The sequence below is a fragment of the Vigna angularis genome, chromosome 5, assembly GCF_016808095.1.
Source record: "Vigna angularis cultivar LongXiaoDou No.4 chromosome 5, ASM1680809v1, whole genome shotgun sequence".
NCBI classification, from domain to species: domain Eukaryota; kingdom Viridiplantae; phylum Streptophyta; class Magnoliopsida; order Fabales; family Fabaceae; genus Vigna; species Vigna angularis.
Genome location: NC_068974.1, coordinates 3918796 through 4062277, shown reverse-complemented (window position 1 = coordinate 4062277; position 143482 = coordinate 3918796). Strand labels below are relative to the sequence as shown.

Below are 143482 nucleotides of genomic sequence, written 5' to 3'. Positions count from 1 at the left end.
TAAACTTAAATTTTAGGGATTCATTAAAATCTTATTTTATTAATTTTGGGTTTAGTAATATTTGGTTTGATTTTGATAAAGATAAAATAGATATAGGTAGTTTTGATTTTCCTTTTATTTAGGAGAGTATTAATTTATTTTATTGATATAAGATAGAGATAGATTAAGTATATTTTATTTTAAGTTAGTTGATATTCTATTGTTAGTTTTTATTATTTGTACTTGGCCCAATGCCCTATTTGCACCTATTTAAAGGTTGTCAAAGTTCAATGAAAAGTAACCCAGTGAATTGAAGAGTATTATTATTTGTGTGGGTCACGTTTTTCCCAACACAGACAACCTAATATCCAATGTAAAAAACGATTGGTGGCATTTCCGTAAGCAAAATTTGTATTTAGACATTGGATTTGGGGGGCACCGATGTCTAAATTGATTAACACGTCAGCTTCCCCAAAATAGACGCCAAAAATATGGCAGAAATTAATTTTTTATTGGTCTTAAACGTCCGACTTGAGAGCCCCCGACGTCTAATTCGTATTTAGACATCGGATTCACCCTATCAGACGCAAAAATGGTCAGCCCAAAATCTCAAAAGTCTTTTTTTTTCGCCACTTAAACGTCCGATCCCGCCATCCCGACGTCTAAATAGCCCTTAGACGCCGGCCTCCCTAAAGTCGGACGCCAAATGGTCTGTAGAGGTATGTAAAAAGTGATTGTTACATTGCCCTTATACGTCGGCTAGTCAGCCCCGACGTCTAAATACTCCCTTAAACGCGGGGCCCCTAAAGTTGGACACCAAAAGGCTCTGCCAAAATTAATTTTTAAATTATTTAAACGTCAGCATGGGAGGGGCCCCGACGTTTAAATGGATATAAACGTCGGCCACGGAGGGGACCGACGTCTAAAACCTTTTATTACCCAAAGCACGAACTCGCCGGCAGTTACGCGCACTGTTCATCGTCTTCCTCCTCACGTTTTCTCTCCGCAGTTTGCATTTTCCAGGTGCATTTTCTCTCTTTTGAACTGTTTAAACTTAGTTATGCTCCGATTAAATTACTCTTTGATGAATTATCTTCCATTTGAACCGATTAAAATGAGTTTTCATTGCATTTTGGTGCAGTTTCTTGCATGTTCTTGGCGACGATTTTGACCGTTTTTGGCCTGCGAATTCTTGTGTGCACTCCTCCATTTCCCTCCACTGCATTTTTAATATGCTAAGAAGGTTAACTTTATTGTTGAAAACTTTTTGTGTATGATTGTTATTGGCTTTTGTGTATGCATGTTATTAGCTTTTGCATGTTATTGACTTTTGGGTATGCATGTTATTGCCTTTTGAATATGCATGTGATAAAGTTTGTTGTGTTATTATGACTGGCATGTTAGATTATAACTATGAAATCATTGAATGAAACTTAGTTCCCGTTTGAAATTTAACACAAACAATTAATCTTATAATCGTTTATTAAATTTTGAATTGTTTGATTGGACATTTTTGGAAAATTATTTTTCATAATTTGCTATAACATGTACGTTGGAGTTTATGGATAAGATTGATAAAATTTTGGTTCAGATTATTTGTGTTGTTCTCTAGATGCATATTTGATTGTGGTTATCCCTGACCACTCTCATTTCGTGTATTTCGGAGACCAATGCGAAATGCTACCAAAATCTTATCAAATTTATCATGTTAGAGTTCTTTGCACGTGTCTTAGCAAATTATGAAAAATAATTTTTCTAAATGGGTAAGACCTAACCTTGTGAGAGTTCAAAAATTGTAAACTGATGAAGTATTCTACAAACATAGTATGGATCGAAGCTGGATGAATGAATGTCGCATAAGTGAAGAATATGAAAAGGGTGTTTCAGAGTTCTTGCAATATGTTGAACAAAATGCAAAGTTTGTGAACGGGACATATTTTTGTCCTTGTGTTCGTTATCTTAATCAAATACCCCAAGACTTAGGCAATATGTCTTACCATCTATTCATGTTCGGCATAATGAGAACTTATACCGTTTGGACTTGGCATGGAGAAGTACTGGACCAACCTACCACGTCATGAGGAACGAATTATGTGGAAGAATGGTTGAGTGATCATTTAGAGGACATGATATGTGATGTTGGTGAAGATAATTTTGGAAGAGCTAATTTGTATGATTCTCTTATAAATGATTCAGATATGTCTTTTATGATCAGACGTCTATATAGAGATCGGACCAGTATGGTCAAACGTTTATATATAGACGTCCGACCTGTATAGATCGACGTCTATATAGACGTCTAACCTGTACAGATTGACGTCTATATAGACGTTCGACCTGTACAACCTGACTTTTATATAAATGTCTAACCATGGGGTCCGACGTCTCATTGACGTCTCCCAATACGACGTCGGATAGTGATCTGACGTCAAAAGCTCCAAATAACAGACGTTAAAACCCTTTTCTGCACTAATGTCTCGTTCAATGTATTTGGATTGTTTATTAAGTAGGAATACACCCATTCTTCCCTCCTTGCCAAGTGAAGCTTCTAAACTCTTTTAGAATTCAATGTACTATAGGTCTCTCCTTCACCTATGAAAGGAAAGACATCCTCGTGTAATTCTTAGAACTTGAATTATATTAGTGAAACTTTGCAAAACTGCAAGCCTCACTTCTATAAATTCTCAATTGATTGAAGTTGTCTCTTTTCTAGACTTTTACTATCTTTTCCTTCAAGGTTGGTCAACCTCTTCAAGGATGTTCATCAACTTCACAAGCTTCAAGTTAGGGATGACAACGGGTCGGGTCGGGCACGGATAGTGCCTACCCGCAACCCGACCCGACAAAAAAAATCCACCTGTTATCCGACCCGCTACCCACACGAATTTCTGCCTAAAAAATATCCGCGGATATTTTAAAACTCGCAGATACCCGCGAATACCAGCAAATATTTAAAAATATATATTTTTATAAATTATTAAAATAAAATTGCAAACAATATATAAAATATAATATAAATTAAAGGAAATATAAATTAAAATGTAATTTTAATTAAATTTAACCTTATAAAATATAAACTAATGTTAATTTTAATTAAATTTAACTTAATAAAATATAAATTAATTTTTTATTTTTATTTTTCGCGGGTAGCAGATATCCACGGGTGCGGATAGTATAATACCCCCACCCGACCCGTTTATAAGTGGGTATTAAAATATCCGCTACCCGCAACCCGCGGGTAGTAAATATCTGTGGGTATTAACTATCCGTCGCGGGTTTTATCCAACATCTCTTCTACAATGTTTCCTTTTCTTGAGCTTTCCTATGCTTTTCTTTTGAACTCTTTTCTTATGATGAATATTTTCGTTGTATGATATCCTCTTTATTCTTCATCTGAATGATCTTCTATTTAAAGGCTCTTGGAGAAATGTACGTTAGACTAAGCTCTTGCCCTTGATTATTATGTCTTCTCTTTCTTTGTGTACAATAGTTGTTGGTTAAAGTCAACTTGTTAGAGTATACTTGCTTTTTCAATACTTTGCTTGAAGTAGGTTGTACTTCCTTTTAGACATCGCTTCTCAAGTGAAGAACATTTCGTGAATATCACTTTTGTCTCTAACATTCACTTTTGATTTTTAAATGAAGCATGTGGATGCATGTAGAGTAGGTTATTTACAAAGAATATAGTATATTATGCATGCATCATATATGTCTTATCTCTTCTTACTTTTGTTGTTTTTGAACGTTATGCATTTAATGTCATTTAATGTTTGCTTAGAACAACAAAGTGCTTTTCATTTTCTACCATTGAGGTAGCTTTTAACAAAGCTTTTCTTTTAAAGATACCAATATTACAAGGACTCTGATATACCTGATAAAAGAGGACGGTCACTTCACTTCATGAGAGACAAGTTTTTTTGGCAAACACAAGTCACAACAGTATAGTAGAGTAACTGAGGGGTGAATTATGGCTCATCCATCTCTATTTAACTTATAAACCTAATGGGCCACTCCAATTCCATCCAAGCACATGGATTTTGCACCCTTCCGCAAACCATTATAACCTAAAATTAAGTTGACACTTCAATTAGTGTACCAATTCTTCCACCAACAGTCACATCCCCTCAAGACCCGAGGTTCATCATTTAAACCTCTTCATCGCTACGTTCCTTGATGCTGAGGGGCTACTATACCTGAAAGGGTAAGGCTAAAGATAACAATTTTTCTTTACAAAAGCCTCTATTACAAACACACAAACATAAATTTGGATTACCGATTGGTTCAATTATAAGACAAACTAAACACTCTTTACATACCTTCTAATCATGAAAAGACTAGAGGGCTGATGTATTGTATTAGGCAAAGACTTATTGGTCCTTCCAAGTAAGGTTTATAGCCTCAACAATAGAATATCAGACATCGTGGACTAGATATCATAAGGATGCATGGATGAACTTGGTCAAAAGATGAAGCTTGTTTGACAAGTAATTGGACTAATGGACTTCAAGCTGATGGGCCCACATAAGGGGTGTTGCTCCATCCACCACCCCAAGTGCTTCTGCACCTCTCCACTATTTTCTTTTATTCCAAAAATACTCTACACCTCCCCACTATTTTCTTTTATTCCAAAAATACCCTACACCTTCCCATTATCCTCAACAATCTTTCTCTTTCTCTCTCTGCATTAATGGAGCATTCATATGGCTTAGATTTAAACTTGTGATATATTGCAACTTCAATATTAGTGCTTCTACCACTTCCATTTTATAAACTTAAAAGTTAGATGCAAATACAAAATAATAAACATAATAGTATTAATAGTAAATAATATATTATTATTATTATATACTAACTTTATAATGACGAAAGAACTAAATAAATTCTAAATCTTTAACAAATAACTTTTCTTTTATATTTTAAGTATTTAATAATATTTTTATATTATTTATCTAATAAATTAAATACTTTATTCAAGTTATTTGAGTCAAACATGTTGGTAAGTTAAAACATAATATAATGTTAAAAATTATAGATATTAAATGTAAAAAAAACACACACATATATATAAACATTTTTCTAGAAATTTAGAACAAAAATTTACCATTTATTAAGTAATTTGAAGAAAAAAAAATATTGAATAGTGAAGATAAGATTGAATCAAACTTATTTAAGGGAAAGTGTAAATAAAATTTTGCAATATATCACAAGTTTAAATATGAGCCATGTGAATGCTCCATTAATGTGGAGAGAGAAAGAGAAATATGGTTGAATATAGTGGGGAGGTGTAGGGTATTTTTGGAATAAAAAAAACAGTGGGGAGGTGTAGAGTATTTCTGGAATAAAAGAAAATAGTGGGAAGGTGCAGGAGCACTTAGGGTGGTGAAGGGAGCAACACCCCCACATAAGTTGTGGCCATCTAGTTCAACTCATGCTCAATGGGGTGAAACATTTAAATAGAGTATTAATGATAATTTATAATTTACTTTTGTATTAATTGAGATTTGACTAAAAAATTTTGACTAAGTACTAATTCGAGTGTTGGAGAATCTTTTGTTAAAATTCCTTTTTGTGGTTGTAGAGTGTTGGAGGATAAGCACCTAATAGTGAGGAATGCAACAAGTGATAACAAAATCTTTATAAGATATATTTGGTTCGGTTATGAAAGATCAATACTCATTTTGATATTTTATTTATATAATGAGTATCAAATGCAAGTTTTGTACTCTATTTTTATTTAATACTTTGTCTATAATGATAAAAATTTATAAGAAAATATTCATTAGTAGGGCTGGACATAGTTTATTTAAAAACTGTAAACTATAGTTTATCTATACTCTTTTGTACTTAACAAAACTTAAACTATTTTTACTGAAACCTAATTAACTGTTTAATAGTTCAACTTAAATATACTGAACTTATTTTATTTTTAATACAGTTAACTGTACTGTAATGTGGTTTAGGTATATTTGCCATCTAAATTTTTTCCCTGTCTCGTTACATCCCTTTCTCAGTATTGTTAAAGGTTATGCTCCGGTTGAAGGCTCGCCGCTCTTAAGGCTCGCCGCTGTGGAAGGTTCGCGAAGGCTCGCCGTCGTTGAAGGCTCGTCGCTGTCGAAGGCTCGTTGTCGAAGGCTATGCCGCACTCTGTCGTCGCCGAACTGTCGAAGGCTCTACCACCATCGTCGAAGGTTCTAAGAACACTCTTCCTTTAGCTAGAAGCAAAGGCATATCACTCTGCAACCAAAGGTACGCATTTTTTTTCCTTCCCCTTCCAAAAGGGGATAAATAAAATTGGAAAGCTATGCACATAAGGTATATTCATCTGGGATGAAGGGTAACAATTGATTTTCTTTTGGATTTTGTGGGAGTTTTAATTGTTTAGGAGATTTGATTTTATTTGCCGTAAGGGTAGATTCTCTGACCTATAGAGTTCTAGATTGATTGATAAAGAGAGAGGTTGATGACAGATAAGTAAGAACTATAAGATATAAAATGTTCTTCTGAGTCCACAACAGCCTATTGAAGACTTTGAGAAATTATTGGGGTAGAGGAGACGACCCTGCTGGATTCACATTGAGAGCTACCATAAACTGTGTTAGCATTACCTGTTTGGATATGAATTCCAAGCTGCAACGTGTGAGGATCTTGTGATGCAGATATGCATGAGTATTTTACTATTATAATAAATGGTCTAGGGAGTTTAATATGATGGGTTATGTTGTTTAGGAGATAAGCATATGAGAAAACAGAGACAAAATAACAAATTGTTGCAGAAATGACACTTATTCTCACCTCACAGTTCAAAGCTAAAACAAGAATATTTTCAGCCGAGTATAAACAAAATGGTGTTAGTACATCTTTTTTTTGGACAAAATATTATGATTATTTATGTTCTAGATATGATAAATCAATAGGCATAACTTTACTAAACCTTTGAATTACCTTCCACTTATTTGCTGTTAGTTTTAACTTTGGTTGTGTTGTGTCAAAGTTAACATCCATGTACATATGTTTTTTTTATCAGCATATATATATATATATATATATATATATATATATATATATATATATATATATATTGGAACAATTGGGTGCCGCAACCTTTATACAAAAAATATTTACATTGTTTCCTGCTTTAGGTATCCAAAAGCATGATTAAAACCTCTATTTGATATCAAAATATCCCTATCTTATACTCATCTAGTCTATTCTTGATATATACATGAAAACAGATGGGAATACAAAATATTGAATTAAATCATTAATGTGCAGCATCAGTCTTTATGGTGTTGTTACCATCGCTTCAGATTGTGCATATTAACATATTAAAAACTAGCTCAATTTCAAAAATGAGTGTGGTAAGCTTTAAACAAAGTGAATCTCATTAAAGGTCATTTGATTGTACACTGCAGCAACATATTGATCCAATTTTCATTTGCAGAAATTGAAAAAAAAAAGTCTAGAGTAAATAACCTAAGTCAAGGGTTGGTTTTTTTATCACTCTGTCTTCTATTCAGTTTATTTGATGTTCATGTTATTACAGTCAAAATGAACACATATACTTTGAAAATGTGACATACTGGTCGAAATTTACTAGTATGATAAAATTAATTTTTTTAATATAAATTCGAAAACAGATTCCTAGTAATTGCTCACTTACCCTATAAACTCTAAATTATACCATACCCATAGCACTGTATACTTCCACTGTATGGGCAGCTCAATTTACAGTGATCACGATATGCACACCCATAGCACTGTATATATAAAAAGTAGAAGCAGGTCAAGTAGTTCATTTTGTTTACAGTGGAACACTATAAAATTGCCTTTTGAAATACATTTAAGATTAAATACTTTAAGTAGAGAAGAAACTTTTGAAATAGATAAAAATTGGATTAGACAAGATTATGAAGCTAATTTTAATAAAGAAAGGAGAGATTGGTATTATAAAACATTTACAAAACAACAAGTAGAAAATTTTAGAGAAAAATTTTATAAATACCACATAAAGAACCTATAAAACTAATATATAAGTTATTCAACGTACCACATAAAGAATTAGATTCATTAAGATTAAAAAATGATACAGATTTAAAAATAGAAGAATTGAAAAAGAAATTAGATCGGCTAAATAAACCATCAGTGAATACATTAGAAGTCTATAAATTAAAAACATATCCAAAGCTTATAAACTATTATCATCATCCTATGACTGCTGATGTGCAGTCTGCTGATCTACTCTATTTCTTTTTATTTCTATTGGGTCCTCTTTTCTCTTCCTTTTGTTAACTCAAAATCTAAATAGATATTAATCTTTTTTTATCTAACTAGTATGTTTGAAATTATTGGGTGAGTACAGACTGACTAGGTACTTTAACACTTAACTAGATACGTAATATCATCATCATTTAGATAAATTTGCCTTTTGTTTGATTGAACTCTTAATTAATGTAGTGACATGAATGTCAGAAACGGTAGAAACCCTCACACCAAATACTTCTAGAATGGATTATTTACCTCCTTGTATCGATTCATCGTCAATTGAGAATAGTAAGGGTCGATCAGATGTGTGGGGACATTTTACTAAACAAAAACCACATTCTGAGAAGAAGGCCAAATGCAATTATTGTGGTGATTTGATTAAATATTTGGCTGGAACAAGTGGGATAAGGAATCATTTGGCGAGATGTAAAGAAAATCCTAATAGAGAAGCATTCAAAAGGCAAAAGCTTTCATCATCAATTGCAGAAGTTAGTGTTAGCCATTCACCAACTATTTCTAAATTTGACCAAAATGCATCTCGAATGAAGTTGGTGAAGATGTTTGTGAAGTCTGAGCTTCCTTTTCGATTTGTGGAAAATGAGGACTTCCGTGACTTTGTATGGTCCTTGCAACCACGATTTGAAGTCACATCCCGCACTACATTGAGGCGTGAAATATGGGAACTCTATGAAGAGGAAAAAGCAAAGTTGAAAATATTTCTATCAAAGCAGTGTGAGAGGGTTTGTTTAACTACAGACACATGGACATCAATCCAAAACCTAAATTACATGAGTTTAACAGCTCATTTTATTGATAATGATTGGAAACTTCAAAAGAAAATTTTGAATTTTTCTCAAACAACGGGACATTCAGGAGAGCTCATTGCTAAACATGTTGAGGCTTGTTTGAATAATTGGGAGTTGAAGTGAGTCCTTAGCATCACAGTGGATAATGCTAGCGCAAATGATGTTGGGGTCCAGTACCTTAAAAGAAGGATGTTATCATGGAATTGTCTTGTTTTGAAGGGAGAATATGTTCATATGCGTTGTTGTGCTCATATATTAGGTTTGATTGTGAAGGATAGCTTAAAAGAGATAAAAGATTCAATTTCAAAAATCCGGAGTGCAGTTAAATATGTGAAATCTTCTCCTGCTAGATTTGCTAGATTCAAGGCATGTGTTGAACAAGAGGGAATTTCTTACAAAGGTATTGTTTGTCTTGATGTTGAAACTAGGTGGAATTCAACTTACTTAATGTTAGAGGCAAGCTTGAAGTATAAAGATGCCTTTGTCTTGCTAGATATGCAAGATAAGAAATTTGGGGTTGAAATGGCCAAAAGTAATTATGGTGTGCCATTAGAAGAAGATTGGGAATATGCGAGGTCTATTCTACCATTTTTAAAGATATTTTATGACTCTACCCTACGCATTTCTGGTTCATCTTATGTCACGAGTCATATGTATATGAAGGAGGTGTTTGGAATTGGTAAAAGGATTCGACAATATTCTGAGAGTAGTGATGTGAGCATAAAATTGATGGCAATGAGGATGAAGGGCAAGTATGAAAAATATTGGGGAAATCCTAATGGAATTAATATCTTATTATTGATTGCTCTTGTGCTTGACCCTAGGAGTAAGTTGGATTTTGTTAATTACTTCATTGACTACCTCTTTGAATCTAGTATGGCTAGTGAATTGAAATCAAAATTATTGTCATCTTTAAAAACACTTTATGAACAATATCAAGGTATTGAGGAGGGTTCTCAAAGTAGCCAACAAGAATCTCAACTAGATGATGATGATGATGATGATCCTCATGGCATGAGTTTCTACCTAAGAGCTACAGGACGTAGATTTGATTATATATCAGAGCTTGATAAATACTTGAGAGAGGATCCTGAACCTTATATGAAGTCAGTTGAGCTTGATATTTTACATTGGTGGAAAGTCAACTCAACTAGATTTCCTATCCTTGCGAACATGGCTCAAGAGGTGTTAGCCATTCCTATCTCTACCGTAGCATCAGAGTGTGCATTCAGTACAGGAGGAAGAGTGGTTAGTCCTTATCGTAGTTGCCTAACGCCTAAAATAGTGGAAGTGCTTGTTTGCACACAAGATTGGTTAAAAGGAACACCTTTCTCTATACTTTTTGATGAGGATCCTAAAGAACTTGATAAATTTGAGCAAGGTGAGATTATATGACAAATTTATATACTTTTTAATTTATATTTTAAGTGTTAAAAAATTATGAAATATTTTATTTTATTTTTGTAGAGATAACCTCTCAAGATGAAGTGGGACCTTCAAGTGTTGCTATTAATTTGGATGATTGAAGTTTTGCCACAATTTGTTAGTTATCTAAAGTACATGTGCGTAAGACTATAACCTTAATGCTTTGTTTTTCATGTTGTTTTGTCTTGGAAACAGTACACAAATGCTCAATATTGTTTTTCAATGCTTTGCTACAGGATGATTCATACATTGAAAGCTACATAAGCACCATCGGAGTTGATTTTGTGAGTTTGGCCTTTACTAGAGTGGTAGAAATTATGTGCTTGCTTATTTTACAGTAGAAGAGACATATTGATCTTTGTATTTATAATCTAAAGAAACTGGTGAAGGAGATGGTTGAAATGAAGAACAAAGCTGATGATCGTGAGGATGATAAAATAGTCGTGACCTAATGCCAAAGAAGAATCAGGCAAGAGAGACAATAAATTTGAAGGGAAATAACGTAAATGTTCCTTAGTTGAGGTAATTTAGCGGCCAAGTAGTGATGAAATAGGTCTTATGATATCACTTTGATACCATGTTGGAGGTATCTGATTTTGGATATAGAGGGGGAGGAGATTGAGGGAAAAATGGGTTTTGCATAATATGTTGTTATGTAATGGAATGATGTCTTGCTAAGTTTGTTCTTAAGACCTAGATCTATACTGTTAATTAAAATCAGTGAAATAAATTGTATGAGAACATGGCAACCAATGCTAAGATACTTTTGATATATTTTCACATCTTCTAATTTCTAACAATCATTTCATTTATTATGTGCGTTTTTGGCATATCAAATATACTTATGGTCTCCGAAGTTTGACCTGCGTTTATTTCATGCGCAGGATCCTAGATATTTAGTAGATTATGCCACTGTTTCAGTAAGAAACTGCATCTTTGAACTGCTTCTCTTTGAAGTTTGAATCTCATTAGAAGTTACTGGACAACATCAGTTTACAGCCTTTAATTTGCATTATCCACATTAAATGTATGTTTGAATAGCACATTTTATGGTTTCAGGTACAGGGAAAACGTCCTGTGCTCGTGTTATTGCCAATCAAGCGGTATGTTGCTTTTAATTGTTTTACAATTTTACCCCTTAGCTTTGTTTTTAAACTACTTTATGTGAATATCCTGCCCTATCCTCTACCAACAGAAAAATATACATTAAAACTATTCTTGAAGTTACATTTATGGAAGTTGTTGCTTTGGGTACAGATGTTCCACTTCCATGTCAAAATTTGTTGTTTAGCTGTCACCAGGAAGTTGGATCTTGCGTTTTTGATGGGGAAAGCTCTACCATGTATTGACTACTGCTGATTAATATTACTATATATCCTAACTTTGTTTGTGCATGTTTTCATTCTACACAGTTTGGTTTGTATGTCTGTTCTGTAAGCTTCAAAGCTACACTATTGATTGTGATTTTCTGTAGAATTATTTTTTTATTTCAGAGCTATGCTTTAAGAATGTTGTGGTCACAGTGAAGAATGAATTCATTTGATGAGTCTAGGTGCTTCAAAGAGACTTGCTTCAATAGTTGTAAATACCTCTTCTTTTTGCAACTGTGGCTGCAAGGAGGAGGAACAAGGGTGATTGAGTGGGACAATAATCTTTTCTTAATTGAAATAGAGTTACTATTTGGGCACAGGGGAAGAGCTGGCCTTCTTGCCAGCTGTAATTCTGGGGGTAAGGGAAATAGATTGATAAAATTGTACCTCCATCTTTGATTTGGGCTGGTGTTTTGGGCGGGGTAGGACTGATCAAATTAACTGGTTGTAAATTAAGTTAACCATAACTGAATATAACCTTTTTCATGTTATCTGGTTAACTGAAAACAGCTATAAAACGTCTGAGCTCATGTGTAAAGAGTTGTATTCAATATGATCACATAAAGGGCAATAATAACTATGCATATGGTTCTTCATTGTCTGCAATATGGTATTAATTATGAGGGGTAAATATAGACTGAACTGAAATCGGTGAACTTGATTTGGCAGGGTGTCCCTTTACTATATGTTCCACTTGAGGCAATAATGTCTGAGTTTTATGGTAAAAGTGAATGTCTTCTAGGGAAAGTGTTTTCGCTTGCAAACAATCTTCCAAATGGTGCTATTATATTTCTGGATGAGGTAACAAAACGAGGAATGTTGATATAGAGTTGTTTTGTTTCACTTGTTGATTTTCTGGAAAACTACTTTACGTATTGTTTGTGTTTTTATATTTTTGGATACAGATTGATTCTTTTGCTGCTGCATGTGACAATGAAATGCATGAAGCTACACGCAGAATATTGTCAGTCTTGTTGAGACAGTTTAATCTTGTTGGTTACTACTTTATGATACATGTGATGGCGTGTTAATACCTTTTGTCTTTAGAAAAGGATTATGTGCTGGAGTTTTGAAGTTCTATTTTGTATTGAAGAGTTTATAAAGACTTATTTTCAGTTTGTAAGTTTTATTTAGCATTATATTATATGTACTCGTCAAGATTGATTTATGATATGTTCTTTGATTTTTATTAATGATGCTCTTCTCATGTTTAATTTACAGGATGAAGTGCAATTTTATTAATACAAGTTTACTAGTTAGTGCTGTAGTTGTTAGTGTTGTATAGTTAGTGCAGTTCTTGGTTAAAATTAGTATAATTCAGTTCAAAATTAGTATAGTTAGTAGTTCAGTTCAGTTTATAGTGTAGTTTAGTACAGTTAAGTATAGTTCAGTTCAGTACAGTTTAATAAAACAAAAACAGTTCAGTTCAGTTTTTCTGAACTATTTTTTAGTGCAGTGTAGTTTTTCTGAACTAGTTTTTAGTTCAATACAGTTTTTAGTAGTGCAGTGCAGTTTAGTTTGATTTGCCCACCCCTATTCATTAGATATCAAAGTCGTATGTTCAGAGCAAATGATTAAGGTGTAACGTCAGTTAACTACCCAATTGGTATATATTATAGATTCAAATGAAATTTTAACTAGCCAGTAGTTATCGCATATATGAAAGGCGTGTTACAGGTCGCTTACATATGCATAATAAAAAAAAAGTCGTACAAGAAACAAAATATCATTGGCCAACTAAGAAATTAAAGTCTTACAGCAAAAAATATCATCGATAACTAGTATTCATTATATCGAACTATTTTTAATTATTGCTTTCTCCGTTTCTTGTTAAATTTTTGAAAATTTTGTGTTTGAACTATTATTACGAAATTGAAAGTCGTATTAATTATTCTTATATCAATTATAGTACTATAACAAAAAAAAAAAATTGTTTCTTAATTTCTATAAAAGACAAGATGAAAAGGAAAAAAATACGAGTAGAAACTATTAATATTGTAAGTGTAGAAACTAAAACTATTGTTGTATATATAACTTACTAAAGATCTATTTAATAATTAGAATGTTCGTATGTTTCTGGATATTTGGAACAAAGTGTTAAGTATTAATTGTCCAAAGTAAAAAGATTTAATTAGTTATATAAGTTTAACAGATTTTTTTCTATATACATATACATGTCCATCTCAATCCGACTCACATCTTACGTTGCTCTAGAAGTTGAACTGGAATAATCAAACATTGAAGCAATCTCATCAACTTGGCCTATAAAAACAACTAAACAATATAGGCAGAAAGTAAACTCTTATCTAAGCAAAAACTCATAGACAATCTTATCCTTTTGTTTACTGATTCATCTCGACCATAAGAAAATAAGGGACTTATGGTCGAGATGAATAAAAGATTCTGAAAACAACATATAGTTAAAGATCACAAAAGGCTACGGTGTTGACTTGAAAGATGAAGAACCAAAGTATACGTTAGAGACTCTCAGGTTCGCAGATTTTACTAGTCATACTCCTGCTTAGTCCATATATTTACATTATCCAATAACAGAGTTCCACAAAAGCTTTGATACAATATGGGTGTTATTCATGCTTTTGTGATTATATTTGCATGCATGCTTGTTCTCTCACTAGAAATTTCGGGAGCAAATGATTCAATCAACGCGGCCCAGTTTCTGAGGGATGGGAATACTTTGGTATCAAAAGGTGGAAAGTTTGAACTTGGATTCTTCAGCCCTGGTAGTTCCCAGAAACGTTATCTGGGAATTTGGTACAAGAATATCCCAGTTACGACGTATGTTTGGGTTGCTAATGGGGCCAACCCCATCAATGATTCCTCAGGCATCTTAACAGTGAACACCACAGGCAATCTTGTTCTCACCCAAAATGGTTCTCTTGTTTGGCACTCCAACAACTCTCACAAACAAGCACAGAATCCGGTGGTAGAAATGTTGGACAGTGGCAATCTTGTGATAAGAAACGAGGGAGAAACAAACCCAGAAGAGTATTTGTGGCAAAGCTTTGATTATCCATCTGATACACTCTTGCCAGGGATGAAGTTAGGATGGGACCTCCGAACTGGTTTGGAACGGAAATATACAGCATGGAAGAGTCAAGACGATCCATCCCCAGGTGATGTATCTCGGGTTTTGAAACTCTATAACTATCCTGAGGTTTATATGATGAAGGGTACACAAAAGTTGCTGAGGTATGGACCATGGAATGGCGAATATTTTAGTGGAATGCCAGATCTACTGAATAACACCATTTTCGGCTTGAGTTTTGTCAGCAACGAAGATGAGATTTACTACGCGTATACCCTCGTTAATGATTCTGTCCCCACCAGAACTGTTACAAACCAATCAGGTACTATTGTTCGTTATGTGTGGAAGGAGGATGAGAAAACATGGAAAACATACAGAACGTACCCGAAAGAGTCTTGCGACAATTATGACTCCTGTGGACCTAACGGATTATGTGTACGAACTCAATCACAGCCTTGCAATTGTTTGAAAGGTTTCAGTCCAAAATCACCACAAAATTGGAATTCATCGGATTGGAAGGAAGGATGTGAGCGCAATAAAGCGTTGAATTGCAGTAGTGATGTGTTTGTCCTATTTAAAGGGCTGAAAGTTCCAGCCACTACAGATACTTGGTTGAATAAGAGTATTGGTCTAAAGGAATGCAAAGTGAAGTGCTTGAAAGATTGTTCTTGCATGGCCTATACTAATTCAGATATCAGAAATGGAGGTAGTGGTTGTGTCTTGTGGTTTGGAGATCTCATTGACATGAAACAGATTGAAACTGGTGGACAAGACCTGTATATCAGGATGAATGCTTCGGAGGCAGGTGAGCAGAATCAGCTTTGATCTTTTAATTTCGATTGCAATTTTGAAAACTGAAAAATGTTATTCACTTTAGACATGACTGTTTTTGTTTTTATAATCAATTCCAACACTCAAGAACCTGGACCGAGCAAGCACACACTAACGATAGTTGCTTCTACCGTTGCTGCAATTTGTGGTGTTCTTATACTTCTAAGTACGTATATTATTTGCAGGCTCCAGAGGAACAAAGCTGGTGAGTAAATCGTTTAACATATCACTTCACTTACTCTCTACGGTTATTAGGATAATAGTCAACCAACAATTCCTTCACAACATGGCACTTACTTAGATAAAAATCATGTAAAGAAAATATAAAAAAGAAAAATTCAACCCTCAATCCCTTGGATCATTGGGATTTTTTTAGATTAACTGTGTTCCTTTATCTGCTATATGATACATTCCTTTATGTGTAGGAATTTCATGCACAGAAGATATAAGTAAAACACATGTGGATGGTCTGGATGTCCAACTGTTTGATCTAGTAACAATTGGAAAGGCCACTAATAACTTCTCCACAGAGAATATAATAGGAGAAGGTGGTTTTGGACATGTATACAAGGTAACTATTCTTTAATAATCATCACTACAATCAAAGAAAATAAAACTGTTAAATATTTTCCGAAGTGTCTACTCATGACCGTGAGTATGCAGGGAATAATCGACGGGAAAGAAATTGCTGTAAAGACTCTATCAAGAAGCTCATGGCAAGGTGTGACAGAGTTCATCAATGAAGTAAACTTGACTGCAAAACTTCAGCATCGGAATCTTATTAAACTTCTTGGTTGCTGCATTCGAGGAGAAGAAAGAATGCTCATTTATCAGTACATGGAAAATGGCAGCCTAGACTCCCTTATTTTTGGTAAGAAAAATGAGCTAAGCATAAATTGGGTTGCTAATGCATTGGTGAAACATGCAGATTACTGAAATAAAAAATTTTCCAAAATAAAACAGATGATAAAAGAGGTAAATTTCTGGAGTGGCCTCAACGGTTCCAAATAATTTGCGGAATTGCAAGGGGCCTTGTGTACCTTCATCAAGATTCCCCACTGAGGATCATCCACAGGGATCTCAAAGCTAGTAACATCTTACTCGATAAAACGTTCAATCCGAAAATATCAGACTTTGGTGTGTCGAGATCTTTTGGAGTAGACCAATTTGAAGGAAGCACAAGTAGAGTAGTGGGGACCTGGTCAGTGCGTGTTTATCCTAAACCATTATTTTTTCTGTCTTCACAAATATGTAAAATTGTTCTTGATGCATGAAACAATCTCTTGCAGTGGGTATATGGCGCCAGAATATGCAGTTGATGGATTATTTTCTGAAAAATCTGACGTATTTAGCTTTGGAATTTTGGTGTTGGAGATTGTCTGTGGGAAGAGAAACAGAGGACTTTATCAGAAAGATAAGAGTCTTAACCTTGTTGCTCATGTGAGTTCTTGAATTAATATATTTTTATTCTTCGTGTTCGTTTTGCTGAAATTTAACAAATATTTATCTTTTTTCTAATGCTTTTATTACTTTAAAATAGTCATGGACATTATGGAAAGCGGGCAAGGCAATAGATTTCATTGCCTCGAACATGAAGACATCATCGTGCGTTATGTCTGAAGTACTGCGTTGTCTCCATGTCGGTCTTTTGTGTGTGCAACAGTACCCAGATGATAGGCCTACAATGAAGTCTGTGATTCTAATGTTGGAGAGTCACATTGCACTGGCTGAGCCAAAAGAACCTGGTTTCCTTTCGAGAAATGTGTTACCTAAAGATTTAGGCTCAAATATGAACGACACAAGTTCAACCAACGAAGTGACCATTACTCTGTTAGAACCTCGATGACTCAGGAAACATTACTTAAACATAGATATAGGAGGATATTTGTAAGAACTTATACTACACTTTTACCCACCCATACCCGGGTTATTGCACTCTTGCGATGATATAAATCGGTTTGTTAACAAAAACCACAAAAACAAAAATTAGATTTAAAACCTTGATCATATAACTAGTGCATTGATGAGATACGACCATGGTTATTATTTACTATTGATAATGGTTCACTGAGACATATTCATACGAAATAATAAGAGGGAGAATTTTCTACCTCATTTAAGAATCGAAGCAAAAATGTTGAGATTTTGTTTCGATTACAAGAAAACTAAAGCATTAAGCCAAAAAAAATAAAAAATAAAAATAATTTGGGGTTTTTGGAGTGGTTCTACATACAACCGTTATTATAGACCCTATCAGATTTTAAATAATTATTTAATTTTAAGGATCTATGGTAGCGATTCTAAGAAGAATAGTTGTCCTGTATCCTTAAAATTAAATAATTATTTAAAATCTGATAGGTCTATGACCTTAATTGCTTTTGGAACCATTACCAAAAGTTTATTTTGCTTTTGTTATTAGGACAACCGCTGTCATAGGCCAAATATTATTAAAAATATTTTTTTAATATAAAGGTCTATGGCTCAATTAAAGTCTCAGAACCGAAGTCATAGAACCTTTTTTTTTCTCGGTTCTTACCACACTGCTACCTAAAGTATGTGTTTTTTTAAGATGGTGTTGTTTTCATAACATCCTACGTCACACAAAACAGACCTGCATATGAAATAAAGTATGTACAACACAAAAATGTAGACCATATTTTTCAATAAAAAAACATAAATATAACCATAAATCAACTCAATTTACAAATTAAAACATGTTAATCTATAAATTATTATATCTTAAAGTCATAAGAAACCTATTGGTGGTTTAGATAACATGTTTGACATCGAATGGGACTGGAGTTCGATGTCGACGTCATAATGAAGGTGATAAGGGTTACTCAAATCCATAATAGTTGTGCAGTTCCCTACGATGTTTGAATGTTGAATTCGGCTAGGCTTGGATGTTAATACTGGATAGTGGATAGGGGCAGTTAGTAGCCATAATTACTATTGTTACCATGATGAACTACTTAGTGAACGTTGAAACGTCAATTATTCTTCTATAAATATCACCCATTTAACTTAACCTCTTACAGAACTGTTTCCCTATTGAACATATTAGGATCCATGTTTATTATTTCCTTTACATTTTCTTTTCCTTAGATTTCAGAGTATTTCTCTTCTTTAAATTGCAATTTGTTAACTTGAATTTCAAAGTGGCGCATTCAACTTTAGTTCATATGAAGGTGCCCTTTGAAATTCAAGTCACCAAAATGTTTTTTATAGTATAGAAATGGCTAAGATATCTTACTAAAAGGGAAGTTTTCAGGAAAAGGAAACATGGTTCACAATATGTTTAATGCTGAAATAATTTTAATAACTAAAACAAAGCTCTAAAATAGTGTCCATCTTTATCATTTTTTTGTGATTCATTTTTTAAATTGTCTACAAGTTGTTTTCTACCATTAGATTTCAGAGCTAACTGATATCTTAGGGTGAAAATTACTTGAAGACAATTTAATTGGTGAATCAATATACACATTTGACGTCGAATATTGTTCGCATCTAACGTCAACACGTTAGGGAAAGGGCAATTAGGATGCTTAATGACTGGTGTTGTTACCAAGATAAGGGGAGTTGGAAAACTCAGCGGCTGTTGTTGTACCAACCAAATATTTTTCTACAAAGACCATGCATATCACTTACCTTTGTTCCTGGAGTTGATTATGTTGTGATTGTTGATAGGGGGAGCACAAATTTAGCTTAACCCACAATCTCAGTTATATCTGAGTTTTTGATGATGACAACACATAATTAATAACACATGTGTATTCTGTGTTACATGTTCTATGTTTACATGTTATATGCTTTTCCTTAATGTGTTAAATCTGTTAAAGCATATCTAAGAACATGTTTGAGTTATGTTTGTGTTGTTCATTGCATATCACTTTGTGAAATATGTGATTTTATATGTGTATGCATGACATATATTTCTGGGAAAAGAAAAATAACAAGCACTATGGTTGAACTTTAAATGTGTGGCAAAACAACAGTTTTAAGTCGATTACTTTATGGGGTGAATCGATTAAAACTCGTGTGTTTCCGCAAACTCTTTTGAAGTGTGTTGTGAGGTTTTTCAAAGAGAAAAGTTTTCAAAACTGTGCAAAAAGATTTCACTTAATCGAATGCATGCACTGTATTCGAATAAGTTAGTTGATGTTTTGAAAATCTGTTAAATCCTGGTAACAACTAACATAACGGTCATATTTTTAAATATGTTGACCAAACATTAAATGATAATCGATTGCATTAATTGTACATTCAATTATTTGTTTGACTGCTGCTAATTCTGTTATAACTGATTGTTATATTCGATTACGTTAGTAGCTCAATCGATTAAAATGCGTCTGATATGTAATATACTATAAATTGATGCAGATTTGAATTCTGTAAGAACTTTTGGTGATTCTAACAATTTCATATCATTTACAAAAAGCTGTGATCTTACAGAAAGAGAGGAAAAGCTCCAAGAAACAAGATTGACCATGGTGATCAACAACTTGTGATTTCTTGAAAAGCAAGACTGTTGTGTTTCAAAGACTGATCAAATTTGCACACTCGGGTGTTACTGCGTGATCAGATTCTGCAATCTCTTGAAGATTGGTTTGAGTTCCCTGTTGTGACTACAGGAAGAAGAACACATGTGTTCTTGACTTTGAGGGTGCCTCAAAGGGGTTAGACAACGGAAGAAGGTGTTCTTGCTGCTGATCTTATTGTTGACTACCTATATTAGATTGGAGGGTTAGAGATGTGTTTTATATTTTTGACGTGAGGTCTTTATAAAAACCTTGTTGTAAAAACCTTGATCTTTATAGTGCGTTGGCTTCTTGTGCTTGGAAGGACACTGGATGTAGGCTTGGCCGAACCAGTATAAAAACACAACATTTGAATTTTTTGATCCCTACTCTCTTTTATTCAATCGATTACTTTCTGTACTTATTCGATTAAGTTTCCGCTGCATTGAAAATCTTTTACCTTGCAATTCAAGAAAAGTATAAAGGCATCATTTTTTTGTGGAAAAGATTTTAAAAGCCTTTTTTTTTACACTTCACCAATTCACCCCCCTCTTGGTGTGAGAAATTGAGTCATTCTATTTTAACAGATTCATTTTTTAAGTTTTCCACGAGTTTTTTTTAAAGGTTTGACGTCGAATTGTCTACCTGGCCGACATCATATATCTTAGAGGATTTCTAAATGAAATACATTTTTACAAAACAGAGTGTCAAAAATTAAAACAAAACAAGAACAAATACATTACAACAAAACACAAGAAAAAAATCAAAACAAAACTAGCAAAATGGAGAATGTTTTCGAAATTCATAAGTGTTAACTTTTTCTTTTGGTTTTCCATCATACTTTCAACGTTAACAAAAACATTTCATAATGAAAATCAATCAACCACAAAGAAATGTCTTCATTTCGTTAAGGAGTTGATGGAAAACCAAAGGAAAAAAGTTAACATGAATTTGGTTACGAAAGCTCTATAGTGAAGCAAAACATTGGTGAATGGAGGTGTAGGGTTTTCAAAGGGTGAAACTCTATTTGAAATGAAATCCAAATCTCTTAACTTTTTTTTGTGGAGTTCTATCATATCTTCAAGCTGCACAAAAACTTTTCACAATGACGAGGAATCGACCACAAAGAAATGCCTTGCTTTTGTGACCTTAAAGGAGTTAATAGAAATCCAAAGAAAAAAAATTAACAGAAGGATTTGGTTACGAAAGCTCTATAGAAAAGGAAAAATTTATAAATGGAGGTGTAGTGATTATCCAAGGATTCGAAAGTGTATTTAAAGAAAAACTATATTGTTGGCGTCGAACATCATGGGACTTTGACGTCCAATTTGGTTGACGTGGTAAAGAATTTTTCTGGGGGTTTGACGTCGAATTTGGTTGGTATTCGACATCATATATTCATGGGGAAGGGCAATGAGGAGCCTTAATGGATGTTATTGTTGCCAATGAAGAGGTTGACGTCATATTTTGTAGGGGTTCAACGTCATATATGCATAGGTATGATTACTAAGATCATTGTTTAACGTCAAACTAGTGTATGGTTTGACATCATTTCATTCCTAAATGATTGAATTTATTTACCATAATGTCACCAGTCATTGTTAACGTTGGTTGTTCTGTTATTAGGCGTTGACCGTATGACGTTGTATGTTGTTTTTGTACTAGTGGATGTTAAATACACTCAGAGGCTGACTTCAAATACCTTGGAGGACTTCTAAAAGAAAGTCCATTTTTTTCAAAACGTAGGTTCAGAAATGAAAACAAAATCAAAACAAATACATTATAATAATAAATAGGGAAAAAATGAAAATCAAACATACAAAAGAACCACGAGTTTTAAAATCCATATCTGTTAACTTTTTTTTATGTGTTTCTATCATACCTTCAAGCATCACAAAAACATTTCATAATGACGCTCAATCAAAGAAATGCCTTGCTTTTGTGAACATGAAGGAGTTAATAGAAACACAAAGAAAAAAAGTTATCAAAGGATGCAAAACTCTATTTGATTAAGAAAGCTCTGTTGGGAAACAAAACTTTGGTGAATGGAGGTGTAGGGTTTTCAAAGGATGCATAACTCTATTTGATGTGAAACTAAGTCTAATTAAATGACCATTTATATTCGTTTGTTTTGGATTGGACGTTCGTTGTTTCCTAAGCCGACGTTATATGTTTCCTCAGATCATAGTTTGACGTCAAACGTTGGTGTAGTTGGTTGTTTCCTCATATCACAATTTGATCATCGTAGGTGGAAACCACAACCACAACATGCAAGGGTGAGAAACCACAAATATCATAACACACAATATACAATAACATTTTAAACACATAATAACTAAAATCATAAAAATATATCATCACAGCTTAGTGGTCTATTTCCTTTACACTACCACACCACTTAATCATCATAACCAATTCATTATGAGTCACACTACACCCTTTTCTCGTATCACCTAGCCAACAAAAACCTCTTTTTCGCATCACACGGCCAAAAGAGTCATCACTACCAAACCATCTTCTTCTCGCATCACACGGTCGAAGAGAACCTTTTTTCTGCATCACACGACTGAAAGAGTCATTACTACCAAAGCATCATTTTCCCGCATCACGCAGCCGAAGAGAACCTCTTTCCCACATTACACGGCCAAAAAAGAGTCATCAGTACTCAAACCATCATCTTCCCGCATCACATGGCCGAAGAGAATCTATTTTCCGCATCACACGGCCGAAAGAGTCATCAGTACCCAAACCATATCATCTTCTCGCATCACATGACCAAAGAGAACCTTTTTCCCTATCGCACGGTCAAAAGAGTCACAATGCTTGAATTCCTCCTTTTCCCACATCACAAATCAATTCACATTCTCAATAATACAACCAATTACAAGGTTTAACCACAATTCTCATTATATTCATAATTCTTAATCATATGCATTATCTCATCAGAACACAGGGTTTATTATCACCATAATAATTATTTAATTCAATTAAACAACATCATAACACAATCAACCAAGTTGACACCACATAATCCACCCTTTCACGCTATCACTCATTCTAATTAACAAAATCACCCACTGATCCATTATACTACCGAATGTACCACACCAACCAAAGCCCTTCAATTATTATATACTTTCTCTTCCAAATAGAGTAGTGGGACCCACCCACATTCACCTTCATTCCATATTAAAACAATAAAATAAAACTTTCCAAAAACAAACCTTCTTTCTTCTGCACCTAAAATTTACATAACTTTTCATTTGCTTCTATATCTTATAAGGTTTAAACCCTCATTTGGTCCTCGTATTTGTTAGTCAATCTCAAGTGGGTCATCGTTTTTTTTTTTGTCTCAATTGGGTCCATAAACTTGTAAAATTGAGTCAATTAAGCCCTCTCCGTTAAGTGTAAGGATTGGTGACGAAAATGGAAAAGAGAAGGAGAAGAGAGAGGGAGGTGGGTGTGGTGTGAGCTGGAATGAAAATATAGAATTAGAATTTTTAATTAAAAGCATAAAAAGTTAATGGTAAAAGTAAAAAATAAATTAACCTATAAGAATACTTTTGGAAAAAAAAATAAATTGGGGAGGTGGAGGAAGAAAGTTGTGGTGGTGGAGGGAGCAACACCCTATGGATAAAGGATGTTTTTTGCGGATCAGGTTGCGTGTATGGGTGTCGGACCTGACCCGTTGTTATCCTTACTCAGTAATATGTAATAATTATTAGGATAAAAAACTTAGACATGTCATTAATAAATTTATTTAGCGAGCATGCAAAATAATTTAAAATGAATATGCAGGAATATGTCATAAATTAATCCCGATAAATTATGCGTATAAGTTCTCGCAAATATCAAGATTTTGTGTATGCCCAACCAAAGTTAAGTTTCACTGTGGAGTTATAGTTGTAATTGGTGAACACTTCTCATCCACTATTACCTGCTGTTCATCTTTGTTTCGTTACATTATGTAAGTTATGGTATAAAGATCTCTGTTTCTCGTGTTAGTACTAACAATTTCTCGGTGCTCATCAATCAATTTTTCTTTATCGCGCCTGTAACAAGGTAATTGTTACATTGTTGATTGAACTCGTGTCTTTCGAATTTAACCGTAAATCTTCTTCAGCCAAAACATTTCTTGAAGTGAAACCATGTTCTTTGGGCTCAACCAGTTCCATTTGAGTCTCCAACATTAGAATCACGGACGCCATTGTAGGCCTATCTTCTGGGTATTGCTGCACACACAAAAGACTAACATGGAGACATCGCAGAACTTCTGCTACAATGTATGACTCCTTCATGCTCGAATCAACCAACTCTAATGCCCTCCCAGTTTTCCATAAAGTCCATGCCTGTGTCAAAGTAATAAGAACTGTTTTTATTTGTATATTTCAACTACACAAACATCTTTGAAAGGAGATTCAAACTCTTACATGACCAACTAGGTTAAGACTCTCGTCTGTGTGATAAAGTCCTCTATTTTTCTTTCCACATACAATTTCCAACAGTAAAATGCCAAAGCTGAAGACATCTGATTTCACAGAAAATAATCCATCGACAGCATACTCTGGTGCCATATACCCACTGCAAAACAAACATTACATCACCAACAATATTTATAGAAAAGAAATTTGGTGTTGGTTATCGAGACACTCACTACGTCCCAACTACTCTTCTTGTGTTTCCTTCAATCTGGTCTCCTCCAAAAATTCTGGCCAATCCAAAATCCGATATTTTTGGGCACAAATTTTCATCAAGAAGTACGTTGCTTGCTTTAAGATCTCTATGAATAATCCTTAATCGGGAATCTTGATGAAGATACAGAAGCCCCCTTCCAATGCCACATATTATTTGAAAGCGTTGAGACCAATCTAGCAAATTACTTTTTGTATGATCTGTTTATTCAAGAAAAAATGTTGTTAAAGATTGAATAATCATTGGGATATGCTTATATCATTGAGGTCACCAACAACCAACTCTATGATTTGTTGATTTTGCATACCAAATATGAAGGAATCTAGGCTGCCATTTGCCATGTATTCATAAACTAACATTTTTTCTTGTCCCTGAATGCAGCAACCAAGAAGTTTTACGAGATTTCGGTGCTGAAGTTTTGCAATCAATTTGACTTCGTTTATGAACTCTGTCGCTCCTTGCCATGAGCTCCTTGATAGAGTCTTTACAGCAATTTCTTGCATATCAAGTAATACTCCCTGCATACTCAGGATTATTAGGAGATTCTAGGCACACTAATATTTATGTTTCGGCCTTTTTTTCTATTATTACCTTGTACACAGGTCCAAAACCACCTTGTCCAATCTTATTTTCTATTGAGAAGTTGTTAGTGGCAGTTGCAATTGTAAATAGATCAAACAATTGGACGTCAAGATCATCCACTTGTTTTTCACGGAGTTCTTCTTCCAATGATTTCTCTACAAAACGGAGGAAGGACTTCGTGATGTTAATAAAAAATATGTGGGGTAATAAAAAATAGTGTTGAAGAAAATATTTTTCTTTTCAATATTATATAGAAAGTTGTTAAACTTGATAAAAGACTAATAATTAATGATTAATCAAATACAAAGGCATGTTAAAATGCTACTAGATCTACACTTGTTATATGAGGTTTAAGTCTTCCCGTTGCAGTATTTATAGTTTGAAAGTTTGTAAAGAGACTGAAATTTTAAACGAAAATTATTCTCGTTATATTCAAGACAAGTCTTTCAAAATTTATAATATAATACAGGGTCATAAAAGGGAAACAAAATCAATGACGGTAAAGGAAATAATTGCCCAATTAGCTTTCTAAGTAAATCCTAGGATTCTATGGCTTGAGTTGAGGGTTGTTATCCTAAAAATCGGATTATGATTAATAATCCTCTTAAATTAATGAATAAATAATTTTGATTCACAATCTAATGATAAGATCTTGATAACCTGAGTTGTTCAGCCAACTGATGGTCATGAAAATACACACCAAACCTTCCATTATCTTAATGAAATATGTATCAATTCAGTATTTTTTTTCTTGTCGTATTATGTTGCTCATGGTTATAGGCAATTTTACTGTGTTTTTTTTTTGGCAGTTGTTATAGATTCGATAGCCTTCAATTCAATTCTTAAATTGTCTAAAATAATTGTTTACGTGTGCGTGATTTCTCCAAATTCATATTTCATTCTAATTATGTTTTTCATCTACTCTATGTTATCAAGTTGTCCGTTAGAAACGCGTTAAAATCGTCAGATGTAGACTTCTAACACCAAGTATTGTTTTCTTCTTTAAAAAATTGTCATTTCTCACAATTGTCTCTATGAGGGTTTCTTTTTCTATTGTATATAAATTGTTTTATCACACTTACTATGGATAGATACTACGTCTTATCTTTTGTTAAAAACAACATCTTTGATATGAAGTTGTCCTTTAGGAAGGTGTAAAAGTGAAATGTTGACATACATTCAAGATCAGTGGAGACTTCTAACACAAAGTATTAATCCTTTTCTCACAATTGTCTCTAACTAATCAGAAGTTATTTGGATTTCTTTTCCTATTCTACATAAAATGTCTTATATCTTTTTGTGAAAAAGATAAATGTTTCCTTTAATTTGTAAGTTCTTTGTTAGTTTTTAATTTTTTATAAGATTTAGATTAAAACATACATATAAGTAAACGAAAGATTAATTCTACCATACTGAGACTAGATATTAGACAGTGAAAGAAATCCCAAGACTCTGAGACCATGTATGTAATAAACAAAAAGTAGAAATACTATATTAGGTTACCCATGATTCAAGATCTATTTACATAAGGAAAAATATTAATGATAGTATATAAAAAAGTTTTGTAACCCAAACAATATATAAATAAGTTTCTTCTAATATTTATATTTACTGTTTCATATTTACCTCTCTGCAGTCATGTGTTCAAGTAAAAAACTGTGAATAAACAAATTTACCAGATTTGTTCCTGCGGATTCTGCAGAATAAATAGGAGCATAATAGAACACCACAAACTGCTGCAACGGTGGAAACAACTATTGGAAGCGTTTTGATCTTATTGTGGCTATAAACATGTTCTGTAAACGGATGAAGGATCAAGTTAGGATTGATTTTAGACTTTTCAAAGTTGTAATTTAAATTAAAAGATCAAGGTTATGATGATCTTAAGCGTACCTAACTCTGAAGCAGGCATCCTGATATATAGATCTTGTCCTCCAGTTTCAAACTGTTTCATATCAATGAGATCTCCGAACCACATGACACATCCACTGCCTGCACCTCTTATGTCTGAATTAGAATAGGCCATGCAAGAACAATTACTCAAACACTTCACGCGGCATTCCTCAAGACCGATACTCACATCCAACCATGTTTGTGTAGTATCCGGAACTTTCAGCCCTTCAAATTTGTTAAACCCATCTTCGTCTTTACCTCTGCAACTCAACGGTTCATTACGGACACAACCTCCACGCCAATCAGACAAGTTCCACTTTTTTGGCTCCTTTGGTTTGAAACCTTTCAAACATTGACAGACTTGGGTTTGGGTTCTCACGCAGTTCCCATAGGGTCCACAGAGCCCGTAAGTGTCACAAAACTCACTCGGGTAGTATCCAATCGTCCTCCACTTGTGATCATCCTCAGTCCACACATAGCGATACGCTTGACCCGTTTCGTTTGTTACTGTAAATGAGATGGTTTCACTATTTGAAAGGCTATATGAGTAGTAAATCTCATTCATATTGATGACCATATTGAAATAGAAAACGGTGTTGTTAAATAGACTTGGTGTTCCACTAAAATATAGGCCGTTCCAAGGTCCAAACCTGAACCATTTTTGTGTTCCATTCATTATATAAATCTCTGGATAGTTATAGAGTTTTAAAACCCGAGAAAAGTCTCCTGGGGATGGATCATCTGAACTCTTCCAACAAGTATATTTCCATTCGAAACCAGTTCGGAGGTCCCATCCTAACTTCATCCCTGCCAAGAGTGTATCAGATGGATAGTCAAAGCTTTGCCATAAATATTCTTCTTTGTTTGTTTCTCCCTTATTTCTTATTACAAGATTCCCACTTTCCAAGAGTTCTGCCACCGGATTCTCTGCTTGTTTGTGAGAGTCAGTACACCAAACAAGAAACCCATTTTGGGTGAGAACAAGATAGCCAGTGGTGTTGAGTGTTAAGATACCCGAGGAATCATTGATGGGGTTGGCCCTATTAGCAACCCAAACGACTTTCTGAACTGGGATATTCTTGTACCAAAGGCCCAGGTAACGTTTAATAGAATTACCTGGGCTGAAGAACCCAAGTTCATACTTTCCACCATTTGACACCAAAGTCTCTCCATCACTCATGGTTTGGGACACTTCGATAGAACTTATTGCTATGGAAGTTTTGAGAGAAGGGACAAATATGCATGCAACCATAAGCATGAAAACATAAATGTCCATTGTGTTACCCCTTTTGAGTGTGGATTTAGCTAAGCTTATATTAAACTCATGATAAGATGAGTGTGGATTTAGCTAAGCTTATATTAAACTCATGATAAGATTAGTGTGGCTGACATATATGTCTTCATTTCTATAACTTTATCTCTTTCGAAAGGTTGAGATATACGTTGGTTCTTCTTTCTAACTTGACTTCTAAGTCAAGCACGGACTCCATTTATTTTGGGGCAACTATTGAATGACGCGTGAGGTTCTTAATAGTCTTCACTATCAATTTGTATTTATTCTTTATTTTAAATTGAAAGACTAATAGTTCCCTATTTTTGTACCTTTTTCTGTGTTTAGAAGTCTAGGTTAATTCAATTTAATCTTTAATGGTTTAGAATTAGGCTAGGTTTAGGTTTTTCCTTTAAATCTTTATTGTAAAATTTTAGTTAAAAATAAAATTTTAGTAGGAAATTAATCTTTTCTGAAAATCTTTTAATAAAAATCTTTTTCTTTAGTTTTTGTTTAAATAGGTTTTAATTTTTCTTTAATTGTTAAATAGCCTTTTTTTACTGCTGATTGCCCTTGTTCCTAATTTTTTTATTGTAGAGATGTCCCTGGTTATTTGGGCTGAATTGGTCAAAATGTGGAATGGGCCCTTAAGCAAAATGCATAGTAGCAGCAAGTGGAACGCTGTCGTTTGGAGGCTGCATTTGGGGGTATTGGTCGAGAAGAACCCATTCCCAAATGAAGGACTCCTCGAGATAGGGTTTTTGCAAGAGAAAACGAGAAAGGAAGAAGAAAGCTATGGCTCGTGTGCCACTTACCTAGAAGCGTGAAAATGAACTAGAGGCATGTGTAGGGAGGCTCAATCGGCAGAAAGAAAGAAAAGGGTGAAGGCAATCGGAGGGCTGAAGACTTAGCTGGAGAGCGAGATGAATAGAGACTGTTGGATCGTGAAGATGAAGCGTCGAAGGTTCTCCGTTCCTCTTTCCCTTTTTCTTTTTCTTTGATTGGGACCCTATAAAAAGCTTATGTAAATAGTTTATCGGGGCATGAGTAATGTATAGTATGAGTAGGAGATATACATGGGTGTGTGTACAAAGTAATAGACAGAAGATCGTGTGCGAGAGAGTAGTGTAGATTTTAATTCGCTTTCGAATTGCTTCTGGATTTCACTAGTGGTGTTCATGGAAACGTGACCATTTGTGAGTTTCTCATTTGGTGAATTCCAGTATCTTCCATTTGTAATTCTTGCTTCAAATGTAATGGAACTTTAATCTTTGTATGATTCTCTTTGTTTTAATTACGATTCTTATGCATCACCAATAGTGTGGTCAGGATTGATTCACTTGCGCTCCCTTTGTATTGCTCTGAGTTGCGCAAAGGCACCACCAGGCTAACCAGGTTGTTCTCAAGTTCAGTCGGGCTACTTGGTCTCCACACAGAAACATACTGGCTCTCCAATGGGTTTTCATCCGACCATCAACAAAATTCCTATCTCTTGCTCTGCATTTTCAGGAAGGAGATTTGTCTTCCCCTTTGTCTTAGCCTTGTATTACTTTGCAATGTGGCTGACCTTACCACAATTATAACATTTTATGGATCTGCACTAGTTTGCATAAACTAGTCATGTTTACCACACTTAAAACACTCCATTTCTGGCCCACCTCCTCAAACTTTCCCTTGTCTTTTAGTCATTCTAATTTTGTTGACCTGGTTGTTTTTCACTATCATCTCCAAAATCATCTCTACCACGTCCTCTAGTACATCATCCCTTACTGTTCCAAGTATCTTCCTTCCCTTTATGTTGTGCTTGATCAAGTGGTTGAAAGTTCTTCCTTTTCAACTGTTCGTGGGCTTCAAGTGAACCAAGAAGCTCTTTCAATGAGAGAACTGACAATTCCTTTTACTCCTCGATGGTGCACACAATGTTTTAGTGGCGCACACAATGTTTTAGAAATCATCCGTCAATGATCTCAAAATCTTCTCCACGACCCATCTGGCAGGCATTGTTTCTCCATTCCTACTTAGTTGATTTGCCACTTTCTCCATCCGGTATTCAGTCACATGTTCTCTGTCTTTCATCTTCAAATTTTCAAACTCCTTACAAAGAGTTTGAAGTCGGACTTGGCTAATATGATTGTCTCCTCTGTATACAACCTCCAAAATCTCTCATGCTTCCTTTAAAGATGTTGCTTTTGCTAGTCAAAGCTGGATTTGTCTACTGCATTGTACAAAATGTACTAAGCTGATATATCTTTTACTCGTGTTTTTCAACACGATAATCTGTGCTATCGTCTCATTTACATCCTCTGTGGGTTCTTGGTACCCACTCTCCACTATATCACATACATCTTGGGATCCCAAAAGAATGTTAATTTGTAAACACCAATTATCATAATTGATCTTCTTCAACAATTATGGCACAAGGATATGTTAACATTTTTTGCCATCTCTCTCACTTTTTTTTACGCACTCTCACTTTTTTTGAAGCACTCTGTCTTTCATTCTTTTTTTTTTCTCTCACTCGGCACTTAGAGCATAAAACTCGCATAAAACTCTGGTACCACTTTGTTATAAAAAAGTGATACACACATAATCTACATTGTAATTCATTGTGGCTATTTTAATTGAATCTCAATTACCTTTAAATAATTACAAATAGGACTTCGGTCCAATAACAAAAAGTAAAACTAGAAATAAAATATCAACAAAAAGTAAAAAAAAAAACTTCTTAATCTATCTCTATCTTATATTAACAAAATAAAATAATATTACACCTAAATAATGAAAAATTAAAACTATCAATCTCTATCTTATCTTTATAAAAATCAAACTAATATTATTGGATCCAAAATAATAAAATAAGACTCACAAAATTACTAATAAACCTTTTAGATTTAAGTTTATCTAATGCATTCTGATCAATATCATATAATGTTTTATATTAATTTTCTATGTTTTTATTGATTTCAACATTGAAGAATTTTCTCCAAGTGAATATTTCTCTAACTTAATTATCTTGTCTCTTCATGCCATATCAGAAGATCCACACTCTTCTTTAGTAAGAACAAAAACTATATGCCAAAATTTATATATAACTCGAACCAAAATTATGGCAATCTCATGTAAATTCAATGAATGTAGTCTTACGCAATAGTGTGTAGCGTGTTTGTTAAACAACGGTCTTTTTAAATTCAATGCGAGACCAAAGACAAGAAATTAGCATGTATTTGGCTTGCCGTTAGTAAGCGTGATGCTGAAAACGGAACGTTCCTGGATGGCATCGTCGTTGAACCCGACGTTTTCATAAGCACACCATTATACTTCTCATGTGAACAGAAAATAAATGAAGTCAAAGCCATGATTAAAAAAATTAGGAACCACGAAAAGAAGTGAGGAAAATTTCGGCTAAATATTATATAAAAATCGTATCGAGAAATACAAAAAGCTTTGGATGGTAAATAATGGAAAAATATTTCACCTCAGATCGTGTTTATTGGATTATTATATAATTAATAACTTCTTTTTTTTTTTTTTCAATTTCCATCGGTGCATTCTTAATTTCAACGGGTGCAATTTTTTTAATGGAATTACTTGACATTGAATATTTTCATTCTTGTCAAACCATCTAACTTCTACTTTAGTTTTTTCTACAAAGATGCGACGTTGTCATGGTCAATCCTTATGCCAATTTATAACCACAGTTTGTTGACTTCCTTCTAATTCTTTGCTTTGGCTATCTACCCTCATGGTAGTTCTTCCTCCTCAATTTTTGTACAAGTGGGAGAGGCAGAAAGAAAAAAAAAATTAAGTCACAATGTTATTTGTTTGTTTGTTATTATTATCTTGCTTGTCTAGAATTTCCATTTCACTAGATAGTTTAGCAGTAAGTGAATCAATCCAAGATGATAACACTTTGGTTTCTGCAAATGGAATCACTGAAGTGGGTTTCTTTAGCCCAGGAAATTCAACAAGACGATACTTGGGTATATGGTACAAAAATGTATCCCCTTTCACAGTGGTGTGGGTGGCAAACCGAAACACGCCTCTTCAGAATAAATCAGGAGTTCTCAAACTCAATGAAAAAGGGATTCTTGTTCTTCTCAATGCTACAAACCACACCATTTGGTCATCATCCAACATCTCAAGCAAAGCAGGGAATAATCCAATTGCTCAGCTCTTGGATTCGGGAAATTTTGTAGTTAAAAAGGGACAAGAAGCCAACGATGATGGCGTCTTGTGGCAGAGTTTTGATCATCCAAGTGATACATTTATGCCAGGAATGAAAATTGGATGGAACTTAGAGACTGATTTGGAAACGTTTTTATCTTCTTGGAAAAGCTTTGATGATCCTGCTGTTGGAGAATATGCTCTGAAAATGAATCTTAGTGGATATCCTCAAATGATGAAGTTCAAGGGACCTGATAAAGTGTTTAGAGGAGGATCATGGAATGGTTTGTCTCTAGTGGAAAATCCAGGTCCGACCTACGGCACGTCACCAAGATTCGTGCTCAATGAAAAAGAAGCGTATTACGAATACGGGATTGAGGAGAGTTCGGGGTTTATCATATATACATTGACCCCTTCAGGCACAGGAGAAATATTGTTTTGGACAACTCAAGCAAGAACACAGCAAGTTCTATCAAGTGGGGAGCAAGATCAATGCGAGAATTATGCCTTTTGTGGTGCAAATTCTATATGCAATTATGATGGTAACCACCCAAGTTGCGAATGCCTGAGAGATTATGTTCCCAAGTCTCCAGATCAGTGGAATATATCAATTTGGCTCAGTGGTTGTGTTCCAAGGAATAAATCTAATTGCACAAATAGTTACACAGATGGCTTCTGGAAGTATACAAACATGAAATTGCCAGACACTTCTTCATCATGGTTTGATGAGACTATTAGTCTTGATGAATGTCAGCAGTCATGCCTTATGAACTGTTCTTGTACAGGTTATTCAAGTCTAAATGTTCTTGATGGAGGTAGTGGCTGTCTACTTTGGTTCGATGATCTAGTTGACATGAGGAATTTCTCAAAATGGGGACAAGACTTCTATATCAGAGTCCCTGCTTCAGAATTAGGTGCTCAACTATTGTTTTTTGTGTTGCAGTTGTTTTTTTTTTTAACTTATAAACTAACTACGCTCTGTTTATTTCAGATCACGGAAACGACAAGAAAAACATTGTAGGAATCATTGTTGGTGTGACTATTTTTGGATTAATCATGACATGTGTATGCATACTGGGAATTAAAAATCCAGGTAAGTAAGTATATAGATATAATTTAGCTTCTATTGCAGACTATTAGGCTCGAAAAAAATATGTGCATATTTTATGGCCATGTTTACGTACTGTTATTCTCTAACTCATCAGAGGCTGCAAGAAAATTTTGCAACAAGCATTACAAAAATATGCAGAGGAGGGAAGTGATAGATTTGCCAACTTTCGATTTCTCAGTCTTAGCCAGTGCCACTGGAAACTTTTCAACCGAAAACAAGCTTGGAGAAGGGGGTTTTGGACCAGTATACAAGGTGATGGTGAAAACTAAGGTGCAGAACAATATTTTTCTCAAACACTTTCTAACTATAGAAGAAGAATATTTTTCAGGGCACACTGATAGATGGGAAGGAGTTAGCTGTGAAAAGGCTTTCTCAGAAATCTTTGCAAGGGTTGGATGAGTTCAAAAATGAAGTTGCATTGATGGCCAACCTTCAGCATCGTAATCTGGTAAAACTACTTGGTTGCTGCATTGAAGGAGAAGAAAAAATGCTAATATATGAGTACATGCCCAACCACAGCTTGGACTACGTTGTTTTTGGTTGGAACCTTTATAATTTATTATTCTAAGTTACAATCATTCTATTTCTTTTTTATAGCTCAGGTAATTATGTAGACTTGAACTGCCATGTGAAATGTGTGTATTTGACTAGATGAAGGTAAAAGGAAGTTCTTAGATTGGCGTAAGCGTTTCAACATCATTAGTGGCATTGCTCGAGGACTCCTTTATCTTCACCAAGACTCTACATTGAGGATTATTCATAGAGATCTAAAACCTAGTAATGTTTTACTAGATGCTAATTTGGATCCCAAAATATCAGACTTTGGCTTGGCTCGATTGGTTTTGGGAGATCAAGTTGAGGCAAAAACGAATAGGGTGGCAGGAACATAGTGAGTTAGTTTTTATATAGTATGATTTCCTGATTTCTGCTGTCAAATTTTAACTACTTTACTTCGAAAATTATTTTTTCAGTGGCTACATACCTCCTGAATATGCTGTGCGTGGGCATTTCTCAGTGAAATCAGATGTCTTTAGTTATGGTGTCATTGTACTAGAGGTTCTATGTGGTAAGAAAAACAGAGAATTTTCGGACCCAGAACACTGCAACAATCTTCTTGGGCATGTAAGCATACTGATTTGACTATATTGGTAATTAGTATAAAGTGAATTATTTACTGATATGAATTAAATTCTTACCATCTTAGGCATGGAAATTATGGAGCGAAGACAGGGCACTGGAACTAGTACTAGATGAAGTGTTAGAAGAACAGTGCACGGTGTTTGAAGTTATAAGATGCATACAAGTAGGTCTATTATGTGTACAACAAAGACCAGAGGATAGGCCAGACATGTCATCTGTGGTTTTAATGTTAAATGGCGATAAATTATTGCCAAACCCAAAGGCTCCTGCATTTTACACTGAAATTGATGATGTTAGCAAAGCAAATTCTCCATCAGCAAATCACAAACCGTTCTCAGATAATGAACTTTCCATCACAGTGTTAAACCCAAGATAGAAAATTAAAGCTCGAAAATGTTAACCTTCACCTTCATATGTGAAATATGTTGATTATTTAAGCATAGGCAATATGATTATATAAATTGCTATTCCAGCTCCGGCTTTTTCTTTGTTCCATGTACCCAAACAAATGTGTTATCAGCGAAGAATTTTCAAACACAAGAGTTGTTAATTGTGTGAAGAAGAGTAAAGATTGAACAACTTAGAACCTTCTCATTTTGTTCCGCACACAGCAGGAAAGTGATTGTCAGAAGTTTTACGTTACATCGTTCTTAATGGATTTTTTTCCCGATTCTGTTAAGATTTGGCTGCTAAGTAGTCAATCGTGACCTATAAATACAAAAACAAGCATTGTACAAAATAGTTTATATATGAAAATATGGTTAAATTACTTCCTAAACTTGGATCTAAAATTGAGATTTGTGTTTGTCCAAAACTTTTATACATTTTCCTTACCCAACAATGCATTTTTTTTTTGTGTTAAATGACATTCTAAGTTGACATTTGAAGAATGTGTCAAGGTAAGATAAAAAAAATTTAATGCAATTGGACTAGAAAGATTATATTTATTCATTTTTAAAGTTTAAAAATCAAATAGTATCTAAGTTTGGTACATGAACAAACTTCAATTTTTTTTAAGTTTACTGACTAAAAACATATTAAAGTCTATAACTTACTTTTCTTCGCTATTCTCTGAACCTTTTCTGCTCGCACCCTTCTTTATCCTAGTTCTTCGTGTTGGGTACAAACAAAGTCTCACATCAAATAAAACAAGATATAAACATGGGTTTATATACATATAAGATACTTTTCTTAAAAAGAAGTCTTTTGGGATGGTACCAAAAGCGAATCTGTTGAAGAAGATCCCTAGACCAGGTGCTATTAACAATTGGTATCGATTGATCCTTCCTAAGAAATTCACTTGGCCAATGCTATTTCTTTACTTCAAAAATTTAATATAACACTCTTCTCTTTTTATAAAACTCCCACTACTCTAAAGTATTAGAAAAATAAACTTTCTTTACTAAAAATTTAATATTACACTCTTCTCTTTTTATAAAACTCCCACTACTCTAAAGTATTAGACACTTTTTTTTATGTAAATAATTATACTTAAGAATAGTTTTAATATATATATATATATATATAATCTTTTAAATATTAAAATATTAATTTAATGATTAAAAGGGACTAAAAAATTTCTAATTACACGTTATTAATAAAAAAAATTGTCTCTAAATAAATAAATTATTTTTATGATTACTAGTTACTAACAATATGTCAAAAATATAAATAAATTAAAAACCAATGACTAAAATTAGTTATTAGTGATTGAAATTAATTACCAATTTAGAGACTGAATTAGGGACGATTTGAGTAACTAAAAATTTGGTCACTAAATCAATCATTAAATTAAAAACAAAAATTTGTCATTCATCTAGTCACCTATAACATTATATTTTTTATTTTCTAAATTCGATCACTATTTATCACTTTTTTAATAACAGAGTGATTGATTTAGTTATTTATCTTTTATGACTGAGAATTCAGTGACTGAATTGATCACTAATTTAGTCAGTGACTAATATCTTTTATCACTAAAATTTGGTCACCATTTATTATTTTTCATTTTTAGTAGGTTAGTTTAGATACAACTTAATGTGGGAGAAGTCAATACCAAATAAATTCTACAATAATTTAGTTTATGGGAAAATTATTATTTTTTATCTAAAATACTTTTTAATAATTTTTTTCGAATAAAGCTGAATACCATGTGATAATTGATAATTAGATACATTATCGTGTTTGATAATTTATTCTACATGAAAAATCGTTAGATCTTGTTAAATATAGTAATTATAATTTTTTTATCCTTGTAAAATTGGTTATAAAAAATTTATTGAATATTATTTATTTTCAGAATAATAAATGTTCAAAAATTATTTTCTTTTCTGTGACAAGTATATAATTTAATAAAAAATAGATAAATTTAGAAAGTATCCAGTTAAAAAATTACCTAGTGCTAAAATTTGAAAACAACAAAAATTTCTAAAAACATACGAAAATAAATTGCCGGAATAATTAACCAGAATTTATCCAATGGAAAGAGAAATAAATAGTCCCTGTTTGGTTGAACGAGTATCACACGGACAATTGAATAATGTAGTTTGTCGACAAAGCACTGGTAATCCTTGCTGACAATTTCTGCAACCTGACGCTATTGTAGTTGAATCCAGTTTCCAATATGGAATAAATATTAAATTACACGTTTATCAAAATATGTTAGTCTTTAAAAAGGGCTTCTTTTTTGAATTTGGTAGAGTAGATTTGAGAGGATTTGAAAATAAATTTTTTTGTCATGAGTAAATTTGGAAATAAATTTTTTTAATTTGTCACGTTAATATAATTTTATATTAATTCTCACAAATTTTATTTTTAAATTCACTCTCATTTATTTTTAAATTCACTCAAATAAATAATAAAAAAATTTATCTTTAAATTTTCTCAAATCTACTAAAATTTGTGTATACGTTTTAGTTCACTGTGCCACCCATATTTCCTCGTGTCATAATCACGACAATAATGGAGTTGCAAGTTTCTGCCACAGTCTACAGTCCATTATTTGGTGGCTCTACAATCTCTCTTTTGTCTGTGTCCCTCCTTCTCCATGAAAAAAACGATGATAATATATGCAAACAAAAGTAGCAGAGTTGAATGCTACTGTTTCACAATGACAAAGGATCAGATAGAATAAGATTTTCTAGTGTCATGGTTTCATTCAATCTTTACTCAACAAATTCAGATTTTATAATTTAATAAAAAATAATAACACTTAATTATATATCATGTGTTATGATAATTTAGAATCACTTGATAATTTTGATAAAACTATTTGAAAGAAGGGTTTACCTACCCATTTTTATATTCCCCTCCATTATGAACCTAAGCATGTTAATTTTATTATACTGAGAGAGATAAACATCATTCGGCTACTGTTATTCAGCATCCTCAGCACAGACTGAAACAGGTAAGTAGGATCTCTAATCACACACCCGTCAATAAAAATCTCTTTTTTTTTTGTTGAACTCTTTGACTTTACATCAGAATGTAGAAGAAAATTTAGTTTTGTTGTTCCATGGGTTTTAGCAGATAAACTCAAAGAACTATGGATACTATAGCGAGCGTGGCATCAAGCGTGGCTGCACCCCTGCTGCGAAACATCACCTACGTGTTGATGTACAGCACTTACCTGACAGAGCTGGAAGCGGAGATTAAGAGGCTGCAGAGTGAGGAGAAGGAAGTGAGGCACACGGTTGAAGCCGCCAAAAGGGGCGGTGAAGAGATCGAGGACACTGTGCGTGACTGGTTCGACAGAGTGCGTGCAGCTGTGGAGCAGGGGCAGGCATTCCTTGAGGAGGAAGAGAGGGAAAGGGTAGGATGTATGGACGTGTACTCGAAGTACACCAACAGCCAGAGAGCGAGAACCTTGGTGGAGATTGTGAGGGAGGTAAGGAAAGAGACGTTTGATCGTGTTTCCTATAGGCGTGCCTTAAGATGCAATGTTGGTCCAGCTGCAAGAGAGTATGTTGCTATTCAATCGAGAACTGTGATGTTGAATGATGTTGTGAAGATGCTGAAGGATGGTGGGGTGGACATTGTTGGAGTGTATGGAGTGGCTGGCGTGGGGAAAACTGCAATGGTGAAGGAATTGGCGTGGCAGGTTGAGAAGGATGGCTTGTTTGATGTGGTGGTGGTGGCCACCGTGACGGATTCGCTGGATGTGGGAAGGATCCGCAATGAGATTGCTGATGGGTTGGGGTTGAAGTTTGATGAGCTGACGGAGCTGGGGCGAGCGAGCCGGTTGCGCCAGAGGATTCAGCAGGAGCAGAGAATTCTTGTGGTGTTGGATGATTTGTGGGGGAAGCTTGATTTGACAAAGATTGGTGTGCCTTTTGGTGAGGACAACAAAGGTTGCAGATGCCAGTTGTTGGTCACATCCAGGAATCGTAATGTGTTGAGTTCTAATTTTGGGTCAGGGAAGTTTTGTAGGCTTGAGGTTTTGTCTGATGATGAAAGTTGGGAGTTGTTTGAGAAGAGGGCAGGGGATGCGGTTAGGGACCCTAGCATTCAATCAGTGGCCGAAAAAGTAGCGAAGAGCTGTGGTGGATTGCCACTTCTGATAGTCACAGTGGTGGAGGAATTGAAGAACAAGGATTTATATGCTTGGAAGGATGCGCTGGAACAGATAACAAGTTTTGAACTTGAAGGGTGTCTTTATTCTCCTTTGCGTTCTGCTATTGAGCTGAGTTACGACCATTTGGAAAGTCAGGAACTAAAAACTTTCTTCCTGCTTTTGGGTTCCATGGGAAATGGTTGTAGCACAAGAGATTTGTTGGTGTTTGGTTGGTGCCTGGGACTGCACAAACAAGTTGACTCATTGGCGGATGGGAGAAACAGACTCTACAAATTGATAGACAACCTGAGAGCTGCTTGTTTGTTACTTGATGAGGGGAAAAGAGATTCTGTCGTGGCGCTTGAGGTGGTTCGACATGTGGCTAACTCTATTGCGACAAGGGTCAAACCTTTCTTTACTGTGCAGAGAAACAAGGAATTTAAGTGGCCCAGAATGGATTTCTTAAGAAGTTGTCATCATATTTTCTTAGATTGGTGTTATATCCGCGAACTTCCTGAGGTGTTAGAATGTCCCAAGTTGAAGATACTCCAAATAAATAGTAAAGGAAACTATTTGAAAATCCCTGATGAGTTCTTTGTTCATATGAAAGAGTTGAAGGTGCTGAGTTTAGGAGGACTAAATTGTACTCCATCGCTCCCTCCGTCTCTCAGCCTCTTGACAGACCTCCAAGCATTGTATCTGTGTGAGTGCAAGCTGGAAGACATAGCTACTGTCGGGGAAATTACAAGTTTAGAGATTCTCAACTTAGAAAAATCTGAGCTTAAAGAGCTTCCGGCAAAAATAGGCGGGTTAAGTAATCTTCGGTTGCTAGATTTGACCGATTGCCCAACACTAGGAGGAATTCCTGGCAACGTGATTTCGAGGTTGACAAGCTTGGAAGAGCTTTACATGGGAAACTGTGATGTTCAATTGGAGGCTAAGGAAAGCAAAAGCCAAAACAATGATTCGAGTCTAAGTGAGTTAAAGCATTTGAACCAAGTAACAATTTTGAATGTCCAGATAGAAGATACTTCAGTTTTCCCAAGAGACATGCTTAGCTTTGGGAGACTAGAAAGCTACAAGATTTTGATTGGGGATGGTTGGAAATGGTCTGCGGTGGAGTCTGAGAATTACAAAACTTCAAGACTTCTGAAGTTAAATTCGGGTGCAGACCCAACCATTCTAAAGGACTATGGGATAAAGATGTTGATGAATAAGGCTGAAGAGTTGTATTTAGCTGAACTCAAAGGTGTTCGAGAAGTACTCTACGAATTGAATGATGAAGGGTTTTCGCAATTGAAGCATCTCTGCATCCTAAACTGTGCTGAAATGGAGAGCATTATTGGACCAACGGAGTGGGCTTATAGTGATCATGCCTTCCCAAACTTGGAATCATTGATCCTTCACAATCTGATTAACATGGAGAGGATATGCAGTGACCCCCTTCCAGCACAGGCCTTTAGGAAACTACAAGTTATCAAAGTAAAGGATTGTGATAGGATGGAGTTTGTTTTCTCGCATTCCATGGTTAAACACCTTTCTGAACTTGTTGAGATTGAGATTTCTGAATGCAAATCTATGACCAATATCTTATCTGGGCAAAGACAAGAGGATGCTGATGCTGGACAAACCAACATGATCAGGCTCATCAACTTGCGTTCACTTACTCTACAATGCTTACCTTCCCTTGTTAGTCTCTCTCCTGACTCAAGTACTGAGGCTTCTGAAAACGGCAATGGTTTCTCCAGTCAACTTTTTAGTAACAAGGTACAAATACGACTTGTTCTTTATTTTCCAGACTTATAGCGGTTAATGCATTTGAAATTTTTATATTTCTACTTTTCTTTCTGATATGGATACCATTAACTTTCAAGAGAGGAGCAGTGCTAATAAAAGAACATATATGAATTTTTTAATGGAACAAAGAATGTCGATCACTTTTATAATGATAATCTAACTGGTATATATAACCTTGGCAGGTTGAATTTCCGAACCTGGAGACCCTGAAGCTGTATTCAATCAATATCCACATGATATGGATTAATCACCATCATTCTTACTTTGAAAACTTGACCTCTTTGACAGTAGATGGATGTGAACGGTTGACATATATTTTCTCATACCCTGTGGCTGTAAAACTTGTCAAGCTTCAACATCTTTTACTTAGTTCATGCAAATTCGTAGAAAAGATATTTGTGCCGGATGAAAACTTGGGTCACATTCATCATTTTAGAAAATCCACTCAAACAGAATTGGTGAGCATTTTAAATTGGTTCAAGTTTTTCTTTAGGTTAATTCTTAGACTTATTCTTAGCATTCAATTGTGAAGCCTGAAGCATGTTATTAACTGTATGATATAGGTTCCAATTTTCCCCAACCTGGAGACATTTGTGATTTCTCAGATGGATAATTTGAAGGCAATATGGCCAGCCCTACTCCCTCAAAATTCGTTTTGTAAACTGAAAAAGATGGAAATCACATCCTGCAACAATCTCTTGAATGTGTTCCCATGTCATGTGCTAGACAAATTACAAAGCCTGGAATCACTGAATGTATGGAAGTGTATGGCATTGGAAGTTGTATATGAAATTGATGGTATAAACACAGAGCAAGAAGGTAGCAGTCAAGAAGGGCTAGACATTCCACTGAGAACATTATCTTTGGGTAATTTACCAAAGCTAAAGCATTTGTGGAATAAGGATCCTCAAGGAAATATCAAATTTCAAAACCTGTTTATGGTACAAGCTTCTAAATGTCAAAGTCTAGAATATGTGTTTCCACTGTCTCTGGCCAAAGACCTTCTGCATCTCCAATTCCTTGAGATAAGTGATTGTGGTGTAGAGGAAATTATTGCAAGTGATAAGGGAGGGATAGGGGCAGCTCTTGGGTTTGTTTTCCCAAAATTAGTATCCATAAAATTTTTTAATTTGCCAGACCTTCGATGCTTTTGTGATGGAAATCACAACCTCAGATTTCCATTGTTGAATCAATTTTTTGCTGTTGAATGCCCAAGAATGGAGACTTTCTCTCGGGGAATTTTAAGGGCATCGATCCTTAGAAAAATACATTTGACTCGGAAAGGAGATCAGTGGTACTGGCAAGGTGACCTTAATACAACTATAAGAAAGCTTTTCAATAGAGGTACGCAAGTTTTAATCAGAATTCTAGATTTTTAATTGCAATTCCTATATCTATGGTTGCAATTCCTATATCATGTTTTGTTGCGTATGCAGATCCCCAAACATGATCAAGCATTTTATAGAATTCGAAGTCTAAACTAGCAAATTCTTTGCTTGCACTTTTACCTAATACGAAGTCGTGGTTCCACATGAAATCATTGGGTGCCTTTCACAAAAAGTAATTGGTGATTGATTCCTTTCACAAAGTTCTTTAGTTGTCTGAGATGGATTGGAAAGTGAAGTTTGATGTTGATTGTCTTTTCTTGCCTACTTTATGAATTATGAAGTTTAGTTCTGGTGGAGCATGTTAGGAAGTTGTGCTTTGATGAAGGGACCGAGATTATCACATGAAAAAGGCCATGGAGAAGTAAGAGACACAGAACATGAGGAGAAAATTTTCTCAGTATATATGGCTGTTTTGGACGTATAGGTAATATAGGTGTCACAAGAAACGGCATCACAGCGACAAGCGCTAGAAAAATTAGATACCATTATTTCAGTAGTAATAGTACAGGATCATTATGCCAGCAAAAGTTTGAGATATTTCTGTTCAAAATTTCTGTACTAATCTTATATCAACATTATACATTATTTTTATGTCTTCGTATTCTTATCTTGCATCAAAAGTTGAGGGACATCTCATTAGTGGATAACAAATTACACAATCTTAATGATGACACTGATTCAGGCAAAGCACTTCCAGAATAAAATCTCGGAGGGTTTGGCTCAATTTTTCATCATTCATCATAAGAATACCAGAGGACATCCAACTCTCTTGCAATAAATTTAAATTTGTACATCTATTAATAATTTTGTTTAAATCTTATTTTTATTAATAATTTTGTTTAAATCTTATTTTATTAGTTTGAGTCTAGTAATATTTGGTTTGATTTTGATAGAAATAAAGTAAAAATAGGTAGTTTTGATTTTCCATTTATTTAGGTGCAGTACTATTTTATTTTGTTGATATAAGATAGAAAAAAGTTAAGTAGTTGTTTTTATTTTGAGCCAATTATATTTTGTTTTTAGTTTTTATTATTTTGTATTTGGCCGAAGACCTTATTTGCACCTATTTAAAGGGTGACAAGGTTCAATGAAAATAATCACAATGAATTGAAGAGTTCAATTATTTAGTGTCACATTTATTTTCTACAAAGTGGTATCACAACTTTATGATCTGAGTAGCGAGAGAAAAAAAAAAGAGAGGAAAGAGTCGAACACCATGAAGAAAAAACTAAGTGCTTTACACTATAAGAAAAGCACTGATTACCAACGAACAATTATCGACGGCTCCAATTCCATTGGTAATACGTTGGTGACATAACTTACTAACGGACAGTGGCCATAGATAATGTTTGTGATTGTTTAAGCTCGAAAATTGGGGTATTCGTTGACACCTTTCCCCAATTTTCCTCCCCTTTCTTCTCGTCTCAAGCCTCCTCCTTCCCTTCCCTTCCCTATTCTATTGGTGTCCTCCATTGTGTTCCCTTCTCAAACGGTTTGAAGAGTGATTATTGGCCAAGTGGGGTTTGGTTGGTTGACGCCGGTTTAGGGGTTCTTTGGCTTGGTTTGAAGATGGCAGTTTGGGGGTTCTGTTCCTAGGTTTGTTGAGGTTGGTTTGGTGGTTCTACGGCTGGGTTCGTTGACACTAGTTTCGAGGTTCTACGGCTAAGGTTCGTGATTGGATTATGGTTGTGGCATCAGGGGTCATGCTTCATGGATAGTGTGAGGAGGGCATTTCTGAATACATTGTTTAAATGTGTATTTGTTAAACATAAAAAAGGGGGAGATTGTTAAAAAAAAATCGTGTATATGAACAAACGATCTAATGTTTTGAAGTTTAATCAAATAACATTAAAATGGGTTAAAAGATCATAAAGCAATCTAGAATAAAAACGTAAAGCCAAAAACCCCAAATAGACAAAACTATAACCTAAACCCAATATTAGAAAACATAGCAAAACACTTAGGTCCTAGATTTAGAAAAACATCTAGGCTAGAACAACCAGATATTTGACTAGACGATGTCTTGTCTAAAAGTGTTTGAGAGAGAATTGAGTTAAACACTCATTGCTTAAGATACCTGAACTAGGTATTTAATTCTCTCGAAAAACGAAAACAAGTCAAGACAAGGTTGTTGATACGAGGAGCTAAACCTACCCTTTATATTTATGTTTTCGATGATGAACAAAAGAAAGGTTTTATAAATTCTTACATAACAAATGGCATAACAATTGCTTTATCTTAATCTGTTTTATATGATTCAGAGATAAAAGACATAGGTAAATGAAAACAAAAAAAAAAATAAAAAGAACAAAGAAATTATTTTAATCTAACCTCATAATCCATAACGAAATTATAACAAAATCAACTCAAGCCTTCCATGGATAAAATGAATGGATGAGAAAAAAGTGGAAAGAAAGTGGTGGACATGGTGGATGAAAGTTGTACAAAATTAGAGTGGATAAAGGTTTCCTTTCATGCTTCCCATTGGTTTCTTTATATAGAATTTGATTTGGGCTTGAGTTTTGACATTTCTATTGCTAAAATCTATTTTATGATAATGTAATATCTCCAAAATAATTAATAGATTTGATCAATTTTAAATATTTAAAACATATTTTATGTTGATAATTTATAATTAAATAAAAAATATTTTGTCCAATTTTTAATTCAACCTTTGCAATCACGCAGTTGAAATTTGTAGAGAAATCCTAATATATCAGTATTTTCATTTTAGTCCCTCTTGTTTGACCAACTTTGATTATTTCACTAAACTTTGACTACATGTTGTGATGACAATCATTTTAAGGGCTTACATAAAGGTCCATGGTTAGGCTTAATTTTAGTTTCCTTGTTTCTAATATAAAAATAATCTAGAATTGTATAGGTTTTCTTTGCACATTCTTTGGGTCTTGTATTTATGGACCAAATTGAATGTCAGGCTAGTTATGCTATCAGCCGAGTTCTTATGCTCTTATTCGAGCTCCCCTACTTCCAATCGGGCTCCCTTACTTCTCGTTGGGCTCCCCTGCTTTCAATTGGGCTCCCTTACTTCTAATCAGGCTCCCTTACTTCCAATCGAGCTTCCCTACTTCTAATCAGGCTTCCTTGCTTCAAGTCTGGCTCCCTTGCTTCCATCTGGGTCTCTTGCTTCCAATTGAGCTCCTCTACTTCCAATCGAGCTCTCATTTTCTATTTGAGCTCTCATGCCAACGTGTTCCCTTGTTCCATCCGAGCTCTCATGACCAACATAATGAGCTCCTTTTTACATCACAAGTTCTCATGCTTCATGTAGAGCTAATTGTCCTGCTACCAAGCTCCATATTGATTTTCGGGCTGCTAAGCTCCATTATGATTATCCAGTTATCTAGTTGTGTACAAGAGACTGACCATCCTTTTATAACATCTGACGTTTAGCACATTACGCACATGGATAAAAGCATATAACGCGTGGTGTGTCACTTGTCAATTATTCAATGAATCACAACATGTAAATAGGCGGGTGATGGAAATCATTTAGCTAAGTAATGAATGCATACTTATGTCCACATTTTAGGTTTAATATAATTTTTTTGATTGAATTTCTGTTCAAATAATTTATTTAAATAAGATGTGTGACAATTGAACTTATTAAGTTTAGGAATTAAAAAGTGATTGTTAGTTGCATAAATTATTTCTGGATATTCTAATGTTTGTTGATGCAACTGAAGTTAAAATTTGATTCATTCAAAGCTTGAAACTAAATAGTCTGAGTTACAAAATAAGGCTAAAAGTAGTTTATTCTGGAAAGAAATATACAAGGAGTTAAATGCAACCTTAGTTTTCATTTATACTCACATTTTTCAGCATTAGGCCAAAAAATGAGTCTTTACTGCTACACCCCTGATTTCCCTATTCCACACCCCTTCTACCACTCATAAAATCAAACTCACTCAGATGATGAAACATGGCATAATCCCCAACTTATGACTCAAGCCAATGAGATGCTAACATTTGGGAGAATCCTTGACTAAACAAACTGGCCAACCAGAGGCTACCACATCATCATCTTCTTCATTCCCAAACTAGAAACCCTAATCATCAAACCACCATCAGTAACAGCACTGTCAGATGCCGTCAACCACCGTTGCCGATGATTTTCCATCCTTGCACCTTCCATCTTTGTCCACCACAACTTGGCCACCAAGAGCCACCGCATTTCATCGTGCCAACACAATCTCACCCATTGTTCGAACCCAATCATCAGGCTTCATCTTTCACAACATTCACCTTCGCAACCACTACGAGCACTTCAGGTTCGTTCCTTCTCCTCGCAATCTACAAAATCATAATTCCAAAATAGTAGAGCCCACGCACAGATCAAGAAACCACCATTGCTTCACCACACTTGCAGAAACTAGAAACCACGAAGTAATAGAATTGCCACCAGCCTAGAGCGCCAAAATTGCAAAACCAATTTTCTTAAACCACAAACATCTGTGAATCGCAACTCCTTGTAGAAAAACCCCAATTTGAAACCCTAAATCAAAATTGCGATGCACCAGAACACAAGACCAGACCATCGTCTTCCATAAGGCATGTAACACCTCTAACAGAGTGCCACAAATTAATTAATAAAATCCAAAAAATTTTCCAATTTTATTTTTCATTTATATAACATTGTGGAAACGAAAACCTCAAATGTTCAAACGTCTTATAACATAAGTTCAAACCTTACAATTATTGAAATCCATTATTCAAACTATAAAATAACTTTAAAACGTAATAAAATCCCAACAGGAAATAATTCTCATTTCTCTTGTCGCGCTACTCCAGTCCTGCTTAATCTACAATGTCATCTACTCCCATACAAGTAGGACCGTTACAAGTGGTATCACAACCACAACAAGAAAGCATGAGTAACTAGGAATATAACATAACATACAATTCAAAATATAAAATAATTGTTACCAATGAGAAGCATTAAAGCTTTGAAGAGATTTTGATGATGATGAAGTTAAAGCTTTGAAGGATTAATTACAAACTAAGTTAAAGCATTTTTGTTGTAGATACTCTGTATTAGGCTTAGCTCTCATAATTTGTAAACCAAAAGAGGTCTTGTAGTTTGATGTTTAACATAGCTATCTTGTGGCAATAATCGATTACCTCGAAGGATAATCAATTATCATGTGAAAAATAAGAAAACACTTCAATTCGGCAATAATCGATTATCTCTCAGAATAATCGATTATCACTGAAAAGTATAATTGACCAATGTTCGCAGATAATCATTTACTACTTGGGATAATTGATTATCATTGAAATGAAACCCTTTATAACGACCTAAAATAATTGATTATCACTTTAGACAATCGATTATCCTAGAAGTTGTGAGTTGTCTTTTCAGCTTCTGACCTAGCTCAAACCTTGGGCTATATATAGTGTTCGTCCAAATTCTTAAAAGGTTACTTAAACCATTACAGAGCACAGAGAATAGTTTGAGGAAACTCTAAGTGTTTAAGAAAGCTTGAGGTTCGGTGCTTGAGGAAGAATGATGAAACTCTAAGTGTTTAAGAAGCTTTACTTGACGTGTCTAAGTTGGAAATGGTTCTCTACCAAGCATAATCAAGTTGTTCATTACCTCACATGTTGAAGGAAGGTGTTTTTTCATCTCTTATTGGTTAAGAGAGGTGTTTTCTAATCCATCTTGTATTCATTCCATATTGTATTTTGAACTACATTTTAGTAAAATGTTAATCACTCTTTTTAGAAGGATTAACAACTAAATGTAAAATCTTTTTATTCGAACCAATACAAAAATTACTTGTGTGAATCTTCTCATCCTTACTCTATTTTATTTATTTCCAGCAAAGAAATTTTTAAAGGAAATCAATCTTTTTAATTAGAACCAATTCATTGTCACCTCTTGGTTTGGCCAGAACATGCTCTTAAACATTTCGCTATGTGATAATGATTCCAACAATAACAACAACAGTATTAGTAACAATAATAATAACAATAACAACATAATAATAATAATAATAATAATAATAATAATAATAACAATAAGAATAATAATAGCAATAACAAAAACAATTATAATATCAATAGCAACAATAATAATAAAAATAATAATAACAATAATAATAACAACAATAACAATAATAATAAAAGTAATAAATAACAATAACACTAGAGCTGTCAAAACGGGTAACCCGGCCCGACCCGACCCGACCTACCACGGGTTGGCCACTTAGTGAGCCAACCCAACTCGGCTCATTTATTAGCGATCCAAAAAAATTCGAACCTGACTCGACCCACCACGGGTTGGTGGGTTAAACGGGTTGGCTCATTGGCTTACTTAATTAACTTTTTTTTCACCCACTTCTTCTAAGATTCTTATAACATGTTACTTTTATGGATCAAATTGAAACAGTAATAATTGGACCAATTGATATAAAAGAAAATGAAACAAAAGAAATATATTGTTATATATATTCTAAGCTATCAAACATAAAATTTTGTCAATTTAATTTAATGAGACATACACAACCGTTTGACCAAGAAACTACATATAGCCGTTAACAAAAATATATAGCACAAGATAAAACTGTCATGCTTGTAGATAGGTCTAAAAACAACATAAAACAAATTATATATTCCTGAATTATCCAATCTATAATATTATCCATCTATTAAATTGGAGTCCTGAATGGATAAATCCATAGTATCATGCTCTCTTGAAGCATTTTTTTTCTTTATCTCCATCTATAATATTATCCAATTTATAATCTTAGGGTTTTATTTGCAGAGGGAACCTTTTGGAAAGACAACAGCGCGAAAGACTCTATTGCTAAGTAAAAGTTGTGCATTTTGAATAATTAATTTAATTAATTTGATTTCAATAAAAAAAATAGGATTTGAATAATTAATTTAATTTAATTAAAAAAAATAGGTGGGTTGGTGAGCCAACCCGACCCACCACGGTTTCAACCCGTGTGAGCTGGGTTCTTAGTAAGCCGGATCAAAATTGGCTCGCATAAAAAAATTTGTATTTTTTTCCAACCTAACCCGGCTCAAATCCGTGGTGAGCCGAGTTGACTCATGGGTTTCAACCCATTTTGACGGCACTAAATAACACCAATAAGAATAATAATGATAATAACAACAACAATAATGATAATAACAATAATAATAATAATAAATACAATAACAATAATAATAATAATAATAATAATAATAATAATAACAATAATAATTGTATGAGTATATAGTATAGATCGAACAATTAACACTCAGGACCGTTCGATCCATCCACTACATCAACAATGGTCGATCATGTTAAATGGTTAAATGATTTTATTGATGTTGGGCCATAATTGGGCCAGCTTTTAAGTTATTATTGGGCTAATAATCCTGTAGATGATAAAATAAAAGTAGAATGATTAAAAGATATTAATTAAAGATATCTGATTAAAGTAGTGTCTGTATTGATCTAGAAATTCCGTATTCGGGGTTATCCTAATATTATAATAATCATCAAATTTCAAGTAGAAAAGGGTGGGTTATGTCATGAGGAGTAGTAGGAGGTCCTAATCTATGAGTTATTCCTTGGCCATAGGTGGTTGACGAAATAACCTTGTGTGGCATCTTGGGTGGGTAAGTTGTTTCACCACTACAAGTGCAAAACTCGCTAGAGTTTGACATCAATACATTTAAATGGATGCTCAGGTCTAGAATAAATGGTTGTATATCATAGGATTTGGTTTATATATATGGGTTAACATCTTTATTAATGTTATATAACAACTCTTGATACGTTAGCTTACCCTTTATTTCTGTTTATTTGTTTGTGTTTTTTCTTGTTTATGATGATCACCTAATGGTGTGAGTAGATAGAGATATTCTAATTGATAAAGTATAGGTAGGAGCGGTACTGAAGGTTAAAAATAAGCAATTATACGCTTTTGTTAGAAATATAAGATCATGTATATATTTAGTGTTATAGTTATGTGTGAGATAACTATAATAGCCCCATCTACAGTTTTATTAATTATTTTTATAAACATAAGCATTTGTAAATTATTATAATTAGAAAGAGGAGTAGAAATTAAGATACTTACGAAACTATTTTAGTTAAATAAAATTCGTACTCCATTATTTTTAGTTAACTCTTTTATCATTATTAATTTATATATGTACAAAAAAACAAGCGAACTAATATGAATAAAAGAAAATTCTCATAGCCTTTGTATTAAGTTTATGAATGATAAATAATAATATATTACACAAACCCAGAATTTAAAAATTATAATTTTTTGATAGGACATTTAAAATTTTTAATATTTAAATATGCAGATAAAACCAATCTTATTTTTCTTATTTTTACACATTAAAATATATAGGTAAGTTGGTTAATATAAAAAATATGTATAAAACACAACACGATTTAACAAACATTATATATGTATAGAGAAAGACGTGCATGAAAGAGAGAGACACGTGCATGCGGAGAAAAGATCAAATTTTCGAAACAATTAATTAAAGTACCATGAATTGCACTTTCTTTTCTAAGTTTAAGGGCTTTGGAATATTTAAAAAAGAATATACCACATTTTGAAACAAATTTATTAATATAATCTAATTTTGTCATTACATGCATTAGTTGGATTGAGATATTTGAGGGTAAATTCGTAATAAAAAATTAGTATTTTATTGAAATATGAAAATAATTGTCCATTAAAAATCACATAAGCAATTTTGTCATTAATTATTTTTATAGTCATTAGCATTTGTAAGTTATTATAAAGAGGAGAAGAAATTAAGATCTTCACAAAACTATTTTAGTTAAATAAAATTCGTAATCAATTAATTTTACATATAACTGTTTTATCTTTATTTATTGATATGTAAAAAAGAAAACTAACCCATATTAATAAAAGAAAAATCTCATATCACTTGTATTAAATTTTTGAATGATAAATAAGAATATATTACACACAACCCACAATTTAAAAGATATAATTCCCTGATAGGATAATTAAAATTTAAAATAATTAAATATGTAGATAAAAAGAGGGAGAGAGACGTGCATGCGGAGGAAAGATCACATGGTTTTCTACTAAACATAAAAAAAATTCGTAACAATTAAAGTAACATAAATTGCACTTTCTCTTCTCAGTTTAAGGGCTTTGGAATATTTAAAAAAGAATACACCCTTTTTTGAAACAAATTTATTAAAATAACCTAATGCTTGTCATTAAATGCATTATTTGGATTGAGATAAAAGGAGTAATTGATTTGAGCATAAATTCGTAATAAAATTAATATTTGATTGAAATATGAAAAGAATTGTCAATTTAAAATCACCTTATATGGTTCAAAATGCATGGTAACGGTGTAAGTACGTTTTCTTTATTTAAAAAAATACATTTTTCGAATTAAAGAGATTCTAAATTAGAGGATCCACAATGTTTTTCCTTCATTGAAGCCACAAAATTGTATTAAATAAAAGAACTAAATTAAATAACAACCAAGCACTTGAGCACCGAAGTGAATTCAAGATTCCACGATGTGAACACAAAGAGAAAAAGACTTACATGCTTAGGTTCTCTAAATATATTAATGTAAAAAGTATAAAAATAAAATTATTTGGAATATTTGAAAATTGTGATTAATGTTTTCGCGATGATAAATATTACACTCATAAGAGTTTTTCTATATTTAAAAGGAATTAACCCTCTAAATAGAATAAATTCTTTAAATATAGTGTCAACTGTTTACAGTTTCAATACATGTGTACAAAAATTAACAAGGGAGCGTATTCTTATAAATGATTTCGTACCAATTATTTTGTTTATATAAACCCTTGGCCTCATATTTAATCATAATATCAACAACAAACCTAAATTTATAGTTATTGGTGTTGCTGTTCTGTTTCGGTGATGGCTAAGATTTCTTTCACTTTGATGTTCACTTTAACCCTGATCATTGCAGGTATATATATAACAATTTTTTGTATATTTTTTTATTATTATCCAAGTTGTAGTCGTGTTGTAAAACAATATAGTGCCATTCATATATCCCTCGTTTACGTCATACAAATGCAGTAAACTAATGGTTCTATCAGCATAGTTTTATTAATGCCTGTGATGATCTCTATGTCTCTGTATCTTTGTGAAGAACATATTCATAATATTCCTTACACTTATTTTTCTTTCATTGCCTTTTACATTATCATAGCTTTTTCAAGAACAAGTGGAGCAATGCCAGAAAAACCGTGTATACTACTATTGAATCCAAATTACTGCAACCTCAGTACGTGTCGTATGGAATGTGAGGAACAATATCACGGAACTGGATATTGCGTTGACGTATATCCTCACAAATGTGTTTGTGCATACTCTTGCTCTCATTAGAAGGACATGTTCTAATGTTTAATTTGGAATACGAAAGAATAAGAAAATAAAATGATTTCTACTGTTACTTTATACTATTAACAGTTGAAGCTTTGGTGTAGTATGTCTATATTTTATTCTTCCACGAAGATATAGAAAAGTACTTAGCCAATGATTTCTAAGCATACAACGTTGAACAGTAGAATTAATGGGGAAAATAAGTGTTGACAACGAGAAAGGACATGCATAGTCTTCTTTCTTCCTACCTTTTTTCCTGAATTTTGATCAGTATTAAGACTTAATAATAAAAGAGTTTAACAAAAATAGATTTGATTTTACTGCATAATCAATTCAAATTTGACAACACCATCATTTTAATAATCCATTTACTAGAGAGAAAATAAATAAAATAGAAAAAGTAGTCGAAAATATGAGATTTTGAATTGAAAACAAAATGAAGTGAAAAAAGAAAAAGAAAATAAAAGAAGAGAAATAGATAAGAAAATTATATGGTTGAAATAAAATAAATAAATACTAAAATAAATATTGATATTTATGATTTTTAAAATTAATAAAAATAAATATTATTATGTTTTGCAAATGTAATTTATTATTAACATTTAATTATTTTTTATTACTAACAGTATTTTGTCATTTTATTTTATGTTTTTCATTATTCACAAACATTAATATTATTATCATTTATTTTGTACTACTGTCTTAATTAAAAGAATCACGTTTAAAGGATACAGTGCACATATATAACAATTAATATATATTTAAATTTCTTATAATATATATATATATATATATATATATATAAAAGAATTTCTTATTTTATATACATAGCCTTTTACAAAATTTGTAGGTCTGGCCTAATTTTTGGTGTCCCAACTCTTTAAAAAATGGATCACGAGAACATATTTTCCAAAATTATATGTTAACATCATTATCTTTTATTAGTTATTATCTTTTTTGATATTTTTATTTTCAATAGTCTTATATGTATTATAAAATATTTGGGAAGTATCACTTTTACTTTGATATTCATTACATTCATAATTATTTACATATTTTTACTCTCTTACTGATATAAGTATCAAAAAGTGGGGTCGATCTTTCCTCTTTCCTCTAATCACACGTGGAGCTCGATTCAAATTACTCTACATTAGCAACCTGATATTCAACGAGTGTATGCCATGTTGAAGTGGATGAATCCCTTAGGTGAAAGAATTTTGATGATAAAAAAACATTCATATATACTACTAAACAAGAAAGTCTTTAGTTAAATGAGAAACAAGGGACATGTGTTTAATTGATACATACAACTTAAATGCTTAATCAACATGTTTTGCATATCAAATTATATTTTGAAAAAATGGTTTTATATGTTTAATCTTTGACATTTGAGGTTTATAATGTTTATATAAGTTGGAAATCTAGCACCGAGTCTTAGAGGTATGGTTGGGTCATTGAAAATGACTACACCGGATGTCTGGCAAGGTCTTTTGTAAAATCATAAAACATGTTCAAAATGACAAAAGACCTTAACAACTTTTTTTGTTAGAAATGATCTTGGTGAGAAATTTCAAACTGGAAATCTTTGCTAAGTATTTAAAAGCTTTGGAAAACAACATAATGGTGTTGTGGAAAGGAAATGACAAGAACCATCTTAAATGGTAATTTCACATGTAAGCGCTTTTAAACAAAGGCTTACAAAACAAAGTTTAAATAAAACTCATTAGTTTTTGTTGAATTGGCTAAGAAAACATCAATATTTCCAAGTTAGTAGTTAACAAATTAGATAGAGTTAAGTTAAGTTTAAGTCGTATCAATGAATACGAAATTGATTCTCAACAATTGATTCTTATAAAATCCTACATGAAGGGTTAATAAAACATAATCTAAATAATAAAATATAAAAGTAAAAATATAACCTAATAAAATTAATAAATAACAATGTTATACAAAAATATAAATGTGAGATTGATAACAATAAATAAAATAATAAATTAATATCTACATATTATTGTTCAATTTATTATTATTTTGATTTTAAATTAATTAAAGTAGACTCTGAAATAAAAAGAAAAACTTTTTTAGATTATATATAGTAAATTCAAGCAAAGTACATTCTTAATAAATTATACTATGTCTAATCATGTATATTTTTTTGTCTCCTTACCAAATAAAAGACTAATTAATTAAAGTACAATCTTAGGTTAACTATTGTTCAAAATTTTACCTTTAATTATAAACTACATTCTAAAATATTGACAAAAACTCAAGAAAGCTTATAACTTTAATCAAAGTACATTCTCCACTAAAATTAAAAACCTTGAGACTCATATGATCAATATGCATATAGATTAAAAACCTTACTAGTTCGCTATGATATATAAACCACTAATTTTTATATGATTCAGAGATAAAAGACATAGAAAAATGAAAACCAAAATAATAATAAAAAGAACAAAGACATTATTTTAATCTAATCTCATAATCCATAATAAAATTAAAACAAAATCAACTCAAGAAGGTTATCCCTCCATGGATAAAATGAATGGATGAGAAAAAAAGTGGAAAGAAAGTGGTAGACATGGTGGATTACAATTGTACACAATTAGAGTGGATAAGAGTTTCCTTTCATGCTTCCCATTGGTTTCTTTATATAGAACTTCATTTGGGTTGGGTTTTACTTTTCTATTGCTAAAATCTATTTTATGATAATGTAATATCTCCAAAATAATTAATAGATTTGATCGATTTTAAATATTTGGCTAATATTTTATGTTGAAAATTTATAGTATAATTAAATAAAAAATATTTAATAAATTACCAACAATTGAATTTTGTCCAACTTTCCAGTTCAGTTTTTGTAATCACGCAGTTGAAATTTGCTGAGAAATCCTAATATATCAGTATTTTCATTATACCCTCTTGTTTAACCAACTTTGATTATTTTACTAGACTTTGACTATTGGACCTGTTGTGATGACAATCATTTTAAGGACTTACATCATGGGTCCATGGTTAGGCCCAATTTTAGATTCATTGTTTCTAATATAAAAATAATCTAGAATTGTATAGGTTTTTCTTGCACATTCTTTGGGTCTTGTATTTGTGTACCAAGCTGCATGTTAGGCTAGTTATGCTATTGTTAACCCTCGGAAAGTGTAACCGAATCGTATCAAGTAATAAAATTGGTAAGACCAAGTATCATTTCCCAAAGAACTCACAGCTTAAACAGCTATGTGATTTGTTGATTATCTTAGACTTGTAACCGAAAATATTGTTGTTGAACTATGCAAAAATAAACATGAATGCAAGGTTTTGATTAATGGACTTGAACAATGCAAAAAAGGTTGATGAATAATATGAATGATTATGTTGTTGGGGTTTACCAATTCATCCTATCCACTCTCATGTATTCAAGAATTCATCTTTCTTCATTAATGTTAATGTCACTTTCTAAATTACCTTAAACCCAATGTCTTGGTGAAGAAAGCCTACTCCTAATCACTAGTTTACAATGTCTTGTCTCCCTAGCAATTATTCATGCATTACATTTGCACAGAAGCTTAAAGGCAACCTACCATCATATTCCTATGTCTAGGTTTATACTACTATTGGGAGAATTTCTTCATGTCTAGAATTCCCCGTATGTGTCCATATCGACAAAATCAATGCTCATGCAATTGAATGAGTTAAACAAAGCATGCATAGAGTATATAAGAAAAACCCTAACAATTAATGAAAGAAAGCATATATTATAAAGAATCAATTCAATACATGAGAGCTTCAAAGAATTACAATGGTTCCCCAACAACAATGAAGGTTTAGTTCACCATAATCATGGTGAAACTAGATGAAAAATAATGAAAGAATGAAAGATAAAACCCTAGAATTTGAAGAATGGAGCTTAAGCATCCAAAATCCTCCTCCAAGGGGTGAAGAAAGTGTATTCTGCTTCGTTCCAGCCAAAGATGACTGACCTAGGTCAACTAAAACCTTATATAGTATTCTAAAAATTACAGAAAAGTGGCCCAAGGCCCACAAAAATGGCGCTCAACGGTAAATACCGCTCAGCGGTAAGTGCGCGTTCTTCTATTTGACGCTCAGTTGCATTTCTACCCCTCAGCGGTAACTACGGGACCTTAAGAACACCGCTCAGCGGCGGTACTCGTGTCTTCTCTTTTTGTGCACTTTTCACTTTCCTTTCTGATTCCAACTTCTTCCTACTTCACTTCTTTCATCCAATTCATCTTAAAACCTGCAAAAACAAGGAAAACCAAGCATAAAACCCATCCAACTCTCTTATTTCAAAAACATAAACAAAAGCATGATTCCAAGCTAGTTTCTAAGTCATAAAGGTTGTCTTTAAGGTCAATTTTAAGTATAAAAATAATAGTTTTTCAATTGTTATCAGCTATCAGCCGAGTTCTTATGCTCTTATCCGAGCTCCTCTACTTCTAATTATATTGTCACCACTCATGGTTACTTAGTCAATCCAGGTAACACTTCTTACGATGACTAGTTGAGTTTACCCACTCCTGGTTCCCCTAGACAATTGTCTAATAGGCGTTTAACTCAACTAAGCTAGCCACCAAGTGTTTGAATTCTCTTCAGAATGTATAATCAATCATATTGTTTAACTCTCACAGATAGGATGTGTTTACAATATAACTCAATCTAATAGATCTTGTAGGATTTTCTCTTTTCTTATAGATGTAAGCTTATGACTCTATGAAGCTTGAGAGTATATTCTCATAGTTTCTATTCTTGCACGAGTATGAGTTTCACTTTATGTTAGTTGATCTTTTCGTTGTTTGTGTGCTTATCCTTCTTATCTTCTTTCCAAGAGATCTTCTATTTATAGGCTTCATAGGAAGGGATCTGTTAGACAATTCATATCTTCAAACTTCAGATCTTCATAGCCTTTTCGTAGGTGACAGCCATAGGTTGAAGTTAACATGTCAGAGTAAGCATGCTTTTTGCAGTACTTTAACCAAAGTATGTTGTACGAACTCTTCAACATGAATGTCTTCTTTGTTTCTAATGTTCACTTTTGACTTGTTCATGATATGCTTCTGCACAGAGTAGAGTAGAAATTTATGTTGACAGATATGTCATTTGTTTTATTACTTTTGTTGTTTGAAACATTGTGCATGTAATGTTTTGCATTGCATGTTCAAAACAACTTTGTCAATTTTTCTATATATGTAACTCATTTAAGCATTTTTGAAAAGATATCAAGTACTGATTCATAAATGTTTCATCGTTGTATGAAAATGTTGTTTAATATAAAGGTGTCGTTTAGGCTATTAAAGGCGTTTACTAACAGTGCATAGTTTAATGATCTTTTTTTAATACGAAAGCACGTTTAAGAAAGTGTTACTCAACATATTGTTTTTGTAGTTTAGAATGTTTGTCAAAAACATCATGTATCACATCATTGCATTGTTTTCAAATATATAGTAGAGCACATTTAGCAAATATATCATGTAGCATATTGATTTGTTTGCAAAAATATCATTTAATGGTGTGTCTACTATCATAATAGTGCGTTTACTAAAATATCATTTAATAGTACGTTTACTAAAATATCATGAAGTAACCATTTCATAATAAGTCATCTAGGAGTAGTGTGTTTACTGAAAAATAGGATCTTTGGTCCTAACATATTTACTTAAACTTTTCTTTGTTTATTAAGATGCTATAATGATTTTTTCATAAGATGTGTTTCATTCAATGATATTATTTTCGTAGAGATAATACTTTGTCTAATATTCATTTCGTTTATCTTTGTTTGTTAAGCTTCAAAACATGAAGGTGTTATACGATCCTGTCTTATAGACATTCTTATCTTAACAAAGAATTATATAATATGAGGAAGGACATAAGCATGGAGCAACTAGAAGAGATCCTTTGTGTCCATCACAGGACGCTCATGGTTTGCAGGAGAAGGTGAACTAACAAGGAGTTAAAGAGACAAGTGAAAAAAGGAAGAGGAAACGGTGAGTGTAAAGGTAAAAATATTTGTATTTGTTTGGGCTAACCGTTTACCAGCCAGAACAAAATTTACCCTACAAATTAAATCTTATGTAATACATTTTTACGCGAAAAAAATATATTAATTAGTTTTTTACAATTTTATTTAAAATCGTATCATGACTACTGATATTATTATTTTATTTAAAATCGTACAATGACTACTATTATTATATAAAGGAATTATTATAGAAGGAAACAATATTAATGTGTGTAAAGACTTGGAAAATGGATTTTGGAAGTGATAATGGTTTAAAAGTAAAGAGACTCGATTATTTTAATATTAAATAATTTTAATAAGAATTATTTCGTTATGATCGAGTTTTATTTTTTTAAAACACACAATCTCTCTAGAAACTCCTTTTCTAGAGTTCTTTGACTTCTCTCTAAAAGTTGTTGGTGTGAATTCTGTTGAATGTGTGCTTGTTTTAATGTACAATTGGTGGTATAACATGTGAAATTCTATGGTGATGGCTTGTTGAATGACTTTAGTGTTGGCGGTCTGAGTTTATGCAATTTAGGACTTGGTTAGCTATTTGTAATGTTGAATTTTTTATCATTTGGCATGATGAATTGATGTTTGAACATTTTTTGATATTGGTTTGATCTGATGGATTGATTCGTTGGCTAATTAAGCAAATTGGTATTCAATATGATGTTTAAACTTGTTTTCAATTCAATCACGGTGTCATGAATAACCATTTGATAATTTGGATAGGTCTTGAGTGCAATCAAAGCAACATTTGAAGTTTCTGGTTTCTAGTGCGGTGATGAGCGATTATTTTAAGCGCTAAGTGTCATTTCTTCCCTTGCAGGTCTGGAACCTTTTCTTTGTAATTCGTTGGGTGAGAAGTTTAGGCTCGCTAGGCTAAAGTGTTTGCAAGAGTTTTGGCGTTGGACGCTAGGACTAGCGTTCAACGCTCTTGTTTCAAAGTTAATGCATGTTTTATGTGATTTAATGATTCTTGTTTGGTTTAGAATGTTTATATAGATTATATATATAAGTTTTACTTTTTTATATAGTTAAAATCCTGGAACGGTTGTTGGTTCTCTAATTAAGTTTTACTTTTTTAAAAGTTAAAATAATTAAATTCGAAGTAATGCCACCAAGTCAGTGTCATGTGGTTAATATTTGTTATCTCAGTATGCCACGTGACTCAAAACATAACGACGTTCATTCAAATTAGCGGTAAGAGTTCAATTGATTTAATTTTGTACAAATAATGATCTAATTGAGTTAAAATTTAACTGAAGGACTAATTTGAGACAAATCTACATAAAAAGGGACATAAAAAATTATTAAACCTTTTAGTTAAGTGTTTTATCATTATTAATTTATATACGTAATAAAAACAAACGAACAAATATTAATAAAAGAAAATTCTCATAGCCTTTGTATTAAGTTTTTGAATGATAAATAATAATATATTACACAAACCCAGAATTTAAAAATTATAATTTCTTGACATTTAAAATTTTAAATAATTAAATATGTAGATAAAACCAATTTTATTTTTCTTATTTTTACACATTAAAATATATAGGTAAATTGGTTAATATAAAAAATATGTATAAAACACAACACTTTAACAAACATTTTATATGTACAGAGAGAGACGTGCATGAGAGAGAGAGACGTGCATGAGAGAGAGAGACGTGCATGCGGAGAAAAGATCAAATTTTCGTAACAATTAATTAAAGTATCATGAATTGCACTTCCTCTTCTCAGTTTAAGGGCTTTGGAATATTTCAAAAAGAATATACCACTTTTTGAAACAAATTTATTAAAATAATCTAATTTTGTCATTAAATGCATTAGTTGGATTGAGATAAAAAGGAGTACTAGATTTGAGGGTAAATTCGTAAAAAAAAATTAAAATTTTAGTTAAGATCTTCACAAAACTATTTTAGTTAAATAAAATTCGTAGTCAATTATTTTTACTTAACTGTTTTATCTTTATTTATTTATATATGTAAAAAAGAAAACTAACCCATATTAATAAAAGAAAAATCTCATATCACTTGTACTAAATTTTTGAATAATAAATTAGAATATATTAGACACAACCCTCAATTTAAATGATATAATTCCCTGATAGGATATTTAAAATTTAAAATAATTAAATATGTAGATAAATAGAGAGAGAGAGAGACGTGCATGCGGAGGAAAGATCATGTGGTTTTCTACTAAACATAAAAAGTTTTCGTAACAATTAAAGTACCATAAATTGCACTTTCTCTTCTCAGTTTAAAGGCTTTGGAATATTTAGAAAAGAATACACCATTTTTTGAAACGAATTTATTAAAATAACATAATTTTTGTCATTAAATGCATTATTTGGATGGAGATAAAAGGAGTAAGTGATTTGAGCATATGGTTAAAATTAATATTTGATCGAAATATGAAAAGCATTGTGAATTTAAAATCACCTTATATGGTTAAAAATGCATGGTAACGGTGTAAGTACGTTTTATCTATTTAAAAAAAAAATATATAATTTTCGAGATAAAGAGATTCTAAATTAGAGGATCCACAATGTTTTTCCTCCTTTATTAAAGATTCGACGATGTGAACATAACGAGAAAAGGAGTTATATTAATGTAAAAAATATAAAAATAAACTTATTTGGAAGTTTATGTTAGAAATAAAATATTACTACTATACACTCTTCAGAAATTTTGTATATTTAAAAGGAAATAGGATACAATTATCCCCTCTAAATATAGAATAAATTCTTTTGTTTATATAAAATTAATGAGGCAACGTATTCTTATAAACGATTTCGTACCAATTATTTTGTTTATATAAACCCTTGGCCTCATATTTAATCATAATATCAACAACAAACCTAAATTTATAGTTATTGGTATTGCTGTTCTGTTTCGGTGATGGCTAAGATTTCTTTCACTTTGATGTTCACTTTAACCCTGATCATTGCAGGTATATATATAACAATTTTTTGTATATTTTTTTATTATTATCCAAGTTGTAGTCGTATTGTAAAACAATCTAGTGTCATTCATATATCCCTCTTTTAGCAGCCGTTTACGTCGTACAAATGCAGTAAACTAATGGTTCTATCAGCATAGTTTTATTAATGCCTGTGATGATCTCTATGTCTCTGTATCTTTGTGAAGAACATATTCATAATATTCCTTACACTTATTTTTCTTTCATTTCCTATTACATTTTGATAGGTATTTCAAGAACAAGTGGAGCAATGCCAGAAAATCAGTGTATGCTAGTATTGGATCCAAATGAGTGCAACCGCAGTTCGTGTCATAGCGATTGTGTGAAACAATATCAGGGAACTGGGTATTGCGTTGACATAGCTCCTCACAAATGTGTTTGTGTATACGATTGCCCTCGTTAGAAGGACATGTCGTAATGTTTAATTTGGAATACGAAAGAAGAAGAAAATAAAATGATTTCTACTTCCTTTTGTTCCTGAGTTCAGATCAGTATTAAGACATAATAGTAAAAGAGTTTAACAAAATGTGATTTGATTTAACTGGTACATTGGATACATAATCAATTCAAATTTGAGAACACCACATTTTAATAATCCACTTAGTATAGAGAAAATAAATAAAATAGAAAAAGTAGTGGAAATATGAGATCTTTGAATTGAAAAAAAAAATGAATTGAAAAAAAAGAGAAAAAAGAGATATAGATATGAAGATTATTTGGTTGAAATAAAATAAATAAATACCAATATTTATGATTTTTAAAAATAATAAAAATAAATATTATTATTTTTTGCAAATGTAATTTATTGTCAACATTTAATTATTTTTTTATTACTTATTATCTGTTTTGATATCTTTAGGTTCAATAGTCTTCTATGTATTATACAATATTTCCTTTAATCACATGTGAAGCTCGGTTCAAATTACTCTGCATTAGCAACCTGACATCCAAGGAGTGTATACCTGTTGAAGTGGATGAATCTATTAATTGAAAAGAATTTTATGATAACAAAACATTCATATATATACTACTAAACAAGAAAATATTTAGTTAGATGGGAAACAAGGGACATGTTTAATTGATACATATAAGTTAATGAAGATATCGATTTTTGTTTCCTTGATTTTTCAAAAGTTGATAAATTTTGTAGATACATAAAAGATATTTTTTCTCTGCTTAAAAAACATATTTTTCATATCAAAATATATATTTTGGAAAAATGGTTTTATATGTTTAATAAGCGTTTATATAAGTTGGATGTCTAGCACTGAGTCTTGGCAAAAGGTATGATTGGGTCATTATAAATTACTACACCAGATGGACATGTGTGAAATTCTTGAGACATAAGGATGAGTCTTGCAAGGTCTTTAGTATATTCATAAAACCTGTTCAAAATGACAAAAGACCTTAACAATTGTTTTTGTTAGAAATGATCTTGGTAGAAATTTCAAACTAGAAATATTTGGGGAGTGTTTAAAAGCTTTGGAATTAATCATAATTATTCACTCGAAGAACTCAATAACATAATGATGTTTTGGAAAGCAAAAATAAGGCTTTGCAAGAAATGGCAAAAACCATTTTAAATGGTAATTCCACATCTAAGCGCTTTTAAGCAAGGCTATCAATAGGACTTGTTGTTTACCAAGCAAATTTTATATAGTTGTTTACAAAGCAAGGCTAACATTACTTGATTAAGGAAACATCAATATTTTCAAGTTAATAATTAACAAATTAGATAAAGTTAAGTTATCTTTGAATCGTATCTTAATGAATACAAAATTGATTCTGAACAATTGATTCTTATAAAATCCGGCATGAAGGGTTAATAAACCATAATCTAAATAATAAAATGTAAAAGTATAAATATAACATAATGAAATTAATAAATAAGAATGTTATACGAAAATATAAAAGTGAGTTTGATAACGATAATAAAATAAAAAATTAATATCTACATATTATTGTTCAATTTATTATTATTTTGATTTCAAATTAATTCACATTATTTCGTGATTAACTTGTTAATGTTCTCATGATCAATCAAAGTAGACTCTGAATTAAAAGGAAAAACTTTTTAGATTATATATATTAAATTCAATCAAAGTACATTCTTAATAAATTCTACTATGTCTAATCATGTATATTCTTTTGTCTCCTTACCCAGTAAAAGAGTAATTAATTAAACTACAATCTTAGATTAACTATTATTAAAAATTTTACCTTTAATCAAAGTGCATTCTAAAATATTGGTAAAAACTCATGAAAGCTTATAACTTTAATCAAAGTACATTCTTAACTAAAATTAAGAGCCATGAGATATAATTAATATGCATATAGATTAAAAACCTCACTAGTTCGCAATGATTTAAAGACCTAATTTTTATATTCAAAGATAAAAAACATAGATAAATGAAAACCAAAACAATAGTAAAAAGAACAAAGAAATTATTTTAATCTAATCTCATAATCCATAATGAAATTACAACAAAGTCAACTCAAGAAGTTTATCTTTCAATGGATAAAATGAATGGATGAGAAGAAAGTGGAAATAAAGTGGTAGACATGGTGGATGACAGTTGTACAAAATTAGAGTGGATAAGGGTTTCCTTTCATGATTCCCATTGGTTTCATTATATAGAACTTGATTTGGGCTTGGGTTTTGACTTTTTTGTTGCTAAAACCTATTTTATGATAATGTAATATCTCCAAAATAATTAATAGATTTGATCAGTTTTGAATATTTGACATATATTTTATGTTGATAGCTTATAATATAATTAAGCCTTTGCAATTATCAACAATTGAATTTTTTCCAATTTTCCAATTCAGCCTTATCAATCACATAGTTGAAATTTGCAGAGAAATCCTAATATATTAGTATTTTCATTTTAGTCCATCTTGTTTGACCAACTTTGATTATTTTACTAGACTTTGACTATTGGACCTATTGTGATGACAATCATTTTAAGGGCTTACATCATTGGTCCATGGTTAGGCCCAATTTTAGTTTCCTTATTTCTAATATAAAAATAATATAGAATTGTATAGGTTTTTCTTGCACATTTTTTAGGTCTTGTATTTGTGGACCAAGCTGCATGTCAAGCTAGTTATGCTATCAATCGAGACCTTATGCTCTTATTTGAGCTCCCCTACTTCCAATCGTACTCCCCTACTTCCAACTAGGTTCCCCTACTTCAAATCGGGCTCCTTACTTCTCGTTGGGCTTCCCTACTTTTAATCGGGCTTCCCTGCTTCCAATTGAGCTCCCATACTTCTAATTAGGTTTCTCAACTTCTAGTGTAGCTCCCTCTCTTCCATCTGGGTCTCTTGCTTCCAATTGAGATCCTCTACTTCTAGCCGAGCTCTCTTGTTCTATTTGAGCTCACATGCCAACGTGGTCCCTTGTTCCATCTGAGCTCCCATGACCAACATAATGAGCTCCCTTTTTGTGTGACGTTCTCATGCTTCATGTAGAGCTGATTGTCCTGCTACCAAACTCTATATTGATTGTCAGGGTTTCCAAGCTCCATATTGATTTTCGGGCTTTCCAAGCTCCATATTGATTGTCCAGCTATCAAGTGTGTACAAGAGACCGACCATCCTTCTATAACATTTGACGTTTAACACATTATGCACATGGGTAAAAGCATATAAGCATGAGGTGTCACTTGTCCATTGTTCAATGAATCACAACATGTAAATAGGTGGGTGATGGAAATCATTTAGCCAACTAATGAATGCATACTTATGTCTGCATTTTAGGTTTAATTTAAAAATTTGATCAAATTTTTGTGTTTAAATGATTTATTTAAATAAGATGTGTGACAATTGAACTTATTAAGAACTGTTAATCATTCTTTTTAGAGGAATTAACAACTGAATGTAGAATCTTTTGATTCGAACCAATATAAAAAAAACTTATGTGAATAACACCAATAAGAATAATAACAACAACAATAACAATAATAATACCAATAAGAATAATAATAATAATAATAGTAATAACAACAACAATAATGATAACAGAAGTAACAATAACAATAATAACAATGAAAACAATATTAATAATAAAAATTATAATTACAATTACAATAACAATAATAATAATAATAATAATAATATAACAATAATAATAATAATAACAATAATAATCCTAAAAATATATATTGTTTTAATTATTTCATTCAAAAAATAATTTTGATTTTTTTTCTTCCTTGTAATAATTTTTACAATCAAATATATTATTAACAATTATTATTTTATATTACTTTTACCACTAAAAAGTTACATTGATTAAATCATAGATTAATTTTCACAAACTTTACTTTTAATTTCATCTCTAAGTTATTAGATTAATTTTCACAAACTTTACTTTTAATTTTATCTCTAAATTATTTGAAAAAAAGAATTACCTTACTCTTAAATTTCAAACTCATCCGCTTCTTGTCTATCAAATTCATTCTTTAGTATGAGCACAGCCTAAGAGCTTTGAATATTTAAAAAAGAATCTACCAGTTTTTGAAAAAAAAAATTATTAAAATAATATAATTTTGTCATTAAATGCATTATTTGGATTGAGATCAAAAGGAGTAATAGATTTGAGGATCAATTCGTAATAAAAAAAATTATATTTTATTGAAATATGAAAATAATTGTCCATTTAAAATCACCCTATAAGCAATTTTGTCTTTAATTATTTTTATAATGATTAACATTTGTACGTTATTATAAAGAGGAGCAGAAATTAAGATCTTCACAAAACTATTTTAGTTAAATAGAATTCGTAGTCAATTATTTTTACTTAATTGTTTTATCTTTATTTATTTATGTATGAAAAAGAAAAACTAACCCATATTAATAAAAGAAAATATCATAGCACTTGTATTAAATTTTTGAATTGTTTCTGTATGGATGTGGAGGCCGAGATATAAACCGAACAACTCTGAACTGCTCCTTCCTGTGATGCCGTTATTGAGGTGACTCTCTTCCTGTGTTATGTTCTCCCAGGGAAAATGGGCTGGGTACCTGCAAAGGCACTCTGACGCTCAAGTCAGAAAAGGAATTCTCTAAGTGTTTTCAAGCTAAAGTGATCAAGAAGAAGAAAAATAATTTTCTCTCTCTTAATTTCTCGTAAGGGAAAAACATACCTTTTTTCTGGTGTGCTTTACATATTTAAAACAGTAAAATAAACCGTTTACCTGAAAATCCGGTCAGTTACTGAAATTGACTATTTGGAAGTTATAACTGCTAGATCGTGTTTGACACTAAGTCAACTACTTCCGTGATTCGTGGCGTTAACTAACTATTCGTAGCTGCTTATTCTTAACTGCTAAAACCGTAAACTACGATATCGCGCTCTGTATGTTGATCGTCTTGTGTATCGACATAACTAGGCAACTGTCGCGCGAACGCTATATGTCGCGACATCACTGTTTGGATGTCGATCATCACTGTTTGGATGTCGATCACCAAGTGGTCGACATCAACCTGTAATCGCGTGACATTCCGACCGTGAGAAGGCTCTGCATTGCATAGTACATGCCCCCCGAGTTACCGGTCGACCATTGGTGGATGGTGGATTAGGTATCCTATAGTACATGCCCCCCGAGTCCGAGTAAATGAGCATAGCTTTGGCTGGCGATTTTACTAAAGGACGTTGAATGTTGTTTTATTGGGGGGACGATGCGCACCGTTTTGACTTACGATTTTTAGGGTTTTCCCGCTTGTTTGGGGAAACGAAGAGACACGAATTGGCAGCCGTTGGATTAAAAAGGATCCTAGGGTTTTCTCGCTTGTTTGGGGGAAATGAAGAGACGCGAATTGGCAGCCGTTGGATTAAAGAGGATCCTACGGCGGCTGGCGATTAAACTTCTTTCCTTCTTCAATACGATTCAGAAAGGAGTTTTTCATTTTTGCGGAAGAACAGAAGTTGATAGCGTGTACTGTGAACGAAATCGTCTCGTCTTCGTTGTCATCGCTTACGCTGCTACAAGAATTTACCAGGTAACCCTTATATCTCCTTCGTCTTAGTGTGTTTACTGCTGGCAATGGAAGAAAAGGGGCATAACACCGGTGACGATATGTCGGGGCCGTCATCAACGGCGGAATGCCCTGAAGTTATCACTATACCTTATGGTGATGACGCTTTTGTGTATGGAAATGTATGTGGTGAGGGTCCAGAGGGACGTGTAATGTCGCCGATTAGCGGGGATGAGTACGCTTGGGCGGTGCGTGAGGTGAAGGAACTTAGAAGTCAGTTCAGGAGTAGGGCAGTTATAGCCAACTGGATTGAGAATAGTTGCATTCTGAGGACCTTAGGGTATCGAACATGTATTAAGTTAATAGCTTGCCGGGATGATGAGAGGGTATGTTACAGTAGGGAGAATGCTTCTAGTGATTTTTTCTACTATTATGCTTCGCCGTTCTACGACTTGTACCTGAGATTCCCGTTCACAACCTTTCAAATGGATGTGCTGCGCACCCTGAATGTCGCGCCTAGTCAGTTGCATCCCAATAGTTGGGGGTATGTGCAGGCGTTTGCGGTGCTGTGTCGGGCGTTAGCGATTAGGCCCACCGTAGGATTGTTTCTGTTTTTCTTTAGATGTTGACCGGTCGCGAAGAAGGGATGGGTGTCGCTGATCTCGGAGCCGGGTAATGCGCTTTTAGAACTTTACTTACAGTCGTATAGGGGTTTTAAAGAGAAGTTCTTTAAGGTGTCGATACCGATGCGGGGTGGAGGTACTTTTTCGATGGTGAGGGGAACCCCAAATTCCCCTTATATTGGACGCAGGATCCGCTGAGGTTCACCTCTTGGTCTGAAGATAAGATGACGACTGAAGAGTTAGAGGCTCTGAGTGTGTTGACCTCGTTACCACGCCCCTTTTCTTCCCGTCAGCTTATAAATTGCCTCGAGTTCGATGACGCGGAGGCGAGGGTGTTTGGTATGTGTCTTTGCTCATTGTTTTTGTAAATTTCTTTGTTGTTGCTGATTGTTCTTGGTTGACCTTTGTTTCGCAGAGATAATGGGGAGAAAAGGCAGTGGCAGAAATTGGTTCCAGTCCATCGGCAATGAGAGGGTGGAAGTTAGTCACCCCGGGTCATCCTCCGGACATGCCGTTGGTCAACCACATATACAAGTGCCACCAACAGGTCCAATTGTATTGTCGGTGCCGACCGACGAAACGACAACTGTGGAAGAGCAGCTGGTGAGGAAAAGAAAAGCGAAAGCGGTCGACACTAGTGGTACTGTGCCGAAGAAGAGAAAGGAGGTAGCTGAGGAGATAGATCGTCCCCTCCCCTTGGGCGTGTGGGATCCCGCCTTTACGTTGGGTCATAAGGTTGAACTGAATATGGACAACTCGGAGAAGAAGGTTGTCGAGAATATGACCGAGCGAGAAATTGCCGACGCCATGCTGGAAATGACGACACGGGCGCAAATGCTGGCTTGGCACATGGCCTATGCTTCTGACAGAGGTGCTCTCCAGGCTGAGCTAGATAAGACGCGGGCTCAACTTAAAGATCTGACTGAGGCTCATGCTGCCTGTGAGTCAAAACAGAAGCGATCAGAGCAACTGCTGAAAGAGGCTGAAGGTCTGCTGAGCGACGCTCGAGATTCTGGTCGGACCCTCAAAAAGGAGCGCAATCAAATGTCGAACGAGCTGGAACAGGCCAAGAGGGCAATGGTGGCATTGGCCAAAGAGAGGAACGACTTGCGGGCGGAGGCCGTGGAAAGGAACGAGCTAGTCGAAGAGCTGAAGGATGCGATAATGGTTGAACACACTAGGGATTTTCAGAAGGCTCTGAGGCAGGTCGGCCACTTATTCAAGGTGTCGACTGAGGAGTTAGAGGCTCTGAGAAGGCTCTGCATTGCATAGTACATGCCCCCGAGTTACCGGTCGACCATTGGTGGATGGTGGATTAGGTATCCTATAGTACATGAATGATAAAAAAGAATATATTACACACAACCCACAATTTAAAAATTATAATTCTCTGATAGGATATTTAAAATTTAAAATAATTAAATATGTAGATAACGAAAGAGGGAGAGACGTGCATGCGGAGGAAAAGATCACATGGTTTTCTAAAGTTTTCGTAACAATTAAAGTATCATAAATTGCGTTTCCTCTTCTCAGTTTAAGGGCTTTGGAATATTTCGAAAAGAATATACCATTTTTTGAAACAAATTTATTAAAATAACCTATTTTTTGGCATTAATGCATTATTTGGATTGAGATAAAAGGAGTAACTGATTTGAGCATAAATTCATAATAAAAAAATTAATTTTGGATTGAAATATGAAAAGAATCGTCAATTTAAAATCACCCTATTATATGGTTAAAAATGAATGGTAACGGTGTAAGTACGTTTTATCTACTTAAAAAAATGTTTTTCTAATAAAAGAGATTCTAAATTAGAGGATCGACAATCTTTACAGTTTCGATACATGAGTACAAAAATTAATGAGGCAACGTATTCCTATAAATGATTTCATACCAATTATTTTGTTTATATAAACCCTTCGCCTCATATTTAATCATAATATCAACAACAAACCTAAATTTATCGTTATTGGTGTTGCTCTTCTCTTTCGGTGATGGCTAAGATTTCTTTCTTTTTGATCTTCACTTTAACCCTGATCATTACAGGTATATATATAACAATTTTTTGTATATTTTTTTATTATTATCCAAGTTCTATAGTGCCATTCATATATCCTCTTTTAGCAGCCGTTATACGTCGTACAAATGCAGTAAACTAATGGTTCTATCAACATAGTTTTATTAAGGCCTGTGATGATCTCTATGTATCTGTATATGTGTAAAGAACATATTTGTAATATTCCTTACACTTATTTTTCTTTCATTTCCTTTTACATTTTCATAGCCATTTCAAGAACAAGTGGAGCAATGCCAGAAAAACCGTGTATGCTAGTATTGAATCCAAATTACTGCAACCTCAGTACGTGTCGTAAGGATTGCGAGGAACAATATCACGGAACTGGGTATTGCGTTGACAAATATCCTCACAAATGCGTTTGTGTATACGTTTGCTCTCGTTAAAAGGACATGTCCTGATGTTTAATTTGGAATACGAAAGAAGAATATAAAATGTTTTCTAATGTTACTTTATACTATTGACAGTTGAAGTTGGTGTAGTATGTTTATATTTTATTCTTCGACCAAGATATAGAAAAGTACTTAGCCAATGATTTCTAAGCATACAACGTCGAACTGTAGAATTAATGGCTAAAATAAGTGTTCACAACGAGAAAGGACATAGTCTTCCTTCTTCCTACCTTTTTTCCTGAATTGAGATCGGTATTAAGACATAATAATAAAAGAGTTTAACAAAAATAGATTTGATTTAACTGGTACATTGGATACATAATCAATTCAAATTTGAGAACACCATCATTTTTATAATCCATTTAGTAGAGAGGAAATAAATAAAGTAGAGAAACTAGTCGAAATGAGATTTTTGAATTGAAAAAAAAATGAAGTGAAAAAAAAATAAAAGAAGGGAAATAGATAAGAAGATTATGTGGTTGAAATAAAATAAATAAGTACTAAAATAAACATTAATATTTATGATTTTTCAATTAATAAAAATAAATATTATTATTTTTTGCAAATGTAATTTATTATTAACATTTAATTATTTTTTATTACTAACAGTATTTTGTCATTTTATTTTATATGTTTCATTATTCACAAATATTAATATTATTATCATTTATTTTGTACTACTATCTTAATTAAAAGAATCGCGTTTAAAGGATACAATGCACATCTAATTGTGTGACGAGTTCTCATGATTCATGTAGAGTTGATTGAGTTGCTACCAAGATCCATATTGTCGGGCTGCCAAGCTCCACTTTGATTGTCGAGCTATCAACTTGTGTACAAGAGACTAACCATCCTTCTATAACATCTGGTGTCGAGCACATTACGCGTAAAAGCATATAACGCGTGAGGTGTCACTTATCCATGAATCACAACATGTAAATAGGCGAGTGATGGAAAATCATTTAGCCAAGTGGTGAATACATATTTATGTTTACATTTTAGGTTTAATTTAAAAATTTTGATTCAAGTTTTTGTGTGTTTAAATGATTGATTTAAATAAGATGTGACAATTAAACTTATTAAGTTTAAGAATTAAAAAGTGATTTTTAGTTACATAAATTATTTTTGGATATTCTAGTGTTTATTGATGCAATTGAAATTAAAATTTTATTCATATGAAATTTAATGGTCTCAGTTACAAAATAAGTCTAAAATTAGTTTATTCTAAAAAGGAATATACAAGGAGTTAAATGCAACCCTTGTTTTCATTTATACTCACATTTTTCAGCTTTGGACCACAAAATTAATCTTTACTGCTACACCCCCTGATTTTCCTATTCCACACCCCTCCTACCACTCATAAAATCAAACTCACTCAGCCGAAACATGGAATAATCCTCAACTAAACAAACTGGCCAACCAGAGGCTACCACATCATCATCTTCTCCATTACCAAACCAGAAATTTTAATCATCCAACCACCATAAGTAACAATGCCGTCAGCCGCCGTTAACAAGCGTCGCAAGTGATTTTCCATCCCTGCACCTTCCAATTTCGTTCACCACAACTTGGCCACCAAGAGCCACCACATTTCATCATGCCACCACAATCTCAACCCCTGTTCGAACCCAATCCTCACGCGTCATCTTCCACGACATTCACCATCGCAACCACTGCGAGTACTTCAGGTTCGTTCCTTCTCCTCGCAACCTATAAAATCAGACTCCCAAAATAGTAGAACCCATGCACAGATCAAGCAACCACCACGAACTTGTTCATCTTCATCGAATAACCACCATTTCTCCACCACACCTCCAGAAACTATAAACCACGAAGTCATAGATATGCCACCAGCCCAAAGCCCCAAAATTGCGAAACCAATTCGCTTAAACCACAAACTTCCGTGAATATATTTTCCTTGGACCCCAATTCGAAATCCTAAATCAAAAATCGTGATTCACTAGAACACAAGGCCAAACCATCTTCGTCCATGAGGCCTGTAACACCTCTAACGGAGTGCCATGAGTTAATTAATAAAATTCAAAAATTTCGCCAAATTTTTTTTCCATTTATATATCGGAAACGAAAACCTCGAAACGTCTTATAACACATAAACTTCAAACCTTCAAATTATTGAAATCCATTATTTAAAATATAAAATAAATTTAAAACATAATAAAATCCCCAGAGCAAATAATTTACATTTCTTTGTCTATTCTAGCCCTGCCTAATCTGTAATATCATCTATTCTCATATATGTATGTAGGTAAAACCACAGTCACAACAAGAAAGGGTGAGTAACTAAGAATATAACATAGCATACAATTCAAAATATAAAATAATTGTTACAATCTGAGAAGCATTGAAGTTTTGAAGAGATTTTGATGATGATGAACTTGAAGCTTTAAAGGATTAATTACAAACTATGTTAAAGCATTTTTGTTGTAGATACTTTGTAGTAGGCTTAACTGTCAATTGTAAACCAAAAGAGGTCTTATAGTTTGTTGTTTAATATAGTTATCTTGTGATAATAATCGATTACCTTGAAGGATAATCAATTATCATGTGAAAAATAAGAAAACACTTCAATTCGATAATAATTGATTATCTCTCAGGATTATCGATTATCACCAAAAAATATAATTGACTAAGGTTCACAAATAATTGTTTACTACTTGGGATAAATGATTATCACCAAAATGAAACTCTTTATAACGGCCTAAAATAATCAATTATCACTAGAAGTTGCGAGCTGTCTTTTCAGCTTCTGATCTAGCTCGAACCTTGAGCTATATATAGTGTTATTCACCATTCTTAAAAGGTTACTTAAATCATTATAGAGCACAAAGAATAGTTTGAGGAAACTTTAAGTGTTTAAGAAAGCTTGAGGTTTGGAGCTTGAAGAAGGAGAAGCTTTACTTAGTGTGTCTAAGTTGGAAGTGGTTCTCTACTAAGCATAATCAAGTTGTTCATATGTAAAGAAAGGTGTTTTATCGAGAGGTGTTTTCTAATCCATCTTGTATTCATTCCATATTGTATTTTGAACTACATTTTACTAAACGTAAAATATTTTGATTTGAACAAGTATAAAAATTATTTGTGTGAATCTTCTCATCCTTATTCTATTTTATTTATTTCCACCGAAGAATTAAAAAAAATTATTTTTTTAATTAGAACCAATTCACCCTTCACCTCCTAGTTTTTGCCTGAACATACTCTTAAACATTCAGCTACGTGATGCCGATTCCAAAAATAACAACAACAATATTAATAACAATAATAATATTACAGTAATAAATAACAATAACAACTATAATAATAATAATAATAATAATAATAATAATCACATTAATAACAATAATAACAACAATGACAATAACATTAACAATAATAATAATAATAATAATAATAAAAACAATAATAATAATAATAAATAATGATAATAATAATAATAAAAGTAATAATAATAATAATCCTAAAAAAATATATTGTTTTAATTATTTCATTCAAAAAATAATTTTAAATAGGAGCAGAACAGGGTTTTGAATATTTAAAAAAGAATCTACCAGTTTTTGAAACAAATTTATTAAAATAATATAATTTTGTCATTAAATCCATTAGTTGGATAGAGATAAAAGGAGTAATAGATTTGAGGATCAATTCGTAATAAAAAAAATTATATTTTGTTGAAAAATGAAAATAATTGTCCATTTAAAATTACCTTATAAGGAATTTTGTCATTAATTGTTTTTATAGTCATTAACATTTGCACGTTATTATAAAGAGGAGCAGAAATTAAGATCTTAAAAAAAAGATTTTAGTTAAATAGAATTCGTAGTCAATTATTTTTACTTAACTGTTATATCTATATTTATTTCTATATATGAAAAAAAACTAACCCATATTAATAAAAGAAAAATCTAATAGCACTTGTATTAAATTTTTGAATGATAAATAAGAATATATTACACACAACCCACAATTTTAAAATTATAATTCCCTGATAGGATGTTTAAAATTTAAAATAATTAAATATATAGATAAATAAAGAGAGAGAGAGAGAGAGACATGCATGCGGAGGAATGATCACATGGTTTTCTACTAAACATAAAAAGTTTTCGTAACAATTAAAGTACCATAAATTGCACTTTCTCTTCTCAGTTTAAGGGCTTTGGAATATTTAGAAAAGAATAAACCATTTTTTGATACAAATTTCTTAAAATAACCTAGTTTTTGTCATTAAATGCATTATTTGAATTGAGATAAAAGGAGTAATTGATTTTAGCATAAATTCGTAATAAAAAAAATAACTTTTGATCGAAATATGAAAAGAATTGTCAATTTAAAATCACCTCATTATATGGTTAAAAATGAATGGTAACGGTGTAAGTACGTTTTATCTATTTTAAAAAAATATTTTTCGAAATAAAGAGATTCTAAATTAGAGGATCATAATGTTTTTCCTTCATTAGCCACAAAATTCTATTAAATGAAAGACAACCAAGCACTTGAGTGAATTCAAGATTCCACGATGTGAACACGAAGAGAAAAAGAGTTATATGCTTAGTTGCTCTAAATATATTAATGTAAAAAATATAAAATAAAATTATTTGGAATATTTAAAAATTGTGATTAATGTTTTCGCGATGATAAATACTCTTCAGTGTTTTTCTATATTAAAAAGGAAATAGGATCAATTAACTGCTCTAAGTATATTATAACAGCTTTAAATAACAGTTTACAAAAAAAATTAATAAGGGAAGTATTCTTATAATATTAAATGATTTCACACCAACTATTTTGTTTATATAAACCCTTCGCCTCATATTCAATCAGAATATCAACAACAATTTATCCTTATTCATATTGCTGTTTTGTTTCGGTGATGGCTAAGATTTCTTTCATGTTGATTTTCACTCTTACCCTAATCATTTCAGGTATATATAACAATTTTTCTATATATTTCTTTTATTATCATCCAAATTCTAGTTGTGTTGTAAAAAATACTTCAATTAAAAAAAATGAAATATACGAATTCAAACTACTTAATTGTTGAATTCCTGAGTGGACACATCTAGAAAATTCAACATCAATGTACCACTAGCTAACTCAAAAGATAATATCTTCATCTTTAATCCAAAAATATTAATAATAAGTAAATTCTTTTTGAACATCTATATAAAAGAAAAAGTTATTAATCTTAGAAATTGTAACCATATTTATCGTAGAGTAAATTACAATATTCATATATGAAGTTTTACTGATATTACTTGAGCATTCTCTTTATTTCTATTTCTACGTATCTCCTTTAATTATTTAGAAAACATTACACTTCCTTGAGTTCTTTAAAGATATTACCACTTGTACTGTATTAGAAGATTACACTGAGAAAAAGTTTATAAAGTATTTATTTAATTTTACTTTCTATGTTATTATATAGTTTCATATAAACGCAACTGAGTAAATTTGTATGAGTTTTAAAGACACATTCTTCTGTTATTATATCATTTGACTTGCCAGCATATGAAATCAGAACAAAACCTTCTACTTGATTCTATATTTTTTATATCTGAAACTTAACCTGTATGTGATTTTTAATGAGAAATTGTCTTTTCTTTCTCTTCCTTTTACATTTTGATAGCTATTTCAAGAACAAGTGGAGCAATGCCAGGAAAAAAATGTACGAGAATATTGAATCCATATGCATGCATGTACAGTTGTAATGGGGATTGTCAGGATCAATATCACGGAATTGGATATTGCGTTGAATATCCTCAAAATTATAAATGTGTTTGTGTATACGATTGTCCTAGTTAGAAGGACATGTCCTATAATGTTCAATTTGAAATACGCAATAATAAGAAAATAAAATAATTTCTGCTGTTACTCTATATTGTTAACAGTTGAAGCTTTGGAGTAGTGTATCTATATTTTACTCTATATTTTAGTCTTTGAGGAAGTAATAGAAATGTACTTAGCCAATGATTTCTAGGCATAAATCGTCTAACAGTATAATTAATGGAGAAAATAAGATTTGAGAACGAGAAAGGACATGTAGAATCTTCTTGCTTACTATTTTTTCTTTTGTAAATTCAGATGAGTATTATGACCAAATAATGAAAGAGTTCAATCATTTAATTCAATTGGTGCATTGAAAATGTAAATAATCAATTCAAATTTGCGAACACCAGATCATTTTAATAATCCATTTAGAGAGAGAAAATAAATAAAATAGAAAAAAAAATCGAAATATCATGTTTTATAGAAAAAAATGGAGTGAAAAAAAGAAAGAAAAGAAAAGAAGAGAAATAGATATAAGAGGATTATTTGGTTGAAATAAAATAACTAAATACTAAAATAAAAACTACTATTTATGATTTTTAAAACTAATAAAAATAAATATTATTATTTTTTGTGAATGTAATTTGGTGTTAATATGTAATTATTTTTTATTACTAACAGTTTTTTTGTCATTTTATTTTATTTGTTTTTATTCACAATAATATTAATATTATTATCATTTATTTTTTTACTACTATCCTAATAAAAAGAATCACGTTTAAAGGATATAGTGAATATGTATAACAATATATATTGGAATTTCTTATATAATATATATATATATATATATATATATATATATATATATATTCTTTGAGGAGATTTCTACGTCGTAGACTAATACTTGGAGTCAAAACTAACTTATACAAAGTATTCAACACTTCTAAAAGTGGATCTTGAGATATATGGGCACATTCCCAAAATTATATATTAACATTATTATATTTTAGGACCGCGATATATTGACAACAAAATGATGCCAACGTTTTGACAACGACAAGTGTCATCTTTTAATTGGTTAAATTTGAAAATAATTTTTTAAAAGAAAAAAGATTAGAAAAACGTCTGATGCTGTAAAATGGTTTTATTCCGGAACTACCCTTGTACGTTAAGCGGTGTCTTTGTTTTAGGGTTATGATTTTTACTCCTTCTCTCTCATCTTTGTGGACATCGTCGTCGACGTTCTCCAACTCCTTCATGGTTGATTTTACATTGCGTCGTTGTTGTCTACATTTGAGGAATCAATATCTGAGATTTGTGTGCAATAGATTCCTCTGTTGACGGTGGTGCTTCGAACAAGGTAATAACTTGAATGCGTTCCAGTTTTCCTAATTTGAGTTTGGTTATTGACAATAAGTATATTTATTTTTCTGCAGTTATTTGTTCGTCATTCAATGAAAAGCAAGTTTGTTGGTACATTGAATGAAGTATTAAGCATGGAGCAGAAGTCTATGATTTCGAATACACCATTTTGCTGGTTTTTAGAATTGAAAGAAAATGTTAAAATTAGTAGGAATGTTTTGAACGAATTATTGATTAGATGGGTTGATGAGAGTGGTTGTTTTCGTTTTGGTGAAAGAGTAGTGGAATTGAAGGCCATAGATGTTTGTTTGAGCTTAGGGTTGAGTGTAGTTGGCGAGAATATTAAATTAAAGGAGAAGCAACTTAGAAAGAGTCCTTTTCGTAAGTTCTTTGGTGATGGAAAGCAAGATTTGCAAATGATATATGATTTTCTTATGAAAAAGCATAAGAAGTTGTCTTCAGCACATTTTTGTAGCTTGTACATTTTGGTTGGAATTTCTGAATTCTTGATTCCTAATCGCAGTCGAACAATCTTCCCTATTTTGTTTGAAATTGTTGATACATTAAGTGATTTGGGTACTTATTGTTGGGCTCGTATAGTGTACCAATATCTAGTCAGTGGTTTATCGAAAGCTTTTATATCGTGGAAGAAAGGAGATGGTGCCAGTAGTGTGTATGTGAATGGTTGTGTGTACGTGTTGCAGGTAATTGTTGTAGTAGTACTTGTACTTGTTTTGTTGGTCATCAATTTGGATGACTAATTATATACCGTGTGATGTATTTCAGGTTTGGTTTTGTGATCGTTTCATCCCATCAAATGTTCGTGTAGAGAAATACCTAAGACTTTTGCATTGGATGAATATAAATGTGGGAGACAATTTCATTAAAAGTGTTATGGAGAGGGGTGTTGTATGTGTCTTCTTATCCATATTAAATTAGTTTTGAGTGATTTATTTTTTACAATGTTAATTATGTTTAAATTTCAGATGGTTGATGATTATGGTGCATCAAGTAAAGAAATCAGTGAGTTGATCGTGGAGGCATCAGTTAATAAAAATGGAGATGATTTGAACGATCAAAATAAGAGAAAACATAGGAGCAAACACAGAGAAGCTATTATGGCAGCTTTAGATGATCAAGACACTTTAATTGAAGAACTTGAAGAAGAGTTAAGTGAATTGCAGGCTGAGTTGGTGTCAGAGATGAATGAAGATGAGGGTGGGTACAGACATGATGGTGGTTACAGTACGCCTTGTGAACAACACGACACTTTCAATGACTTTGCAAGGCAGGGAGGAATATACAACAACGAAAGTGTTATAAAGGAAGGACGACGTCGTAAGCGTTACAAAAGTAGAGTTTGTAGAACCCCGTACACAGGATATAGTCCCAAACTCGAGTGATTTATGTAATTTTATATGTAAAATTATGGATTATGCATTATTGGTATATGTAAATGTATGGATTAGCATAATACTTTCATTGAATGTGAATGAAGACATTGTTTAATGCAATTGTGATTGTGATATTGATTTGATTTTCCCTTTTTCATTGTTATTGATGAAGAAATTGAATTTGTGCATGTGCCCAAGTATGTGTGGGAAAAACCACCCTAAGTGTGGGTTGAGGATGATAGTGGGGTCCTGGGCATGATTAGCAGCTGACAGTCCATTGTAATCGATTACACCACTGTCGTAATCGATTACCAGTGGAAAACTCCATATTTGTACATAATTTCCTTCAGGGCTCCCCGGCCCTGGACACTGCGCTCCCCAACGCTGTTTTGGATTAACCTCCAAAGGCCTATGTGCACTTTTTATGTTTGATTGGACACTGGGGTTATTGGGAGAGGGTGTTAGTTGAGAACATGTGCCCAGCTATGTGTGGGTCAAGCCACCCTAAGTGTGGGCTGAGGATGACATTTTGGGTATTGGGCTTTGGAAACAGTTGTGTTTACCCATTGTAATCGATTACACCATTGTCGTAATCGATTACCAGTGGAAAACTCCATATTTGTACATAATTTCCTTCAAGGCTCCCCAGCCCTGGACACTGCGCTCCCCAACGCTGTTTTGGATTAACCTCCAAAGGCCTATGTGCACTTTTTATGTTTGATTGGACATTGGGGTTATTGGGAGAGGGTGTTAGTTGAGAACGTGCATGTGCCCAGCTATGTGTGGGTCAAGCCACCTTAAGTGTGGGCTAAGGATGACATTTTGGGTACTGGGCTCTGGAAACAGTTGTGCTTACCCATTGTAATCGATTACACCACTGTCGTAATCGATTACCAGTGGAAAACTCCATATTTGTACATAATTTCCTTCAGCCCAGTACCTCCATGTTACAGCCCCCTGGATGAAGACAGCCTCCCAAGACCATTACAAGGGAAGAAGGGAATAATGTCCACACCTTTGCCCTAGAGTGCGCTTCACTCGACCTTCGACGCACCACTACAATGGCCTACAAAATGTGACGTACAAGGCATCACGACAATACCCATTTGCGAAGTGCTAGAATGAGACACTTACCAACTCTACGAAGGATCCTCTACGAGTGAATGGCTCTACCTCTGCACATGAGGGAAGGAGATGGATGCTCTGCTAATAGTCGCCAACAAACCCTTGGTCTTGAACAAACCCTCCAATGAAGCGCCACCAAAGACGGCTTCTGCGAATGGTTGTGTGAAGGATGGAGATGGCGTCCGTGAATGAAAGTTTGCCAAGGAGGTTCGAAGCAACCAATTTAGGGGAAAGTTGGCAAGGGTTCGATGGCTCGAAGAAGAAAGCGAAATTCTTTGGTTTGAAAAATGAAAGATGGGTGAGGGAAACCCAAGTTTTGGGGTTTATTAATCGAGCATCTTACCGACGGTCATATATCCTTTGGTAAATTAATTCACCAAGCCAATACTGACGACCTAGAGGCCGTCGGTAATATTCTGCGGGAAATCATGTGTTTTCCTGTAGTGCGGGAAACCAATTCGCTTAAACCACACACTTTCGTGAATCGCAATTCCTTGTGGAAAACCCCAATTTGAAACCCTAAATCAAAATCGCCATGCACCAGAACACAAGACCAGACCATTTTCGTCCATGAGGAATGTAACACCTCTAACAGAGTGCCACGAGTTAATTAATAAAATCTGAAAATTTCACCAATTTTTTTTTTCATTGATATAAAGTCGTAGAAACGAAAACCTCAAATGTTCAAACGTTTTATAACATAAAGTTCAAGCCTTACAATTATTGAAATCCATTCTTCAAAATATAAAATAACTTTAAAACGTAATAAAATCCCAGTAGTAAATAATTCTCATTTTTCTTGTCGTCCTACTTCAACCCTTCCTAATCTGCAACACGATCTACTTCCACACAAGTACGATCATTGCAGGTGGAACCACAACCACAACAATAAAGGGTGAGTAACTAGGAATATAACATAGCATACAATTCAAAATATAGAATAACTGTTACCAATAGAAAACATTGAAGCTTTGAAAAGATTTTGATGATGATGAACTTAAAGCTTTGAAGGGTTAAAACATTTTTGTTGTAGATGCTTTGTAATAGGCTTAGCTCTCATTTTTAAACCAAAAGAGGTATTGTAGTTTGATGTTTAACATAGTTATATTGTGGCAATAATCGATTATCTCGAAGGATAATCGATTATCATGTGAAAAATAAGAAAACACTTCAATTCGGCAATAATTGATTATCTCTCAGGATAATCGATTATCACTGAAAAGTTTAATTGACCAAGGTTCACAAATAATCCTTTAATACATGGGATAATTGATTATCACTACAATGAAACCATTTATAATGTCATAATTGATTATCACTGAAAGTTGTGAGCTATCTTTTCAGTTTTTGACATAGCTCGAACATTGGGCTATATATAGTGTTTGTCCAAATTCTTAAAAGGTTACTTAAAACATTATAGAGCACAGAGAATAGTTTGAGGAAACTCTAAGTGTTTAAGAAAGCTTGAGGTTCGGTGCTTGAAGAAGGAGAAGCTTTACTCGGTGTGTTTGAGTTGGAAGTGGTTCTCTACTAAGCAGAATCAAGTCTTTCATTCTCTCGCGTGTTGAAGAAGGTGTTTTGTCATCTCTTACCGGTTAAGAAAGGTGTTTTCTAATCCATCTTGTATTCATTCCCTATTGTATTTTGAACTACGTTTTAGTGAAATGTTAATCACTCTTTTTAGAGGGATTAACAACTAAACGTAGAATCTTTTGATTTGAACCAATATAAAAATTACTTGTGTGAATCCTCTCATCCTTACTCTATTTTATTTATTTCCACCAATGAAATTTTTAAAAGAATTCAATTTTTTTTTTAATTCGAACCAATTCACCCTTCTCCTAATGGTTTTGCCTAAACATGCTCTTAAATACTCCACTACGTGATACCGAATCCAACAATATTAATAACAACAATAATAACAAGGACAACATAATATTAATAATAACAATAAGAATAATAATAGCAATAACAACAACACTAATACTAATAATAATAATAATAATAACAACAACAATAACAATAATAATAACAACAATAATAATAACAACAATAATAACAATGACAATATAATATTAATAATAACAATAAGAATAATAATAGCAATAACAACAACACTAATAATAATAATAATAACAATAATAATAAGGGTTAAATATGTTATTAGTCCCTCAACTATCAAGCGATTTTATTTTTCGTCCCTGTTTCAAACTTTGTACGATTTGATCCCTCTCCTTAAGGAAACCATAATTTTTGGTCCTCCAAAACAAACGGCGTTAAAATTCAGGTGAGGTGACTAACAGTGGTGTGCCACGTAATATTTTCATGTTTACTCAGCCGCTCAACATCCAGAATGATTAAACACTCATCCAGAGTGTCCCTCTGAACCTCTGCTTCTCTCCCTCCCTCCGTCTCTTTCCTTGCATCTTCGTCTCCGTCCACCGCCGCAACCTCCGTCCCCATTCCCGACCACTGTCTTCCACGTCGAAGATCGCTCTCCATGGTTCTTCCGCTGGAATTTCATAAGTATAGTTTTTTTTCGGTTCTCATCTCGCAGATCTTGTAAAACTCGCAAACCTCATTGTCTGAAAACAAAAGCTTCATTCTTTCAAATTTTATTTCTATTTTGTTTTTTTTTTCACGGGGAATCAGGAAGCATGCAGCATCACCTAAAGCATAAGAGAAGCTACAAGCAATGTCCGAGTGGATAAAAAGATGCAGACAGTGACCTTAGCCTGTGCATTTCGCGGTGGTGGTGCTCCTGGTCCAGAAATAGGGCTTGATGGGGAAATTTTAGAAAGTGGAGGCAAAGGGGTTCTGTCACTTCATCTTCAGTCAGGGGAGGGGCTGGAGCCATAGCTGGTGTTTCATTTGAGGAAAGAGATCCCCTTGACTGACTTCAATGAGTTCAGACTAACGATTGGGGTGTGGTTCCATGCAGGATTATTAAGGTGTGGGAAGAGTTGCAGGCTGAGGTGGACGAATTACCTTAGACCAGACTTAAAGAGAGGCCTTCTTTCAGAATACGAAGAGAAAATGGTCATTGATCTTCATGCTCAACTCAGCAATAGGTTATTTCCACCCCCACCATTTTCCCTTGTTTAACTTTTCTGCATGTGTATTTTTTCTTAAAGAACCATACTAATGATTAAAAAAAAATGATTGCTACACTGCTCATTTGAAAAATTATACTAGGCTTATCTCGGGAAATGATTAAACCATCCAAAGATATCTTAAGTATCACCAAACGCACCAACCAAATTGAGTTTATTATTCTATAATTCATACGCCTCAAGTTGTAATTTCTTTATTCATCTTAGGCAAAAGACGTGGTCCTATAATGGCTCGCACCTTCCAGGGGAAGGAGGCGTACAAAGCTTGTAGACCAAGCTCTTTTCTTTTCATTCTTTCATTTTTTTTTTCAGTACTAAAAAAAGTAAAAAGGATCTGCTCATGATTGCAGTTAAAATTGACTAAAACTGGGTGTGATTGACTAAAATTGGGTGTGATTGACTAAAAAGGAAACTTTCTTTAGCGTGTTTTATTTTTGTAATAAAAATATATATGTTTGCATATTATTGTTTTACTGATTTGTCATTTTCCTTTTCAGATGGTCCAAGATTGCTTCTCATCTTCCTCGAAGAACTGATAATGAGATAAAAAACCACTGGAACACCCACATAAAGAAAAAGCTCAAGAAAATGGGCATTGATCCTATCACACACAAACCACTCTCTAATGCAAATCAACAAACCCAAAATCATCCCCAACAAGAACATGGATAAATCTCTCTTGCCACCAGCTCTGGCTCCAGCCCCTCCCCTGACTGAAGATGAAGTGACAGAACAATGGAGAGCGATCTTCGACGTGGAAGACAGTGGTTGGGAATGGGGACGGAGGTTGCGGCGGTGGACGGAGACGAAGATGCAAGGAAAGAGATCAGAGGGACGTTCTGGATGAGTGTTTAATCATTCTGGATGTTGAGCGGCTGAGTAAACATGAAAATATTACGTGGCACACCACCGTTAGCCACTTCACTTGAATTTTAACGCCGTTTGTTTTGGAGGACCAAAAATTATGGTTTCCTTAAGGAGAGGGATCAAATCGTACAAAGTTTGAAACAGGGACGAAAAATAAAATCGCTTGATAGTTGAGGGACTAATAACATATTTAACCCTAATAATAACAACAACAATAACAGGGATAATAACAATAATAATAACAACAATAAAATTAATAATAATAATAACTGTAATAGGACCTGTCAGACCCTGGAAATAACGTACGTTGGAGTACGCGTGGCAGCCGGAGAACGAGACACCTCAACAACGCACGTGGTGACCATAGAGAAAGACACTTCACCAACGGACGCCAGGTGTCACGCTGCATGGAGTCTGGAGTGATGAGCGCAGTGCAGTCCGCGTGTCACTCGGAGAGCGCGACACTTCATTAACGAACGCCATGTGTCATGCCAAGGGGAGTCGCGAATCGATAGTGGAAAGCGTGTGTCCGTCGAAGAGAGGACGTTCGTTCAGCGCTGGCAAGTAAAACTGAAATTCTCAGAAAAACGCCCACTCTCTCTCTCTGCGCGCACCGCTTTCACGATTCTGAGAAAATCCTTTTTCTCCTCCTTCTCTCTAGAAAACTCTTCCTTCTCTCTACTGAAATTCATTCTTTCCCTTCTCCTTTCTCCGTTCAGACACCATAGAAGTGCTCCCGACGTCATAAGCTTCAAATTGAACCGAACAGTTTTGGATTCTGAAACGGGTAAGTTTCACGTTCTTAACTGTTCTTCCTTATCAACATGCAAACTCTGGATTTGCATGCATCTTATCTGAACCAATCTTGGTTTTCTGTAATTTTAGCTTGAATAGTTTTGGGTTGAGCGTTAAGGGTAGAGAAGAGTTTTACTGAAAGTTGATTTCTGTCTGAAGAGCGTGCGATCACTCCTGAATCCAGGTAAGGGAAGCTTATTAGATTTAATTCATGTGATTGTGCTGTACTGCATGTACGTTTAAGTGTTGCTTGAAGTCTGATTCATGTTATTGTATTTTGGTATGCGAATATGATTCTGGAATGATGCATGTAAATGATGAAATGTTCTATGATTGGATTAAATTGAAAAATGAGTTGTATGATGAGATGATGTATGAAGAAGAACGAATTTGTGCCATGATATGAGTGATTAAATGCATGAAAGTTTATACTGGAAAATATGGTTACTGTATGTGGAATGTAAATATGAAAATCCTATGAAAATGAACGTTCGTTATCGAAACGGTCTTTGACCTTTCGGTAGTCTTGGTAAATTCTTTGAAGTAGTTGAACCCTTTCATTTGGAAAGGATTCTCTTTGAGGACGAACGCTCTCTTATATTAGCCTTACGTTTGCGCGTTCGGCCAAACGTAAATACCCTGAGTGTTTGTGAGAAATTTGAGAAGCCAGTGAATATATTCAAACACTTAGTCATATTGTCCAAATGTAACTCCAACATTATAACTTATGAAAAATCTTATTTCAAAATTTATTGAATAGCTATGGGTCTCGACCCAAAGCGTACGTCCTAAGTAGCGCTCGGTCTTATACCGAACGCTCGTCCAAATGTGTATGTGGTAAAGAACGCTCGGTCCTATACCGAACGTTCGTTCCTTCCGAAATTATTAACGAGCGGTAATAGCGTTCGTCCATAAATTTAAATAGCGTTCGTCCAATAGATCTAGTGACGTTCGTCTAAGTCTTCAGTGACGTTCGTCCAAAAATTCATTAAAAACACCTACTTTCGCGCTCGGTCATTGACTGGCGGTTTGTCTCCTGAATTAAATCGTGTTCGGTTTATTTATCTAAACAAGTTTGTGATGTATCTATCCATTGGATTCGTTCCAGAGTCATTGAACTTAAATTATTATAAGTATTTTCCCGATCGTACTAGAGTCAGTTCATTTAACTGATTCAAAGAAGTCTTTCTCAGTCTCGCTCTCGACGTTCGTCCTCGTTATGAAGAGGAGTGAACGTTCGTCTTTTTAAGAAAGTGGAACATAGAATGAAAATGTATTTAAGAGGATGAATTAAGATGTGCGAACACTATGAGAACTGAAATTGTGATTGTGGATTTGAACGAGCGTTCCAGGGTGGAACGACTCTTGAATGGATATTGAGATTTGTAAGTATGAACGTGGTAAGCTTAGATGGTGATTCATCCTGATATTCCGTGAGTGCTCGTTCTCAAGTAGAGAGGAGTATGTCATGCGTGGGAATGGCAGGAGGTCTAGTCCATAACTGTAACTTGGACAGAACAGACTAACCTTAGGTGGCTACTGATGAGCATTCCAGTTACCCCACCTGAGTGCACGGACGCCTTAGCTACACAGGATTCATACAGTCCGGACAGTCGGTCTAGTATCAGGGTTTTGGATGAAATTTATGTATGAATTGAATGTATATGTTGTGAATTTACTTGCTAAATTTGATAAGTATGAAATATCGGTTTTGACTTGAATTAAATTCAATAAGCTTACCCTTGCATTTCCATTGTGTTGTCTGGTTATGTACATCCGTCTTGGATGTGAGCAGAGGGAGATGTGTCTCTTGAGCAAACACTTGAAGAGGAAGTTATTGCTGAAGATAACTTAGTAGAAGTTGAGGTGAGGGCCGAACAGTAAGGGCTCTTTTGTTGATTGTAAATAGTTGGACGTTCGGTCATGGTTTTGTAAACCGTTCGTCCTTATTATTTTGTGAACGCTCGTTGAATTGTGTATAAGTAAGGCCGTTCGGCCATTTATTTAAATCTGTTCCCTTTACTTTTAAACTGTTTTGGGTTATTGATACATGTAATTATTCTAAGTATATAGTTGCTGACTGTATAATTTTGGGATGTTACAGGACCAATAATAATAATAATAATAATAATAATAATAATAATAATAATAATAATAAATTGCAATAATCATCATCATAATAATAAATAATAATAATAAAAAAAGTAATAATAATAATAATCCTAAAAAAATATATTGTTTTAATTACTTCATTCAAACAATAATTTTGATTTTTTTTCCTCTTTTAATAATTTATACAATTAAATATATTATTAAAAATTAATATTTTATATTACTTTTATCCCATTTTGGTAATATTTCATTTCTATCAATTAAAACATTTTTGTTATCTATCACATTAGTTAAATTATAGACTAATTTTTATAAACTTTACTTTCAAATTCACTCTCACTCACATCTAAATTCTTTGAAAAAAAAAATCAAATTAATCTTAAATCTCAAATCCATCCGCTACCTATCTATCATATATTCATTTTTTAATATGAGCACAGCCTAAGGGCTTTGAATATTTAAAAAAGAATCTACCATTTTTTGAAACAAATTTATTAAAATAATATAATTTTGTCATAAAAGGAATAATACATTTGAGGATCAATTCGTAATAAAAAATTTATATTTTATTGAAATATGAAAATAATTGTCCATTTAAAATCACCTTACAAGCAACTTTGTCATTAATTATTTTTATAGTCATTAACATTTGAACGTTATTATAAAGAGGACCAGAAATTAAGATCTTCACCAAACTATTTTAGTTAAATAGAATTCGTAGTCAATTATTTTTACTTAACTGTTTTATCTTTATTTATTTATATATGTAAAAAAAAAATCCATATTAATAAAAGAAAAATCTCATAGCACTTGTATTAAATTTTTGAATGATAAATAAGAATATATTACACACAACCCACAATTTAAAAATTATAATTCCCTAATAGAATATTTAAAATTTAAAATAATTAAATATGTAGATAAAGAAAGAGAGAGAGACGTGCATGCGGAGGAAAGATCACAAGGTTTTCTACTAAACATAAAATGTTTTCGTAACAATTAAAGTACCATAAATTGCACTTTCTCTTCTCAGTTTAAAGGCTTTTGGAATATTTAGAGAAGAATAGACCATTTGTTGATACAAATTTCTTAAAATAACCTAGTTTTTAAAATGAGTAATTGATTTGAGCATAAATTCGTAATAAAAAATATATTTTTTGATTGAAATATGAAAAGCATTGTCTATTTAAAATCACCTTATTATATGGTTAAAAATGAATGGTAACGGTGTAAGTACGTTTTATCTATTTAAAAAAAATATTTTTCGAAATAAAGAGATTCTAAATTAGAGGATCGACAATGTTTTTCCTTCATTAGCCATTAAATGAAAGAACTAAATTAAATGACAACCAAGCACTTGAGTGAATTCAAGATTCCACGATGAGAACACGAAGAAAAAAAGAGTTATATGCTTAGTTGCTCTAAATATATTAATGTAAAAAATATAAAATAAAATTATTTGGAATATTTGAAAATTGTGATTAATGTTTTCGTGATGATAAATATTACTACTGTACACTCTTCAGTGTTTTTCTATATTTAAATGGAAATAGGATCAATTAACCGCTCTAAGTATAGAATAAATTCTTTAAATAAGAGTTTCAATACATGTTTACAAAAATTAATAAGGGAACGTATTCTTATAAATGATTTCACACCAACTATTTTGTTTATATAAACCTTTCGCCTCATATTCAATCACAATATCAACAACAATTTATCCTTATTCATATTGCTGTTTTGTTTCGGTGATGGCTAAGATTTCCTTCACTTTGATTTTCACTCTTACCTTAATCATTACAGGTATATATAACCATTTTTCTATATATATTTTTATTATCATCCAAATTCTATATAACCATTTTTTTTATTACCCTAATCATAGTTTTATTTAGGCATGTGATTATCTCCAGTGTATTAGTTTGGATATAAAAATACTTCAATTTAACAAAAAAATTGAAATATACGAATTCAAACTACTTGAGTGGATACATCTAGAAAATTCAACATCAATTACCACTAGCTAACTCAAAAAATAATATCTTCATAATCTAAAAATATTAATAATAAGTAAATTCTTTTTGAAGTATTTATCGTAGAGTAAATTAAACTATTCATATTTGAAGTTTTACTGATATTACTTGAGCATTCTCTTTATTTCTATTTGTACGTATTTCCTTTAATTATTTCTATTTCTACGTATCTCCTTTAATTATTTAGAAAACATTACACTTCCTTGAGTTCTTTAAAGATATTACCACTTGTACTGTATTAAAAGATTACACTGAGAAAAAGTTTATAAAGTATTTATTTAATTTTACTTTCTATGTTATTATATAGTTTCAGATAAACGCAACTGAGTAAATTTGTATGAGTTTTAAAGAGACATTCTTCTGTTATTATATCCTTTGACTGGCCAGCATATGAAGTCAAAACAAAGCCTTGTACCTGATTCTACATTTTTTATATCTGAAACTTAACCTGTATGTGATTTTTAATGAGAAATTGTCTTTTCTTTCATTTCCTTTTACATTTTGATAGCTATTTCAAGAACAAGTGGAGCAATGCCAGGAAAAAAATGTATGCTAGTATTGGATCCATATGCATGCATATACAGTTGTAATGCGAATTGTCAGGATCAATATCACGGAATTGGATATTACGTTGAATATCCTCAAAATTATAAATGTGTTTGTGTATACGATTGTTCTCGTTAGAAGGACATGTACTATAATGTTCAATTTGGAATACGCAATAATAAGAAAATAAAATGATTTCTGCTGTTACTCTATATTATTAACAGTTGAAGCTTTGGTGTAGTATATCTATATTTTAGTCTTTGAGGAAGTAATAGAAATGTACTTAGCCAATGATTTCTAAGCATAAAACGTCTAACAGTAGAACTAATGGGGAAAGTAAGTGTTGAACGAGAAAGAACATGTAGAGTCTTCTTGCTTCTTCTTTTTTTCCTGAATTTAGATGGGTATTATGACCAAATAATGAAAGAGTTCAAAAATAGCATTTAATTCGATTGGTGCATTGAAAAATTCAATAATCCATGTATAGAGAAAATAAATAAAATAAAAAATATTAGAAATATGATGTTTTATTGAAAAAAAATGGAGTGAAAAAACAAGGAAAGCAAAGAAGACATATATAGATAAGAGAATTATTTGGGTGAAATATAATAAATAAAACATAAAAAATTATTATTTATGATTTTTAAAATTAACAAAAACAAATTTTTTGGTGTAATTTATTATTAATATTTAATTATCTTCTAGGGTTAAATATGTTTTTAGTCCTTCAACTATTAAGGGTTTTTGGATTTCGTCCCTGTTTCCAAGTTCACTTTAATCCTTCTCTATGATTTTTAATCCTCCAAAAGCAATGACCGTTAAATTTTGGCTGAATTGGCTAACGGTGTGCCACATCACTTTTCCTTTTATCCAAAACGATCCTTGCTTTCTACATCTTCACACTGAGGATTCTCTCCCTCCTTTATTCATCTCCATCATTCTCCGAACTCTCTTCATCGCCGGACCGTCCCCTCTCCCTCCATCTCCGCTCCTCAACCACCTTGTCTTTGAGCAAAAACTCGATGAATCCGCGATGTACGAGCAGAAAGGCATGCTCTGGTTGCCATGCCGCGTCTTAGATTTCGAGTGTGTTAACTTCTTGTCGAAAGAATTATCTTGAAAAGTAAATGAAATCAGAATACGCAACTCTTGATTTGGTTGGATCTTTTGTTGGTTTTGTTGTGCTGTAAATACATATTAGGAACTTGAGTAAAAAGAGACACAAAAATTTAGGGTTTGTAATTGTTTTTCCTTGGTTCGGTTTCTTCATGTTGGTGATATATAAACATAATATATATCACATGGTGGGTAAGACACACTATGCAATCTCTACCTAAACTTAGCTTCAATTTGATGAAATCCTAACCAACGTGGTGTAGTGGATCTGAAGCCCCATTTTCACTTTCCTACTTCAAAGACTAAATTAATTCATATTATTTTTTTCCACGGTTTGATTTCACTCCTTGAGTTTATTAAACTATGTCAGTGGATTTAGTACGAATGAACCTCTACAATGGAGTATGTCTATGCTGGTAATAAATTTGTGAATAAAAAATTTGAGAAAAAACATGAAAATTTATGTAATTGATATCCTTAAAGAAACAGGTAACATGAATATAAAACTTTAACCTATTCAACAATATCACAAAATTAAAAGTGAAGAGAACTCTTAAATAGAGCTTCAGCTACCAAACTTGATTTTATAATAATATTGTTGGAACTACTGACATATAGTTATTTTGATATTAAGTCTTTTCTTACATCTGAAAAAAGTGACAACCATTCTACTTCTTCTCTGTCGTCACTATTTAGTTCATATTTGCTGCATAAATTCTCCAAATTACAACTGCAATTCAATACCTTGCATATAATAGCATCCAATGTTTATTTACAAGTCCAATATAGCAACTGCAAAAGTATTTTACACTGTTAATGCATTAAATTAACTTTTTCATTTATTTAGTTTTATGGCAAGTTAGTAAATTCATTCAGTTATTGAAATTCATCTACATGCTCTATTCTAATGTAGATAAGACCATTGAAATTCTTGTTATGAGGAATATGCTGAACTTTATTGCATCTTCAGGTATATCATAGATAATAAATTGGTAAATTTTTGTTGAGTTATTGTGTGAAACTACCAATGTAATAATTGCATAGGGTGGTTCTCTCCCCTAGTGGCAAAGGCAATAATAAGGTATGGAGATATGTGAGAGTGAAAGAAGATGTTTAGAGTGGGATACTGAATTTGTGTAGTGCGAAGCGATGGTACCATAATCTGCAAACTTGAAGATTGTTTATGCAAAATGATCTAGGAAAGAAGATTGTTTATGCAAAATGATCTAGGAAAGAACATGATGGGGTTCTTCTGTGGGATCATAAATTAAAATTATACCAAGAGATCTTTGTTGATAATTCCATCAAAGAGAGAGGGTTCTTGCATCCACCCCTCTGCAACCAACCAGTTTCCTATATTCATAGTTTTGTAAGGCAAATTTTGAGCAAGCAAAACATTCACAGCACATGACAGAAATAACCCAACATGAAACTAAACCAGTGTCTGTCATAACCCATGTTGATGAAACAGTTTGCTATCAATGATTGCAATTCTCAAGTGTGCGTGTGTGTGATGTAACAAAGTAATGATTATTAGATATTGAAAGATAACGTTACGAAGAATTAAAATGCTATTTATTGGCATAGATTTTGTAGATTTATAACGTTAAAGGTTGCCTTTGTTTCTACGCGTTCTTCACTCTTATTTTCTAAATTTTTTGTAGAATTAAAATGTTGTTTATTGGTGTTATTTTAATTATTACCAATTAAATAACTTATTAAGAATTGAAATTACAAGTGTGGAATTTGGTGTTTAATATGTAGTTAATAATGAGCTAAGTTTGGTAGCGTTGATGAAGTGTTTTAATCCAAAAGGTGAATTAGAAGAAAATAAAGAAATTGTTACAGCATACTGTACACTACAAGAAAAATCGCATTTATATACGGCCGAAATCCGTATATAACATCCAAAATCCATATAAAAAGTGGTGTTATATACGGATTATATACGGTCAAAAATCCATATATAAAAAGGGCGTAGATAACATTATATACGGATAATCCGTATATGTAAGTTACATACGGATAATCCGTATATAAATTATATACGGATTATCCGTATATAAATTATATACGGAATATCCGTATATAATTTATATACAAATTATCCGTATATAATTTATATACGGAATATTCGTATATAACTTATATACGGAATATCCGTATATAATTTAGATACGAAATATCCGTATATAATTTACATACGGCTTGACGTGAATAGCAGACCTGGTCACCCAACATCCAAAAAGAGACAATTTACAAAACCTGCCCATACCACACAGACAATTCACAAGACCTGCACATTATATCCATTCACAAATTTGATAAATAAATTAAGTCTTAAAACCTACAAACATGCATTTCACATTAATCATAATAAGAAAGTTTACATAATTGTTAATCATAATAAGTTCAAATAACATGAAAAAAGTCATTGAGGGAATAAGTGAGTCATACATGTCCTACTTCTAAAAACATAACTAGTAATCTCCATAAACAGTATCATCTTGTGCTTGATCTGTTGGTTGCTGTGGTTGTTGTGGTTGAACATTAGCTTGTGGCTGATTCTGGGATTGAAGAAATTGTTGTGCAATTGCGGCTGCAGGAGGTGGAAGATACTGCATCATGACACCAATAAAGCCTTGCAATTGAGAGTTCATCTGTCGAAGTTGGTCATCATGGGTTGATACTCGTGTGTGGAGGTTAAGAATGTCCTCTGCAATCGGTTGCTGAGAAGAAGATGCCTGTGTCTGTTGTATGTAACTATCGACACAGTCATCTTGAGCACTGACATTTCCAATGCCGTATACGCGTCCCTTGTACCTTCCACCAGCAACATCCAACCAACATTGGTTCCTCAATCTTTCCTCATCTGCAGGGTCTAGGGTAAAGATTTGAATTGCTTTCTAACACCATAGGTAGCTAAACTACAAGAAAAAATATGGCAGAAGGCATGATAGCCAACAACAGAAGGCATGATAGCCACATGTGTCCAGCCAGATCCCGTGTTTTCTTTTATATATATATATATATATATATATACATTGATATGTTTATTTAATTTGTTTACTTTCTTTAGGAAGTATAAAGGGAAAATGTAGAGGGATGAGTTTTTATACAGAGGTGCTCTCTCGTTTTCTCTTGGTAGAAATAGGTTTCAATGTGGGAAATGAGGGAAGTTGAAATAGTAAACTGGGTGAAATCTCTATAGAAAGTTATGATTTCTACTGTCATAAGCCACAAGTTAGAGAGTTGTTACCTTCTGAAAAGTGGTTCTTCAGTATGAAAGTTGAGTGCTCCAAGTTTTAGCTAGTTGTGCATTTTTTTACCAGTCAGTTTATATATTTTAGTAGTTTTTAATATTCATGCCTTCTAGTTTCTTAACACTACTATGAGAATACCTTTTGGAATATCAGAGGAGCAGTTGGAGCGGTCTTCTAATATTTCCTATATGGGTGTTGGATTTAAAAAAGAGGTTATGTCATATTTCTTAACAAACCTGCACTTAACAAACCTATATATTAAACTTCCAACCAGAGGTAACACCGCAATATCTCCTATCACGTTAAACAAACCTGCACTTAACCAATTCCAAGCGCATTGAACTACTTACCTTGGTTACTAAATATTCATTTCTTAACCAAAATGTCAGTTAATGGTGTGGTTTTCTGGATTATAAACTATATCAGGTGAAATTCTCCAGCAATCATACAACATTGCACCTTAATCAATCAATTAATTGAATGTTCCTAGAGAACCTATCAAACTCTTCCTATTCTGCTTGAAACCCCTATTCCGACCAATTTCACAACGTCACATACAAATATTGCTAAACATAACTAAAACCTTATTCTAATCAAAGTACATGTTAATTTGCATTCATCATATTAGAAAGAATCATTCACCCATTATATAATCATAACACCATATTTCACAGAATCAAAGATAATGTTTAGCGCCACTTACTTTGGCTCTTCTTAGTTTCTTTTCTCTACACCACCAGAATTCTCCTAACCTTGAGATTGATCCAGCAACTTCCTCTATTGTTCTATTAAAATGCTCCCAGGAAGTTCAAATGAACTTTATACAATTTAATGCTAAACTGCATAAGAAGTAAAGTAAGGACTTTAAACATAAAAGAGGGGGAAACAACACAGCAAAACTCAGGAGTAAACATACCTTGCTTCAGTACCTAGCTCTTTTGCTTCACTGTACAACACTTTAAGCCTTCCCAATGAGGTACCCCACACTTCTCAACCACTTCAGCTCCTGTATCAAAGTCAAAATAAAATTTCAACAAAAAAATAAACAGATATTATAGCAGAATAAAATCACAAACATCTAATTAATGATTACATGACCTAACCAGGAAACAACTTCAAACAGAGGATGACAAACTTAAACCATGTTACCACTTTTTTGACAAAATAGGATCCACTAACATGATTGTCAAAACCATGATGAATAATATCTGAAAGCAATAAAAGCACCCAAAACGAAGCAAACCATTTTCAGTGACTAGTTTTCGTCAAGACCCATTTTCAATAACAACCAACGAAACCAAAATATAAGCAATTCAAACTTACTAAATGCAGAAGGCAATAGCAGCTCGATCTTATCTCTTCCACTTCGAAGACCCCATCACCTAGGGTTTCTAAATTCGCGATTTTAAACCTCGAAACAACAACGAGCAAAAATAGGACAATGTAACAACACCGAGAGAAAAGATAACTCAAATAAACCTCAAATCTAAACGATTCAAACTTACCAGGACCAAAACGCAACTACAACTCCAGCTTATCTCTACCACTTCGAAGAAACCAACCTAGGGTTTCCAAAGTCGCAATTTCAAACCTCCAAAGAACAAAAAGAGAAAACGAAAACAAAAATAATCCTCAAAGCTTCGATTACTCACCGTGTTCGACAAATGAAATCCGAATCTACGAGCAGTGACGTCGAGTGCGGGTTTCACTGAACCAGAGCCTCCCTGCAGGCGAGGTGGACTGACAGCGGAGAAGAGAGTGCAGTGAAGAAGTGGACTGCAGGTTCGAGAAGAGGGAGAAGAGGGAGAAGATATGTTTTTTTCAGAGTGTGGGAAATTTTGGAGCTTTCAGTTTCATTTTTACTTGTTTTTTTATTACGTACGCCAATTATATACGGATCCTCCGTATATAAACAATTTTTTAATTATATACGGATTTATCCGTATATAATGGATTTCCCAATATCCATATGTACAATCCGTATATAATACGTTTATTACATACGGATTTAATCCGTATATAATGATCCGCGGGTAACTAGCTATTTTCTTGTAGTGGTAGATGGTGAAGTGTTTGTGTTATGTGGTGAAGTGTGTTGTGGTGGCATACTGTAACAGGGCCATGTGCATGAGGTTACCCTTAAAACTATCGTTACAAAGTTACACTTAATGATACTGTCACAACTTCTTCTGTTACTACACCAGATAAAAGAATACTAAAATTTTAATTGAAACTGCTTCGACCCATTGACTGTGTGTATCAGAAACATGCTTGCTTTACAGTAACAGAACAACAATAGGAAGAAACCGAACCAAGCAAAAACAATTACAAACCCTAAATTTTTGTGCCTATTTTTTCTCAAGTTCCTAATCTGTATTTAAGCACAACAAAACCAACAAAAAAATCCAGCCAAATCAAGAGTTGCGTATTCTATTTTTATTTACTTTTTGGGATAATTCTTCCGGCAAGAAGTTAACACCTGTGTTTGTTGTTCAACCCTTTTCAATGGCTTCTAGCTCTTTTTTATTTTTTTATTACTTTCGTATAAGGTTGTTTCTTTAAAACCAAACCGAAGTTGAGAATTCTCGAGACACCTGGTGAAGAGCGTTGGGTAATGTTTGATGAGGTATCTGTTGATCATGCCTTGTTAACGAATCATATACGAAATGTGTACTATTGTTTTGCATATGAATGTGCGATGGGAGAATGACCGTAATGTATGTGCTGTTGAGAGTTTTTCTTTTGCCATGTGATCTTCGTTTTGACCATATAAAGGGTAGGGGTTATGTGTTCCTTCAGGCTAGTAGAAACTGTGGGTTCTGGGGTTATGTGTAAAACAACTTTATCTTAAAATTATCACACCAATTCAAACACACCATCCAAATCAATTTTCAGTCATCATCATAAACACACAAAACAGATATAAACTATAACTTGAAAGTAGTTAGCTTCCTTAGCTTTTTAGAAGCTCAAACAACCCTATATAATCTAGACCATTCTCACCCAACAGAGAACTTTATCAGCACCTACTATCCATAAAATAATTATCATCATCAGAACATATAATTAGAACCACTTATTAATAAATAATATAATAAAAAAACTCAAATAACACATGCACGGATTAATCCACATGCATGAGGAAGGTACAAAATCAGAGAGAAGAGCAAAAAAAATAAACTTACTCTTCCACGATATTTGATCGGACAAAATTGAAGATCTTGTCTTATCACAGTAATCACTTATACACTATCCAATTTTCAAATCAATAATCTAGAAGTAAGAAAACTAAGAAATATGACAGAGATTATTAAAGAATGAGTTTTAAATAAATGATATATGTTTTAAATAATGAAACTCATTAATCAAAACTCCATTTATATTTTTAACTTTTAATATTAAAATAAATAAGTTTTATTATTTAGAACATATGACCTCTAATACTTTGATTTAAAGAGTCTCACAAAAATAGTATTATAGTACTTAAACATGTTTTTATTTTTAGTAGATAAGTTTATTGGAAAAGATATCTTAGAACTTAATTAATATAGGAAAAATATGTTTAGAAAAACATGTTTATTAGGCATTACTTGTTATTATATTTTTAATATTATTATTTAATTTATGTTTGTTGAAAAATGAATTTTTCGGCTGATCAAAGTTTTTATTTGAAGATTATTTTTATAAATAGATATAATTTTAATATTTAAATAAAATAATGTAAATAATTTATTTATTTAAATATATATAGTGAAAGTTATATAATATTCAATGTTTGAAATATTGCAATTAAAATTTATAACTAAAATTTTAAGTTATATATTATATTATGCATCGTTAAAGTAAGATTTAGAAATATGGAAAATATGATCTTATATAAAATAAAAATAACACAAAATAAATTTTAAAATTTGTAAATAGAACATATTTAAATATAAACAAAGATATATATTGAAGGATATTGATATATAAAATAAGAGTTAAAATTTTAATACTGGTTAATTTTGATTTTGACTCACTATAATTTTAATCTATCTAATTTATTTTTTGTGTTTGTTTTTAGATTATATTTAGAATTTAAAATAATTTTAGATTGTGTTATATTTTTTTAATTTATTTTGAATTTCTTAAAATTTAACATAAAAAAAACTTATAAATAAGTGAATGAATTAACTTTTTTAACCTATTAACTCAAAAGGAAAGATTCGAACATATTTAGATTACTAACAAGTAAGTTGAATTAACTTCACTACCAACCGCTGTGTGACTCGTTTTTACCGTGCTAGTTAAGATACATCATCAAATTTTATTATATTTTCAAACAATGCAATGCATTATGACACTTACATCCTTTCTTTATATCTATTAAAAAACACAAAATCACTGCATTCTAAACATTTTCCGAAAAATTCTCAGGTATCTCTGCATTGTTTGTTAAAGTTGCGTTCTCTTAGTTTATTGTTTTTCTAAAGTTGTTTTGCATAGTTGTAATGATAATGGTATCATCTTCTTAGCAAAGGAATCTGACTAGTCTCCTTTATTCTTTGTAGTTGAAACTGACACAACTTAATACCTTAATAATCTTATTTGAGTTTCAATCAAACGAGTTTAAGTTGCGGTGGCTATGAACTGTTTGTGAAAATGCCTTTGTGCCGGAAAATTGGGGGGTAAGTCTCGAGAGTAAACTTGCCTAGTTAGTTTTGAAAATAGTTTCTTAACGGGTTATGGTGGCACGTTCTGTGAGTTTGAGGGTATTTGTTCTTGTCAAACCTTTTTTTCTTTTCAATTTCGGGGAACAAATATAGTAGCTCTCAATGTCTTCAAATTAGAAAATGGTTGATGTAAGTAGCACTGAGGTTGATGTAAGTAGCACTTACCGAGTAGACATGAACTTTTTGGCTCATACGTAGATTTGGCTACCAATTCCCTCTTGAACTTTTATGGGTATTTGCTTCTTTATGAAAATTTTCTCAGACTTTGCTGCTTCCGGAATGTACATCCGCTTTGCTTTTTGTGTGGCCAATTGCCTCTCCCATGTTAGCGTGTTGTCTATCATTCAGGTTCTTCATGATGACTTAACGGAGTGGAATATAGATAATGGAACTATTTCTGTTAAGAAGAAAACTGATGGCTCAGTCAGGCTTGATTCCTTGTTGGAGAAACACATGGTGCTGCTCGTTCTGACTTTGACAAGGACTTGCAGTGTTACCGGGGATGGTTTTCTCACCCAAGCAATTTTAGGTACCTGGCTTTGTGATTATAATTTTGTTTTATGAACTGTGGTTGGATGCCGTAATTGTGTCTGTGCAGTTTTTTCTTGGAAATTGATGTATTTTCTTACGCAACAAAAGCAAGATTTTTATATTGGAGATTGGACTATATTCTAAAGTAAAAAGTAGGGGTACATATAATGTCAATATGACTAGATAAATTAATAAATAATTTGATTTAAATCAATTATAAATGCAACTTTAGATATATACAAATCCATTGTGCAATCATGAAATTACCTAGGTAAAGTAATGGAGGATGTTATATCATAAATGGAACGATTGTTGGAACTTCTTGATGTGGAGCCTTTCTCTGAGACCATTCTTCCTACTGAAAAGGCTGGGTGCTTGGGTTTTGGAATGGCCACTGTGTCACTCACCAGCATTACAACAACATCGGACATGGTTGGTCTATCTCTTGCGTCTTCTTGAACACACAACAAACCAATCTGTATGCACCTCTGTACTTCACTGCCTATGAAGGATTTTTCTAGTATTGGATCCATCAATTCCAAACATTTTCCTTCATACCATATTCTCCAAGCCTACACATGTATTTGTAGTTTTTTTAATAAGCTTAAGCCTTAGTTCTCTTAGCATTGTAAATAATTTCTATACCACATTAGAGTGGAGACTTACGTATACAAGGAGAATTTGACCATCTGACAGGTAGAATCTACCATTCTTTCTCCCACAAATGATTTCTAGAACAAGAACTCCGAAGCTGAAAACATCAGATTTCACTGAAAATAGTCCTTCCATAGCATATTCAGGAGCCATGTATCCACTAATAAATGGAAATCAATAGACCTTTGTTATTATCTTGTGTCAAGAAACATATAGCAAAGAATTTTATTTTACTGTAATTAAAAACTAAAATATGCATTGATAAATCGTATTGTTTTCATAGTATTTGTCATAAGTAAACTCACTAAGTGCCCATAACTCGTTTTGTATTTGCTTGGTTCTGTCCCACTTCAAATGCCCTTGCCAATCCAAAATCTGATATTTTGGGATTCATGTCATGGTCTAATAGAACGTTGCTGGCTTTGAGATCTCTATGAATTACTCTCAGTTGAGAGTCCTCATGAAGGTAAAACATACCTCTTGCTATTCCATTGATAATGCTTAATCTTAGTTTCCAATCGAATTGTTTTCTTCTCTCAACATCTGAGAGCACAATAAAATCATAGAGATTTGAACAACAAAACGGTGTGTTAAGCAGAAAAATAGAAAATACACCAAATGCTATGATTTAGCCACACGAAGAGATAAAAAACCAAAAGAATCTATCACTTCCCCTTAAAGATGAGTTATAACATGATATAACTGAATTTAGTGTAATGTGTATATGAAAGAAAGAAAAATATGGTATGACTGTGTTAGCTATTATGATCGTGTTCTCATGCTCTTAGTTTTCTCACTTTACTTGGGAACCAATTCTATTTTTGTACTGTCGAATGCTGAAGAACAAATTGCAGTGAAAGCAACACTGCTACTGGGGTTATGTGTGTTGGATAAACGTAAATGTGATGGGGCTCATTTGTTGAATAAGGGAATGAATGTTCCCCACCTTTTGTGCAAAGTAGAAAAGTCCTTTGTTTGGATGTGCAAAGTTTTCCACGGCAGCAGCTTTTGTATGTTGCAAGTCTTTGGTTGCAAGACTTTGGTGCATGATTGATGTCATGGCTAGCAACCGTGAAAGATGGGAAGTGGAGTTTTGTTATAAATAGAAGAGAAAGCAAGGGGTTACATACCCACTACGGAGAAGAAAGAAAATATAGAGGAAGGTGTGGTCAAGTGTGGCACACTTTCATGTGTTTGCACCATGGAAGAGATGGTGAAAGTAAAGAAAGAGAGGGATAGCCACGGATGTATTTGTGTGAGCACCGTGAAGTGGAGAAAAATATGTAGGAGTATGTGGGAGAGAGAAGAACCACTGTGGAGAAGAAAGAAGAGAAAGAATTATGTATTGTGAGTGAAGAAAGGAGAGTACCCACGGTGAAGGATAAAAACAGAGTTGTGTTGTGTTGTTGTTTGTGAGTTTTGAAGAGTATATTATTGTTGTATTGTGAGGGTAAAATGTTGTTGTCTTTGTATTTGTGTGTTCTGGAAAGTTTTCCAGAAAATTTATAATGGAGTATATTTTCATAATTCTACAAAATTGGTACCAGAGAGCATATTTCCATATTTTACAATGTGAAAACATACCAAATAGGTGAAAGTCGAGACTTTTATTCGGCAAATACTCATATACGAGTATCTTTTCATTTCCCTCCGAGCAACATGCTAAAAGTCTTACTAGGTTACGATGCCTCAATTTAGCTATAAACATTACTTCATTTTTGAACTCCTCTGAGCCTTGACCAGAAAATTCTGAGAGTCTTTTTACTGCAATTTGCGTTCCATCAGGCAGAGTTCCCTGATAAAAATTTGCAATAAAGAAAACCATATAAAAAGTTGGTAAAAATAAGGAATCTATATCTGAAACTTCTAATCATCAAAACCTTGTAAACGGAGCCGAATCCGCCTTCCCCCAATTTAGATGCTTCTGAAAAGTTATCAGTACTCTCTAGAATTGTGATTAATGGGATTCTAGGCAGGTCCGTGTTCCACATTTCCCCTGGTTGAATTTTGTGAAATGATGGTAGAGGAAGTCGTTCTACAGAGAGAAGGTTGTGAGTTTATATATGAGAAAACTAGTTTTATTTGACTAGGAGAAAATCAAGGAATGTGTGCTTGGAGAAGTTACATTCTCTAACTCCACCCTTCATTTTTTCTTGATAATTACCTTTTCTCACGCTTTTTCTATGCCAGAAGGAATACACGCTGAAACATAGTACAATTATTGGCCCAGTCACACTGAAGGTAATGATCAATATTTTTGACCTGTTATTACTCCCTTGTTTATCTGCGACAATAAGAAAGATGAATGAGAATATAAGGTTGATTTGGTGATAAAAGAGGAAGGGACGGAGGAGGGGATATGCCGTTGGTTTGAATGCTTCCACTAATAAAAACTAGTATTTGTTGATAAAAGATGGATTCAGATTCACCTTGTACATTGGGAGCAGGAGCTGAAGGTGGTTGGGTGTTAAGAAGATAGAACATATAATCATCATACCGAATCAAACAACTTCCAGACCAAATATTCCATACTAGTTTTTGTTCACAGCATTTGTGAAGTTCAGCTAGTATGTCCTCCAAACATTGTCTGCACACTTCATTTGTGAGATCTCTAGAGCATTGCACCACGCTATACCTACTCTCAGTGGCACTCAAATTGAAGCCGTCCTTATAATACAACTGGTTGGTTCCATTAGTTGCTTTTCTGATCAAACTTCTCAAAAAATCCTCACCTATCTGAATCTCTGTTATATTCGATATGTTTTTTGTTCCAAGAACATGCCAGGTTGGATATGTCATAGCTTTCCCAAAGAATTCTTCATTTGAGTACCTTATAAGGCAGTAATCATTCCACACCACAGCAGACACCCTATTGGAGCAGAGCCGAGGGGTTTCTCTTGCAGCAGTGGAAATACAAACTTGACAAAAGTATCCAGCCAAGCCACCCCCACAATAATAGAGGCCGTACACAGAGCTATTGTTGGAGCCTATGGTGGTGATGTTGTAACCATTGCTTGTGCCTGAATCTGAGGACATCCAAGTCAGGATTCTATCAAGGTTGGTTTGGTATGCAGTGCTGAGAGTTTGTTGGGCGGTGTTATTGCAGCTACTTCCCAGGTATGACTGTTCTTCAGCCTTTGTAATGAATGACCTGAAATTCAGCAGTAACAAGAAAGTAAAACTTATCCTTTGTATTCCTATCATGGAGTACATGTTTAATTTTGTTATTTCCTACAACGATTGAAACATATAGCAAGTTATTCATTTCACAACCAAGAGTTTCATGTGCTTTTCATTCTCAATTGTCAATTTTCTTGATTGCTAAATAAAATACCATTTTTAACAGTAAATATTAAAAAATATAAACTTGGAATTTTAAAATTTAACATGCATAAAATTTCAACTAACCTACCCAATAATTGAGGGCATGTCTGGGCAAAGTTATGACTAGTTCTTATGAGTTTGAATAAGGCAGCCCTTCTGACATCAGTTACGTATGCAATTTTGCTTATAGATAACAGTATTATTCTAACGGTAACTATAACCAAGAAAATATCGATTATATTTTAAAATAATGTTGTTCCTACGTCTGAGAAATTTTTAATTTGGGTTTTTAAGTAAAATTTATTAAATCGGTTTTATGCGTGTAAAGTGCTTTTGGTCTTCGTATATGTATTATATTTTAAATTTGATCTTATATATGTAGTGCATTTTTATTTTATCTATTAAATGGCCAAATTAAGAACGCGTTTGTTTGTTTATTTATATATATATATATATATATATATATATATATATATATATATATATGTGGAGTTTTTTAAAATATACCAAATTTAAGTTGATAAAAAAATCTCTATTCATAAAAAAAACATACTTTAAACACAAAAGTATTTTAATAATTATTATTCTTAATTTAAAATAAAAAATTTTAAAAAAATAAAAATTATTTAAATATCCTTACACCCGAATTTGTGGACCATATTTATCAATGGCTTTTTCCATTACGGTCTCTTCTTACCTCCCTTTTTGTCACTATTGTGATTGAACCATCCATATGCTTTTTCTCCTGTAGCAAATATGGTTTTTGTTAATTTATTTATAGTCGCCGTAGCTCTTCAACAATGACCTCTTTATCGGTTGGATGTCAACAATGCATTCCTCAAGGCAATTTCCAAGAAGACATTTACATGAAGCAATCTCACAAATTTTTTGTTCAGGAGAGTCTTTTGGGTTGACATTTCGTCTTCTATATCGTATTCGAAAATCATTAACAATTTGGTGTTACTAGAGTGCATAAGAAGATATTTTCAACAAGTCTTTATTGATTATATTAGTAACAAGCTTGGTATATACGATTTGTATGCACCAACTTGAAGGAGAATGTTAGATATATTATCTTTATCTTTTATCTTTAGTTAGTTTCCTATTATTTATTATTTGTATTTTGGGCTTAGTCCATATTTCTTCTATTATAAATAAAGTACCCTATGTGTATATTTAACACGAGGAAGATTAATCCCACAAATACTTTTTCACTATATTCAACAAAGTTTGGCTTAAAGTCCACTTCTTAATGTGGTATCAGAGCCAATATTAGAGCCTATCCTAGCAACATTTGCTGTTTATTGGACATATTGTTTCACTCGCTATCGGATTATTCATTAATGTTTAGTCCTACGTACGAGATGTATATATCTCGACATGAGGGGGTGTGTTAGAAGTTCCACATCAATTAAAGATAAGGTCAATTTAGCGTATATATAGGTACAGACTTCACTTACAAGCCGATTTTGTAGAGTTTAATTAGGTTTATAGTCCATTTTTAACAAAAGGTACCACAAAGAAGCAGAAAAGGAAATTCTATGAAGTTGTACGAAATATAAAGCAGGAAATGGTGTTATACACATTGTATTTTGTCACCAACTATTTTTAGGGCCCTTTTGGGTCGTAGTGAAGATAGTTGTAAGAGATGGCTTGACTTAAAAATCCTTGAAGTATTTTGTGATTCTCTTTGTAAATAAACAGGGAAAGAATTGGAATACCCGAAGTGTTGCATCATATATAATATTGTTTATTTCTGATAAAGAAAAACATATATTTGGCTGCCAAGTCCTACTTGAACATTTATGGATATTTGCTTGTTTTTGAAAATATTCCCTGACTTTCCTGTTTCGGGAAGGCACATCAGCTTTGCTCTTCACTTGTTGTGTTGCCCATTGCCTTGCTCGTGTTAGCGTGTTGCCTATCATACAGATGATAACTTAACTGAGTGGAATATAAAGAATGGAAATATTTCTGTTAATGAGAAAACTGATGGCTAAGTAAGGCTTGATTCCTTGTTCGAGAAACACATCATTCTGCTTAGTTCTGTCTATGACAGGGACTAGCAGGGTTATTGGGGATGGTTTTCTCACACAAGCAACTTTAGATATTTTGGCTTTGTGATGATAATTTTGTTTTATGGACTGTGGTTCCATAAGGTGGACATATAAGGGCTCATTTTGTGTCCTTTTTTATGTGTGCAGTTTTTTCTTGGAACTGGATCTATATTACGCAACAAAAAGGAAGACAATTATATTGGGCATTGAACTATGTTCTAATTTAAAAAGTATTGGTACATTAAATGTTAATATGAAATTAATGACTAACTTGATTCACATCAGTTATAAATACAACTTCATTGGTCACTTTTGAACAGATATATACAAGTCTGTTGCGCAATCATGAAATTATCTTGGTAAAGTAATAGAGGTTGTTATATCACTAATGGAAAGTTTCTTGGAACTTCTTGATGTAGGGACTTCCTCTGTGGCCGTTCTTCCAACTGAAAATGCTGGGTGCCTGGGTTTTGGAATGGCTACTGTGTCACTTGCTAGCATTACCACATCCGACATGGTTGGTCTATCTCTTGCATCTTCTTGAACACACAACAAACCAATCTGTATGCACCTTTCTACTTCACTTCCTATGAAGGATTTTTCCAGCATTGAATCCATCAATTCCAAACATTTTCCTTCATACCATGTTCTCAAAGCCTACACAAGTATTTGTGTTTTTTTTTTTAATATTCTTAAGTCTTAGTTATCTTAGCATTGAATAATTTCACGACCACACTAGAGTGAAGACTTACATATACAAGAAGATTTTGACCATCTGACAGGTAGAATCCACCATTCTTTCTCCCAGAAATGATTTCTAGAACAAGAACTCCAAAGCTGAAAACATCAGATTTCACTGAAAATAGTCCCTCCATAGCATATTCAGGAGCCATGTATCCATCAATATAAATCAATAAAGCTTTGGCATTATCTCGAGTCAAGGAACATATAGGAAAGAATTTCGTTGAAATACTAAAATATGCAGTGATAGATCTTACTGTTTCTGTTACATGTAAAACTTACCAAGTTCCCATTACTCGTTTTGTATTTGCCTGGTTCTGTCCTACTTCAAATGCCCTTGCCAATCCAAAATCTGATATTTAGGGATTCATGTCATGGTCTAATAGAATGTTACTTGCTTTGAGATCTCTATAAATTAATCTGAGTTGAGAGTCCTCGTGAAGGTATAAAATACCTTTTGCTATTCCACTGATAAGGTTTGATCTTAGTTTCCAATCGAATTGTTTTCTTTTCTCAACATCTAACCACAACAACAATTTTGACGGGTTTAGGCCAGGTTTGATTGAAAAAAAAATTAAAATTTTAGTACGGGTCAATTTTGAACTGATCTATTAAGAACCCGACTCATCCGAATTGAATATGTAATGAGTCAATTTTGTTTCTTAATCACCTAATTTTTTTTTTTGATTGCTTTTGGATTATATTTGAAATTTAAAATGATTGTGGATTGTATTTTGATTGTATTATATTTTTTTATTTTGAATTCTTTGAAATTTAACATAAAAAAGAACTTGTAAATAAGTGAGTTAATAAACTAACCTATTTAACCTACTAAGTCGTGATGAATTGGACCGAGTACCAATTTAGTTGATTCTAAGTTGTGTTGAATTATTAAGAGACTTACGTGTGGCCAAAGCAAGGTGACTTGTATTTCCTGTGTTAATTAAGATGCATTATCAAATTTTTATATATTTTCAAACAATGCAATACATTTATGACACTTACATCCTTTCTTTATATCTATTAGAAAACACAAAATCACTTCTGCAAATTCATTATCAAATTCTAAACATTTTCCGAAAACTTCTCAGGTATCTCTGCATTTTTTGTTAAAGTTGTGTTCTCTTATCGTTTATTTTTTTCCAAAGTTGTTTTGCGTAGCTGTAATGATAATGGTTTCATCTTCTTAGCAAAGGAATCTGGCTAGTCTCCTTTATTTTTTATAGTTGAAACTGACACAACTTAACACCTTAATAATCTTATTTGAGTTTCAATCAAACAAGTTTACGTTGCGGTGGCTATGAACTGTTTGTCAAAATGCCTGTGTGCCGGAAAATTGGGGGGTAAGTCTCGAGAGTAAACTTGCCTAGTTTGTTTTGAAAATAGTTTCTTAACGGGTGTCATGGTACGTTCTCTGAGTTTGAGGCTATTTGTTCTTGTCAAACCTTTTTTTATTTTCAATTTCAGGGAACAAATATAGTAGCTCTTAATGTCTTCTAATTAGAAAATGGTTGATGTAAGTAGCATTGTGGTTGCCAAAGGACGTGATAACTTACTTTTAAAAGATTACCGAGTAGACGTGAACTTTTTGGCTCATACGTAGATTTGGCTACCAATTCCCTCTTGAACTTTTATGGGTATTTGCTTCTTTATGAAAATTTTCTCAGACTTTGCTGCTTCGGGAATATACATCAGCTGCGCTTTTTGTGTGGCCAATTGCCTCTCCCAAGTTAGCGTGTTTTCTATCATTCAGGTTCTTGATGATGACTTAACGGAGTGGAATATAGATAATGGAACTATTTCGGTTAAGAAGAAAACTGATGGCTCAGTCAGGCTTGATTCCTTGTTGGAGAAACACATGGTGCTGCTCGTTCTGACTTTGACAAGGACTTGCAGGGTTACCGGGGATGGTTTTCTCACCCAAGCAATTTTAGGTACCTGGCATTGTGATTATAATTTTGTTTTATGAACTGTGGTTGCATTCCGTATTTTTGTCTGTGCAGTTTTTTCTTGGAAATTGATCTATTTTCTTACTCAACAAAAGCAAGATTTTTATATTGGAGATTGGACTATCTTCTAAAGTAAAAAGTAGAGGTACATGTAATGTCAATATGACTAGATAAATTAATAAATAATTTGATTTAAACCAATTATAAATGCAACTTTAGATAATACAAATCCATTGTGCAATCATGAAATTACCTAGGTAAAGTAATTGAGGATGTTATATCATTAATGGAAAGATTGTTGGAACTTCTATATGGGGAGCCTTTCTCTGAGGCCATTCTTCCAACTGAAAAGGCTGGGTGCTTGGGTTTTGGAATGGCCACTGTGTCACTCACCAGCATTACAACAACATCGGACATGGTTGGTCTATCTCTTGCGTCTTCTTGAACACACAACAAACCAATCTGTATGCACCTCTGTACTTCACTGCCTATGAAGGATTTTTCTAGTATTGGATCCATCAATTCCAAACATTTTCCTTCATACCATATTCTCCAAGCCTACACAAGTATTTGTAGTCTTTTTAATAAGCTTAAGCCTTAGTTCTCTTAGCATTGTTAAATAATTTCTATACCACATTAGAGTGGAGACTTACGTATACAAGGAGAATTTGACCATCTGACAGAAAGAATCTACCATTCTTTCTCCCACAAATGATTTCTAGAACAAGAACTCCAAAGCTGAAAACATCAGATTTCACTGAAAATAGTCCTTCCATAGCATATTCAGGAGCCATGTATCCACTAATGGAAATCAATAGACCTTTGTCATTATCTCGTGTCAAGAAACATATAGCAAAGAATTTTATTTTACTGTAATTAAAAACTAAAATATGCATTGATAAATCGTATTGTTTTCAAAGTATTTGTCATAAGTAAACTCACTAAGTGCCCATAACTCGTTTTGTATTTGCTTGGTTCTGTCCCACTTCAAATGCCCTTGCCAATCCAAAATCTGATATTTTAGGATTCATGTCATGGTCTAATAGAACGTTGCTAGCTTTGAGATCTCTATGAATTACTCTCAGTTGAGAGTCCTCATGAAGGTAAAACATACCTCTTGGTATTCCATTGATAATGCTTAATCTTAGTTTCCAATCGAATTGTTTTCTTCTCTCAACATCTGAGAGCACAATAAAATCATAGAGATTTGAACAACAAAACGGTGAGTTAAGCAGAAAAATAGAAAATACACCAAATGCTATGATATAGCCACACGAAGAGATAAAAAACCAAAAGAATCTATCATTTCCCCTTAAAGCTGAGTTATAACATGATATAATTGAATTTAGTGTAATGTGTATATGAAAGAAAGAAATATATGGTATGACTGTGTTAGCTATCATTATCGTGTTCTCATGCTCTTAGTTTTCTCACTTTACTTGGGAGCCAATTCTATTTTTGCCCTGTCGAATGCTGAAGAACAAATTGCAGTGAAAGAAACACTGCTACTGGGGTTATGTGAAAACATACCAAATAGGTGAAAGTCGAGACTTTTATTCTGCAAATACTCATATACGAGTATCTTTTCATTTCCCTCCGAGCAACATGCTAAAAGTCTTACTAGGTTACGATGCCTCAATTTAGCTATAAACATTACTTCGTTTTTGAACTCCTCTGAGCCTTGACCAGAAAATTCTGAGAGTCTTTTTACTGCAATTTGCGTTCCATCAGGCAGAGTTCCCTGATAAAAATTTGCAATAAAGAAAACCATATAAAAAGTTGGTAAAAATAAGGAATCTATATCTGAAACTTCAAATCATCAAAACCTTGTAAACGGAGCCGAATCCGCCTTCCCCTAATTTAGATGCTTCTGAAAAGTTATCAGTACTCTCTAGAATTGTGATTAATGGGATTCTAGGCAGGTCCGTGTTCCACATTTCCCCTGGTTGAATTTTGTGAAATGATGGTAGAGGACGCCGTTCTACAGAGAGAAGGTTGTGAGTTCATATATGAGCAAACTAGTTTTATTTGACTAGGAAAAAATAAGGGAATGTGTGCTTGGAGAAGTTATATTCTCTAACTCCACCCTTCGTTTTTTCTTGATAATTACCTTTTCTCACGCTTTTCCTATGCCAGAAGGAATACACGCTGAAACATAGTACAATTATTGGCCCGGCCACACTGAATGTAATGATCAATATTTTTGACCTGTTATCACTCCCTTGTTTATCTGCGACAATATGAAAGATGAATGAGAATATAAGGTTGATTTGGTTATAAAAGAGGAAGGGACGGAGGGAGGGATATGCCGTTGGTTTGAATCCTTCCACTAACAAAAACTAATGTTTGTTGATAAAAAGATGGATTCAAATTCACCTTGTACATTGGGAGCAGGAGCTGAAGGTGGTTGGGTGTTAAAAAGGTAGAACATATAATCATCATACCGAATCAAACAACTTCCAGACCAAATATTCCATGCTAGTTTTTCTTCACAGCATTTAGGAAGTTCAGCTAGTATGTCCTCCAAACATTGTCTGCACACTTCATTTGTGAGATCTCTAGAGCATTGCACCACGCTATATCTACTCTCAGTGGCACTCAAATTGAAGCCATCCCTATAATACAACTGGTTGGTTCCATTAGTTGCTTTTCTGATCAAACTTCTCAAAAAATCCTCACCTATCTGAATCTCTGTTATATTCGATATGTTTTTTGTTCCAAGAATATGCCATGTTGGATATGTCATAGCTTTCCCAAAGAAGTTCTCATTTGAGTACCTTATAACGCAGTAATCATGCCACACCACAGCAGACACCCTATTGGAGCACAGCCGATGGGCTTCTCTTGCAGCAGTGGAAATACAAACTTGACAAATGTATCCAGTCAAGTCACTCCCACAATAATAGAGGCCGTACACAGAGCTATTGTTGGAGCCTATGGTGGTGATGTTGTAACCATTGCTTGTGCCTGAATCTGAGGACATCCAGGTCAGGATTCTATCAAGGTTGGTTTGGTATGCACTGCCGAGAGATTGTTGGGCGGTGTTATCGCAGCTACTTCCCTGGTATGTCTGTTCTTCAGCCTTTGTAATGAATGACCTGAAATTCAGCATTAACAAGAAAGTAAAGCATATCCTTTGTGATCCTATCATGAAGTACTTGTTTAATTATGTTATTTCCTACAACTATTGAAACATATACCAAGTTATGCATTTCACAACCAAGAGTTTCATGTGCTATTCATTCGCAATTGTCAATTTTGTTGATTGCTAAAGAAAATACCATTTTTAACAGTAAATATTAAAAAAGAGATTCTTGGAATTTTAAAATTAATATGTATAAAATTTCAACTAACCTAGCCAATAATTGAGGGCATGTCTGGGCAAATTATGACTAGTTCTTATGAGTTTGAATAAGGCAAATTATGACTAGTATGAGTTTGAATAAGGCAAATTATGACTAGTATGAGTTTGAATAAGGCAGCAATTTTGCTTATAGATAACAGTATTATTCTAACTGTAACGATAACCTAGAAAATATCAATTATATTTTAAAATAATGTTCTTCCTACGTCTGAGAAATTTTTAATTTGGGTTTTTAAGTAAAATTTATTAAATCCGTTTTATGCGTGTAAAGTGCTTTCGGTCTTCGTACATGTATTATATTTTAAATTTGATCTTATATATGTGGTGCATTTTTATTTTATCTATTAGATGGCCAAATTAAGAATGCGTTTATATATATATATATATATATATATATATATATATATATATATATATATATATAGAGAGAGAGAGAGAGAGAGAGAGAGAGCCTATGTGAACCATATTTAAAAGTGCACTTAACACTCTCAAACTTGATGTGTTTGCAAAAGTAATAAAGTTAAAAAATGGTCTGAAATGAAATTTAAATTTATAGTGTCTATTTTCATATAGAATAGAATAAAGTTTAATGATCAATTAAAACAAAAATAATATTTAAGATATTTTTTTATAAAAGAGATAATATTTTTTTTCTAACTATTATCATTGCTTTCATTATCTTTTCCGGAAGTAAATAGAGGGAGGTATCCCTTTTAAACCATCTATGCATTTAGACATATCATAGAGTTAAAAGTAAAGATGGAAAGGGCAGGAGCAATTCCTATAGGAGAGGTCACTTCCATTTATTTGATCCTATTTTTAATTTGAATATTATTCTAAAGTTTTTCTATAAATATTGAATTTTGGTTTAATCTTTAATATATATTTTGTTAACTTTTAGAATCTAATAAACTTCAATTTATTTTTCTATAATTTTTTAACTCTTTCGAATATGTTGAATATAGTGAAAAACTACGTTATAAGAGCGCGTAAAAGTTCTAATGAAGACATTAATGTCACGGTCCTAATCAAGAAAATTAAAACTGTGGTCATACATCAATTAGAGATAAAGTCAATTTATAATATATATAGATATAAACTTCATCTTACAAGTCGATTTTGTAGAGTTTAGTTAGCTTTATAGTTTACTCCTTAACAAAGACTACACAAGAGCAGAAAAGGAAATTCTATGAAGTTGTACGAAATATTAAGCATGAAATGGTGTTATACATACTGTATTTTGTCACCAACTATTTTTAGGGTCGTTTTGGGTAGTAGTGAAGATAGTTGTAAGAGATGGCTTGACTTAAAAATCCTTGAAGTATTTTGTGATTCTCTTTGTAAATAAACAGGGAAAGAATTGGAATACCCGAAGTGTTCCATCATATATAATATTGTTTATTTCTGATAAAGAAAAACATATATTTGGCTGCCAAGTCCTACTTGAACATTTATGGATATTCAGGAAGACACATCAGCTTTGCTCTTCACTTTTGTTATGTTACCGATTGCCTTGCTCATGTTAGCACGTTGCCTATCATACAAATGATAATTTAACAAACTGGAATATAAAGAATAGAACTATTTCTGTTGATGAGAAAATTGATGGCTAAGTCAGGCTTGATTCCTTGTTTGAGAAACACATGATTCTGCTTGTTCTGTCTATGACAAGGACGACCAAGGTTCCTGGGGATGGTTTTCTCTCACACAAGCAACTTTAGATATTTTGGCTGTGATAATAATTTTGTTTTATGCACTTTGCTTCCATAAGGTGGACATGTAATGTCTCATTTTGTGCGCTTTTTTTTTGTGTGTGGAGTTTTTTCTTGGAACATGATGAATACATATTTATGTTTTAAAATTCAAAATTTTAGTAACATTTTTGTATTTAAATAATTAATTTAAAATAAATTTATGAGTATTGGAATTGTAGAGTTTGAAAATTAAAAAAACGTGTAAAAAATGAATTTTAACGCATAAATTATTTTTAAATATTTTAATATTTATTTGTACAGTTAAATTGAAATTAAAACTTTATTAGTCTAAAATTACAAATCAAGACCAAAAATCAAAAGTCTCAAAAAAAAATTAATTTATTAAAATAAAAGGAGTAAATGCACCTTTGTTTTTCAAAATGTCCACTTCTATGTCTGAAACAGGTTCAATACTAACCCAACAAAAAGTCTTATTTTTTCCTACACCCCTGATGCCCTATACACACCTATCTTAATACTAACTAGAATTAAACTCCACCGGATTCTGCCACGTGGCAATCCACCAATTACACAGATAACCAATCAGATAAGGTCATGTCATCGATCTTTGCCGTAACCAACCAGATTGTACCACATCAGCACCCCTGTTACATCCGCCCTGTCACGTCATCATCTCCTTCAACCCTAATTCCCAAACCCTTGCCGCTGCCACTGCCGCGCCGCCAGCCGCCGCGAGATTGTCCTACTTTGCGTCGGCCACCACCGCGCTGCCACCACTGGGCGAGTCCTCCTCTAACGCAGAGACCACCGCTGCAACCTCCACGCGAAACCAGTTCGCACGCCGCCACCATCTTCGCGCATCGTCTCCTTCATCGCAACACTTCGTCAGGCCACCATGCCGCTGTGAAGCCACCACGCCGCGACCATCTTCTATGTGCCGCCGCAAGAACCATGGAAGCCACTCAAACCGCCACCATCAATTGTGATTCCCAGGTCGCGCAACACAACAGAATCGCAGAAATTCCTCCATTGTGGGAACACCAAATCGCAAATCGCGATAGCCTCCTTTCATCGCGCCAGCGTCATCGCAAGAGAGAACTAGAGTCGTGACTGGCAGCGCCTCTATCATCCGCGAGAGCCATCTCTTTCGAATACCTGCACTAAGAAAAACCAGACCAACAACCATCACACAGAGACCCAATTCGAAAAACCCTTCGAACCCTAAATTGCCACCGCGAAACCCAACTTCGCCACACAGTTCTTCCATTCATCTCCTCGCGAGTTTCATCCAATTTGGGTTATCATCAGCACCTCCATCCCCTAAAGAAGAATCGCAAGGCAGCCTCCATGGCAATTCGAGAGTCACCGTGACGAGACCAGTGGTTGCGGATGAAGGGGCGAAACCCAGTTTCGAAACCCCAATCCCCCAATCTGAAAGTTGGTCACGTCCATCTGGTCACGTGGCAGTGCCTCGTTGGTGACGTCCATCCGGTCAAAGTTCGTCAATCCTGGTTAAGTTTGGTCAATTGAGGGACGCTGGTACAATTTTGGAAAATTCAGAAAGGATTAAAGTGCAATTAAAGAAACTTTCAAGAATTTTTTGTAATTTTGAAAATTTTATCAATAGAATACTTAGAGTCTAAGCCCAATAAAAAGAGACTTATTGGAGGCATAAATGATAAGTCATTCATTCTTAGTCTCCTCCACTAATAGAAGTATGCATTAATCCTCTCGCTTTTATTTCATAATGTTCTAAGTTTTTAGGATTATTCCACGGAAATTTCATTGGATTTTGAAGTTAAGTTGAATTAATGCAATTGTTTCTTTAGATTATTGATTTGAGTTTCTTTAGATTATTGATTTGAGTTGCTTTCTTTCTTTATTTTCTATCTCTCAATCATATTAAAAGTAATGATTTTTGTATATTAATCATATGAGTTTAAGGGTTTCTAGGTTTAATATAAAAGTTTCTAAATTTCAGCTATAATAATTTATTTTGATTAATTAGTTTTTAATTTGGGTAGAAAAATAATTAAACACAATAGAATTTAATTGAGAATGTATTTTGATTGAATTTATTATGAATAATCTAGAAAGGTCTTGCTTTTGATTACTTTGGTCAACTCCATACGCAACAAAAGAAAGACAATTATATTGGGCATTGAACTATATTCTAAATAAAAAGCATATTTGTAACATCCCGATTATATAATAACCAATATTATATAATAAAGACGTTAAAATCCAAATATAGAGAACAGTCGGAGTATGACGTGTAATTAAATATGAAATTACAGTCATTCACCAATAACAGAAACTGAAAATTTAAAATTGAACAGTTGAAAGGATTAAACACTACAAGTGTTTAAATCAGGAAGCTATAAGAAGACTACTCCGCAACATCAGCAACTTTCAGCTCTTGCTTCAAGGGAAACTCCGCGACAACATCTGCTCCCATCCAAGTGGATGATCATCGCCAAAGAAACATACCCAAACAGCACATAACGAAAACAATGCAAGGGTGAGCTAGATATAAAAGCATGCTATACATATAGCATAGGTAATTCATATAATCATACTTAGATTCGTATAAAAGAACAATTAGAGCATACTCATTAAACCACAATTCACCCACTTACACAACATGCAAAAGTCATTCAAACATGGTAGACTAACATCACAATACTTGTTACTTTATACCCCGACTTGTTACTTTATAGACCGACTCGTCCGGACTAGAATGTATGTAGAGCTGGGGCGGGTTGTGCACTTGTGATGGCCTCTACTGCTTTGCAAAGCCATTGCCGAGGGGTTCCACCCGACCATACACAAGGTTAGTCCGTTACCGCGGGATAGACCTCCAGTGATAGCGTCTACCCTAGGACCTCCCACTACTCCCACCACACGCGTCAATCCTCTCTAAGTGAGAATGAAAGACCGTTGGAGTGTTAGGGATAACCCCCCATATGGAAGCCTCTTACATTCATTCAATACACTAACCGATCCCACCGAGAGATCTTAATTTCCGATTAAATCCTACCATTTTTAAATCTCATGATATTTCTTTTGGATCAACAATGTACATCATAAACCACTTATAACCATACACTTTCAACCAATCTGGATCACATGAAGATGCATTCATAAATGGTAACCGAAATATTTAAATAACATAACTTACTGGATGAGAGAAAACATAACAGAAAATATCACCACTGGACGAACACTATTTGGACGAGCGCCAAAAGCCCTTGGGCGGACACTGTTTGGACGAACGTCCAAAACCCATTGGACGGACACTGTTTGAACGAACGTCAAAAGCACTTGGACGAACCCTATTTGGACGAACGTCAAAAGCACTTGGACGAACACTGTTTGGACGAACGTCCAAAACCCATTGGACGAACACTATTTGGACGAACGCTCCAAGATTAAACCTCCTGAGCGAACGCTACACTCACCAGGACGAACGCTCACTATAACATTTAAGGACGAACGCTCACTATAATATTTAAGGACGAACGCTCAACATGTAACTTAAGGACGAACAATCAACATATATCTTAAGGACGAACGTCCAAGATCCACACCGAACACTTAGTACCGAACGCTCATTTATGGCCAAAAAAACCGAACACTCAATATACCAAAATACTGAACGCTAAAACCGAACGTTATATCTAATTGACTATTGTTTGGACGAACGCTCAACGATTGAAACTTAAGAATAATAACTCAGCCGATCGCTCATAATTACAACAATACGAAGGCCGAACGCTCAACTACTGAGTCAAACGCTAAGATCAATGACTTAGGCCGAACGCTAAACCATTTAACGCCATACTGAATTCATCACTATTAAAATATGATTTGGACGAGCGTCCCATACTAAGACGAACGAACGCGGACGTTCGTTCAGAACCGAACGCTCAACAATTTGGACGAACGTCCAGTTTCACCAGAATTGGACGAACGTTAGGCCGACCACTATTTGGTTGAGCACTGTTGGGACGAACGTCCAATTTTGATTCACAAAATTGGACGTACGCGCGTTCTGCAGAAATTCTGCAGAAACGCACCAGAGTCCAGAAACCCAGAAAACCCCAATTTTTTCATCCCCTTCTTCCCAGATTTTCTTCAACAACACAATTTTACAACCACTCATGCAGATTTACATACAACCAGGTCACTCTGAGTACGAAATTTGTTCATGAACGAAGCTATATTATAGATTTCCCTAAACACATACATGATTCATACAATCTAAAGAAAAGGATCTAGCTCCCCTTACCTGGTTTTCTCCAAGCACTATGTCCACCACCCGCAACCCCATATCCCGGACTAGCACCTTCACCTCCTCCAGCTTCTTCCATCACCATAACCACCCCCTTTTGCTCCATCTCCGCCAAACCGGCCACCGCGCCACTGAACCAGTCACCGCGACCCAACCTCCGATCCTGTCTGCTCTCTTCAGCGTCTCTGCGCCGTGTCTGACTAACTGGCTGCTGCTCACCACCGCGACCCGGCCTCCGCGTCACTGCTTCTTCGATCCATCCACGGGCAACCCAGGGAGGGGTTTCACCTCCGCCGCACCTGCATATGGGACACTGCCTACCTTGAAGTATCTACATGATACTGATTTGGGCCGTGTGTGAATGATGGTTGTGATGATGTGCAGAGAGAAGGGTGAGTACGGGACGGAGATCCCTTCCCCCGTCTTTTTCCCCTTTTCCATCATTCCACTTCCATAATGCACTCCCCAATAAAGAAAAAGGTGGGTGACCACCGTGTCCTCACCACTCCTAAAATCACGGTCCTTACAATATTGGTACGTTAAATGTTAAAATGAAATTAATCACTAGCTTGATTCACATAAGTTATAAATACAATTATATTGGTCACTTTTGAATAGATATATACAAATCTGTAGCGCAATCATGAAATTATCTTGGTAAAGTAATAGAGGTTGTTATATCACTAATGGAAAGTTTCTTGGAATTTCTTGATGTAGGGACTTCCTCTGTGGCCGTTCTTCCAACTGAAAATGCTGGGTGCCTGGGTTTTGGAATGGCTACTGTGTCACTTGCTAGCATTACCACAACATCCGACATGGTTGGTCTATCTCTTGCATCTTCTTGAACACACAACAAACCAATCTGTATGCTCCTTTCTACTTCACTTCCTATGAAGGATTTTTCCAGCATTGAATCCATCAATTCCAAACATTTTCCTTCATACCATGTTCTCAAAGCCTACACAAGTATTTGTGTCTTTTTTAATATTCTTAAGTCTTAGTTATCTTAGCATTGAATAATTTCACGACCACACTAGAGTAAAGACTTACATATACAAGAAGATTTTGACCATCTGACAGGTAGAATCCACCATTCTTTCTCCCAGAAATGATTTCTAGAACAAGAACTCCAAAGCTGAAAACATCAGATTTCACTGAAAATAGTCCCTCCATAGCATATTCAGGAGCCATGTATCCACTAATAGAAATCAATAAAGCTTTGTCATTATCTCGAGTCAAGGAACATATAGGAAAGAATTTCATTGAAATACTAAAATATGCAGATAGATCTTATTGTTTAAAACATAATTACATGTAAAACTCACTAAGTTCCCATTACTCGTTTTGTATTTGCCTGGTTCTGTCCTACTTCAAATGCCCTTGCCAATCCAAAATCTGATATTTTGGGATTCATGTCATGGTCTAATAGAACGTTGCTTGCTTTGAGATCTCTATGAATTACTCTGAGTTGAGAGTCCTCATGAAGGTATAAAATACCTTTTGCTATTCCACTGATAAGGCTTGATCTTACTTTCCAATCGAATTTTTTTCTTTTCTCAACATCTGACCACACAACAGCATTGAGATTTGAACAAAAAACAGTTAGTGAAGAAAATATATATAGAAAATACACCATATTCTATGGTTTGGCTATAGAAATGGGGAAACAAAATACTAGAAGAATTTTTCATTTTCTCCATAAAGATAAATGATGAGATTATTATTAATTGCATGATATAATAGTACTATATACAAGCCAGGACAGCTACGTTCCCATAGTTTCCCATTTTACTTGTGAACAAATACTATTTTTGTACTGGAGATTGGTGGAGACAATTGCAGAAAATACAACACTGCTGCTGGAGTTATGTGAAAACATACCAAATAGGTGAAAGTCGAGACTTTTATTTGGCAAATACTCATATACAAGTATCTTTTCATTTTCCTCCGAGCAACATGCTAAAAGTCTTACAAGGTTGCGATGCCTCAATTTAGCTATAAACATTACTTCATTGTTGAACTCCTCCGAGCCTTGACAAGAAAATTGGGAGAGTCTTTTGACTGCAATTTGCTTTCCATCAGGAAGAGTTCCCTGATAAAAGTTTGCAATAAATAAGAGTATATAGAAAGATGGTAAAAAAATAAGAAAAGTATATCAGAAACTCCTCATCTTTACAACCTTGTACACGGGGCCAAATCCACCTTCTCCTAGTTTAGATGCTTCTGAAAAGTTATCAGTACTCTGTAGAATTGTTATTAATGGGATTCTAGGCAGGTCTGGGTTCCACATTTCCTCTGATTGAATTTTATGTGATGAAGGTAGAGGAAGCCCTTCTACAAAGAAAATTTTGTGAGTTCATATCTCAGCCATGTGTTCTTGCAGAAATGAGATTCCCTATCCCCACCCGTGGTTATTCATTGATAGTTACCTTTTCTCAGTCTTTTCCTATGGCAGAAGCAGTATAGGCCGAAACATGAAATAATTATTGGCCCTACCACGCTGAAGGTAATGATCAATATTTTTGATCTGTTATTACCCCCTAGTTTATCTGTGACAAAGTAAAAGATTAATGAAAATATAAGGTTGATTTGGTGATAAAAGTAAATAGATCCATTAACAAAAGCTAATATATTAATGACTAATATTTGTTTATGAAGAAAACCGATTCAGGTTCACCTTGTGCATTGGGCTCGGGAGCTGAAGGTGGTTCGTTGGGAAGAAGGTAGAACATATGATCATCATACCTTATCAAACAACTTCCAGACCAAACCGTCCATGTTACTTTCTGTTCACAACATTTGGGAACTTCAGCCAGTATGTCCTCCAAACACTGTCTGCACGCTTCATTTGTGAGATCTCTAGTGCATTGCACCACGCTATACCTACTCTCAGTGGCACTCAAATTGAAGCCTTCCTTATAGTACAACTGGTTGGTTTCATTAGTTGCTTTTCTGATCAAACTTGTCACAAAATTCTCACCTTTCTGAATCTCTGTTACATTGGATATGTTTCTTTTTCCAAAACTATGCCATGTTTGGGATGTCATAGCTTTCCCAAAGAAGTCCTCATTTGAGTACCTTATAACGCAGTAATCATTCCACACCACAGCAGATACCCTGTTGGGGCAGAGCTGAGGGGCTTCGTTTGCAGCAGTGGAAACACAAAATTGACAAAAGTATCCAACCGCGTCACCGCCACAATCATAGAGGCCATACACAGAGCTATTGGTGCCTATGGTGGTGTGGTTATAACCATGGCTTGTGGCTGCATCCAAGGGCATCCAGGTTAGGATTCTATCAAGGTTGGTTTGGTATGCACTGCTTAGAGTCTGCTGGGTAGTGTTTACACAGTTACTTCCCAGGTTTGCTTCTTCTTCGGCCTTTGTGATGAATGATCTGAAACTCAGCAATAACAAGAAAGTAAAGCATATTGATCTCATGTTTCTTTGTATTCCTGTGATGAAGTACTTGCTTAATTGTGTTATTTGCTGCAATGATTGAAACACATAGCTAGTAATGCATTTCACAGCCATGAGTTTAATGACCTATTAATTCTAATTGTCAATTTTGATTACTAAAGTACCATTTTTTTTATCCTTTAACAGTAAATGTAAAACAAGATAAACTTCAAATTTCAAATTCAACATGTATAAAATGTCAACTAACGTAGCCAATAGTTGAGGGAAAGACATGGTAAAGTCATGACTAGCTCACTGAGAGCTTGTATCTAGCAGCCCTTCTGACATCAGGTACGTAGTCAACTTTGCTTACAGTTAAAAGTATCGTTTTCACCTAAACAAAAAACAAAGAGAATATTCTTCTTTTTTTTGTATTAAATTAATTAAATCCGTTTTGTACATGTAAAATGTTATTCATTTTTAATTTGGTCTTCCTATACATGTATTATATTTTAAATTTTCTCCTTACACCGGTATGCCTTTTTATATTTGATCCTTTAAATGACCAAATTAAGAATGTATTAAAAAAATAACCTTGAGTTTTAAAAAATTATATTATATTTTATAAATTTTTAAAATAAAATATATATAAAATTTAAAAAATTATAAAATATAATATAAATTAAATTTTGACTTTAATTAAATTTAACCTAATAAAATTTAACTTAATTTTTTATTTTAATTAAATTAAATTAAATATAATATAAAATAAATTTTAACTTTAACTTTATTAAGTAATGAATATGCAAAGATACTGATAATATAACATTTGTACTTGATTTGTTTAAACTGATATTAAAATACTTATTATTCACTGTATTTGCATATAATAAATATTTTTGGATACCAATTTGTCATTGTGATGAATGGATAACTACTTATGTATGATAACTAGATATTTTTGTAGTCATTGCTTTTACGGATTTACACATATCTAAAAGTTAAAAGTAAATATATAGGGCTGGAGGCAAATGCATGAGAGGATCACTTCCATCCATTTGCTCTTATTTTTATTATCCATATAAATGATTAAAATTTGGATATCTTTAATAAATTTTATAATATTGTAGAATCTAATAAATTTTGATCCAATCTTTTATAACTTTTTAACCCTTTATAATCTAATAAATTTGTATTTAGTTTGATCCAGAAAGTTATCTATTCCAATATATAAAAGAAATAAAATTGTTGTAACTGTATTTGTATATAATTTTACTTTAATTCTCTTAACATTTTGGTAGCCATTTTCTTTTTTATGGAAACTGTAGGAATACGATGCATGAGGCAGCAATGATAGAAATTGTAAAGAGTCTCATAATACATATAACTTGTTATAACGATAAATATTAAATAAGAATGAAAAATAATTAAACAATAATTATCGAGAAAAAGGTCATTGAAAATATATTTGAATAACAAAATATACTAAAGAAAATATGTTTGGATAAGAAGAATAATATATGACATTAGTTGATTGAACATATTGCGTAGAAAGTTATTTGATCAATAAAAAAATAATAATGACAATTGATAATAACTGCTAATTAAAAAAAATTCAAAGTAATCTAATTTGAGTTTTGGAAGACTTAATTTCTTCATATATTTGAAGTTGTATTATGATATATGTTTCATCATCAATTATCAGTGATTTCAATCCTCTTCTAACTGTGACTCTAGACACTGCAATATATAATTGTCTATGGGAGAAGATAAACTTTGGACATTTTGAGATGTTTGAAAGATTGACATTGACTTTTATTGAGTCATTGCAAACTATACACCAATAGAAAACTCTCTTCTGTAGAATTATACTTTCTGAAGAAGTCAATGGCTACGTAGGAATGAATACTTTGGGTCCATATTTATTCTAGAAATGATTTTTGCTTTGACACAGTACCTAACTAAGAAAATGTACTAATGGACAAACTTGGACACTAATAAATGTTTGTCAACAATATCCATGTTGCACAAAATTTCAACTTATGGCATGATTTTTGAAGTTCAGATGAATTAATTGTATTAACAGTGAATATCACCATGAGTATTTAAATGAACATTCTTTGTACACAACCTCTCGTAATTTGGTATGTTATTTCTTCTCTAGAAACTAATGACAACATATGTTAATCCAAGTTGAAATAGCTCAAGATTGAAAGAAGGATGCATAATGATGTTTTGTAGTAATGAAGGATAAGTACTATCCAATTAAAGTGATTGAAATCAACAATATTAATTATCTTATATGAGTAAATAATTTGGAATTTTAATGTTAATGTCTCCATCATTTGGTTCCCCAATGGTTCCATCTCTAATTCTTTCTAAGCACCCATTATTAGAATTTCCATACTTCATCCAAATTAGAGCAACTAATTTGTAGCCTCGTAATTTTTTTGTTAATGTCAAAACTTTGACGATGTCTTATGATTCATTATTACTAGCATGAAACTCATCTGGTCTTGATCCTTTTATGAATTACAAGTATTTGTCTAAAATCTTCTTCAAATGCTATCACTTCCCCTTCAAAAGATCTATTTAAGCTATAATTGTTGAAAATACACATTGTCTTGAAATGTTCTATAAATCCTCCAAAAAATTACATGTCATTAGTGTTTCACCCCAAATAACTAATTTTCTTTTCGCAATCAATTTTTGCAATTGACATCTTTGTTTGAAATTTAATTAAAAGTCTCATCCACATTTATCATACTAGAAAATCTTGAATGAGTGATCTACCTCTTAGAATTAGTAAATATTGTGCTGCTGAATGCAACATTAAGCATAGTTTCTCTCTTGCATGTAGAAAAATTGTTGAGATAATTCTCGTTGTTCATTCATCTTCGTTCTCAGGGTTCATATTCGTTCTCACACTCTCAATCGTAGTTTCAAGTTCGTCTTTTGTTGCGCTTCGTTCTCGTTGTTTGATGGAAAATGTTTTTTTAACAACTATATTTTGCCAACTATTTGACAACGCCACATGACGTTGTTTCATTGGTTGGTTTTAAAAGGTTTTTTTAAAAAGGTTGAATTTGTTTAGAAGGGCAATTTTAGAAAGAATTTGGATAGAAACTCCTTTTGGCGGTTTCTTTTTTTTTTTTTTTCAGATTCACTCTTTTTCGCAGCTTGGTTTTCTCAACTCTCTCTCCACCATTGAAACTTTCATCTCTCTCCACCATTGAATCATCTATCTCTCTCCACCGTTTCGGTCTTCTTCGTTCCTTGCTTTTCTTTACTCTCTCTCCACCATTGAAATGTTGTTTCTCTCTCCCCTTTGAGTTTGAGTTTGACTCTTCTTACTTCGTTTCTTGGGTCATTTGGTCACTGTCGAGGATTTCGTCTCCCTCTTTACCCATTTCCCTTTTTTTTGATGGTGTGACTGTGGGCTTGTTGACGGTATATATCCCCCGTTCTGGAATTTTTTGTTGATTTTGGCGTGCATTGTCGTTGGCGGCATTTCTGTGGTTATGTAAGTCTTTGGCTTTTGTCTCCCATTGTGGTTGGCGGTATTTCTCCCAAGGTTTGGGCTTTTTCGCACAAACCATTGATTCATTACCAAACTTCACATTACAAGTTGTAGAAACCATTAACCATGACCAATAAGGGTCCTTCATTCATAAAATATTAAAAACACACTCATAACAAACAAAAAAACAATCATGGGAAACTGTGATCCCCTTTTCAAATCATATTTCTTTAAAAAAAAAATATTCAAAATTACCCAATACAATGCTGAGACGTTTCGTTGTCAAAATGTTGTCAAATTTGGTTGTCAACATATCGCAATCCTTGTTTGATCTCGCTTTTGATCTCGTGCCTTGCGATCCTCGTGCAAGGGTCTTCGTTCCCGTTGTTTGCACTATCATTGTCGATCTTGCCATTCATTGTCGTTCTCGTGCTATCATTGTCGATCTCGTCCTTGAACTCGCACGTGGTGTAAGTGTAAACCCTTTGCCACCGAGACTGAAATTATGTTCGTGCTGTTTAAATTGATTTTAACAGTAAAGTATTTTACAACAAAGTATTCATTTTATTCATTTTACAGCACTGTTATTCATTTTATTTTTCAAAAAGTAAAGTGTTGCACTGCACTGATGACAAAACCATGCTGCTACAATATTTTAAGCTCTTATGCATTTTATTTTTTAGGTTTGTAGTTAAAAAACATATCTCATTATGTTTGGAAACACACTAAATTTAGTGGAAGTTAATCCGAGTGCATCTTTATCAGTTAAAAATAAAAGTAAAAATGCTCTGGGAAATCGATTGGATGGAAACATGGATTTGATATTGGTAGTGGGAAAAGTGAAATATAACTATTGCTCAAAGATTGTGAGTGAACGCATATTTAGATTTAAGCATCATCTTGTTGGAATTAGGGAGGATTATGAACCTTGTGTTTTTGTTTCATCAAAGAATGTTTCATCAAAGAAAAGAAAGTTAAATATCATTGATGAAGACGATGAAGAAAGTAAAAGGGTTGAAGGAGGACATAGAGTATTCAATTTTAAAGGAAAACAAAAAGTTGATACTACTAGCAAAGGGGAGTCTAAGGAACTATAAATCAAATGATGGAAAAAAGATACAAAGAAGAAGTTGATGCTCAAGTGACTGAACTCTTTTACACCAGTGTCATTCCTTTTAATGTACCTAGAAATTCAGCATTTACAAAGATGTGTGAAATGATTGGTAAGTATGGAGTTGGATATAAACCACCATCCTATCATGATATTAGAGAGAAGCTTTTGAATCATGATGTGAACAAAACAAATACAATCCTTGAGCATTATAAGGAGGAATGGAAGAGAATTGGGTGTACAATTATGTTTGATGGTTGGACAGATATAAAAAGGCATTCTATTTTTAAATTTTGGTGAATAGTCCTAAAGGGAATATTTTTCTTTATTCACTTGACACTTTAGACATATCAAAAATAGCTGATAAAGTTTTTAAAATGTTAGATGATGTTGTCGAGTTTGTTGGAGAAGAAAATGTTGTTCAAGTTATCACTGATAATGCTGCAAATTTCAAGGCAATTGGAGAGTTGTTTATGCAAAAAAGGGAAAAATTGTATTGAACTCCATGTGCAACACACTGTATTGATTTAATATTTGAAAATTTTGAAAAAAAATTGAAGGTTCATGAATTGACAATTAAGAAGGGAAGAAAGATAACAGTTATGGAAGATCAGTATTGATTTCCTTGTTGAAAAAGTTCCCTAAAGGCATAAACTTGATAAAATCATGTGTGACTAGATTTGCCAAGGCTTATTTAACTCTTGCTTGTCTTCATGAATTGAAGCCACATTGTTGACTATGTTTAGTTCTAAGGAGTGTAAGACAAGCAAGTTTGGAACTTCACAAGAGGGGAAAAGAGTAGATAATGTGCTTAGATAGTCGGTTTTGGAACAATGTCTCCATATGCCTTAAAGTCATTGCCCCTTTTATGGTGGTCTTAAGATTATTAGACTCAGATGTAAAACCTGTAATGAGTTTCATTTATGATGAAGAGATGGATTGTGCAAAAGATAAGATTAGGTCCAACTTTAACAATATCAAAAAGAGGTAAAATTTCAAACTTTCATTCATTCAAAGTTTAATTACTTATGTCTGAAATTATTTCTAATATATCATAATTGGTTTGGTAATTATATTTAGTTATGAAGAGGTTTGGAGAATAATTGATGCTCAATGGGATAATCAACTTCATAGGCCTTTGCATGCAACTGTTTATTTTCTAAACCCCACTATGAACCTAACTTTAGATGTGATGATGGTGGAGAGGTGAAAGAAGGATTATATGTGCATGAGAAGATTGGTACCAAATATGGCAGAAAGAAGAAAAATTAATTTACAAATTGTTGAATTTCATTATGCTAGAGGACTTTTTGGAATGAAAGATGCAAATGAATGCATGAAAGAATTAAATCCTGAGAAATGGTGGGAGATGTTTGGTGATGGAACTCCAGATTTGAAGAGATTTTTTATTTGAATTATAAGTTTGACTTGTAGTTTTTCTGGATGTGAGCGTAATTAGAGCTCTTTTGAAATGGTAATTTAAATTATTTTTAATTTATAATTTTCTTTATTATGTTTATATATTTACTAAAAATATTATATTCCATTTTAGGTTCATAAAAAGAGAATGAATAGTTTGTATAAAAAAAGATGAATGTTTTAGTTTATGTGATGTACAACTACAAGTTGAAAATTAGACAAATTTGAAAAAATGTTGCTTTCCATTTGATAACATTGAATCAGATGATGAATGGATAACTGCAGAGACAGATGATGAATGGATAACAAAAGAGGCAGATGATGTTGTTGAGATTGAGAAGGTTGAAGATGAAAATGATGGTGAAAATTTTCACTTAGATGGAGCAATAACAGATCCTGCTCTAGATGTTCTTGATCTTGATAACATAACATTTGGGAACAATGAGTATGCACAACATTCATCAGAGAAAGAGTTGGATGAAGATGATGACGGAGATGATGATGCCATCATCAGAGAAAGAGACATAGACACTTTGACATTTCTATTTATATTTTTTAATATTTCTATGAATAATATTTCTATTAACTTATTTATTTGAATTTATATAATTTTAGTAACTTATTTGAATTAGAATGTTATTAATTTGATTATGTAAAAGAAGTTTATGAATCGAGTTTATTTGACTATCACAAGTTTACATAAATCATAAATTTGATAACCTTATAGGTGTGAAGCTAGTAATCATAGCCGGAAATAATACCCTATTATATGCCAACAGTGAATCCATAGCAGGCTAAATCATGTCAAAGGAAAGAGAGAATTCCTTAATGAAGTACAAAATTTCACGCAAAGCATTATTTAAAACTATTAAAAAAATGATACTTATACCACTACTATAATTTACAAATTGAACAATAATTAATTTTGTAACGGTAGGATACAAAATGTAGGATAGAAAAGATAAATAACTAATGAACAATAATTAATTTTATTCATGTATTTTATTTTTTTTTAAATGTTCTCTTAGCATTTTGTTGTTTTTCAAGTTAGTTTTTATTTTTTTTGGCTTGTAGTAATAATAGTGTTATTCATTTTCCGAGCAAAGGAATATGCACGTTTGTGCATGCCCAGAGGAAACAGGAATCTCCTTTAGTTTTTGTTGTTGAAACTGACCAACTTAACACTTTAATAATCTTATTCGAGTTTCAATCAAACAAATCTGAGTTGCGATGGCTATCACCTGTTTGTGAAAACGCCTGGGAGAAATATAGTGATGTTTACGTAATGTATGATAAAGGTTTTTGCGCCTGAAAATTGTGGGATACGAAGTCTTGAGAGCATTATTTGCCCGTGTGAGTCAATTTGCGTAGTTGGTTTTGTAAATAGTTTGTTAATGGGTTATTGTAGCAAATTCTGTGAGTTTGAGGCTTTTGTTCTTTTCAAACACATTTTAGCTGATGCATATATTTGTCTATCAATTCCCACTTGAACTTTTACGGATATTTGATTGTTTATGAAAATTTTCCCGACTTTGCTGCTTCAGGAATGTACATCAGCTTTGCACTTTACTCGTTGTTGTGTTCCCAATTGCCTTACACATGTTAGCGTGCTACCTATACCTTCAGCTTCCAGATTAACAGAGTGGAATATTCATGGAGAAAACTCATGGCTCAGTCAGGCATGATTCCTTGTTGGAGAAACACAGGTGCTGCTTGTTCTGGCTTAGACAGGGAATTGCAGGATAACTGGGGATGGTTTTCTCACACAATCAATTTTAGGTATTTTGGCTTTGTGATGATAATTTTGTTTTATGAACTTCGGGTGCATGCCGTGGACATATAAGGATTCATTTTGTGTTGTTTTCTCTCTGCAGTTTTTTCTTGGAAATTGATCTATATTCTAACTCAACAAAAGGAAGATTTTTATATTAGAGATTGAAATATATTGTAAAATAAAAAGTATGGGTACATTCAATGTTAATATGAGTAGATAAATCATTAAATAATTTCATTCAAATCAATTATAAATACAACTTTATCTGTCACTTTTAAAGTGCATTATGAAATTACCTCGGTAAAGTAATCGAGGATGTTATATCATTAATGGAAAGATTCTTGGAACTTTTTGATGTAGAGATGTCCTCTGAGGCCATCCTTCCAATTGAAAATGCTGGGTGCTTGGGTTTTGGAACGACCACTGTGTCACTCGCCAGCATTACTACAACATCGGATATGGTTGGTCTATCTCTTGCATCTTCTTGAACACACAACAAACCAATCTCTATGCATCTTTCTACTTCATTTCGCATGAAAGATTTTTCCAGCATTGGATCCATCAATTCCAAACATTTTCCTTCATTCCATGTTCTCCATGCCTACACAAGGATTTGTAGTTTTTTAATACTCATAAGCCTTAGTTATCTTAGCATTGTTGAATAATTTGTCAACCACACTAGAGTGAAGACTTACGTATACAAGAAGATTTTGACTATCTGACAGGTAGAATCCACCGTTCTTTCTCCCACAAATGATTTCTAGAACAAGAACTCCAAAGCTGAAGACATCAGATTTCACTGAAAATAGTCCTCCCATAGCATATTCAGGAGCCATGTATCCACTAGTGGAAACCAATAGAGCTTTGTTATTATCTCGTGGCAAGGAACATAAAGCAAAGAATTCCAGTTTACTATAACTAAATTCTAAAATATGCATAGATATTGTATTGAAAGTATTTGTTACAAGTAGAACTCACTAAGTGCCCATCACTCGTTTTGTATTTGCCTGGTTCTGTCCCACTTCAAATGCCCTTGCCAATCCAAAATCTGATATTTTGGGATTCATGTCACGGTCTAATAGAACGTTGCTGGCTTTGAGATCTCTATGGATTAGTCTGAGTTGAGAGTCTTCATGAAGGTATAAAATACCTCTTGCTATTCCATGGATAATGCTTAATCTTAGTTTCCAATCGAATTGTTTTCTTTTCTCAACATCTGACAATATATAACAGCATAGAGATTTGAACCAAAAAACATTTAGTGAAGCAAAAAAAATAGCAAATACGACAAATTCTATGATTTGGCCATAGCAATGTGAAAACATACCAAATAAGTGAAAATCGAGACTTTTATTTGGCAAATACTCATATACCAGTATCTTTTCATTTTCCTCTAAGCAGCATGCCAGAAGTCTTACAAGATTGCGATGCCTCAATTTAGCTATAAACATTACTTCATTATTGAACTCCTCTGAGCCTTGACCAGAAAATTTTGACAGTCTTTTTACTGCAATTTGTCTTCCATCAGGTAGATTTCCCTGATAAAAGTTTGAAATAAATAGAAGTTGGCAATAAGAAATCTATATCCAAAACTCTAAATCATTACTACCTTGTAAACAGGGCCGAATCCACCTTCCCCTAATTTAGATGCTTCTGAAAAGTTATCAGTACTCTGTAGAATTGTGACAAATGGGATTCTAGGCAGGTCGGTGCTCCACGTTTCCTCTGATTGAATTTTATGAAATGAAGGTAGAGGTAGCTCTTCTACAAGAGAAGTTTGTGAGTTCATAGCTGAGAAAAAAAGTCTTATTTGACTGGGACAAATTAGCCATCATATAAATCAAGGAATCTGTGCTATGAGCAAATTACCTTCTCTAACCCCATCCCTCGTTTTTTCTTTATAATTAGCTTTTCTCATCCTTTTCCTGTACCAGAAGCAATATAGGCTGAAACATAGTACAATTATTGCCCCGATCAAACTGATGATAATGATCAATATTCTTGTCCTGTTATTAACCCCTTGTTTATCTGTGACAGTACAGAAGATGTAGATATAAGGTTGGTTAGATGGTAAAAGTGGAAGGCAAAGGGAGAGATAGGTTATATTATATTAACAAAACAATCGATTTTTAAAATTTGTTTCGCAAAGTAAATAACAAGTTCTGTAATAGGATTAAGATTCACCTGTTTGCGGATTGGGGGCAGGAGCTGAAGGTGTTTGGTTGGCAAGAAGGTAGAACATATAATCATCATACTTCATCAAGCAACTTCCAGTCCAAACCATATATGCTATTTTTTGTTCACAACATTTGGGAACTTCAGCAAGTATGTCCTCCAAACACTGCCTGCACCCTTCATTTGTGAGATCTCTGGTGCATTGCACCACACCATACCTACTCTCAGTAGCACTCAAATTGAAGCCATCCTTATAGTACAACTGGTTGGTTTCATTAGTAGCTTTTCTGATCATGCTTCTCCAAAAATCCTCACCTCTCTGAATCTCTACCGTGTTGGATATGTTTTTTGTTCCAGGAGTATGCCATATTGGGTATGTAATAGCTTTCCCAAAGAAGTCCTCATTTGAGTACCTTATAACGCAGTAATCATTCCACACTACAGCAGACAGCCTATTGGAGCAGAGCTGAGGGGCTTCTTTTACAGCAGTGGCAATACAAAATTGACAAAAGTATCCAGCCACATCACCACCACAATCATAGAGGCCATACACAGAGCTATTGGTGCCTATGGTGTTGTGGTTATAACCATTGCTTGTGGCTGCATCCGAGGACATCCAGGTTAGGATTCTATCAAGGTTAGTTTGGTATGCACTGCTGAGAGTCTGTTGGGTGGTGTTTTCGCAGTTACTTCCCAGGGATGACTGTGCTTTGGCCTTTGTACTGAATGATCTGAAACTCAGTAATAACAAGAAACTAAAGCATATTGATCTCACTTTTCCTTGTGTTCCTATCATGAAGTACTTGCTTAATTATGTTATTGGCTACAATGGTTGAAACCTATGGCAAGTAATGCATTTCAAACCATAAGTTTCATTTATTATTCATTCTCTGTTACTATTCTTTAGCAACAAATATTAAATGCGATGAACCTTAAATTTGATATTCAACACTTATAAAATGTTAACTAACCCGTCAATAATTGACGGCATGCCCTGTTAAAATTCGTACTAGTTGACTTTGACTTTGTATCTGGAAGCCCTTCTGACATCAGGAACGTGTGCAACTTTGCTTATAGATAAAACAATCATTTTCACCTGAAGGAAATCAAAGAGAAAATACAAAATATTGTAGAATAATGTTGTTCCTATACGTCTCAGACATTGTTGATTTGATCCCTATACATGTGACGAATTTTTATTTGATGCCTTATATACCAAATTAAGAATGTGTTAAACTATCCAGATTAAAAGAAAAAAGGCATTTTACATTCTTAAGCTTAATCTAAAACTGATAAAGTATCGAAGGATCGATTGAAATAGAATATAAATTATTATGATGTCTATTATAAATTAGATAAAGTTTAATCATCATCTAATTCTCTAAAAAAGACATCCATCCATATCCATCGTACAGGAAAGGATATTACCTCGCAAGTCCCAAGGTATACTCTCATATTAATGGTCGTTGGTGGAAGTGAATTTTATATACTCTCATTCACACTAGATAGTCAACATTGACACTAATTTTAAATACTTAATCGATGAATGGTCTATTACTTGTAGACATTTCAAACAATAACATTAAAGTTGGTGATGTTGTAAATATTTGAAAGTATAATTATTCAATTACTAACGTGTGTCTTGTTTTGGTGGAGTATACGATGATGAAAGTATGTTTCATATATTCATAAACTCACAAATATCATTTTTAATAATTTTAGCAGTACTATTTTAAAAATTAAATCAAATGTATAATTAAAAGTATATTAACAGCACAGCTAGCTAAAAAATGAATTGAGAAGTCATGATTTTATATTTTAATTGATTTTGCTTCCTTATTATATTTTATTCCTTGAAATTTTATTTAATTTTAAAGTTTATTTTAAAATTTGATATTTTGATCACTGACTTTTGGAGATAATACAATTATTTTTCTGGAAATAATAATTAATAAGATATTTTCTAAAGAAATTATGCTTAACATATATATATACACAGTAATGTTTATTATAAATTCTTACTGCTTTAGATATGAAAGATACTATCATAGAAACAAGCAATTTTTTATTAATTGACAATGTAAAAATCACTCAGATCAATTTTAAATGATAAATGCATACATTTAATAGATAATTTATATATGTATAAATCAATGATAAATACAACTTGGTCATATTAATTGAGAATTGGCAAATCCTTTATGCAATTGTTTATCATCTTGGTAAAGAAAATAGAGACAGTTAGATCATTATTGGAAACCTTCTTAGAACTTTTTGATGTATACACTTCCTCTGATGCCATTATTCCAATTGAAAATGCACAGTGCTTGGGTTTTGGAAGAACCATTGTATCACTTGCCAACATTAAAACCACATGAGACATTGTTGGTATCTTTCGCATCTTCTTTAACACACAACAAACCAATGTGTATAGAACTCTCAACTGCACTACCTAAGAAAGATTTTTCCAGCATTGGATCAATCGTTTCCAAACATTTTCCTGCACCCCATGTTCTCCAAGCCTACAAGCATATGCAATTCTGTCAACAATGTTAAACTCATTAAGATTTGTTGAATAATTTGATGACCAATAAGGGTGAAAGACTCACATATAAAAGAAGAGTTTGACCATAAATGATCTCTAGAACAAATAAAAGAAGAGTTTGACCATAAATGATCTCTAGAACAAGTACTCCAGAGCTGAAAACATCAAATTTCACTTAATGGATGTCATCTTCATACTTTCACCTTCTTGTACTATTTTTTTGACACGACTTTAGATGGAGAGAACATTTCGTGAATGTCCTCTTTGTTTCTAATATCCACTTATAATTTTCATCGAATGGAGCAGGTGGATGCATGTAGTAGGTTATCTACGCGAAGTAGAATAGATATGCTTGCAACATATATGTCTTTTCTTTTATCACTTTTGTTGTTTTTGAATGTTGAGCATTTAATGATATTTAATGCATGTTCAAAACAACAAAGTGTTTTTTACACTTTCTAAAATTCAGGTAGCATTTTATCATTTAAGCCTTTTTACTAAGATACCAAGCATTGATTAAGACTTAATTGCTGGACATATCAAGAATAGTTCTATTCTTCCTCTCCGTCACACCATTTTGTTGTGGTGAATATGGAGCTGTTAGAAAACGCTTTATCCCTTGCTCTTCACAATACTCCTAAAACTTTGCTGATGTGAATTCACCTCCCCTGTCAAATCTTAACGCTGTAATTTTCTTGTTAATTTCCTTTTCCACCATCAGTCTAAACATCTTAAATGCCCCTAGTGCTTCCGACTTCTCCTGTAAAAAATACACCTAATTTTTTCTAGAGAAATCATCTATAAATAAGATGAAATACCTTTTATCACTGAATGAGCTAGGAGTAATAGGTCTACATAGGTCGGTGTGTACTAATTCGAGTTGCTCTTTTACCTTGTACATGGCCGAGTTTGGAAACTTCGTTCTTGACTGTTTTTCGAGCACACATTCTTTACAGAACTTCTTCTTAAATTATATACCGGGTAATCCGAGTACTAATTCTCTCCTTGAGAGTTCGACCAAGCTTCCAAAGTTAAGGTGTCCAAACTGAAAGTGTCATATCATAGCTCCATCTTTCATGTCCACCTTTAAACACCTTTCCTGCAAAATCTGCAACTCCATTTTAAACATCCGATTTCTCTCCATTCTTACCCTGGCTGCAAGACGACTATTCTTCTCCTTCAAATATAATACTTGGTCCTTTATTAAAATTGAGTTACCTTTTTCCAACAACTGACCCACACTTAAAATGTTATTCTCCAGCTTAGGAACATAGTAAATGTCCTTAATCTCTCCAACTCTTCCATCCTTCTACATATGCCAGATTGTTCCACACCCATTCACACCTTGGAGTCATCTCCGAAAGACATAAATCTGACCTCCACCTTGGTGAGTTCATCAAAGAGAGTTTCATCTCCACACATGTGATTGGTTGCTCCAGTATCTATATACCATACCGAGTTGGTATAAATCTCCTCAGCTTTTGATTTCAAGCATGGTCCAACATCCAAATTCTCCACCTTCGACTCTAAGATCTTTGACGTCAACAAAATCCCCATCTTTTCTTCATCTTCTTCTTCCGTTAGAAGGTTTCTCTCACTTTTCTTCTCGGCTCGAAAAAATTTTGCAATGTGACAGACTTACCACAATTGTAGCACTTTCTCGATCTACCTCCAAGACCTCGGCTCTAAGTAATCCGAGTTTTCTTCGAGTCAAACTGTACCTGTAGTGCTTGATCATCGGGTTCAACCTGATCATCCCAACTCCTTCTCCTTTGTTCGTGGGCTTCTAATGACCCAGCAAGTTCATCCACTGTGAGGATTGGTAAGTCCTTCGATTCTTCGACGGCGCACACAATACTTTCGAATTCTTTTGTAAGGGATCTCAAAATTTTTCCCACAACCTGGCTAGACGACCTTTGTTCTTCATTCCTACCGAGTTGGTTAGCCACCTTCTCCACTTGAGTTATGTACTCGGTTAAATGCTCTTTTGGGCTCCATCTTCAACTGTTCAAACTCTCCTCTGAGAGCTTGTATCCAGACTTGTCTAACACAATTGTCACCTTTATACACAACTTCCAATATCTCCCAGGCCTCCTTTACTGATTTAGCATTTGCTATTTTTTCAAATCTTGACTCATCTACTGCATTGTAGAGAAAACACAATGTTAACCCATCTCTTGCATGTGTTTTATTCAATGTTGCCTTTTGTGCCACCATCTGGTGTCCATCCTCATCAAGTTCAACGTACTTGTCTTCCACCATATCCTAAACATCTTGGGATCTCAATAACGCCTACATCTGTAGGCATCACTTATCATAATTGGTTTTTCTTGTCAACTGTGACACACTCATACCATTGACAACCTTTCACATCTCTCTCACAAAAAAAAATCAAGCACTCACTATTTCTCTCACGGTGTTTGACTCTCCCCTCTCTCCTTTTTTTTCTCGGTACTCAGAGTATAAAGCTCTAATGCCACTTTGTTAAAATAAAACCTCACGCACACACTCAAATATTTATGTGAAATTGAGTCTTAACTTTTTATTCAATACTTATGACTTTTAATAGCCACGTAAAATGCCCAATACGAAACCGTTTTACAAATAAAATAATAACTAGAAACATACTTATCTATTCAGCCGGATTTGCATAATAACAACTACACCTACCAAATAACACAGTTTAACCAAATATATAAATAAAAATATAATTATCTACTTAACCAAAAATTTCTCTCAAAAATTACAACTAAACCCCTCTCATAATTTAAAGTTTATCTAACAAAGCCTTGATAAAATTACAACTTGTACCGTATGGACCGGCCGGTCAGGTAGCAATCTCGAGACTCAACCAGCCACCAACGTTTCTCCCATCTTACTCTTAACAGCATGGAAGGGCGGCTGCTCGCGTAGAAGTTCACTTCACACGCTGTCATCTGACCGGCCGTTCCACCATCCTAGAGTAATGTCGACTTATCGCATAGACGACCATTCAAGACCGAACAACCGGTAAGCCAGGTGGTTAAGATAAAGGATTAAGGTAAATCAGGATTAAAGCTATTGGGCTGGAGTTGGGCCATGATTAACTTTCACTAATCCCAAGCCCATAGCAAAAAACTATAAATAGAGGTCAGAGGTGAGTGGTAACTAGGTTGCATTTACTGCATATTTATTACTGTTTCATCAAAATCGCCAACAGTTTCCGTACTGACTTTGGCATCGGAGAATCTTTGACAGGTTCCCCCCGGACGATACGAGTGGATAGCGTAGCTAGAAGCGAGACCGAACGGCAAGTGGACCAGAAGAAAAATTGTGGACGCATTTGGTAACTTAGTCCCCAAATAACCGAAACATTTTGGCGCACACCGTGGGGCCGAGTTACCTGCAAAACCCAATGGTGACCACAAGAAACATGAGTATGGACGATCCAATGGAGATGATCGTATGCTGCAGCAGAAGATGGAGGAGATGCAACAACGTCATGAGGAGGAGCTTGTGGCCGTTAGAGCCGAATGTTCGGAACGCCTTGCTCGAGAAGGTGTAGGAGAAAGGGGAGAGCAAGAGAAGGCCAAGGAGAGAGGAAATGCCTCCATGGAGGACCAAACAGAACATAGCAGCGGGCCGGACAAAACGTGGAGACCCACGGAACCGGAGGTCGAGGGTAGCAAGGCTAAATCCGTGCACGCGGAAAGTGGCGCGAGGGACAAGCAGTTAGTAGTGAAGACCGAGTCCTCGTCAACGCTATTGCTCCCCTTCGTGCAAGCGATCATGGACGTCCAGATATCGAAGTAGTTCGTCCCGCCTCAGTTCAAAATATACGACGGGACTACGGACCCGGAGGCCCACATCAAAACATTCTCGAACGCTATGACGTTCCGAACGGGCAACGACATCATTTGGTGCCAAGCGTTCTCGTTATCGTTGGAGGGGGAGGCGCTTTGAGTGGTTTAACTCACTCCCTCCCAATTCCATTGAGAACTTTGCCGGCTTAAAGCGTCTGTTCAACCGACAGTTTGCCAACAGCAGTACTCAGGATCTGACCGTCTTTGAGTTGGTCACCCTGAAGCAAGGAAAGGAAGAAACGTTGAGAGCGTTCATGGACCGCTATCAGAAGACCGTACGGCGAGTGAAGGGCTTAAGCCCGAAACTGTCCTTACATTACATCCTTCCCGCCCTCAAACCTGGACCGTTTAAAGACAGCGTCTGTCGATGGGCACCTAAAACTATGGAAGAGTTGCGAGAGCGGGCAGCCGATGAAATAAGGGTAGAGGAGATGAAGCTGTTATACAAGAAGGAGAGTCAGGAAAATAAGCCAGAGAAAGCGGATGGTGGTAAATCAGGCGGCCAATTGGGGAAGCCCGGGGGATTCAAGCAAAGAGAACCACCCTGAGGGCCGCGATTTCAGCAGTATAACCTACTAAACGCCCCCGGGCCAAAATTCTCCAAGAGGCGCTCAGTGCTGAACTGTTCCCGGATCCTAAGAGGCGGCCCACTCCACCAGGGGCAGACGGAAATAAACACTGCATGTATCATAAGAACATGGGGCATACAACAGAGGAATGCGTGACGCTGAAAGATAAGATCGAGGAGCTTATCCGTGCGGGGCGACTGAAAAAATATGTATGGGTCGACTGTCCGCAGGCACACATTGACTGCCTCAGCCCACGGTGAGCCAGCCCCCAAAAACCGGAGAGACGCAGGGGATCCGGAAACGATCAGTCCGATCAACAACATTCAAAAAGGCGGCGGAGTAGGAGCCAAAGCAGAAGTCACGACTGCCCCCTACGGGGACACATCAACACTATATCCGGAGGATTCACCAGAGGAGGTTCCTCTTCGTCCGCCAGGAAACGTCATGTGCGGGCTCTACAGTCCGTTCACTCAGTGGACAAGCCCCGACGAACGATGCCCCCCATCACGTTTTCGGATGAAGACTTTCACGCCCCCGATCCCGACCAAGACGATCCGATGGTGATAACGGTGGAGATCGCCTGATACGGTGTGAGCAGAGTCCTGATGGATCAAGGAAGCTTGGTGAACATCCTCTATTGGAAAACTTTCCAGTAGATGGATATATCAGAGGACCTGATCGTCCCCTATAGCGGGCAGATTGTAGGCTTTGCAGGCGAGAGGGTAGACACCCGAGGGTACGTGGATTTGCGCACAAGGTTGGGAACCGGTCGGCATAGCGATGAAAAGGGGGTTAGGTACTTGCTGGTGGAAGCCAACACCTCATACAACGTCTTGCTGGGCCGACCGTGCCTTAACACTTTCGGGGCGATTGTTTCTACCCCCCACCTCACGATGAAATATCCCTCGGACAAAGGGACAATCTGCACTGTTCGGGCGGATCAAAAGACTGCCAAAGAATGTTATGCTGCGGGGTTAAAGATTCATTCCCGTCAAGTAAGAAGAAGAAAGGGTGGTTCGGAAGTGCCTATGGCCGACCTCGACCCAAGGACGAACACCGAGGATCGATTGGAGCCCCTCGGGGAGACGCAACCGGTGTCGATTGGGGAGGACATCTCTTAGATCACCACGATAGCTCAGGGACTGGAACACGATTTAGAGTAAGAAATTCGATCTGTCTTGTGGAAAAATCGCAACTTGTTCGCGTGGACAGCCGTAGATATGCCTGGGATCCACCCTTCAGTCATGTCCCATAAGCTAGCATTGTTCAAAGAAGCGCGTCCGGTGGCATAGAAGAAATGACAAATGGACGAGGAGAAGAGAAAAGCTATGGAAGAGGTTGGGAAACTGAGGGAAGCCGGTTTTGTCAAAGAAGTTACATACACCACTTGGCTTGCCAATGTGGTAATGGTGAAGAAGGCCAATGGAAAATGGCGCATGTGCACTGATTACACCGACCTGAATAAGGCTTGCCCAAAGGATTCTCATCCTTTGCTGAGCATAGACGCTTTGGTAGACGGTGCTTCCGGTCATCGGATGTTAAGCTTCCTAGATGCTTACTCAGGGTACAATCAGATACCGATGTACGAGCCGGATCGGGAGAAGACGGCCTTCATCACCGAGAGAGCAAACTTCTGCTATGAAGTAATGCCCTTTGGCTTGAAGAACGTCGGAGCCACTTATCAACGCTTGAGGGATAGAATCTTCGAGAAGCAGTTTGGCCGGTGCATGGACGCCTACATCGATGATATGGTCGTCCATTCAACAGACGAACGAAGTCATGTAAAAGACTTGGAGGAGGTATTTCGTCAAGTTAGAAAATTCGGGATGCGATTAAATCCGACCAAGTGCACGTTCGGGGTGGCTGCCAGAAAGTTCCTTGGATTCATGCTCACATCCCGGGGTATTGAGGCCAACCCTGATAAATGCGAGGCGGTGTTGCAGATGCAAAGCCCGATCACCCTTAAGGAAATCCAAAGGCTGATCGGCCGGCTCACCGCCCTGTCACGGTTTATCCTGAAGTTGGCCGAAAGAGTCAGACTTGTGCTCCGGAAGATGAAGAAAGGACTCGGCGTGGTGTGGGATACTGAGTGCGAGCGGGCATTTCAGGATGTTGAAACCATCCTGATGAACCCGCCGGTGATGAACCGCCCTACACCAGGAGAAGATTTACAGATCTTTTTGGGCATATCAGAGTCGGCAATTAGTGCGGTGTTGATGCAAGAGCGGCCTGAGCCCAAACTAGTATACTTCATCAGTCGTACCCGTCAGGACGCCGAGACTCGATATCAACAAGTGGAAAAGGTCGCATTGGCTTTGTTGAACACATCTAGAAGGCTCATGTTGTACTTCCAAAGCCACCAGGTGGTTGTCAAGACCGATTTTCCCATCTCCAAAATTCTGAGGAAATCGGACCTGGCGGGTCGCATGGTGGCTTGGGCAGTCGAACTATCAAAATTCGGTCTGCACTATGAACCGAGGGGATCGGTCAAAGGTCAACATTTGGTTGATTTCGCAGCAGAATTGCCCCGAGCGATCAACGAAGAATGGAATCTGTATGTCGACGAAGCATCCGGGAGAACAGCAAGCGGGGCCGGTATAGTCCTGGAAGGTTCGAACGGTTTCCTGTTGGAGCACTCCTTGATCTTTAAGTTCAAGGTATCCAACAACCAGGCAGAATATGAAGCCCTGGTAGCCGGCCTAGAATTGGGAAGAGACATGGGGGCTCAGAAGGTCGTATGCCGGACGGATTCTCAGTTAGTTGTGGGTCAAACGAATGGCGATTTTCAAGTGAAAGAAGGGCAGCTACTTCGGTGTTTCCACCGAGCAACAACCCTGACTAAATTGTTCGACAATATCAAAATTCGACACATCCCCCGTGAAGATAATTCCAGAGCAGACATGCTGTCGAAGTTGAGTTCGGGAAAAGAGAAGGGACAGTTAACGACAATCATACGCCAAGTATTGTTACAACCGTCGGTCGAATTCCTGACGGTGTCAAACATTGGAGATGGAGATTGGCAATCGGAGATCCGAAGGTTGATGATCCAATAGGATGTCGGACAATCCATTAAATCGACGGACGCAAAGAAGATCGCTCGGTACCTTCTGGTGGGAGACGACCTATACCGAAGAGGATTCTCCACCCCCCTTCTCAATTTCCTCAGAAAAGAAGAAGCACAATACGTCATGGACGAGCTCCACAACGGAATCTGTGGTTTCCACACTGGACGTCGGACTTTAAAAGCCCGGATACTCAGGGCAGGGTACTACTGGCCGACGGTGGAAGAAGATGCTAAGGTATTCGTCCAGAAGTGCCTCAGCTACCAAGCCCACGCCAACAACACCCACCTACCACCCCACACCTTACATACAATAACATCACCCTAGTCGTTCGCTTAGTGGAGCATGGATATCGTTAGGCCATTCCCAACAGGCCGGGCGTAGAAGAAATTCCTCCTCGTGGCAGTAGACTATTTTACCAAGTGGGTAGAGGCCGAACCTTTGGCGACCATAACGGCATCCCAAGTTCAAAAATTTTGCTGGAAATTGGTATGTCAGTTCGGTCTTCCTCGAACAATCATCATTGACAACGACCGACAATTCATCGATAAAAAGCTGGCCGAGTTTTACAAAAGCTTGGGAATTAAGCACGTGCCAACGAATGACCAGGTGGAGGCCATGAACAAGACCGTGGTGGCCGAGCTGAAGAAACGATTAGGTGAGAGGAAAGGAACCTGGGTTAACGAGTTGCCAGAGGTATTGTGGGCCTACGGTGCACACCCCATGGAACGACCGGTGAGACCCCTTTCAATCTAACTTACGGCACTGACGCCATGTTGCCGAGCGAACTAGGGGAACCCTCATTACGGCGCCAAATAGAAGACCTTTAGCTAAACGACGAAGAGCTACGAGTGGAACTTGATTCTTTAGAAGAACGGCGGGATCGGGAGACATTGAGAGCCGAAGCGTGCAAGAACATGGTGGGAAGAAAGTATAACTCTAAGGTCCGTCAGAGGAACTTCCAAGAAGGCGATTTGGTATGGAGGAAGATCGGAGAAGCTCGCCGAATGACAACTCATGGCAAACTTACAGCCAAGTGGGAGGGACCTTTCCGAGTGACAGAGGCACTAGGAAACGGAGCCTACAGACTACAACATGCAGACAGACGACCAGTTCCAAACACTTAGAACGCTACCCATTTGAAATTTTATTTCAGTTGAATAGTTATTCCTGATTGTATGTTTTGTTTTCAATGATTAATACAATGACAGAGCGTCCGTCTCTTTTGACAATTCTACGATACTCGTTCCAATGAACGTATTGAACTAAAAAGAAGCCCAAGTTGATGAACGGAGAGTTCCCCTGGGAACCACTATCAACTTGGTCGAGCGGTGAACGGATAATTCTTCCCGAAGAATCACTGCCGCCTGAACCTTCGCAAAAGCCCAAGTTGATGAACAGAAGAGTTCCCCTAGGAACCACTGTCAACAAGGTCGGGCGGTGAACGGAGAGTTCTTCCCGAAGAACCACTGCCGCCTGAACCTTCGTAAAAGCTCATGTTGATGAACGGAGAGTTCCCCTGAGAACGAATGTCAACTTGGTCGGGCGGTGAACGGAGAGTTCTTCCCGAAGAACCACCACCATCCGGAACTTATGAAACATAAATTGATGGAGAGTTCCAAGAGGAACCATTGTCAACTTAACCGGGCGATAAACCGTTCGATTAATCGAAAGAAACAAATTTTGAAATGAATAACTAGCAAAGCGTTATTAAACAAACAAGTCAAAAAAGCGAATTGTATTAATCTGTAGGGGTATACAAAGAGTGGACACGGGACGGTCCGCCCAACACCTAAAATAGTTGAAGTGTTGGATGGCCAGCCTCGTGAATGGAAACACCAAAAAAATGAAAGAAAACCCCTAACTAAGTAAAAAATAACATTCAATCATCGGCATCCTCAACCGCCTCATCAACATCTTCAACCTCCACC

General features: G+C 34.0%; 9 protein-coding genes and 9 long non-coding RNA genes across 29 annotated transcripts; 11 read left to right on the top strand and 7 right to left on the bottom strand.

Annotated features, from left to right (window-relative positions):
• Positions 1-10237: 10237 nt before the first annotated feature.
• LOC128196563 (uncharacterized) lies at positions 10238-10832 on the top strand. Its single transcript, XR_008249002.1, has 3 exons — positions 10238-10428; positions 10515-10609; positions 10709-10832. It is a non-coding gene; the product is annotated as an uncharacterized LOC128196563 (long non-coding RNA).
• An 87-nt stretch (positions 10833-10919) lies between these two features.
• LOC128196564 (uncharacterized) lies at positions 10920-12617 on the top strand. Its single transcript, XR_008249003.1, has 4 exons — positions 10920-10994; positions 11357-11392; positions 11532-11575; positions 12512-12617. It is a non-coding gene; the product is annotated as an uncharacterized LOC128196564 (long non-coding RNA).
• Positions 12618-14181: 1564 nt separating this feature from the next.
• LOC108340302 (G-type lectin S-receptor-like serine/threonine-protein kinase At4g27290) lies at positions 14182-17748 on the top strand. Of its 2 annotated transcripts, XM_017577585.2 has the most exons (7): positions 14183-15693; positions 15808-15924; positions 16145-16290; positions 16383-16590; positions 16683-16920; positions 17009-17159; positions 17260-17748. In XM_017577585.2, the coding sequence occupies exons 1-7, from the start codon at positions 14421-14423 to the stop codon at positions 17563-17565; spliced, it is 2439 nt and encodes an 812-aa protein (XP_017433074.1). In that variant the 5' UTR covers positions 14183-14420; the 3' UTR covers positions 17566-17748. The 2 variants fall into 2 exon arrangements, with proteins under 2 accessions (XP_052733893.1, XP_017433074.1); XM_052877933.1 differs by lacking the exon at positions 15808-15924 and having other exon boundaries at positions 14182-15693.
• Positions 17749-24261: 6513 nt separating this feature from the next.
• On the bottom strand, positions 24262-28691 carry LOC108340301 (G-type lectin S-receptor-like serine/threonine-protein kinase At4g27290). The gene is made up of 7 exons (XM_017577584.2): positions 27404-28691; positions 27187-27306; positions 25520-25665; positions 25236-25446; positions 24891-25128; positions 24667-24817; positions 24262-24585 (listed from the first exon to the last, which is right to left on the bottom strand). Exons 1-7 carry the CDS (start codon positions 28677-28679, stop codon positions 24280-24282), a joined length of 2448 nt encoding a protein of 815 aa, XP_017433073.1. The 5' UTR covers positions 28680-28691; the 3' UTR covers positions 24262-24279.
• An 80-nt stretch (positions 28692-28771) lies between these two features.
• On the top strand, positions 28772-35857 carry LOC108339143 (G-type lectin S-receptor-like serine/threonine-protein kinase At4g27290). Its single transcript, XM_017576286.2, has 8 exons — positions 28772-28926; positions 29271-33751; positions 33829-33930; positions 34043-34200; positions 34277-34487; positions 34600-34837; positions 34920-35070; positions 35153-35857. Exons 2-8 carry the CDS (start codon positions 32485-32487, stop codon positions 35462-35464), a joined length of 2439 nt encoding a protein of 812 aa, XP_017431775.2. The 5' UTR covers positions 28772-28926; positions 29271-32484; the 3' UTR covers positions 35465-35857.
• A 2477-nt stretch (positions 35858-38334) lies between these two features.
• Positions 38335-43416, top strand: LOC108340818 (disease resistance protein RPS2). 3 transcript variants are annotated; one of them, XR_008249001.1, is made up of 6 exons: positions 38335-38494; positions 38617-41407; positions 41620-41895; positions 42001-42781; positions 42874-42997; positions 43107-43416. XR_008249001.1 is itself a non-coding variant. In XM_017578407.2 (5 exons), exons 2-5 carry the CDS (start codon positions 38633-38635, stop codon positions 42885-42887), a joined length of 3846 nt encoding a protein of 1281 aa, XP_017433896.1. In that variant the 5' UTR covers positions 38335-38494; positions 38617-38632; the 3' UTR covers positions 42888-43416. The 3 variants fall into 3 exon arrangements, 2 of the variants coding, with proteins under 2 accessions (XP_017433896.1, XP_017433897.1); XM_017578407.2 differs by having other exon boundaries at positions 42874-43416; XM_017578408.2 differs by lacking the exon at positions 38335-38494 and having other exon boundaries at positions 38545-41407; positions 42874-43416.
• Positions 43417-52625: 9209 nt separating this feature from the next.
• Positions 52626-53291, top strand: LOC108339784 (uncharacterized). Its single transcript, XR_001833115.2, has 2 exons — positions 52626-52797; positions 53044-53291. It is a non-coding gene; the product is annotated as an uncharacterized LOC108339784 (long non-coding RNA).
• An 8753-nt stretch (positions 53292-62044) lies between these two features.
• On the top strand, positions 62045-62693 carry LOC108339783 (uncharacterized). The gene is made up of 2 exons (XR_001833114.2): positions 62045-62190; positions 62448-62693. It is a non-coding gene; the product is annotated as an uncharacterized LOC108339783 (long non-coding RNA).
• An 8058-nt stretch (positions 62694-70751) lies between these two features.
• On the top strand, positions 70752-71368 carry LOC108340083 (uncharacterized). Its single transcript, XR_001833153.2, has 2 exons — positions 70752-70868; positions 71107-71368. It is a non-coding gene; the product is annotated as an uncharacterized LOC108340083 (long non-coding RNA).
• Positions 71369-76101: 4733 nt separating this feature from the next.
• Positions 76102-77174, top strand: LOC108340085 (uncharacterized). The gene is made up of 2 exons (XR_001833155.2): positions 76102-76225; positions 76930-77174. It is a non-coding gene; the product is annotated as an uncharacterized LOC108340085 (long non-coding RNA).
• Positions 77175-89530: 12356 nt separating this feature from the next.
• LOC108340152 (uncharacterized) lies at positions 89531-90623 on the top strand. Its single transcript, XR_001833168.2, has 2 exons — positions 89531-89640; positions 90379-90623. It is a non-coding gene; the product is annotated as an uncharacterized LOC108340152 (long non-coding RNA).
• A 4767-nt stretch (positions 90624-95390) lies between these two features.
• On the bottom strand, positions 95391-96194 carry LOC128196561 (uncharacterized). Its single transcript, XR_008249000.1, has 3 exons — positions 96119-96194; positions 95712-95801; positions 95391-95634 (listed from the first exon to the last, which is right to left on the bottom strand). It is a non-coding gene; the product is annotated as an uncharacterized LOC128196561 (long non-coding RNA).
• Positions 96195-99217: 3023 nt separating this feature from the next.
• Positions 99218-111690, top strand: LOC108340318 (uncharacterized). Of its 4 annotated transcripts, XR_001833204.2 has the most exons (7): positions 99218-100036; positions 102883-102933; positions 103106-103374; positions 103468-103809; positions 106493-107905; positions 108568-108748; positions 111553-111690. It is a non-coding gene; the product is annotated as an uncharacterized LOC108340318 (long non-coding RNA). The 4 variants fall into 4 exon arrangements; XR_008248999.1 differs by having other exon boundaries at positions 102883-103374; positions 103478-103809; XR_008248998.1 differs by having other exon boundaries at positions 102883-103374; positions 106493-106590.
• On the bottom strand, positions 100146-104161 carry LOC108340315 (cysteine-rich receptor-like protein kinase 10). 3 transcript variants are annotated; one of them, XM_017577603.2, is made up of 8 exons: positions 104105-104161; positions 103122-103843; positions 102857-102976; positions 102573-102727; positions 102277-102487; positions 100998-101235; positions 100705-100852; positions 100167-100610 (listed from the first exon to the last, which is right to left on the bottom strand). In XM_017577603.2, the coding sequence occupies exons 1-8, from the start codon at positions 104119-104121 to the stop codon at positions 100302-100304; spliced, it is 1920 nt and encodes a 639-aa protein (XP_017433092.1). In that variant the 5' UTR covers positions 104122-104161; the 3' UTR covers positions 100167-100301. The 3 variants fall into 3 exon arrangements, with proteins under 3 accessions (XP_017433091.1, XP_017433092.1, XP_052733891.1); XM_052877931.1 differs by lacking the exon at positions 104105-104161 and having other exon boundaries at positions 100998-101067; positions 101170-101235; positions 103122-103970; XM_017577602.2 differs by lacking the exon at positions 104105-104161 and having other exon boundaries at positions 100146-100610; positions 103122-103970.
• On the bottom strand, positions 106320-106969 carry LOC108339142 (G-type lectin S-receptor-like serine/threonine-protein kinase SRK). Its single transcript, XM_017576285.2, has 2 exons — positions 106826-106969; positions 106320-106730 (listed from the first exon to the last, which is right to left on the bottom strand). The coding sequence occupies exons 1-2, from the start codon at positions 106964-106966 to the stop codon at positions 106425-106427; spliced, it is 447 nt and encodes a 148-aa protein (XP_017431774.1). The 5' UTR covers positions 106967-106969; the 3' UTR covers positions 106320-106424.
• On the bottom strand, positions 108931-111914 carry LOC108340316 (cysteine-rich receptor-like protein kinase 10). 2 transcript variants are annotated; one of them, XM_017577605.2, is made up of 8 exons: positions 111140-111914; positions 110874-110993; positions 110590-110744; positions 110294-110504; positions 109878-109943; positions 109706-109775; positions 109417-109564; positions 108931-109321 (listed from the first exon to the last, which is right to left on the bottom strand). In XM_017577605.2, the coding sequence occupies exons 1-8, from the start codon at positions 111912-111914 to the stop codon at positions 109013-109015; spliced, it is 1854 nt and encodes a 617-aa protein (XP_017433094.1). In that variant the 3' UTR covers positions 108931-109012. The 2 variants fall into 2 exon arrangements, with proteins under 2 accessions (XP_017433094.1, XP_017433093.1); XM_017577604.2 differs by having other exon boundaries at positions 109706-109943.
• Positions 111915-118785: 6871 nt separating this feature from the next.
• Positions 118786-121687, bottom strand: LOC108339140 (cysteine-rich receptor-like protein kinase 10). The gene is made up of 7 exons (XM_052877930.1): positions 120814-121687; positions 120566-120694; positions 120316-120467; positions 120018-120228; positions 119462-119699; positions 119187-119334; positions 118786-119094 (listed from the first exon to the last, which is right to left on the bottom strand). The coding sequence occupies exons 1-7, from the start codon at positions 121667-121669 to the stop codon at positions 118786-118788; spliced, it is 2043 nt and encodes a 680-aa protein (XP_052733890.1). The 5' UTR covers positions 121670-121687.
• Positions 121688-129567: 7880 nt separating this feature from the next.
• On the bottom strand, positions 129568-132455 carry LOC108339981 (cysteine-rich receptor-like protein kinase 44). 3 transcript variants are annotated; one of them, XM_017577215.2, is made up of 7 exons: positions 131543-132455; positions 131228-131386; positions 130968-131119; positions 130686-130896; positions 130337-130574; positions 130054-130201; positions 129568-129959 (listed from the first exon to the last, which is right to left on the bottom strand). In XM_017577215.2, the coding sequence occupies exons 1-7, from the start codon at positions 132327-132329 to the stop codon at positions 129651-129653; spliced, it is 2004 nt and encodes a 667-aa protein (XP_017432704.1). In that variant the 5' UTR covers positions 132330-132455; the 3' UTR covers positions 129568-129650. The 3 variants fall into 3 exon arrangements, with proteins under 3 accessions (XP_017432704.1, XP_052733889.1, XP_017432703.1); XM_052877929.1 differs by having other exon boundaries at positions 130968-131149; positions 131543-132444; XM_017577214.2 differs by having other exon boundaries at positions 130968-131122; positions 131543-132443.
• Between the last annotated feature and the right edge of the window lie 11027 nt (positions 132456-143482).

Excerpts from the sequence above, each read along its gene's own strand:
- LOC108340302 (XM_017577585.2), top strand. The coding sequence starts at position 14,421 with ATGGGTGTTATTCATGCTTTTGTGATTATATTTGCATGCATGCTTGTT. Across the intron at positions 15,925-16,144 it reads GCTCCAGAGGAACAAAGCTG|GAATTTCATGCACAGAAGAT; the intron begins GTGAGTAAATCG and ends CTTTATGTGTAG. Across the intron at positions 17,160-17,259 it reads GTCTTAACCTTGTTGCTCAT|TCATGGACATTATGGAAAGC; the intron begins GTGAGTTCTTGA and ends ACTTTAAAATAG.
- LOC108340301 (XM_017577584.2), bottom strand. The coding sequence starts at position 28,679 with ATGGACATTTATGTTTTCATGCTTATGGTTGCATGCATATTTGTCCCT. Across the intron at positions 27,307-27,403 it reads GATGCCTGCTTCAGAGTTAG|AACATGTTTATAGCCACAAT; the intron begins GTACGCTTAAGA and ends ATCCGTTTACAG. Across the intron at positions 25,129-25,235 it reads CCTAGATTCCTTCATATTTG|ATCATACAAAAAGTAATTTG; the intron begins GTATGCAAAATC and ends TTGAATAAACAG.
- LOC108339143 (XM_017576286.2), top strand. The coding sequence starts at position 32,485 with ATGTTATTTGTTTGTTTGTTATTATTATCTTGCTTGTCTAGAATTTCC. Across the intron at positions 34,201-34,276 it reads GTTTTGGACCAGTATACAAG|GGCACACTGATAGATGGGAA; the intron begins GTGATGGTGAAA and ends AATATTTTTCAG. Across the intron at positions 34,488-34,599 it reads CTTGGACTACGTTGTTTTTG|ATGAAGGTAAAAGGAAGTTC; the intron begins GTTGGAACCTTT and ends GTATTTGACTAG.
- LOC108340818 (XM_017578407.2), top strand. The coding sequence starts at position 38,633 with ATGGATACTATAGCGAGCGTGGCATCAAGCGTGGCTGCACCCCTGCTG. Across the intron at positions 41,408-41,619 it reads GTCAACTTTTTAGTAACAAG|GTTGAATTTCCGAACCTGGA; the intron begins GTACAAATACGA and ends TAACCTTGGCAG. Across the intron at positions 41,896-42,000 it reads AATCCACTCAAACAGAATTG|GTTCCAATTTTCCCCAACCT; the intron begins GTGAGCATTTTA and ends TGTATGATATAG.
- LOC108340315 (XM_017577602.2), bottom strand. The coding sequence starts at position 103,905 with ATGTACTCCATGATAGGAATACAAAGGATAAGTTTTACTTTCTTGTTA. Across the intron at positions 102,488-102,572 it reads GATTCGGCTCCGTTTACAAG|GGAACTCTGCCTGATGGAAC; the intron begins GTTTTGATGATT and ends AATTTTTATCAG. Across the intron at positions 100,853-100,997 it reads AAACGAGTTATGGGCACTTA|TGGATACATGGCTCCTGAAT; the intron begins GTGAGTTTACTT and ends TCCATTTATTAG.
- LOC108339142 (XM_017576285.2), bottom strand. The coding sequence starts at position 106,966 with ATGGCTCCTGAATATGCTATGGAGGGACTATTTTCAGTGAAATCTGAT. Across the intron at positions 106,731-106,825 it reads GTCAAAATCTTCTTGTATAT|GCTTTGAGAACATGGTATGA; the intron begins GTAAGTCTTCAC and ends ATACTTGTGTAG.
- LOC108340316 (XM_017577604.2), bottom strand. The coding sequence starts at position 111,914 with ATGATAGGATCACAAAGGATATGCTTTACTTTCTTGTTAATGCTGAAT. Across the intron at positions 110,745-110,873 it reads TAGGAAAAGCGTGAGAAAAG|AACGGCGTCCTCTACCATCA; the intron begins GTAATTATCAAG and ends TTCTCTCTGTAG. Across the intron at positions 109,565-109,705 it reads AAACGAGTTATGGGCACTTA|TGGATACATGGCTCCTGAAT; the intron begins GTGAGTTTACTT and ends GATTTCCATTAG.
- LOC108339140 (XM_052877930.1), bottom strand. The coding sequence starts at position 121,669 with ATGGCTGTGAAATGCATTACTAGCTATGTGTTTCAATCATTGCAGCAA. Across the intron at positions 120,695-120,813 it reads TCCCGAGCCCAATGCACAAG|TTGTCACAGATAAACTAGGG; the intron begins GTGAACCTGAAT and ends TAATCTTTTACT. Across the intron at positions 119,335-119,461 it reads AAACGAGTAATGGGAACTTA|TGGATACATGGCTCCTGAAT; the intron begins GTGAGTTTTACA and ends GATTTCTATTAG.
- LOC108339981 (XM_052877929.1), bottom strand. The coding sequence starts at position 132,329 with ATGATAGGAACACAAGGAAAAGTGAGATCAATATGCTTTAGTTTCTTG. Across the intron at positions 131,387-131,542 it reads TGCCCCCAATCCGCAAACAG|ATAAACAAGGGGTTAATAAC; the intron begins GTGAATCTTAAT and ends GTACTGTCACAG. Across the intron at positions 130,202-130,336 it reads AAACGAGTGATGGGCACTTA|TGGATACATGGCTCCTGAAT; the intron begins GTGAGTTCTACT and ends GGTTTCCACTAG.